Below are 144,179 nucleotides of genomic sequence, written 5' to 3'. Positions count from 1 at the left end.
TGAGTGAAAAAAACTGCAGAAATGTCATAATTTAATGTCAATATGTACAGTAATAATAATTTCCCATTAAGTGATAATATGGCAATAATCTGATTAAGAAAATATGATAATTATTATAATCATGATAGAATAATCCTCGAAATATATGATACGTGCAAAAAGTACTGATAAGATAATACGATTTGTGTGTATTCATGTCCTTGATGTACAGAATTTGCTGTTTGTATCAGGTTCGTGAGATTGAGTTGCCTTCATTGCTCGTCGACTAAGTCAACTACTTGAATTCGTTCATCGAGTGTATTGAGTTCTAAATCTTCTTCGTCGACGTAGTTTGCAGGTTGCACCAAGTCCGAAATCGGGCTTACCACTTTTGTGGACCAGTAACTGACTCCGATTTGACTGAACGATGATGTTATGGAAATATACATGTTGACAACCCTCGTATATAATTATCGACTGAATTCGCGTTAGAGAATAAGGGAATAATATAAGCCAAATACGAAAATGAATTTCCAATACTCATATTTCATACACTCATTGATCCCGACAGAAAATCAAAGAAACGAAATTGATGAGTAGACCGCAGAAAGCAAGCGTCCCAACTCCATTTGACAAAGTGTGGCTCAATATTTATAGCCAAACAAAAATAAGCTATAGACATGTGATGAATACCGTAAGCAATGAACACACATAAGCTCATATAAAAACAGTCAAGTTTTTAAGCGAATAATGTCACGCTCAAAATGTCACTCAAAATGAATAAATCAATCAGTTTATCCAGTAGCTAGATTAACCCATGTGCACTTGACATAGAACTAGACACCACAATTTATCTTGAAAAGTTTCATTTCGGATAAATAAAGTTTAGTTAGTCGTATGCATACCCTCAGAAAATAAACGGATGAATAATGACCTTTTAAACAGTATAATATGAATCTATTTTATTTCCGTACATTATGATTATAATATATATAACCTATAAGATTTAATGTCCTTTTATGGGAAAAGATCCAATTACCAACTAATGTAAATACATACCAAACAAGTGAAACAATATCACTTGTTGAAATCATGAGTCAATTGAAGCTAGACCACCATGGGAAACCTGGAAGCACTGGATGGCCGTTCCGTCCTAGCATACGACTCAGCAGTGAGCACCCACGACCCCACACCCCGCGGGATTCGAACCCAGGACCTATCAGTCTCGCGCGTGAGCACTTAGCCACTAGACCACTGAGCCGGCATCCAACGGTGTTAATGTCTAACTTCAACCAATCCACGAAGTTGCGCCACCGTTCACCATTGTCTTCAGTGAGCTGATATCTCACAACAGACCTGGTTGAACTCCACTGGTAACGGCTTCTCACTAGAACTCCAGGAGTATAATTTATGGAAATCGAAATAAATGTAAGAAGATTGATTAAGAGAGGATAATCATGCATTATGTTCAACGTTCTTAATCGTTAACACTTTATTCAACTATTGATTATATTCAAATAAGTCGATATTTTCTGTGAGCCTATCATTCATGTTTACAGTGTAATGTTAATTCTTCAGTTTGAGATATTGACAACAGGCTTTAAAAAACTGACATTGAATGAAAACAAACTCTGTTATTTAAAACAAACTCCTTATTAAACGGAATACACCCATTATGACATTAAATAAGAAAGAAAGATTAGTTCAGCGAAGAGTTCTCTTTTCGGCGAATTCATTTTCAAAGCTGTACAATCGCAAATATATATACTTATTTTTACAGGGTGATAATAATACTGATAATAAACTTATGATATACATGGTGACAGTGAGGTTAAATAAACAAAGGTATTAGAAAAATTTTTTAAAAAACAAGGAAAGTTTGATAGTTAATGGCTTAGATATTCATCGGGTAAGAGTAGCTCAGCATGATAAAATAACATAAAATATTGAAACAGAGATGAAATGTAATCGGAATGATCGTTGAAATAAAAACAAACCGGTTGGGGGTACAAGATTTGAAGGGAAGATGGAAGGTGAAGCAGGTGGTTGTAAAAGAACAAGAGTGATGAGAAAGAGAAAAAATTTTAATACATTAAGACCATGGTAAAAGAAGAGGTTGTACCAGTCTCTTTTGTACATATAATTCTGGTTTTTCAAAATGTATGGCTATTGCCTCGGCAATGCAAAGAAGATGTAGTCTAATTGTCTTAGGAAGGCTTCTACTTACCTTGTAGATGACTTTGAACGCAGAGTCTGTCTTGATTGAGTGACCTGTGTTCACAAGGTGTTCGATTATAGAACTTCTTATTGAGCCGCTGCCTTATTGTCATTTAATAATAAATAATGTTATCATACAAACAAAAGGAATGGAAATGAAATTAAAACCTCAAAAAGTGATCGTCTTTTTACGGTAATCCATCTGACAATTTCATTCCTATGCATCATTTATTTTCAACTGTCATATTTATGATATGTAACTAAGCTAATATATGTGTTTATTTAGGCTGAGCAAGTTTAAGAGAGCTTTAAATTATAATTAAAATAATCACACCCCCTCCTAACTATTTAGTTTCAAATATATATTTTTTAATTTGCTATCAATCTCTGCTAAGTAATCATCTCAGTGATAGGTATATTGCCTTTATAAAAGTTGTTTATCAAAAAGAAAAATAATCACATTTAAGCCTCCAGGTAATTGTGAGAAATGTTTATTTAACTACTAATAAATTTAACCAGTCAACCAATCACTTACAAGAATATTTACAATAAATTTCTTTCCCATATTACTGAGAATAAGAGGGAGATTCGATTGTTAAAATATGAGTTACAGTATACGAATGAAAATCCTTACACCTTCAACGGATGCAGTAACTTATCAGAAGACATCACAACAAAGTCCTCAAGTAATCAAAATATTAATAACCCTGACAAATGTAAATTAGTGCATCAGTGCAACTCAGTAATAGTGTATAAATAATAAAGTTGTAGATCACACGAAATTGCAGTGGTTGTAAATAATGGTGTAATCAAGCCAGCAGAATTAGAGTTCTTATTTATAGTTTCTCTGTTTGTGTCTCACACTTTCCAAATCTATGTAGCTTTATTATAAGACATCTAGTCGATAGTGGTCATTTTTTAGGTCAAAACCAAACATCTAGAGTGGTCTATCGTTCCCCAATTGAGTTAAATTTCGTTTCTTACATGTAGCAGAAGCTATGGAGATACGAAACTATAACTTTATTTTGTGTTCTGAAGAAACTCACAACAGCCATAACTCTCCCTTTGCTTAATATGCCTTAACAAAAGATTTTACTGATTTCTCATGTCTTGTATTTGCTTGCCTCTCTTTTATGTTCTTCATCATCTAATTATTTACACACTTCCTACTGTGTAATTACAAAGTATTATAATCAGAAATACTGGAGGATTTAAATGGAAACACTACAGTTGTTTGAATATTCTCCGCCCTGCCTGTCTTTTGAAGAAATACGAGATAAATACATTGTGATTCATGACTTTTAAATATAGTGGATGGCAAATGAGCTGGAAGGGGACTTGAGCAATTTAAGATGGGTAGCAGATACTAACTACTGGGAAGCATTTATATTTATATATTTATATTTAAGTAACTACAAACTGAGTATATTTTAAACAGGAATTTAGTAGAACATTGAACAATCATTGCTGAAAACTTTTAACTGAAACAAATTTTATGATGTTGAATCGATGTAGAGAGAAAAATTAATGACTAACTATGAAAACTACATTTTGTAATATGAGCGAGTTCATTTCTTAATCTGTGATCACTGACATGTAGTTCGTTTAATCTGTTGTTATATCACTTTTTTATATCGAAGTTGTTGTAACTTAAAAATACATTTTGTGTTCTAACTACACCAAATGCCCTATCTTGAAATTTTTTTAGTTCCTTATTTGGTGTGTGTTGTGGCCTGATTAGTCATATATTTACTATCTATCTCTTAAGTGAACATTGAACATCGTTTTCCAGATCATATATACAGTTTTTCAACTAGTCATCTACTCTTCTCCTCGTAACCAATCAGCGTCCGTGTAGTATATTGTTAGTCGGGGAATACGATAGTTTCTGATCCTATGACTAAATTAATCGCAATTGAACTCACATTAAGTAGCCTCGCTATCAGAGGTGTTAACTTGCTCAGAGACAGCTTCCGTACATATTTTGTGGCTATAATACGACTCTAATTTGAGTAAATGTATGAATGTGCTATGAACAGAAACGTTCCATTTAACTTCATATATTACACCTGAGCATTGCGTGAATCTGTACTTTGTTACTGAATTATGATAAATTGAGTAATATAAAGCCGTTTTGTATCATATGAATTAGTATATCATATTTGGCTAAGTGTTAGACTTGGATTAGTCTTAATAACTAAGACATAGAAATTTTAATCATCTGCCGTCCAAACAACCAACTCATAGGGGAGGTTGAACCTGAATATTATTGGTTAAAAGTAAACAACTTCAGTGTTCTGACAAGATTTTCTATTGAAAATGAACATCAATTTTTCATAGACTATGCAAAAGTTATTTTTTGAATCCTAAAAGAGAAATCATTTGTTCCTCAGAGGGATTTCAGCGATTTCTTCCAACCATTTTGTGTTAAAAGACTTCACTATCGTCAGGAAAACTATATATATAATGAGAAAAGTGACCTAATTAAATAAAATCAACTCGGAAAGGATGTCACTTGAATAAATAATGAAAGCAAAAATTAATCTGATAAATGAGATTCTGGTCAGATTCGTTAAAAAGGTCATGAAAATTTAAGATGAATATTATAAAAGTGGAAAATATTTGTAATAACATTGGACCGGTATGTAAATTATTACTAAATGATAACCTTCATGATTACCATAGTAATGCAATAAAACAAAATACAATCTATTTCGGGCACAGGTTTCTCATTACAGCTCTTTTAAAGCTTACTTTAATGAATCTACGAATATACTTTAGTAAACTGAACAGATTAATTGTTTGAATGTTAAAAATAACAATACATTAGCGGAATTAACTATTTTCACTGGAAGTGCTCTCATCCAACTTAATTATCTGATCTTTTGACTATTATATATACGCTTTAATATATACCTAAATATACTTTATAATTGTTGTAATTAGGATTACAATTTTCGTTGAGCATAAAGCAATACTGATCTAAACTTCTGTTCTATTTGACAAAATCTCCATTCAGCCAATTACATTACAGAATAATTTTTATATATGAGTTTGAATTATCTCATTGTTGAGATTCTCAACTGAATTTTGATCAGTTTTAGTTGGTATATGTGTCTTTTGAGTGCATTGCCTCTACATAGTCATTTGTTACAAGCATTATAGAAGAGATGGATTGTGATTAGTAGTGTAATGAAGGCCTCACGTTTCGTCCAGTTTGATGCTCGTCAGCTGAATGTACTTTGGTTCGTGTTTCAGTGTGAGGATCAACACAGGGCTGCAAATACATCCAGCTAAAGAGCGCTAAATACAACTAAACAGGTCACATATTTAGTTTCATTTTCCAATAATAATCTTATTTTTCTTTCACAAAATCTACATATCTGATATTCATCTGTTTGGTATTCATTTAGATTATAATCTAAATTATAACATAATCATGTATATTTTTCTTTACATTTATAAATGTTCAATATCTAAATTATTTATCCACTTTATTTGCCAAAATAAATCAGACGTTTTCCCCCCCCCCATCATCAATCGTTAACCATTTCAATGTCATCATTATCAAAACATCAGTACAACTCAGTTATCAACTTAATGCTTGCATCACTTTTATTCGAAATAAAATGAAATTGTTTCCCCGTTTATATTCTGTTGAATTGTCAAGGTTATTTAAGTTATTGATATGAATTCTATCTAAATATTTTTTTTCATCTATTTATGTTACGTCCTTTGATTTTTCACAACTGAAATGTGAAATCATTTGTTTATATTTTCAAGTTAGAAACTATTAATAAAATCCTTATCTAATACATGACGTCATCTGATAAACTAACTGAATCTAACGGATATTATCCTACCATGTAAGCATACATAAGAAATATTTTTATTCAGTCAAAAGTAAGAAAAACGGCATATATATATATATATATATATATATATATATATATATATTGAAATAATTTGTTTAAAACTTGTTAAGACTGAAAACTATCTAAATTAAGTCATCAAATATCTCTCAGGATGTGATGTGAACAAATTCAACAGATAAGATTTGCTAAATGTCTACATTTTAATGAAGGAATATCACGTAAACACAAGCCAGATTACTTTATTTGTTCAGTTGTTATAAATACAATTTTACACATTAAGAAAATTACATTATCGAAAAGAAAATTTTTTTCATTGCATTGTATTTGATAAATGATAAAGTTATGAAACATGTTCCGTTAAACGAGCGTGACTATTATCTTTGATAAACCGGTAGTTCATACTAATAAGAACTAAAAAATAACTCATTATCTTCCTGTTATTAAAAACACAATATCAAACCTAAAAAAAGGTTTAGGTTTGAGAGGAAATCTCTGGAGTTCTAGTGAGAACCAGTGACCAGTGGAGTACAATCTGTGTCGAGTGTGAGGTAGTTACCTAACGAAGACGATGCTAGATGATTACACAATGTTGTGGAATGAGTGAGTACAGACATTAACACCGGTGAGTTCCGGCTCAGTAGTCCAGGGTTTAAGAGTCCGAATACAAGACCAAAGTTGTTTTGCTTGATTTTCAGTTGAGGGACCGTGGATATGCACTTATAAAAGTCCCGTGCTAGAACGGAACGACTGTGTGTTGCTCCCAGATTTTTAATAGTTGTCTCGCTTAGATCGGTTCATGATTTAAATAACATTCAGCAACTTCCACAACCCCATTCCAAAAGATTGATTATTACTGATTTGTAATACCTTATTTCCCTTTGTCTAAAATTTATTTATTCTAAAGTATAGAAATTACATGAGAATGTAGTTATATTACTATATTAAGTAAAGTCATTTCCTTCTATTGACCTCACCAAGTGATTATTGCGGAATTCTTATCGCTATACAAACCAATATGGAATCTGTCTGATATACAACACAATAATCTATTAACAAGAATCTGTGATTTCCTCCTGAACTTTTACGATGTTTATCTGACATAAAATGTATATGAATAATAAAGATTGACAAGAGGTTGCAAAACTAATTGAATACTACCGAAATAGTTATTTACTGGAATAAATAGTAGGTTTCAGTTTGCAAAACGACTAGCTCATCAGTACCTCTTAATAAATTGTTGAAATACTAAACTAATAAACAAAATTCAAGTATAATAATTCAAGTATAATCTTCCATGTCAAAGACAGGAAAATTCAAATCGTTATATAATTCAACAGACAACAACATGAATTCTAAAAAGACTATCTCCTGGACAGTATTCGGTAATACGTTAGAAACTGCAAGTAATGAGTACATAAGATAACTGGTGGTCTCAAAATCATAGCATTATCATACTCTGAGTTTACCATATACTTTACTATGTTAAGAAGCCTTTGCTAAAATGCACTACCTACTTATAAGTAGTAAAACATAATTCGTAAAATAATACAACAGTTAGGCTTTGAATTTGCTGAAATGACATCAGTCATAGATGTTTACCACTGAGAAGCGTCATACTAAAAATGAAGCAGCCGTCCAATCCCTCATAAACATTAGTGGTCATATATCTGGGGTGATTTCCAAATACAGTGCACTAATTACACCATTTTGTGTCTATGTAGGCTACAGTATTGTAGTTTAGTTATCTGATTACAATGGAATTATGAGATCATTAAGTGGTTGAATCAGTGAAGGAATTTGACTATTGTAATCTTAAAATAAAATGAAAGTCTACTAAGGCTTAATGTTAATATTTTGCCAAATAATATTTAGTTTTGTAATTCTTCAAATGTCTTCACTTAAACTAATAACATGCATCTGAGATTAGGGTCTAACAGCCTTACTTTTGGCATGACGGACTTGGCAATTCTATCAGTTTAATGTCCAGAACTGTCTTGAGAAAACATGACTGCGTCAAAAAATCGATTAAAAAGCACAGTATTAAAAAATTAGTGACTGTTCAAATAGAAGATAAAAATTTCTTTAAATTTCACTGAGACGAGTATAAACGTTAGTCACAAATGCTATGGTACGGCCGAAAGTGGGGAGAGTCAGCTCTTGCACTCGAAATGCTCTCACATGGCCAGCCACTGCCAGGGGAAGTCCTACTCACTGGCTTCTCGCGAGAGGTGTTGTTTACGAAATTGAGAGGGCCAACAGCGAATGTTCGGAGATTTAAACGGGTTGGTGGATATGGAGGATCCTCCTAAGTGAGTTGGAAAACCCTGATCCCAAACCCATGGTGCACATGCGCTCCAGGATCCTGAGGAACAGATGGTGTATGAATCAATTATCGATCACCGGCTACCATGGGACTACATCTCTTTACGTTGCTATACTGCCTTGTGGATTATACCTGTAGGTCGAAGGCTCCGTGTGTGTCTCTCTTAGAAAACCACCTGCCTCAGTCTGGGAACCCCGAGCAGTACCACAGCTCAGACACAAACCAAGTGACGTGTGTGGTGCATAGGTATTCGGTACCCTTTTGTACCAATATTTGTGTTTTTAAGTAAATAAATAAATATGTATTCCATCACCTTAAAAATCATATTTAGATAAATGGTGATTAGGTAAATTTATTTTTGTAACTTCGATATCAACCAAATTGATAAGCAAATTTCTTCTAATTATTTCCCTATTAAAATGAATGAGAACGTTTCAATGAAACAAACCTACTTTAATAGTTGAGATCATGAGACAATTAAAGCTAAACCTCCGTGGAAAACCTGGAAGCACCGGACGGCCGTTTCGTCCTGTGGTGGTCTAGTGGTTAAACACTAGCACGCGAGACTGATAGGCCCAGGGTTCGAATCTCGTGGGGCGGGGTCTTGGACGCGCATTACTGAGGAGTCCCATAATAGGACGGAAAGACCGTTCAGTGCTTCCAGGTTTTCCATGGTGGTTTAGCTTCAATTGATTCATGATCCCCATTATTGAGATTACTACAATCTCCACAAAACCCCTTCTGATATCTAAACCTATTTTATTCAATATTTGAATACTTTGATTTAGTTAAAATAACACACTTCTAATTATAAATTATTATTTGCAATGCTTGAAATATTTGATAATCTTGACTAGATTATGCAACATCATTACATCTAATTGATTAATGTAGTGTATAATCTCATTCATTCATAATCATACAATGGTAAAAATTAATCTACGCTTTACTAGGTTGTGATTACAGTTCAGTCTTTTGTGAATATCAATCGATTAGTGATTAATGTTCATCTATGAAAATATAGAGATATGCAACCAAGATGTAAAGTAAATAATAATCTGAGTAATGTTTGAGAATATTGTAAATTTTTATCTTCATTTGAACTGTCCAATGTTTTTTCACATTGTTATGATTACTTATTGGATAGGAATTGTGAATAGTGAGGTTTACGTCAACTATATTGTCAAGGTTGCTTTTATGTAACTTGATCATGCAACCATTTATCTGAATATTGATCAGTGAACGATCTACAGTGAGGTTTAATGAAATATTATTTCATTGATCATAAATAAACTTGCTTGATTCGAATATTAATCCCTAGCTTATTTTGTAAATAACTAAACGGAGAGATACTAATTTTCGCGCAGGTAGATTAATGACGTGACAGGTAAAGATATTACAATCTTTAACTTAGTCAATTACTAATCTAAGCAATAGTAATATTCCTTTTTTATTTAGTGCTGTAAACTGATTTCTATGAAGAAATGAAAATAACAAAAGTCGTTGCCTTTAAAGCTGTCTAAATTGTCTACAAAGTACTTATCTTAATCATGAGGGTTAGATTTAGATTTACGTGGTTATCTACTCATTGAGATAACAGAACATATATTTGCCATTAACTTCCTACTCAATGCTCAATTAATTTGAAACTATCAAGTCCAACCTTGACATTGATACCTATAAACTAATCAATATGTTTTAAGAATACTTATATATCTGTCAAGACGATATGTTCGATAAAACAGTAAAATATCACCATATTATCGCTAATAGTACTTACCAAGCTTAATGTGTTCAACAAGGTATGTACACTAGAAAAAGAGCAACATAGGTACATATTTACATTCTTCAGCCTGTTAAAAAGAAATCCAGAGTTTATGGTTCAAATGTTCTTAACGGGGAAATTATGTAACATCTTATTATTTGTAGTCATATTCCTGACACTTGAAATAAATATTTAGTTAGTTAATGAATCAATTAATTAATTCATCAACTGAGTACTGTAGTTCCTACATCCTTAGAGAGTCAAAGTTGATGTTAAGCTAAACAAGTGGATATAGCACACCAGTTTCATTCTCATGGACCAAAGTAGAAAAGCATATTAACTTCTCAGCACTTCAAGTCGTTAAAAGAAATGCAAAATAATGCTGACATTATTATGTTTAGACCTGATAAATGATCAGGTGTCGTTGTTATGAATATATCCGATTACAAAAATAAAATGGAATCCATTTTCAGTGCTGAAAATAAATTTATGGCTGACGTTGACTCTGATGGATTACGTAAAGTAGGAAGTGAATTCGAATCTAATGAAATTGTGTAATCAATCTTGCCATTTCTCAGGTTACATATAAATGGACCTAGTCTTTCTGTTTTTGAGAACAATCATTATTGATATTGCATGGCAACATCTTCGGTGTTAACATTTGTCATTTCAGGTAAACACGATCACTAATATTATAACCATTTGATTACTGAATATTAACTAATTAGTAAATATCTCAATCCCAAGTAAGGTTAGTTAAAACCTTAACAACTTAGTAGTATTTTCATTAATTAACAATGGATGACGCGGATTCGAACGTCACAGTGCGACTGTCATCTAATAAGTTTAGGATTACAGCTTAAGAATGATCTTTTTCAACCAACTGTGCAATAATACGTGGTATTTTTTGGATCCAATAGAAGTTTGTAAGCAAATGATGACAAATTTCAAAGTATAATAATTAATGTTATCTTGCTCTACTCAAATTGGAAAAAAACAATGATTGCTTTATTCTACATAATTAACATTTTAAAAAAAAGTACAAAGTGGTAATAAGTGGTACAAAAAAACAAGAAATCAACATAATTATTGACAAGTCGGAAACATAATTAAAATAAAAACTGGAATATTCCAGTTAGCATTACGTTTTTAGTTGTATAAAATAGGAAAGGTATAAGAGAACAAAAATTATATTTCATCAAGATACAACTGGAACAATCTCTGTCAGTTTACAAATCAACGCTTGTGTTTAAAATACATCTGTAATATCGGATACAAAAATAAAAGATGGAAGATTTATGAAAAAAATAGAGTATAAAGAAAAAACTGGACAAAAGTATACAGTATAGATGAATGATTATTCTCTGTGGGAATAAGAATAAAAATAATACTTGGAGTAAGCAGTGGTTTTATTTAAGATTTTATCTAAAATACAAAATGAAAAAATAAAATCTGAATTCGCGGTTACAACAATTTGATATTTTAAATAATGCTCATGAGTAGTTGAAAGTGCTGTTCACTTATAGTTTATGTAGAAGCGTGTATTTGATCCAAGTTATTACGAATTAGTTTTATTCGCGTCTATTGACTAGTTTAAGCTGATAAAAAGTATCCGAAAAAAAGAGAATATAAATCACTTTAACGATTTCATCACTTCTAACTCTTTTTTAAGAGAATGATATTCATTTTGCTTTATCAAAAGTAATTTTATATTCACAATTAAAAGAAAAGGGCACTACATACTAATCTATAAATCATAATTGTTATCAATAAAATCAGTTTGATGACTATCCATAATGTAGTGGCTTAACCTCGAGATAATTTGTTTAGCTTCGTTTATCAATCACCCTGATAACCGTTACTAAATTAATACCAACGGGGCATGGATTCAGAAGACAATACGAAGCGGCGATTGCAGTTTATTATTGGATCAGATCAACTCCGTCTACTCATTGTTCTATCGGAATTTATAAAAGGGACTAATTGCTTTAAATTATATTATTGGATAGCACAGATCACAATTACAAGCACATCGAGTGGCTTTGGAGCAGACAGACTAATGTGTGCAATCAAGCAAACACAGAGACAGATTTATAGTCAAGTCGAATTAAGGTGCGGCGAAACAAAGCAAATGCCATTAATAAGATTCGAGAACATATTCATACGAGAAAGCGAATGATTCATTGAGCGATATTTAAGCAAACAACCTTTAAGGTAGAGAGAGGGATATGTGGGTAGGCTGTCTCATGTGATCAAGCATACATGTTTGTACAGACATGATAGTGATAATAATAGTAATAATAATAATACAAAGAAGTAAATAGATTGTTACTGTTCGAATAACACTGTCTGTTAAATAAGTTAATTAAAGGGTTCGACGAAATTAAGCGTAAACAAACTTAATTTTAGGGAGGGTTGCTATAATAGTTTCTTATTACATGATCATGTGCATTTTGAATTTCCGTGTTCTCGTTCTCAATCATCCTTTTTGTTATCGTTTTTATTTTTCACCACGTTATAATAACAAGGGACAATAACATATAATACAAATCAATATACAAGTCTTTGATTCATTCTTCTTCTTATTATTATTTTCTTCTTACAACGTCGAAACATACAGATATAATGTTACGAGTTTTTCATGTGTCATGCATGGTAATTTTGCTTGGCGTAAAAATTATTTCATCAGAAGTTGCATTATTAAATGTTTAAAGCAGTAGTATCACAGATAACATGAAAGTACTATCAGTGGGAAGAAACTTTTAATAAGATAAAAAAGTTTAAAGTAAATAGAACCAGTTCACATAGATGCATCAAAATGACCCTAACTGAATGAATAAAAGAGTTTACATACGCTACTGTTATTGATGATATCTGACTATATTATCAATACAAACTTCAATATAAAGTGATTTATTAGAATTTCACCACAACTGACTAGCAGCGTGTTCTGTACAGGACTTAGTGGCCGTTCGTTCTGCTTAAATATAAGTTAATGCTAATAAGCTGTTAAATGCATCAACATAACTTCGTCAATATCAGTTCATGTGAACAACTATGACATCAATTTGACTTGGGAAATGTAAGAATATAAGGCAGAGGAAACACACAAAAAAGCAAGAGGATTTTTAGAAGCTTGGGACTTTGATTACGCGCTTACCATTAGACATATTAAAAAAGACTCGATCCAACAATTAACAAGATGAAGGGAAAACAACTACAACGTTATAGGTAGAAACAACGGAAACATACATCTAAACAACAGTCACACAGTTATGAATAACAAGAAACCAAATCCTAGGTTAACAGACACAACATCCAATCGATTGCGGAGAGGTTTTATTCAGCCACTTATAACTAAATTATGTACTGATGATGTTGTCAAGACAGTTTCAAGATTAAACCATTTGGCGTAGAGAACACAGCATCAGTATATATGTGCTAAATAATGTTGGCGTTTGAGGCAGAACAGTAATTTTTGTAATTTATATCCTTTCTTATCTGGTAGGTTGTCCAAAACTCAATGTTACAAAGCATATTTTGATATCCGAATTTTATGCTTTAACAGTCATTTCATATGTTATAAATATTCATATAAAGATGGTGACCAAAATTTAATCGAGTTAAAACGTCGACATGTGTACACTAAATAACAATTCAGGTATTTTAAAGGACTTAATTGGCGTATTGTTGCTTAAATTTTGTTCCACACACTTTACTTAAAATAATCGTAATTCTGTGGTGAATTAAAATAAATATTTCTTTCTCTATAATAAATTTCATTAAAATTCCACAACAATAAATGATGAAATTAAAACATTTAAAAAAAGTTTTAGTTGCCAAGAGAATAATTCATTGACAAAAAGAAATGATAACGATTCACTTACAGCACAGATACCTGTTTGCAAGCATTTTACATGCACAAACATCCACTAAAAGATTGGCTATATAAATAAAATAAGAATAACCATTAATAAAAAATATTATCATCGAAAATTTATCATCTGAATAAATTAATTATCTGGTTTTTGGTGCATCTAGTCGATACCGATCACCACATAGATAAAACTTCAGCGTTTCAAATTATTTATAAAATCTCGCCGAAATAGCCTTATGGTTCTAGGATTCAACTTTTACTTATAGCAGAAGCCATAAGAATACACATCTAGAAACCCAACCTTTATATGCAGAAAAAGTTTATACAACCATTGAATCTACCCTAGTTTTCTACCTAAATACCATTGCATGTTTCAAAACCTTTCTTTCTATTCTCGTAAAATTTCCTCAACATCGATTTCGTTAACACTTAAATTCCTAGTTCTAATCTTATGTAATCTGATGATTAATCATATTAACTGTACCCGTTCAACTAATTACTTATCATTAATTCCACAGATAACAAAACATTCATATTTACATACAATTTTAATTATGTAACTGTTAGTGATAATTAATTGACCATGAGAATTCACTTTAGTCCTAACCTTAATTTCGATCTTCCAGGCGTTATGTAACTAAGTGATTACTATTTCTTTAAACTGACCATCCAATTGGTATCGTCTCTACTCAGTTATAAAACATTTATGTTAGTATGGAACCTTGATGAAGAACTAAATGAAACGAATTATTTCACTGTTCAACTTGTCACTCTAACAACAAATAAGTTTGCAAAATAAGATGAATTCATCCTATTTCACGACGTCCCACCAGCTGCAAACAGCCTAAAATTACACATATTAATGTGATTATAAACAAATTTTCAATGTACTTAAGTTAATGAAGTTCAGACGAGTATAAGAAAGGAATCATGACAAACGTAATAACACGAGGAATAGTAAACAAAATGTACAAATATAAAATAGTTGAGACTGTTTGGTATTTATATTGTTGTAAAGTAATAATTCAGAGTAGATGACGTCATAGCTACAGGTAATCATAATGAAGATAAGAGGGTTACGTGAGCTTAAATAAATTAAAAGACATGAAGTTCAGCAAAGGGATTTCTTTTCAACGAATTTATCAGAGGTGTACAATCGCATATATATATATATATATATATATATATATATATATATATATATATATATATATATATTTTAAATGGCAATCAAATTAGTAAGCGATTACACAATCATTCAATGTGATTATAAACTAGATAGAATAAATAAGTGAACACTAACAAGATTATGCAAAACATAAGAATCCGATGAAAAGGGGATTGAAAAATTGACAAAGGTTATTTGGTTAACACGCTGTCGCTATCACGGAAAGGCTTGTCACAGTTTCGTTGTGTATACATAGGTCAGGTCAGAAGTGCTTGATAGTTATTACCTCTAGGAAACGGAGTAAAATTGTTCTTTGTCTTTTGATTATTTTTAATGGATTGGTTATATTCACTTCATCTTTACTATTCAAAAGGTGCTTGACGATTGCAGTCGTGAAGACCTTACTCTTTTTACGCGTAGAATCTTAGGAATACGTTTAGAAAATCTATTAGAAGCCTTTCTCTCTATCTTTCCTATATACTTGCCACCACAGGTACATGTAAGTTCTTAGAATTGTTTAGAGTTGAATTTTCATGTACCTGTGGTAGCAAAAAATATATACTAATTTTACTCCTTTTTGCAGAGACTATCAAGCATTTCCGACCTGCTTATATCTGATACTGTTGCTCTCAATTGAATCCAATTATGATTAAAATATGTTGTTTAAACTGTTCTTTATGTAGTACGATAGTGAATGATATCATGTATATTGTAAGTAAAAGATAGTAAAATAATTTTTATTAGCTAAAATCTGAATAAAATTAAAGTGTGTTTAAATAGATTCCAGCAGCTATTATGAGACGGATAAATTTAAGAAAGGTGTAAGTATATCATATAATTAACTAAGCCATCAATCCAGTCAATTTATCACCATCGTAGTAAGTCAAGTTTTTGATCGTAAGGTCTTTCCATCCATTTTGGTTTTTTTGCCTCATCAAACTCCAAAGTACTCTTGAGTTTATTGAATGGCTTCCACCAACCTAAGTTATCACAATTGTTACATAACAAATTTTACTAATTTTCTGATTCTAATTCACTTCTGTTTCTGCACACTTATATTTTTTTCGCTCATTCGTTTAATAGTCTTATCTATATTAAAGCTCACTGATAACTTGTCATTTCAAGTGCTTTAATTGTGCAATATCATGATATCTTTCAATTCGGTCAATACATTTGATTAGTTCGATTACGAGTGTAAATAGCTACAAACAGCTGCAGAATATAATGAATTCTAAATAGTGTATTTCATTTATTCTTTCATGATGTCCAATTTTTTCTAGTCTAGTGATAACCAGTACATGATTTTGTATTCACAAAATACTGAGCTATATATTATTACGACCAACATTTGCTTTAAGTGTAAGGAAGAAAATCATGTAAACTTACGCTAATTGAGATGGAAATGAACTACGATGAGTATCACCCAAATGGTAACAACGATCACTGCTGTACAAATGATTTCCTGTATTGAACGGAATGGAATTTGATGTGGGCTTATCAGCAATGCTTGTTATGGATAACAAACGAACAGAATCGTTTGAATGATAAAGTACCTAGAAGTCATTTTAAGAACAGGATATTCTGAAATGTTTTTTACAACTAAATGAAAACAGATTAATATTACAATGGAGTTACGGAGAAGCCTCAAACATAGAATTGGCTAATATGTCACAAGGAGCTGTTATTTACCCTCTTTTCTATGATTTTTTTCGTGATCTATTATCTTCAATAGAAAAGACTTTTGTTAAAGATGCGGACGATCTCACTGCATGTACAATGATTCTTACCTATTTACATACCTTTAAAATGAATGAGTTCTTGTCTCTTATTGAATTGTGGTCTGTTGTTAATGGTCTCACACCTAGTCCATCTATGTGTCAAACTGTTAACTTTAGCCTGACATATGAACAGCACCTAAACACCCTGTTGGAACCCCATAAAGATGGTACTATTGGAGATTCTTCAATAAAAACGTTCTCAAAGGTCATTTATCTTAGTGTAATTTTTTCCTCTGATCTCTCTTGATCTTCCATGTTTGGTTAATATTGAAGAAATTTTTCTGTCTGACTTACTGTATAAAGAGACCTCATGCTTTTTACCCTACAGAATACTAACTTTTACGACTTGTTAAGTCTTGCGTATTACCTATAATTCTTTACTGTCCTCCATTAATTTTCCCCACGATTGTGAAAAAAGACTTTGCTGTATTGAGGAGTGCTGAAGGCAGTTAGCAGGATGTGCGGTGAATCTTTTAAGGCCATTATTAATATGGTTGTGGATAAACATCTAAAATCTTGTAAACCTATGGAAGGTGTAGTCTTATCAGGTACTAACCATCCACGTCATTTATATCTTTCTCCTTGTATATCTTCTGGTAGAACGAAATTCCAATACATCAGAATACCTTATCTAGAAAATATACCATGTGGCAAACAGGTTGTTAGAGCTGACCTAGTCAACAGCTTGTATTCTTAAACACGTTTCTAATCAAAAGGTTGTACAGATTCAAATCTTAAAAAACGTTTCATTTAATTCCAGGTAGTTTATCTACTTAGTTTATGTACATATGTATGGAATTAGCAGTTTCCTTCGCCTTTTTTCTTTTTTGTAAAAGGAACTTGTTGAAATACCTTGTGCTGTGAATGCTATATTATACCTAAAATATATTATTGAATAAAGCCACTAATAATAATGATAATAATTCGAAAGATATTCCATTTTTAACCAAGTGGATGTAGAATCTAACAAAAACCAATGTAAGGGGAATATGAAATTTCCTCCATCAAAATACTAGACCTTTAATGTACATGAACTATAATGATGCTATGTATAAGTTACGATGTATGGGTTATAAAGCACTTAAAAGCCAGAATTTCAACTAACTGATATGACTGAGAAGTTTCTTGCGCCTACCTAGTTAAGGGCTACCTTAGCATGACGGATGAGTGGCTTAGATTGAAGTCAAATAATGATTAACTAGTGTCAGTGATTAATATTGTTGCATCGTATAAAAAAATGAGGGTTTCGAAGTACAGATCATCTAGATTTCCTTAATCAGTGCTTGAGAACATTTAAGATGATATAACTATAAATCAGTTAAAATGGCTTACAAATAGCCCGAGGGAAACATAGTCTCACTAAAAATTCAGTAATCATCTCGGATACAAAATTCAATCTTATAATCAAGGACCTCTCACTTAGCTTAATTAATAAATTCAAATCTATTCATCTTTTATGAATGATACACTTTCAAGAAATATTGAATTGACAATACATTTAGCCTAAAATATTATTACATGCTTAGTATTTTGCGAGATAGTGACCTGTTCCATTTCATTTGCATAAAGATGGCTCTTTTCTGACTTAATCTTAGAACTTAGAACTATTAGTATATTGTTTACATGAACCTAGGGCTTTCCGTTAATATTTTTTCCTAATTATAATTATCATTACAAAATGGTGGTACATAATTTTAGACCAAAGTTTGCTCTCAATAATTCCAACTTAAGACACACATGGTGAACAATCTAAAACACTAAAGAATCATTTTATTCTTCTGAAAAATTATTTTCATGTTTAATTAAACCAAGCTGAATCATTGTTGATAGTAGTTGTTTTTTGTCAAGAAAAAGAGATTTCTAATTTCAATAAAACATTTACCTTAATGAAGTTTGCTTCACTGCAAGGTTTAAACCTGGGGTATCGGGATCAATAATATTAAAATGTCACTCGATGAGAATTATGAATATTATCGAAAATTTGTTTTGAATTGTAGAAGAACCTAGTAAAATACCCAGCCTTCCCTTCTTAAAATCACTAGCACTTACATCCAGATTTTTTTGGGCAATTAAAATAACAGGTATATGGGTATGTGATAAAGAAACATTTGAATGGTTATTTCTTCAGCATCGAAATATGTGTCATAGGTAATAAGGTTTCAAAAATAGTTTTCAACATGGGAAAACAACTTATTAATGGTGTTTCTCAATTTTTGTAACGATGAAAACTAAACAAGATATATGTTCATCCTTAATATTTAAATGAACTAAAAGTTACGGTTACTTGTTAAAAAAACCCAACCATTTGAGAGAAGGATAAATGGTTCAAAATTTAGATAAAAGGATTGAAAATGTAACTTGACAGCTGGCTGACCTAACAAAACAGTAATATATTTCAGTTGACTTGAATGATTCGACTTGCAGTGATCTGTAAAACCTACTGATATGCAATACGGTAAAAGTTATAAAACTTTAAACTCAACAATAAAGATAAATCAGTACCGATTTTATTTCAGTTAATTTATCTCACGCACTCTCAACAAGGTATTTTTAATCAAACGTACAAAGTATATTTATATAACATGATAAGTACTAGTTCTCATAGTAAAATTTAAAAACAACCGTTTTTAGATTTAAAATCAACTTACTGAGGCATTAACTAAGTTATTTTCTTTAAATTTAGACATAGACGAATGACAAAACAGTCCACATTGTTTATCACGCTTTGATTTTTTGGGATTAAGTTCAAGACTACCAGACTCACAAAACATATAAGAAAGCCGATTGTTTTTTTCGGTATCACAGCCGATGGATTTACGTCTACGGTATTCTTCAAGTTTTTGTTCCATTCTAGATGACTCAAGAAAATTTACTGGTGAAAGGGGATTATCAATGGTCAACTCTTCCATTCCCATCCTTTGAAAGATTCGAGAAGATTTCATTGACTAGCGGTAATGGATCAAAATAATGATATTTACTGATAAAAGGTTAAAAACAATGTTTAATGAAAGCTACTTTTAAACTGCACAAAAATGCTCTATGTTGTGTCCTCAGTTAAATATGAAATCACATTGAACTAGCAACAACAACAGTCAAATAGCCTATGGACAGTGATGATTTGAATAGATTATCTGTTGTTGAAATTTTTCCATATAGCCATGCCTATAGTTATTTAGCCAAAGCCAAACAAAGACTGATAAAGCTCAATAAATCGCTCCAGAATTAAAACAAGAAGAAAACCATTTAGTGTAAAACTGGTTTTATTCTTTTATTAAATTTTACTAAGCTTTATTTCTATCAGAACCATAAAGCATAACATTTGAATAAGTAAAACAACAATGAAATTGTTATTTGTTAATTTTAATCAGAACACATTTTTAAAGAATGATTTTTCACACAAGCTTTCAATCCATCTATTCCATGAGTTTAGCCAATAGCATGGTTTAAATTAATATAAAAATTATATAACTTTTCTTAAATTATTGCTTTATTTATAACAAGGAGTCTTAAATTTGTATATATTGATAGTGATATAATTTAATAACCGAATACATGTTTATACATCATGCTTTAAGATATATTAATTAGGAAAGGAATCGAGTAATTGATTTTTCGGTTGAAGTTTAAGCAGATGGGGTTAAATTCTAGCTTATAACCCTTGGCTTTAATATCAAGTCATTATATGGCCGAAACTGAAGGTGTTTTATCGTGAAAGTAATTTAATCTCATACATATATAACACATATTACCTGGCCTTCACCTAATTCAATTCGTTAATAATCTAACAATGAAAGTATAGTAAACTTTCGTAAAGATGCAAAGCGCTTTTATTGACTCATTATCCGGTGAAAATATCACTTTTTTGATGGTCTTCAACTACCAATATAAAACTGGGCTTTAGTACTCTTTTCGCATATTTCACACTATAATGAACGTTCAAGGTACAAATATTTCCGTTCTTCATATTGAAAAATAAACACATGTTGCAAGAACTCAAGCTAATTAACTATGATTACTTTATTGACCCTTCATATTATGAATTGGCAGACATAGACGATAAACTCAGCCGAAAATTATTCTTAGTTAAATTCGAAAACACGTAAAGTTTGTATCAAGAATAACGCACAACGTAATCCTCTATGGTCTGACGTCACATACTCAATAACCAAATCGACGTTAACAGCTTTAATTATTACTTAAGCGCTTATGAAAACAGCAGCTGACAGAAACTGATTAAAATTAAGCCTGTGTTATGATATCGACACATACAAACCACAGTATCACACAGCTTTTATAATGGAAAAAATTATTATTTATGTTTGCAGAGTATTCGTATTATTTATTAGAATACCTAACAGACACTTTAATAGTAGTAAGAGGAATAGTGACTTGGTAAAACTACTACCACATATAATTATCTACGTGCATTGGTACGAGCGATACATCGAGGTTTGACAGCTAGTTGATGTTAACGCAGATGAAGATGAAGGGGTTGTCCATTTAGTTCGATATACTGTTTCTCACAATCAGAGCACTTTGTTTTGTAGATAACATTCGGCTTTTTTTTCTTATGTCATTGCATACGATTGATTGGAGTCATTTTGCCGGTTTATGTTGTTTGTGTATGCTTTCGATTGGCTTTTTGTCTAACTCAATATGTTTATTACGTCACCCCACAAAATGTATGACGATTTGTTAGGTAATAATCCGGTTCCTAAAAACTAAGTTATGACAGTTTCTATGGTATGTTGTATACTGTAACTGACTTAAACGTGTGAGGTAATATGCGAAGGGTAATAAAACGCAATACGTTCACCATATTCTGTTCAGCATGTTGTTCTCTTTTTATGAGAATTTATATGAAGCTCTATCAACTGAAGAATTCTCACCTCTTCGACTATACGTTTCTGTTCTAGCCATTGTTCAAATTGAATAAAATCTGAAGCACGCATTGGCCACTTCGCACTGCTTTCCTTACGAAGGCTTTTTCGTGCTGTTTTAACAGCTCTAAAAAATAAATAGGTTTTGAAAATGTCTAAGTATAAAGCAATACATAAATCTGTTAGTTCAATGACCTAAATAGCCACAAAGAAATGGAACATCCTAAAAAGAATTATACTAAAATGAAGTAAGTAATAACATATATATTCAACTAGATGAATAAATTTAAAGTGTGGAAGTACTTTGGGTTATGTTAAATTTTAACAAATCGGATACTTCATTTGAGTCATCATAAGTAGGCTAATATGTTTCTTTTGTTTAAAGAAATTCACTGTTGAAAGTTTGGAAAGATTTGTTTTGCATTGATGTAAATTTTATGTGCATTTATATCAAAACTGTATAACTAAAAAACCACACCAAATAAATATATTGAATCCGAGAATACTCTGGTTACATAATTGTGACTACTAAGAATATGACAAAGTAAAAATAGCTCTTCAAAGAATGTATGGAACACTTACTGAATGGCTGTCTCCAAACTAGATATCCAATCTTCAGCTTCACTTAAATTACCATTCACGATAGTAAAGTTAGCGTCACGACAGTGCACCTAGAAGACAAAAATATTCGTATATTAATAATAACTGATCTCAATGTAAAAATATAACAGCTGTGATAGAATATTTAATTTCTATATAATATGCTTGAAATTTTTGCAAAACAGAAAAAACATAGTAGGATGAAGTCATTTCATTTCATTTGGTGAGCTCTAAATTCCCCACTGACTTTTATAAATACTTAAGATGTTTCACAAATGTAATTTCCTATACAATATGCATAAAGTCATTCAGTTCACTAATAAAAATAATCATTACTTTCTATGTTGATATCATCTCCGAAAATTATTATTATTTTCACCATTAATATGATTACTTTACTAGAGTTTATTGGTAAATAATATGAATTTTGTGATCTTGTCAACTGTGATCGTAGCACCTTGAACATGTTTCTTGTACTTGACGTCATGTTTTTTTTCGCTCCTATTTCATTCTTCTATAAAGTGAACTTGGAAATATAGCTTATGATAATAATTTTTCGCTCGTGAACTTGATAATCTTACTCATATTACACACGAAGCTATATTTGCAAAACATTTAATGTATAAGTACAATTTGGTGTATGTGTGGAAGGTTTAGAGTACAAGATATGAAATGAATTCATTTCAACCTAAAACCCTAGTGCTTTCTGTGTCTTTTCACAAATATTTATAATAAGTATGAACCAAATCTAACTAAATAGCCGATTCATTTCCTTACAAGTGTATAGGAGGTTTCCTTTGATACTGGATATTCTTGGTAACAAAAACGTATAATCATTAAACCACTGGGAACTTACGAATCGATTTATTTTATCGACATTACTTATTTAAAGATGATGCTCCTCGGGTATTGAAAGCAACAAGGCTAGACACAATAAATAAGTAATTACATATGACATTAAATTATGGGTGCTATATCTCTTCTGTAGAAATAATGAAAAATGAATAGTACTTTGATTTACAAACGAAACAACTGAAAATCTGGATTACTTTAGAACAGTAATAAATTTTCTATTCGACAAAATCATTTACTTAGGCTGTACATTCGTATTGAAAAGCATGCAGTAAACTGTTTTAAAAATGTAGGATATGAGGTTTGCACCTATGCAGCAATATAGAAACGGCTAACTAATTAAAATAGATGCATAAGACAATTAGAATCGTCGGAGACAGTGTGTTTGCTGAATACTTATTTTATATGAACTGGAACCACGACCATTTGAAGAATAAGTTCAATCGAAAGAATTAACCGTGAATGTGTTGTAGAAGGATATTAACACAATATAAGGCTAAGTATAAAAATCATTTATTTATGATATCCCTAAACATTTTAATTACTATTACCAATAGTTTGGTGATAAAAACAGTTCGATTATTGGCAGTTTATAAAAATTAGTACAAACTGGAAGATGGATTCTAGTATACCCTATTGAAGTACAATTTCTGGATGAAGATCAGTGATCTTCCTTGACAATAAAAAAAGCAGATATATATCGATAAGATTTTTAGCCATTGATCGAACACACTGATAATGCCATCTTATTACCTAATTATATGCTAAATGTATATTACATGATTACCATGCACAAAAATAACAAAGTTATTTAAATGAAAATTAAGACATACAGTGAAACTGTATTCATTCAAAGGTTCAGGGTGTCTCATTGTGTAGTCATCTTCATTGAAGGTAATAAATGAATCCGATTTCAGTCTTACGACAGATGTTGATCCACATGCATATTCATCGAACGCCAATGGCGTTGATGCAGTGTGACCTGAAAAGAAACCCAAATACAATATCACCATCTTTGACTCATAGGTTAGTTCAATCTTAAATAACACGTTTTAATAAGCTGGTCATTGCATAGTTTAGTTTTTAAAGATAGGGACAACTATCGACTCATTCCATGATGTTGGTACACTCTCTAGTTCCCTAACCTTTGTAAACAACGTCGTCAATTCCTTAGTCAGAAAGTCACCACCATCTTTAAAAAGAGCCGGAGGTAAGTCATCTGGGCCAGGTGATTTGTAACGCTTCAAGAGTTGGAGTTCCTTGCGGACTTCCTCCTCGTTTGGTGGATCAGTCGTCACCGGCCATGGAGGGCAGGACAGTCTGACCGACGGGCTTCAATGAGTTGTAAGGAACCAGAAGAAACCCACTGCTTAAAAGCGGGACGTTTCGCAAACCCACAACTGACTATTCCCGCCATTTTCATGGCGTCATGCAATTGCAACCAATGCTCATCTATACTTTTCGGTGGAGTGGTAGCTAGCCTAGAGGCTAGCTCGGTTCGATACTTACTTGCAACAGAAGTTGCAACCAGCTTGCTAATATCAATCCGTTGATGGTGGTCACTTCGTTGTCCACCAAAAAGTAAGGTAAGATTGGTGCAGACCAAAGCATGGTCAGAGTTCAGATAGGTACTCCAAAAGGAGCGGCAGTCTTGTACACAACCACGCCAGCGGTAGCTGATCGCGATGTGATCAATCTGAGTCCAGGCTTGAGATGCAGAGGGAGGACGTCAGGTGGCACATCGGCGGTGACTGTGCCGAAAGTTAGTGTTAGCCAGTAACAGGTTGTGGTCTGTGCAAAGTTGCAGTAGACGGTCCCCGTTATCTGACCTACGACCAACGAGTCCCCATCGGCCACCTAAACGACTCTCTTCTGTGCCTAGACGCCCGACCTGGGCATTCAAGTCTCCGGCTAGTACTACAATATCTGTCGAACGCACTTTCTGGAGAAGAACAGATAACTAGTGGTAAAACTCATCCTTGATTGCATCCGGGCTGCAATCTATCAGGGCATAGGCGGAGATGACGAAAAGACATTGTTTCTCACGCCGATTTCTCCTCACTTTGATGGAACTCTCTAATCTAACAGTACATAACCGACTGTTAATGGGGATCCAGTCGATTAGTGCTGCCTCAGCTCTAGCGCTCAGTGCGACACCAACGCCAGAAAGACCAGACGAAGATGCCACAGGGTTCCCGGATAAGCGCACGTAAAACAAGCTTTTCGAAGCGACAGATGGAGATCGAATTTGTAGTACTTCACCAGAGTCTTGAATACGGGTCTCGGATAGACAGCAGACATCGATATGAAGACTTTCCAAAGACATAGCCAGCCCTATCTGTTGTCCAACCTGCATAAGTGTGCGAACGTTGAAGGCAGCCAGTTTGAATGGTGCATGTGGTTTCAGAAAAACTGCTTCAGTACTCATATTCAGTGGTAACATACAATTTTCAACCGGACAGTGACTCGAGAACGTATAGATAGAGTCGAATTTCCACCAAAGACGAGCCGCTGTATAAGTATAAAAGAGGGGGAATAATGTGGTAAATAGTAATAATAATAATAATAATCATTTGAATCATTTGATTGTTATTCGAAGCGAGAAAAGTAGTTTCCATAGATATAGAGAGTTCATCATTTGCGTGTGGGCTGCGATACTGCCCGAGTGCCCAGACCGAAGCAGGTGGTTATCTTAGGGGGCCACACCCCGAGCCTTTGACCTAAAGGTATAACCCACAAGGCAGTGGAGCATCGTAAGGAGATGCAGTCCCATGGTAACCGGTGACCAGCGATTGGTGCATACGCCATTTGTTCCCGCAGGATACTGGAGCCCATGTGCACCATTGGTTTGGAATCCGGTTAAAGCGCCGGACATTCGCTTTTCGTCTTCACATTTTCGTAAACAAGACCCCCGCCACGAGAAGGCAATGAGTAGGACTTCCCTGGCAGAGGCTGTGTACGCGTGGCCGTGTGAGAGTATTTCAAGAGGGAAAGCGGACTCTCCCCACTCTCGGCCGCACCAGGGCATTTGGGGGTTTTGTAAAAGCAAATAAACTGATGACATAAATTCATATGCATAAGAAAACTGATAAAAAAACTGAATAATTCAGATTTTTTTAATGTTAAGGTTTGATGACAATATACAACACTTAGCAAATAAACAAATCAGGCAACAAGTATTGTAATTAACAGAGAATAATACTCACGACTAAATCCTCCGATAGAAATTGGTGAAATAAACACTGAGTTGTTCTGATTTGGTTGACATTCAGGGGACTCAGGGATCGGTTGCAGAAACGTATTATGTGGTTTAAAATGAATTTGAACATGACAGTGATGAAGAGGATAGACAGCAACACATGAAAAACAAACTTTACTATCTGTTAAAAAATCAGTTGAATCGTTAAAAGTTTGAGAGTTAGAACTTTGTGAGACTGATTTAGAAAATTTAGGAACGTGAATCAATGAGTTTGTGTCATTCGACTTTCGAATATGTTTTGTAAACCCTAAAGACATTTTTCTTCCGTACAACTGTGTAAAAGGATCAGGATATTTTCGGCTATAAACACACTTTTTCTTGCTGAAAATAAATTCCAACTCCGTCTGGGTTCGCGGTTTAGCACATATCAGTATATCAGACATAATCACTAGTAAACGAGTTTCCGCAACTCCATCAAGAGAATTCACCTGCAATGAAAAAAGCTATGATTATATATTTAACAAAGTAAATAAGTTGGGTTATCGACATAGAAAAGGATTGAATTGAGAGATGAATTACATCAAAAATGATACATATGAAGTTGTACTCAGCTTAAACGCTCAATACTTATAGGTAAAGCCTAAACCCACTTTCGTTTTAAGATGTTAATGAAGAGTGATAACAATCCAGAAACTAAGATTTCGAAATATGTAGAAAGTCAAAGATTCCTGCTTAGATGGTATAAAATTAACAAAACGACTACGTGATTTCAAGAACCTAACACCATAGAAGTTTAAAATGTTTACCTTTTTCACCAATCCATACTTCAATAGTTTACGCCCAGGTACTAGAATGAGGTTTTGCGACCATCTGCCAAAAAGTCTTGATTGTAATAAAGCGGCCTTAGTAGCTTGTTCACTGATTCTAATCTGTTCATTTAAAAATGTTGCTATCGCTACCACACTAGCAAAACCTGCAATAAGAATAATTGTGGAAGCACACATTCTATGAATATAACGTTTCAGATCTGAAAAACTTGAATCATGAGATTCTGGAGAGTAATGCACTTGATGATGATTATCCCATAGTTTTAAAATAAGAGTGGCTGCATATTCTGGTATCATAAAATGTTGACGAGCAGCTTCGTTAATACTAATGGCACATTTATTTGCTTCTGGATTACTTAAACCGTCCAGTTGAAGGCAAATGATAACAAGTTCTTGGAGTATTAAAGAATACCTACAAAAAATAGAAGTTCGTTAAATTTTCGCGTACATCCATCAACATTGCGGAAACATAAAATTAATTTTACTGAAGACATACTCCTTCTATTCAACGGCACGTAGAAAATAATTAATAACCTATCTGTGAGACCACACACATGTTTGTGTACTAATGACTAAACCACACAAATCGTGGTACAGGCAAAAATATTAAACGCATGCATAAGCGTGAAGTTTGAACCACAGACCACAGGAAACATAATTTGCGAGAGGAGCAATAATACGATAATATTATAATTTCGACAATTTGATTCTGACACAGTGTAGCGGTAGTTTGCTGACACGTTTGGTCAGGCATGTAGGTTTTAGCCTTCAAGGGTATCTAGAACTATTTCTAATAGTTCTTTCAAATGACATCAATGTCCATAAAATCCTTCTTTTAAGAAAATTAATGCGATCAGGCAAGGCATTAATATATATGAAAAGTTATACTTAACAGGCATGGTTCTACAGATATCAATTATCATACATAATAAAACCAAAGACTTATCAATACAGAAACATACCGAGGAATGCGCTGTATGGGCATTATGAGGAGTGCTGAAAGCTGTAAATTAACATCTGGTAAGCTTTCTTGTTTATTTATAAACTCCATTAGTCCTGGTATGAATGCATTACAAGTCTAAAAGACCAAAAATAACACTTAATTTAACATGTACGGATACCACGAATCAAGCGAAATTCTAAACCACATAAAAGTAACTTTTTCCTGCTAACCAAAAAGCACTCAATTGTATTCCGTGAAATGATTGTTTGTAAATGTTACAAAATAATTTAAATTGCAAATGAGTTCTTTTAAGAACTATGATTAGTTTCAAAATGTCAAACAACTTTTACACTAATAAAATCTTAATAAAGGATTAGTTCATCTTACCTAATGACTTTTCACGGTTGATTTATAATTACGCTTGTTAATGTGTGATTTTATGGATCCTCATATTCAGATCAGTACGTTTTAAAAGAGACGTACACTTTAGATATCTTCATTCTTTGAGGAAAACTTTCAGACTAAGGGTATTTTTTCTTGTTTATTTTTATAATGTGAAGTTTTCTCTATTATATTATAGCTAAAAATCAGGATTTACTACAATATGTGGAATATGGAAAGAAACTTTTATGAACCTATGTTGTTCGTATTACAAAAACAATGCATTACGGAGTTGACAAAAGATGTTCCTGAGAGATCATATGGAGTTGGGAATCTACCTGACCACTTCAAGTAACAATTTCGATAATGCGTGACTTAAATAATGAACGTAAGAAGAGAAAGAAAGCGTACTTAGTTCGTTCAAAGCCTAGAAAATTGGATTCCTAATAAATCTATGTCGGAATGTTCGTAGTTTTTCGAGTGTTTATCCTTATCTAACTATTTAGAAGTCTCATCTCCCGGTTTCGAATTTTGTGATGGTAGTACTGTTTACAAGTTCAGGTTTAAAACATCTACCCATAAATAAGAGGCCTAATACCTTTTATCTACGGGGATTTAGAAGGACTTAACTCCAGTCTAGTAGATTGTTGCTATTATTATCTAAACTACAGGCACAGAATAGAAAGGATGTTGACCAAAAGAAACAAAAAATCCCTACTTAAACTGAAGAAAAGATAAGCACAATATCCTCCAATAATGACCCAGCAGAAGAGACCATGACAATTGACTTAATCACTAAATAGCCCGAGACAAACAGATGCAACCTCTCAGGATTTTTATGTAACACTCAAACCCAGCGGTACCATGTCACTAAGGCATTATATCTATCCAAAAGTATATAAATCTGGATTACCGCTGTGGCAGAAAGATGTATAGCAGAACCTCTAAGGGTACTGCATAGAGACGTTTCACAGCATGTCGTAAAAGATAGTCTCAAATCTATTGATAAAACCAGAAAATCGGAGATGAATAATAGATTTATGATATCTAGTTCAGAGAAATATAACCAGTTCTTTCAGTTAAATAAGTCCCTCTCAAGTTTAAGAACTAAAAGAAAACCATGAAAGGACCGCCACTGGCTTTAATTAGGAGCCGTGTCTAGTGACGTTTTAATTCACCGTGTAGTACTATCTCTAGGACCTAACCAGATAGTCGTGGAGGACTGACATAAATTTCGAACTTACTCAACTCTTATTCCTACATAACGAATTTTTGTAATTAACTGATTACACAACCTTGTCTGTAGATTTGATGTCACATTCGTTGAGACTGTGACTACCGTTTTAGAGGAGACATTGTTAAACTGATCAACCACCAATTGTTTGCAACTGATTTCATTCTTAACTGCAAAACCTATGTATTAGTATAGAGCCTTGATGAAGAACTAGTGGAAAGAAGGCATTTCTTTGCCCAACTTGTTTTTCAATATCCCGATGGAAATATCTCACATACAATGATTATTGTCAGGTTGCATTTTAGCTCGAAACTTTCAGTCTATAAAATACCTCAGCGGAGGCCATAAGGACTCTGTTTTACAAATTTTAGAGTATATCAATCTTAATCTTTTAAAGTACTCTCCATTTCTGTCATTGCACTAGTCTCAGCATTGATTCCTTTGTTCACAACATTCATGGAATGTTGTGCAAGTCAGGCCTTTTTACTGCCTGGTTGTTTCATTTCTTTGCACGATCTCGCACAGACGAGTTTTCTAAATTCAGGTCACTAGAAACTATGCCAACAGGGAGTCAACGATTACAAAGTAAAAGAGATCGGTGAACGTTCAGTGTTTTCATCAATACAGGTACAGGGTCATCCCAACCTTGTATCAACCATGTAGTCTTCACAGCTTACGCTGAAAAACTCTCATGCCTTTTTCGGAAAGCTAGATCTTTATAATCTCCCCAAACTTTCCACAAAATTAATTAGTTTTTCTAATGCTCCAAAGAAAATCTAAGTGCCTCAGTTTGCTTATATATTAAACAAACCATGTATTTCAGACGTAAGATTTAAGCTGTGTAGCTCTTTATGCCAATAGTGAAACGGTGCAATTAGAGGAGTTACTTTTAGTATACTATATTTCGGTTAACTATGTACTGCAGTAGCAAAAGAGATAGGCCAGGGACAAACGAAAAACTTAAGAAGTTAAGGGGAAATATAATAATTTGCAAACTTTTAAGCTGAAGCAAATATTAACATCTAACCAGTTTGGAGCTTAGATGAATTTGTATTTCGATTCGGACTACCTGATCTTGTCATTAACAGTAACAGTACAGATAGAAACATAATAAAAACAAAACCACGCAAACTGAACAACTCGCCTCCATAAACACAACGTTTGTTTGGTAGCGGTTGGCATAATCTGCATATAATTTCAAACATGGAGAAATTTTCAGAAATGCTTTCTCTACTCCAACAGTTAAGACAGACTCAAGAAGAGTTTCATTGACACTTAAGATGGGCACGAGACGTCCAAAAATTTCAGAGTGTATATCTTCTGGCAAGTATCTGCGGTCAATTAAGGGCCTTGCAAAGTACTAAAAGATTAGACAAACAATATGAAGTTACCTTCAAAACCTTCCTGAGGCAACTTATGTATTTAATTTCAGAAGTCACGAGTTCGTGTATTAGGTCATCTTTTGATCGTAGAAGTTTGACTTCGGCATTTGAATTATTTGTGCGTAAAGAGAATGAATTTTTCATCGGCAGGACTTATAACAAAGGTAACAAACGTCTTTTAGAATGTTGTCAAGGTTAACTTGAACTTTCTCATAATTCAGCTGGAATAGAAGTCAAATTTATGCGAAAGTGTAAAATGGAGGAACAGAAATAAAGCTATCATGTATGCAAAAAGCATCAGTAAAAGACTTCAGATATATCCACGACACCGTTTGTAGGTTAATCACTACTAATGTATAACCAAAACAATTAAGCGTACGCAAGAAGCAGGATGAATGTATGTCAATTTCCTCAATATATTAAGAATATTGTCAAACGTTGCCTAAAGTTGATTGCTTATTTAAGCCTCATGCCTTTTTGGGACATCGGTGGCTGACCAAAGATCTTCGAAAATCTCTGCGTTAGGCTCTCCTTTCCAGCTACTGAAAGTAACATCTACGGTGTTGATGTCTCGACGGGATATCTACTTAGTTGGATACACTGGTGGTGTTCTCATGACTTTCTTGATCCATCGAAGGCGGTGAGGTAGGTAGGTTGTACCCTAGGTACAGCGACAATGGTGTGCTATATACGCTTCTCATTGTTATTGTTCCTAATGATAGTTTAGTATTAAGTAACTATAGCTCTCAGGTAAGGTAAATGTACCGTCATGGGAACTCGAAAAATTATAGACCATATGGAAATGTAACATACTACATGAAACATAATTTTTTCATAGGAGGACTAAAATGACAGATTGAATTAATATTGATGCTTAAAGTGGTAACTTCAATTATGGGGCCAAAGTATGACACCATGCGTAGTAGTCAGAATAAGACAGACTCTTAGTCACATCATTGATGGATTCTCTTGAACAGATTCCTTGCGACTTGATCTTCATGATTTTAAAAAGCGGTATTTATAGTTATTCGGCAAATTAAGCCACAAATAATCTTTTTATACCATATTAAGGTTTGCTGGTGTAGTAATGTACAAACATACGCAAATGCGTTACTATTTAAACACTCGAAATGGAAAAATGTAACAAAATTATCAATTGTGCTCATACTTCCATCCAATGTGTTCTTCGATGCATCATAGTACATGAAATCCAATGTGTCTGATAATAACGCTAGTTTATGAACTGACGGGTCTTTCCCATAACACTTGCATGGAATTTGTTCAATTAAGCTTTTACTATGCGTTTCTGCAGAGCCAGTTGTGTTGAAGTTGTATTCTTTAAATCTTTGTTCCCATGGTACGTTTAAGTTTAGTATACCGTTTATGATTTTCAAAATAATACCATATGCTAAGACTCATCAATAAAATCAAAAATCCCTTAAACGTCAGTAAAAAAGTTTCAAGAATACGTAAGAAGCCTAAATAATATTCATTTTTAAACCTAAAGTACGGTCAAAAATATTTCAAAGTTTACTACTTTCGTCTACTATTAAGATGTTTTTATCAATCCATAATTTTTCAACGACAAAATCCTAACTAATTAATCTAGGGAACGCACTCCATATCAGTCAACACAAATGTAATATTTTGTTATGTTTATTTAGCTTTGTGCTTTGAAATAAGTAATTTCTAAAGTGTTTAGTCGAAACTTTGTCGCTGTTATATCTATCAATTTGCGAGTTATAACTGTAAAATTTAAAGTCTTGTTACTTAAAGTTCTACTTAAATACTATTCCGCACCCTTTTGTCCGCTTTGAGTTTCGCGATCCTAGTTTTTTTTTATTTGGTTTCCCACACCTTATAATAAAGCTCAGTAAAACTGCTATACATTCGTAATGATTTTATCCTATTTACGTCCACAGCCTTTTAAAATAATCGGTGTAAAGCACTTTTATGGTGGGAATTTCAGTTTCACCTGCTGATAACGACAAGGCGTTTAGTACAGGCCGCAATCTATGTACGGCATTCGATCCTGATGTGTATGATTAATGCTACAAGTCGTCTACATTACCGTTTTTTCTAGTACATGTTAACATCCTATGAACGGGTTACTGAACAAGTGGATAGTGAAGCTTATTGTTGTATTTTTATGGGCATTGATCCAGTATGCAATCAGGATTGGAAGATAGTTGTTGGTATGCATGGCTAAATATTTAGCCAGTTTGTAGTATTTCGAAGAATCCCATTTTCATGTAAGCTAATCGCCATTTTTAAAAAAAAACAAGAAGGTAAGTCTTGGCCAATGTTGTTTTGGAATTCAAAGTATATTAATGAATTTCAGACCTCAATAAAAATTCGTTTATATTATAGATGCACATTCTTACATTTCAAATAACGCGACTAACAGCATTCACAGGTTTCCGGTCGTAATCACAGTTCAAATAAAAGGATTGCTCAAGTATAACCTGACAACAGCGGTAACCAATACACGCACGAATACGGATTCAGAAATCAATGTGAGCGCTTCTAATCTTTTAAAAAATTTGAGCGTAGAGGGTCCAATACTTTTGAACTTAAAACTGTCAGGTGTATTTGGAAAATTGTTTATTCGTCCTTATATACACCATTGCAACAGAGGATAATTTTCGATAACAAGTAAATCAAGTTTTCCCCATATTTTTAGAAAACTCAAAGCCAAAATAAATTTAGCTTCAGTCACAACTTGGGGAGTTTCTGTTCCAGTTCGGAAGAATCACTTAGCTTGTGTAAGTCCTGGCAATGATAGCTTCTCAGTGGACCTAACTTTTACTTGAAAGATTCGACAGATTATGTTTCAATAACGTGTTCAGTTAATGAATTCCGCTCGTTTATGACTCTATGTGAATGTCGATAGTCAGCTGGCAAGTAATCTGTTCTGGGCTTGCAAACGTTTTTTATGGTGTCCTCATAAATCTACTGTTCTGGTAGATAAAAAAGTGAAGGCATGTTAGGTACAAATTTATTATTTAGGTTTTATTTAGAACAGACCTCTTTGAAGTCAATCTTTCTTCCTTTGATCGATGTGAGTCAGCTGTTACCGAGCACATTTGAGGTGGCTGTACATCAATTTCTGTGTCGAATGTAAGCTGACCTGGTTTACCGGTACACTTTTTAGCTGCATCTGAGAGGCACTTCTTACAAAACCACAAGATACTATTTTTACTAAACCGTTTGAAAACCGCAGACGTTAGATTCGTACAAATTTCGTGGTACCAGCACATGCATTTGTCCACTGCATCTCGGGGTATCCACAACCCGGGCATTAGTAATTGCTATAATTGCACTGTCCAGCCATCAGGTAGAAGTTCTCAAAAGGAAACTTGATACGATAACACCCAGGACAAAAAGTAATTTATGATCATGCAACGAGCGCTAGTTAAAAAGGACAGTGGTATTTTTCCTCGCTGAGTAAATTTGTTTGTTTTGATCGTTTATTACGTATCAAGACTACTGTTTTTCACTTTAATTGAATTTATTTCAGTTAAAGTATTCGACTAAAGTATCGTTTTTACTGTTTTGTCGTTGGTACTCTTGAGTACCACTTTTTCAACTGTATCTGTTAGTACTTTTGGTCCTAGCAATCTACAGCTCTTCACTTTTGGTCATTGATAAATTCTTTTGTTCTGAGTATCATCACAGTTTAAAAAAGAACCTCTCCTAAATGACCGGACAGTGTAAAAAAAGCAGTTGTCAACGTCCGGGTTGTCGTTATCCTGTTGAAAGCGGCATGCAGTGCGACGAGTGCAAAGGCTGGTACCACGAAGTTTGCACGAACTTAACGCCTGCTGCTTTCAAACGGTTCAGTAAGAAGGGTTGTGTGTGGCTTTGTCAACAGTGCTGCTCGGATGCAAACAGCTTGCTAACCGAGGCCATCTCACTGGTTGATGCTGCAAAGAAGTGTTTTAGCAAGCATAGTCGGAACGCGTCAAACAGCACTCGATCTGTCGACACGCAAATCAACGTGAAGGAAACTAAGGTTAGTCCGGTGATAGATGACTCACGCCCGTCAAAGAAGGAAAAGCAGTCTCCAAAGAGGCCTGCCTTAAACAAAAGCTCAAGAAAAGTAGGGTCTTCTGTTCCCCGTCTTCCAGATGGGATCCAACAGGAAACACCTATGAGCCGCAATCGCAAGGCTCGATCGGTTTCGAACGGTAAACATAACACGACCCCTCAGGTCGTCGACAACCCCCCAAAACCCAACACTTGGTTTGACGCAACTGTTATTGCTTCTACCAGCACCGTTGACGAATGGGTAAAGGTTGTAAGAAAGAAAAGTAGGGACATAAAAGAGAAACCTGCCCCCTTGAAAGTGGTTGAAAAATCGAAAGCTGATCGTAGCGACAGATAAGCTATTTTTCATGGAATCAAGGAGAGCGACAGCTCCGAACCTAAAGCTCGTTTTGAGCATGACATTGTACTGATTAGGCAGCTGCTTAATCAACTCATGCCTCAAAATATGACCGGGGTCACCTTGCTAAAGGTGTACAGACTAGGGAGTCTAACGGACTCGAAACCAAATCATTCCAGACCGCTTAAAGTAGTATTCGGCTCTTCGAACGAACGTGACCTAATTTTACAAAATGGGCACAAATTAAAGGGTTCAGGAGTCTTTATCCGAAAGGACCTACCGTTGGCAGACCGTGTTAAAAGACGGGAAGCCGAGAAAGAACTACAACATAGGTTAGACGCTGGCGAAAAGGACCTGAAAATTGTAAATTTTCGGGTTGTAAGACTTCGACAGAGAATGATGCCGAAGCCACTCTGGGTGAAGCACGAAGGCACTTAAAGAGGCTTCGGATCTGTTACACCAATGCACGAAGCTTACTTAATAAGCGATCGGAACTAAGTGTACAGATTGAATCTACAAAGCCAGATATAATTGCAGTAACAGAAACCTTGCTGACACAGGCTATAGATAGTATAGAACTTGATTTCGAGGGCTTTACGTTAGTAAGGGCCGACAGAACACAAAAACGCAAAGGAGGGGGAGTAGCTCTATTCATTAGGAATGCTATCCCATTTGCCATTATCGATAGTGTATCCCATGAGAGTGGGACGTGTGAATTAGTTAGTCTTCGCTTAAAATGCAAGGGACAAGAGCTGCTGATTGGTTTGGTCTACCGCAGTCCAAGCTGTGAGGCAAATGAGATCCTGTTAAGCAGTCTCAATACTTGGTCCCAAAGTGGTCGATGTCTAATCCTAGGGGACTTTAATGCACCTATGGTAGACTGGGAAAATCTGCGAACTAAATCGTCGGAGAATTCTTTCGAGCAGGAACTAGTTGATGCGTTTATCACATGTGCTCTAGTGCAACATGTGAAAGAAGCGACAAGGTACGATCCGGACACTGAATCATACTTATTAGATCTTATACTGACTCACTATGAGGATGATGTTGCGAACCTCCATCATATGCCACCCTTAGGTAAAAGTGACCACGCAGTTTTAACTTTCGACTTCCATATAACTGCCAGTCATGAGGACGCGTCAGTCCAGTCCAGACCCAACGTTTGGAAAGCAAACATACCAGACATCATGCACTCAGCATCGGTAATAGATTGGACAATAGACCCAGAGTCCTCCATTGAAACGGCCTGAGACGCATTTCGAAATTCATACTTAAAAGTTACCAAACCTCACATCCCTTGGACTATACCAAAGGGGCCGAAAAACTCACCACCATGGTTCAGTAGGGAGGTCCGTATCCTTCTCCGTAAGAAAAGGAAAACGTGGGATAGATTTAGGTTACTGGGGACTGATGAGTCAAAATCTCAGTATCGAAAGGCTCGGAATACTTGTGCCTCGACCGTCCGTAAGTCTAGAAAATTGTACGAAGAAAAACTTGTTAAGGAATCCGTAGAATGTCCTAAACGCTTGTATTCCTATATAAACCAAAGGACAAGGAGAAAAGGAAATATTCCTGCTCTATGGGGAGACAGTACTGCTTCATCATCAGTGGAGGACGACTTTGGTAAGGCTCAAGCGTTCTCAAACTACTTTAGCGACGTGTATACCATAGAAGCGCCCTTCTCGTCAGCGTATACAGATCCCCCCATACATACACTGGATAGCGTGACCATTAAAGAACTCGATGTCTTTGGTCTGCTAAATAAGCTTGACATAGGTAAATCCACGGGGCCCGATGAATTACATCCTAGGCTACTGAAAGAATTATCTAACTTCGTTGCAAGCCCTTTAAGTACATGCTTTAACCTATCCGTTACGCAGGGTCGCTTACCGAAAGATTGGAAAAACGCCATAGTAAGTCCTGTCTTCAAAACAGGCACGAAACACAAACCTGAGAACTACCGCCCCGTTAGCCTAACTAGTGTGGTTGTTAAAATCTTAGAAAAGATTATTCGGAAGGAGCTGTTTAAGTATCTCGATAAAAACCGGATCCTCTCGGAGAAGCAGCACGGCTTCGGAATAGGTTATTCTTGTCTCACTAACTTATTAGTGGCTCGTGAAAGCTGGTGCGCTCTTAAGGACCAAAAGCTACGTGTAGACGTCGCCTTCATTGATTTCAGTAAAGCTTTTGATAAAGTTCCGCACAACCGGCTGTTATATAAGTTAAGAAAAGTCGGGATTGGAGGCAATTTATTGATGTGGATAAAAGACTTCTTAGTTGGGCGGCAACAAAGAGTAAGGGTGAACTCAAAGTTATCTAGCTGGGAAACTGTGCTTAGTGGAGTGCCCCAGGGTACAGTTTTGGGGCCAGTGCTATTCCTCTTGTATGTAAATGACCTTCCTTGTCTCCTATCGTCATCGGTCTTGCTATATGCTGACGATGTCAAGATATGGAAAACGATACGATGTAAGAGTGATAGCTTAGAACTTCAAAATGACCTGAAGAAGTTATCTGAATGGTCTGAAGCCTGGCAGTTGCCGACAAATACTTCCAAGTGTGTTGTGATGCATATCGGTCATCAAGGTACAGATGCATACACGATGAATAACACTGAGCTACCTGTCGTCCAGACATATAATGACTTAGGAGTTATCGTTAGTCAAGACTTAAAGACTACTGCACACTGCCGTGCAATAGCCGCCAAAAGTTTTAGAACGTTATGGTCAATACGTAGGGCTTTTAGTCATGTCGACGCTAAGACGTTTTTGACTTTGTATACAGTGTTCGTACGTCCTAAACTTGAGTACTGCATACAAGCGGCTAGCCCCTGCTTAAAAAAAGACAGTGAGCTTCTGGAAAAGGTTCGGAGAACGGCCACTAAGCTGGTTCCCGGAATAGCGAAGCTTCCGTATGAATCTCGACTGGCCAAGCTGAACCTTTTCCCGTTGTCATATCGCAGAACTAGAGGCGACTTGATTACAGTCTACAAATTGCTTAGTGATAAATTTGCACCTAACATGCCCTCTTTTTCTTGTCTTCCAAAACAGAGAATTTACGTGGACACTCCAAAAAAGTTCACAAGCCGAGAACAAATTACTTGTCAGCTGACTATCGACTTTCCCATCGAATCATCAACGAGTGGAATTCAATACCTCAGCACGTGGTTGAGGCTCCATCCGTCGACTCTTTCAAAAGAAAGTTGGATCAACTGCGAGACCACCATTGTAAGGACTAACATAGGCCATCGAGCCTCCTGTCCTTCCCAAACTGAAACTGAAAACTGAAACATAAAGGAGGAAAACTGAAATTGCGAACAAATACACCGGAAATAAAGTGCCCAATAGTACTGTCGATAAACTACTTCGGAGACAAAAACGATATTTTTATAGAATACTTTAACTTAAGTAAATTCAATTAAAGGGTGAACGGTGGTCTTGATATGTAATAAACCACCAAATCAATAGCGCGTGGCTTAGGCCAGTCAATTGTATTGCTTGTCCTTGTTCTGGCGATTTGAGTTTCTCAGTCTGTCTGACTTCTTTTCGGACGTGTTGACAGGTCGAGATCAAGCCACGTGTTCAGTTAGTGAATGCCACATCTTAGTGATCGGCCCTTTAAGGAATATGAACATTCTCAAGATTGTAACGTTTGAATAGTGTTACGGGAGAACTGAAGACATTTGGAGGATTAAAACCTTTTATTGTACATTAATAATTTACTGTTTTTTTGGATGTAATTGTTTTACTTAACTTTTGAAATTGTTTGTCTATATCATTATTTCGGACATTTTGATTTGTCTTTGGTTTGGTATTTTGGTGCTCTCTTTGTCTTTGGTTTGATATTTGGGAGTTTTGCTCCGGGAACCTACAAAATTGAAGGTTTGTTTTGTAATTGTTATAATTATTGTTGTTAGAACGACATTTGGTCGATTATTTGTGAATTACGAACAAATTTGGTATCTAAATTGGAACTTGGTTCTGTTGTTAATTTGGGTTCGTAATTTGCAAGTAGATCGATAGTCCGTACTTCAGTAACTGGAACGAGCAAAACTTGGACGTAACAAATAGTCTGTTCTAAAATCATACTTAATTTGGGAGGGAATTAACTTTTCATTTGGAAACCTGCACATATTATTTTTATTATTTTTCTCTTAAATTTTATCAACCTTACGTGTTAGGCATACAAACCAATAGTGCGCCTTCTTTTTTTGAAGACAGAACTTATTACGGTGTTCTTTCAGTTGTCGATACCACGAGACCGCCAACAAATACATCTCGACTACAGCTATCAACAGCCTTCTGGTATCTGGCACGCAACCTTCTTGTAGTGGTGATCATAGTCAACCGTGACTCGACGCCACACTACAATGTCTCTATGTGAACGTCTGTATACCACTCGTAATTCATTTGTCCTTGGCTTTTCCAACCCCGTGTTATGTATTCTGAGTTTACCCAATCTGATAGGAAGAAAAAGAGAGGATATATCAGGTCCAAAATCATTTCCTAAAGTTGAATACATCGAAATCAAATTGCATATTAATCTGCGGTACGACGGAGTAAAGACGTCTAGCTTTTCAAGCTTCTCTTTTTATGGCAAACCTCGAAGTTCTGGAACTGCTCTGGTAGCTACCCTCTGTACTTTATCCAGAATATCCGAGTCACCTGAAGTGCACATGTAACTACATCCTCTGTTATTTCTCACCAGATTTTTACATCATCAGATTAGAGTAGCAACGCGGACTACACTACACTTGGGACTTCATTTACGTTCAGTATACAAAGTAGAGACTCTAGGACTGAGCCTTGTGGAGCTCCACAAAGTACTGATTTCCAGGTAAAGCACTAGGAATTTGTCCCTACTACCCATCTATCTCATACCAGGAAATTCTCAGTCCGTTTTCTGAGATATCCTGCAATCACTATGTTTTGCAGCTTCAAGAGTAGTCCATTTGTTGGCACCTTAAAAAATGCCTTGCTGAAGTCTATGTAGACAATATTCGCTAATTTTCTAATATCTTAAACCTCTAACCCGTGCTTTCTTGCTATAAGGAAATTTGTTTTTCAAGATAAACCACTTCAGAAACCATATTGTTCGCTTTTTGAAAAGTTTTTGGTTTCTGCAAATGCCATTGTAGTCATCTTGATTATTATTTCGATTATTTTAACTACGACGCTGGCTAGGCTCACAGGTCTGTAGCTTGATGGAGGCTGTCTTGAACCTGTTTTTTGTACTGGAGTGACAATTGCATCCTTCTGGTCTATAGGTAACTCATCTTGGTCATATGACAGCAGTATATTGTGCAATTAGTCTCAAGATTTTAACACGTAGTTCATACGGCCATGTTAATTTTTCGGTGTCAAACGTGCTCAGTCGTTAGATTGAGAATCCAATGCGGTGTCCTTGTTCCGTAATTTGTGTACGAGAACAGTCTTTTAAGCTGCTTGATTATTGAATAGGTCAAATGCTTTTTACTCTTTTCGCTGAGCTTCCCGGATTGAAACTACACACTTATTTCGTACCGATCTGTAACGTTCCATCGTACTTGCTGTTTCAACTCTGATAGAGATGTTCCAACGTTTCTTCTTACGTCATGGTTTCCTGGTCTATCCAGGGATGGCCGCACTTCTTCTTTGGGACTGTCCATGTATAAAATGTTGAGTAATGTTATGGTTTGTTTGCCGGAAAATAAGTTGTGCCTCTTCTTCTGACGTCCATGAGTTTATTATCCAGATTTCAGGTGAGTCTTATCGCCTTCATGCCTGCTTTTCATGTATTAGGGCAGGGTGTCACAGCTGCTTGAAAAGCCATCTCAGCCAAGAACGTGGACAAGATAGCAGCACGACCAATTCTCCCTAAAGATGAGAGGAAACGTGTTTGACTGGCATCATCACCGTGAGTAAAGAGTATGTCCAATGAGACGAGAAGTTTTTTAGGTCATATTTCGTGGGATCTCTAATGCGCTGGATTAAATATTGGCGATTGTGGTTTCTAACGATTCGCAATGTTTTTGATGACTCTACATCTATGTTTCACCGATTTGTAGATGGTGCATTAAAGTCGCCTACACCTGTTTGACCAGGAATTAAATTTACTGTGAAGGAAGCCACGCACTGCATATTCTGGAGAGTGACATACTACACCTAATCTAATGTCGGCAGCGCATCAGTTCACATGTCTCTGAGCCATGTACAACCGTCCTAACAGCTCGTATGGTTAAGGTGCTTTTCGTATACAGAATAAACTTACCACCCCTAAGGTTCGGTCGTTCAGCCCGATTAAGTAATAAACCAAGCAATTGAATTTCACTATCATAGACATATGACGTTGACTCTGTTTCTCAGATGCCAGTGACATCCGAGTTTTCTGTGTCCGCCACTGTTTTGAGCTCCGCCATCTTATTTTTCAGGCTGAGAGCATTTGTGTACCATAAGCTTAATCCCATGAAGAACTTTCCCTTACCACCCAGACGTCACCACAACTTTCGGTCTGTTTAAGTTCTGAAAGATGCCACTCAGACTAAAAAATGCAGCTCAAACATTCTAACAATTAATAGGTGAGGTCTGTAGAAGACTGGACTTGTATTTGTGTATATTGATGATGTTCTGGCTGCCAGCTCTGGTCAGATAAAACTGACGCCATTTATTCAAGGGATTCTATGGGCTGGCTTGTATGATAGTGGTCCAACCGTGTTTTTTTAGTCTAATGTTGCTGACATGTGCTGTCGTTCTAATAGAACTATTTGCTTTACTCGGCCACATTTCAGGCATAAAAGTCATTCGCGACATATTGGACATGCTCATAAACGACGGTATTATGCCATTGAACCGCCACAAACTATAGTCACTATAGTTCGTCTGAAGATTTTCTTTGAACAGTTGAAGCAGAAATTTTCATATTCGCATAAAAGTCTAGCTATCGGTACGTCTACTCAAAGATTCTTGAAATGTTCATTTTATAAGCCTCTTTGTTGTTTATCCCATTTTCATTCAGTAAATTATTCCATGTAATGGTCTGTCTGGTTCAATGTTAAAAATGCCCATTTTTCGTTTAATCTACTACACTTATCCTTCATATACATAACACTGGTAACTAAAAATCATCACTCGATCAAATTAACTAGATGATTAATGTATTGAAACAACTGTAAAGCAAAAATGAAAGAAGTAAAACACGCATAACACCCAACAGTTCCATAAAATAATGTGTACAAGTAATACGTAGGGACAGAACATTCATAAAAATAATAAGAAACAAACATTGAAAGTTTAAGAAAACGCACTGTCACATCAAACACACATATAGGAAGTAATATGAATAAATATTTTGTTTTTAAGTGAAAAAAATCATTTCGAGTGCAATGAACCAACCCAGATTGAAAATACTTTAATCGGTGAAGTTCAATTTACCTGGGATCATCACCGTTCAAGATCAACGCTTAATTTATGGAGAATAACACAACGAAATTAGTTAGTCTCCAGCAGAAAAATATTCATTTCACTTTTGCCCAATGATTGATATTGTTTATTAGCTACTGAAATTAACCCATGATATACACCGTCCAGGCTTTTCTTCAGGAAACTAGAAACAATTCGTCTCGTGTCGTTTGTAAGTCTATGCTCCTGAAAAATGTATATTCTAAGGACCATTTTGTATCGCTAATAAACCAAACACAAACTTGGACATTTGAATGGAATGTCCTCTCCTTTGAGTAAATGCTTGATACAAGAATCGGTGACGAAAGGTTTCAATGCTAAATCGAAGTTTCTTTTCTCAAGCACACTTATTAAGAATAGAATAAAGTGAAGAGATATTCAACAACAAGAAAGATAGATACAAAAGACTATGGAAATCTGGTCCATTAATAATAAGTATAATCAATGGAAGAATGGCGATTTTTGAGCGACGAAGTAAGCAGATTGATTATAAGATATAAGGCTTTTAGATTATTCGAGCACCAGCAGTTAGCAGATCTGAAAATAACTAGTATCTGTCGCCGTTCACCCATAATTGGATTCTTTAAGACGCTTCATCTCATAAGTTAAATTATTAAGGTCACAACAACTAAAGCCGAGCACGGAATGAATGGTTGACAAAAGCTGGAAAGGTTTCAATGAATGGAAATAAAACTAAATAGACCTTCCAACAGAAAATAACGAATGAAATAACTCTCATAAACAATATTCTAGTCATGCAGAATAATAATAAGAATATTAACCATCAAAGATAAAAGAAATCGAATACATACATCAATATTTTTAAAACTAAAACAAAGAGGGAAAGCATGTATTTGGTTTAGCGTGAAAACAGGGAATTTTATTCATTAAAGCATAATAAAAGGAAAAGGGGCTGAATATGCAAGGGAATGAATTTAGTTTATTTTTCACCCTTTCTATAGAAATGTTGGTCCTAAATGTCTTGATTGCCTCTCTTTATGAGATTTACAAATGCATCGTAATCCAATTTGCCTTCTTTAATTGGAGCTTCTTTCCACGTTTGTCTTATCTACATAGAGGTAAAATTAAAGGTTTGCATGACATACATTTAAATTACAATTAAGATTTATTGAAATAGGTGAAACATTTTTTTGAAATTTGTGTTAGATAATTGTCCAATGTTTTCGAATCTTAGTCTAAATCCTTAGGGTTTTATGAAATAAACTGCACTCAACTTAGAATTCTCTGATATTAAACGCTGATGTAAATAAGGGATGGTAAAAACATTAATGTGAACAAACCTGTGAATCAAAGAAATGAGTATCCTGTAACTGCATTATTGATAAGTACGTAAATGGGAAACTTCGCCTGTAGTTATTCTAGAGTTACTGCCGGTCCCAAGCCCGGGTAAAGGAGGAGGGTTAGTGACCCCATCGCGTAGAAAACTAACTCGCTAAAAAAACGCTAACCAGTAAAAATAATTCAAACCATTTCAACTCTGCCATGGGAGTTAGAAGGTCTTCATTTAGAAGAACTATGACGCCTCATGGTGAAAGCCGAGTTCCTTCGGAAGCCACGAGGCCGATGCCCCTTCTAACAAACAGATCAACAATTTTTATAGGTACATGGAACGTCCGGACAATGTGGCAGACCTGAAAGATCAGTCAAATAGCAACGGAAATGAGGAGATACAACTTGGCAGTACTGGGAATCAGCGAAACCCATTGGACCCAAGCTGGACAACAAAGGTCAAATACGGGAGAGATGCTACTATACTCCAGCCACGAAGAGGAAAATGCTTCACACACTCAGGGAGTTGCTCTAATGCTGTCCAAAGTAGCACGAAATACACCTGTAGGATGGGAATCTCACGGATCCAGAATCATCAAAGCATCATTCAAAACAAAGAAGGAGGGGATCACAATGAATATTATCCAATGTTATGCACCCACCAATGATAGCAACGACGACATTAAAGATCAATTCTATGAGAGGCTGCAATCAAACATAGAGAAGTGCCCAAGAAAGGACTTCACCATTCTGATGGGAGATCTAAACGCCAAAGTCGGAATAGACAACATCGGATATGAAGATATCATGGGACGACATGGATTGACTGGGAGAGAGAAACGAAAATGGGGAAAGATTTGCAAATCTGTGTGCATTCAGCAAATTGGTCATAGGCGGCACAATATTTCCACACAAGCGTATACACAAGGCTACATGGATCTCACCGGACCACACCACAGAGAACCAGATAGATCATATTTGCATCAATAAAAAGTTCCGAAGGACAATAAGAGATGTGAGAAGCAGGAGAGGAGCTGATATAGCTTCAAATCACCACCTAGTTGTGGCCAATTTAAAACTGAAGCTAAAGAAGAACTGGACAACTGGACAAACAGCATAACATTAGTTCAGTACAGCCTTCCTTCGAGATACTGACAAACTTAATGAATTCAAGATAGCTCTCAACAACAGGTTCCAAGCCTTACAGGATCTACTGAAAGAAGAAGAAACTAGTATGGAGGACAACTGGAAAGATGTTAAAGAAGCATTAACTTCAACGTGTCAAAAGGTTTTGGGCCTCAAGAAGCATCATCATAAGGAATGGATCTCTATAGAAACACTGGACAGGATCAAAGAAAGGAAGAACAAGAAGGTAGCAATTAACAACAGCCGAACCAGAGCAGAGAAAGTCCAAGCACAAGCTGAATACATAGAAGCAAACAAGCAAGTGAAGAGGAGCATTAGAGCCGACAGGAAGAAATACGTGGAAGAATTAGCAACGACGGCAGAAAAAGCTGCAAGAGAAGGAAATATGAAGCAGCTTTACGTTACAACGAAGAAACTAGGAGAGAAATATATTAGACTAGAGAGACCGGTCAAAGACAAAGAAGGCAGGCCAATCACTGAATTTCAACAACAGCCGAACAGATGGGTAGAGTAATTCGAGGAACTCCTGAATAGGCCGGCTCCAATGAATCCACCGGACATAGAAGCAGCACACACAGATCTTCCTATAGTGGACAATTCACAAACGGCGGAAGAAATCAGAATGGCCATCAGACAAATCAAGAGCGGGAAGGCAGCAGGACTAGACAGCATACCGGCCGAAGCACTGAAGTCAGACATCGAAGTAACTACGAACATGCTTTACCTTCAATTCAGAAAGATTTGGGAGGAACAAGTGCCGGTGGACTGGAAAGAAGGACACCTCATCAATATACCAAAGAAAGGAGATCTGAGCAAATGTGAGAACTACAGAGGCATTACACTACTGTCAACACCGGGGGAAGTCTTTAACAGAGTGTTGCTGAACCGGATGAAAGACGTAGTAGAAGCCCAACTTCGAGATCAACAAGCTGGATTCCGTAGGGATCGGCCGTGCACAGACCAAATTGCGACAATACGGATCATCGTCGAACAATCAGTTGAGTAGAACTCGTCACTGTACGTCAACTCCATTGATTATGAAAAGGCATTTGACAGTGTAGATAGGAGGACGTTATGGAAACTTCTTCGACACTACGGAGTTCCTGAGAAGATTGTCAACGTTATCCGGAACTCATACGACGGACTACAATGCAAAGTAGTGCATGGAGGACAGGTGACAGATGCATTCCAAGTAAGGACCGGAGTCAGACAAGACTGTCAACTCTCTCCCTTGCTCTTTCTTCTGTTGGTCGACTGGGTTATGAAGTAAGTAACGTAAAAGGGAAGTTTACGAATAAAATAGTACAAAATTCATTTTGTAGTCACAAAATGTTTCTTCCGTACCCTCAAATTTGCAGTCAATTTGAATTTCGGACATAATTACCAAGGAATAGATAATTCAAGCTCAATATGCAAACATTATAATTAGAATATAATTATTAGCATAAATTCATGTTATATTACATTTAAGAAAATGGAGTCTAGTTCCAAGATGAATTGACAAAAATAGTTAAAATGTACACTGGCTTATTCATATATTTATTTCACACATTAGCTGATCTTTATGAATATTCTCCTTAACTTACATCTATTTTATTTAACCTAAACAATTTCGAATTCTAAAACTTAAATAACAAATTACTATAAAATTACGTATTCAAAGAAAAGACTATTATTCAGTTTCATTCACTCACCTCTTCAGCAGAGAAATTATCGCCCATATTTTCTAAAAGATCTTTGATGCTAAAATATGATTATGATTAATTGTAAGGTATAAAACACTTACTATTCTTCTTCCAAATATCGTTTGTTCCCTGGATCAAACATTGCAAATGCATTACGTAGTGCGTCTTCAGGATCAGTACCTGAAACACAAGACAAAATTGTGAAAAGATAGTTTATTCATTATAGTTTTAATGGTTACTTTGAAAATGAATTGAAATTTATGCGTGAATCATTTAAATCAAGGAGCAATAAACAGGTATACAATATTAGACTGGAAATCTATATTACTAGATAGTCATAACCGCACACATTACTAAACTCGAAACATTAAGGTTGTATTATAGACATATGTTTTGTTAAAGTGTCTGAAATTCTCCACAAGTAAACTAAAATTAACTATTGTAGTTTATCATCGTGAGGATTTGTGGAGATTGTAGTATTTTAACAGTTGAATTCACGAGTATCAATTTAAGCTAGACCATCATTGAAAACCTGAAATCACTGAACGTCCGTTTTGTACTAGTATGGGATCGCGGATGCGCACCGCTGAGGAGTCCCAAGCTGGTAAGAAACGACCTTCCAGTGCTTCCAGGTTTTCAGTGGTCGTCTAGTTTAGATTGATACTCATGAGTTCAACTGTTAAAATATGGTGGTTTAGTTAAAAATAAACATGAATTATTTAACTTGAGTCAACAACAAAAAAGTTTACCATTTAGTTTTTCACCGAATAAGTTGATAAACATTGTGAAATTCAATGGACCAGGTGATTCATCTAACATTTCTTTCAATTCTTTATCAGTTGGTGTCCGACCTATGTAAATTAGATATACATTCATTTTAAATTGAACATTTCAAAGTTAATTCTTACCCAACGATGCGTACATATCTTTTAAATCTTCAATATCAATAAATCCGTCACGATTTTGATCGATCAACGTAAAGGCCTAACCATTCATATGGATATTTATTTTATTATAAAATTATATAGATTAGAGGTATACCTCTTTAAATTCTTGGATTTGATTTTGAGGGAACATTCCAAAAACATTTGAAGTAGCTCTTTGAGCTCGTTTACCACCACCACCGCCTCCACTACTTGCTGTCTCTTTTTTATCTTCTGCTGGAGCTCCTGCATCTTCTTCTTTGTTTTCTTTTTTCTCCTTCTTCTCTTTCTTTTCTTTCTTTTCCTTTTTCTAAAATGATTTTCAATGAGTTATAGAAGAAAAAAGATGGGTTTATATGTTGCATAGAGGTAGTTAATATGTTAAAATTAATAACTTTGATATGATTAATGATGATATAGCTCACTTATAATTAACATGTGATTTTAACACTTAACTGATTCGGTTAGAAAAAGGATGGAGATATCTTTCATAGGAATCTGTATTTTCCAAGTAACAATATAGATTATATTAGACTTGTATCAGTCTACGTCAAATGACTCTTTTCTCGCATAATTTATCTGAAATATATTTGAATAAGAGACTGATTTCTTGGTATGGGTGGGAATGACAGGAGGTAACTTGAATATTGATTGATGTAATTAAACTTATTTCATAGATTGTTACTTACGAGGAATTCACCTTCGTTGTAATGCATCAACTTTCTAGGATCCAAAGTAAGTTATTTCATTGAAACTCATCCACTTATAATTTGTTATCTAAATTAAAGAGCTATAAATTTCTTCAGAATAATTATTCAGATACGTAAGTGTTACCGTTGAGTTAAACTCCTACAGATATTTATCTGATGTCAAAAAAGTATTTTGATTGAGTAGTCAATGGCTCCAAAAAATGAATAAATAGATTGTAATTCTATTTGATGACCCATTGATATAATGATTAGTTTTAGGTAGTTATATGTACGTGAATTATTGTTTGAAGGAACACCATATATGTTTCGATAGGCGGTAATCATGAAAACTAGAACAGCACACAACGAGATCGTTATCAGGCTTTACTGTAATATTCAAGAATATTTATATGGATATATGAAACTATTTAACCAATAAGGGCAATTTGAATCAATTCTCAATATGAAGTAGATTGCATAGCTACATATAATAGGCAGAAAAAATACCAGCTATTAGTAGAAAAGTAGATGTGCTAGTTGCGATAAGAGAAGTAAAAGGATTAAATTTCCATTCAGTAGTTCAACACAGATGATAATCAATAAAATTTACTAAAATTGTGTAGTAAGAAGTGTATAACTACTCAGATAGGGAAGAATAAAAACGGAAGAAGGTGAATATCGACAACTAAATGATTTTGATGGAGGTTTGTTCTCTGAGCTGGTTGGTTTGGTCGTGGAGCTTTCATCGTTCTTCTAAACGACATCATCAGCACAAACTTTAGGTAGAAATAAATGAACAGAATTAAAGTTGGAAGCAATTTAAGATTGACTGACAATATTCGTAGTGATTTTTAGACACAATAGTATAATCCAAATGTTCTATGCAGTATATTTTTGATGTATTAATCTATTGGTTAGACATATTTTTAGTGAAATAAGCAGGACTACTAATAGGTAATGTTTAAAAACTCCTATCTACTTAATGGATCATTTCAACTATGATCAATTAATTAACATACTGCAAAGCGACAGTATATATTCTAAACAAAAATTTCATGAAAGTCCGTAAATACGGATACTTCAGCGCTTAATAAGTCAATAATCTCTCTGTCCATTTAAACATTTGTTATGTATTCACATATGATATGTAATAACAGTAATTGTAACGATAAAAATACGAATAATCCTCTGATAAAGTAATAATTTCGTTTAAGGTAATAACAGAAGTTCATTTATTGGGGTTTTAAATAAGGGATTTTAGAATTTCTATTCTCTTGTATTGGTGAATATTATATAGGAAATCTCAAGTGAATAATTAAGAAAACAATTCAGTAGTTAAAATTGTTTTTTACTTTTGTTGAGTTTCCTAATTATCAAAAAATTGAAAACAATAACTTAATGTAAAAGCTATATTCTAAACTCTGGTGAGACCAATTATGTTACTAATGTCGAGAAATTAGCCTACTTCACCACCTCATGTTGTTTTGAAAGGATATTGAATTTGGTTTCGAATACTAGTTATCACGTTCGTGTTCACTTTCAAACGTATTTCCAGGGGTTACCATTTGTTTTAATGTTCCCGCCTCTAATCTAATCAGTTAAGTTTGCTCAATATTGTGGGATCTTTTCATCTCGTTGACACATATAAATCAAGCTTAATGATTTTCCCAGTCATCTCATGAATAATTTATAGCAGATGAATGTTAAATCAAATTTTATTTTATTTTCTCAGTTATATAGGGTGTTATGTTCGACTCACTGTATTGCAATTTCCTATCTACTCTGTAAACAAAGATTTTAATAACAATTAGTACTGGATAAATGGCAGCACCTAGTCGACTGATATCAGTTCACTTTCTTAAAAGCTGTTAAAAGTATAAGTCTTTAAAGACTAAATCTCTATAATGTCTTTAATAATATTTGAATGCTTGTATTCTGAGTTGTCTAAGACATAATACAAGCAATTCTGTCGGAATAGTACGGTTTAAGTGGCTTATGACATTTAACAGGAATAATGACTAATCGCCATTTTTGTGAAAGGAAAGAAACCACTAGAAGGAAAATAAATCTCAGAAAAACCACGAGTACCTGAAAAGATTTATTCAACTCATTAAAATTGCCTCTTTATCTATTATTCAATACATTCTTAACAAATAACTCAAGTAAAATCAAAGTATTCTTACAAAAAGTAAATTTAACTACAAAGTAGCTACCTAGAGGGATATGGCTGTAGATTATCAAAAGATATGAAGAAACTATATATAATGATGTAAGATATATCATCTCTTAATTATTTGGTTTTATAACTGTACAACTGGAACAGCAGGATTGCTTTCACAGTACTACAGTAGGTAACGCTGTTTAGTTTTCGTAGGCGAAATCTTTCTCAATAAACATATTTGTTGTTAGACAGAACTCTCTATATTTCTTCCATACAGTTATGACAGAGTTTGATATTTAATAAAAGTATTAGGTTCAATATAGTTACTCAAACACAATAACCCATCGTTGTTATGTTATTAGATTTGATATGTAAAAAAACTTCCACTCCTTATCACAACTAGCAATAATTCAGTTAGATGTACTTACCTTTTCCTTACACTATTCTGACCATTAACCATATTTAATATTTAACACTCAACTTTACTCGCTTGGTAATCAATATAATTTTTTGCAATAGAATAAATGTCAGAAGGGGTTTTGTGGAGATTTTAGAAATTTCACTGGTTGAAACCATGAGTCAGTTGAACCTAGACCACCATGGAAAACCTGTAAGCACTGGACGGCCGTTTCGTCCTAGTATGGGACTCCTCAGCAGTGCGCATCCACGATCCCGCACCCCACAAGATTCGAACCGAGGACCCCAGTGCTTTCAGGTCTTCCACAGTGGTCTAGCTTCAACTGACTCATGATTTCAACCAGTGAAATAGAATAAATGGTAAAAAAAATAATATTCATGATATATTAATCATTATCAAAATCTAACTTACTTCTTCTCCCATGTTAACTGAACACAGAATCACTAGTGTAAAACAAAATGAAGCTTCTAAAATTGATGGAATTTTCATTCGATAAATATATATATACATGGAATTACTGGAACGTGGGCGTTCCATTGAAATATATCAATGAAAGATTTGTATTATATTATTGAAAAAAAGTCAGTAATATTCCATTTCTTAACTGTGTAAATTTCCTATTCATTTTCATATATAGTCCAATCAAATTTTCTTGTGATATTTGTGCACAGGCATAACAATAATAAACATTCATAACTGTGTAAACTAGTAATGTAAAACTTTACTGAATAATAGTAGTTTTCTACATTGTATATACATGATATTGAATAGAAAATATTGTAACCTTTCTTTCACCTAATCTTACAAAAATCAATAATGTGTAGAGAAAACATCAAATAATGAAACTACCTTTCTTAATATTCGATTACTATATTGGTTTTTTTGGCTGTAGAATCCAAATGATTGGTTTAAATCCAAAGGGAAAATTACATTACTCCATGACAAATATTTACTGTTAGAAAAGAACTATGTACAAAAAAAAATTATGATGATTAGGAGTATTTGAACTACAGTATGAACTAAGAATCCCAGAAATAACGTAATCGGATCAAGAAGTACTAGATAAACAAAAACGAATGTACTGTATTTGGAATTCGAAATCAAGCATTCAACAAGTACAAACGAATCATTAGTTCATTCAAACACCACAAAGATTCAAATGGAAATCATGATCATTACAAGATATAAGTTGATTCGTTTTAGTTGTGATGGCTTATTGAAAGATGAGTGATTTTAAAAATTGCATGTTCCTGAGAGATTAAGTAGGAATCACCCTTAATTATAAAAAAAGTATTTTATCTGGTTAATAGACGAGTGAACGTGTTGCTCCGGATGTTAGAATAATATCAGTATAACAGAAAATCACTTAAGCTGTTCAAAATGACCTGGGATTATTGAAAAAAGCAATCAAGTAGAACCTTATCTACTACATTCAGTAATTACTTTATCTTGCTTTTGCTGAAATGGTCTGTGTGAAAATTAATATTATTATTATCACTATTAATATCAAATAGTATATTAATGAAGTGAAATATTTTACTGCTAATCTTTTGGGTATAGTTAATCTAGTTTCCATTGAACTAAATGCAAAAATTGCAGTAGAATAATATGAATCTATTAATCTCAGCAGGAGAATATATATGTAGATTTGTAAGGAGTAATAAATGTAGAACAGTGATGGGCATTGTTCATACGATTGACTATTCCTAAGTAAACGCTATGAATATTCTAGAAAACAAAACTAATAAAAGCATCAAGACAGAAGTCTAAAAAATGAACTTTATAATTAAATTCACTGGAGTATTAACTGGAGATAATCTACAAAAAAGCATGAACCTAACTTTCGCTTTAGCAAACAACTTTCAGCAAAACTCACCAAGAATCCTGAGCAAATTGACTGACATAGTGGGATCCGAAACTCCATCACTCATTTTCACGGTTTTTAACCATGGTAATGAGCAGTTTGTTCTGTGACTGACTTCGTGTATGATTTAAATATTGACAAGCTGAATAAAGCCAAGATAAATGTCTAAGAAAACTGGAAAAATATTAATAACTTAGCACGTAATATACGGTGTTAAGTAACTAAGTAGTGAAAATCGAGTTCATTAGTGGGAGTAAGGTAATAGTAATGATGAAATATTATAAAAATAACAAACATAACTGGGTGAATATTAGCATCAGACTGCATTACACCCTAGTAATGATATTTTTACAAATATAGATTTTAACCTGATTGAATTGGATAACGTGTATATCATAGACTAAATAAATACTAATTCTATTCATTGAATTTTTTTAAAAACTCTTGTGTGATATGCTGTTTGAGCATTTAAATTCTCAAGGCTGTACTCTGTACAGGCGACTCTCAGATTGTTCTATTATTTCAAAGGTGAAACTCAAGCTATGTGTGCACTTTTAAAATACTTATACTAGTTAGTAAATACAAGTCTTTTTATTCAATATTGTATCTCTTTATAAATCAAGGTTTCTCTATACATTAAACTTTCCTGTTAAATGCTTACAGATTTTCAACATACAATAGTCTATTGTGAAGTTGAGAGCCTTACACTAATCATTAAGTTGAAATATGAATAATCAAACATAGCATTAGGGATCAAATTCTCTTGGTTACTGTTTCATGAGTGATTAGCTCAATTTATTTACTCCCACAGACTGTTGGTTTTAGTTTAAAAACTTTGTTGTAATTAGCCCTGACAACAAATTGGAGTAGAATGGGGTCAATATTCTAATAGTTGTATAATTTGTTCGATGCTCAAATAAGGTTTGTTGATAAACGTCAATAAAAGTGAAAGGTATGGTAAACATGCTTGAACAACGGTTTAGTTCAAAGTTGTTTAGAATATATTTACTTTTAATAATTTTAATGATGACTATTTTCCTGAAAAGACTCAAACTGAATCATCACCTAAAACGTTAAAACAATCGAATTTTAATCGATATAATTCTTACTTAGGTTAATGTTAAAGAAACTAAAGTAGAAAATCTATTTTTAAAGCAATTAGTCCCTTTGATAAATTTCGATAGTGTAATAAGAAGACCAAGATTATCGGAACTATGTGATATATTAGAGTAATACATTTCTAACATCCCACTGTGTTTTCCAATTTAAATGTGTTTGTGGTCACACCTACATAGGGAGGAGTAATCGTGATCTCCAAATTAGGGTGTATGAACATGTACCTAAATGGCTGCGGAAACAAATAGAATCAAATGACCCAATAAGAGTAGAGGATAAACATCCATCATCCTCTATTACCAAACATATAATCGAAACAGGCCATTAGATTGATCTTAACACTGCTTTTGTGGTTGTGTAAAAAAGTGGAAAAGGATGTGTACTAAGGTTTATTGAAGCCTTAGCCATACGAAAATTCAAACCCCCTTTGTGCATTCAAAAACAGTTTGTTCTCACCTTAAACCTACCCTGGTAATATTGACTTATTATCCAGAGTGATTAGGTTTCAAATTGTCTTCACATTATTTCTTTATTATCCTTGTTTTCTCTTACACTCCATTTCTAGTCTAGTTGACAATTCATTTTTATATATAAATGTTCTTAACAAGTATATGTGTGATCAGATTGTTCGAAATGTATTGCACCAATATATCACATAGTTCTGATAATCTTCATCTTCTTACTACACTATCGAAATCTATTTTTATCCATTATAATTTCAAAGGTAACAATGCTTTAGCAACAGCCAACATAAATCCGAACTCCATTAACTAAAACATATTCTGACGCAAACCTGTTTTATACAAACCAATATGTTCTCTGAAGAGAATAAGTTTCGATAGGTAACCTTTTCTTGTTAACTCCCACTAAGTGTTTAAATATATTTATATCTGCCAAAACAGTTATATTAGTAGAAAATAAGGAATAATAGATACTAAATTCCATGAACAGTTCTTTAAAAGATCTTAGCTCAAGCCGAATAAAATCTTTTAAACGTTTTATTTCAAGACATCTATGCGACAGAAGACATCAGGCAAGTACTCTGACCAATTTCATATTGACTAATAAATAATCAAACTCTAGCTTAAGAGGAAGCAGTTGTAATTCTTCCCTTACCCCGATTGCCTTAGCTCTGTGATCTTAAGCTAGTAACCATTTTAGTGCCCTAGATTCTTCTTGTGCATATGATATCGTGTTGTATCATATTGCTGGATCTTTGGATAATTGTTTTATCATGATGATATATAATTACATTAATTACAAACTAACTTCATTAGTATACGTCAATCCTGACTTTAAAATATTACAGATTATAAGGAGCTGATTAAAATCAAGCAAAATAACATTAGTTCATAATAAATATATTTTTTGTAATATTCTGATGAGTAGAGAAATTGTATTTCTGAAGTTTCGTGACTTAATATAAACCACTTCTTCAGAGTAAATTATAATAACCAGAGTAAAATTAACACACGTTTAAATAATAAAAAGGAAACAATTCAGGGACGAAGTGAAGGAAGCGAAGCGAACAGAGTGAAGCGAAACGACGCGCAGTGGAGAAGGCATGTGAGCCAATTCCATTTAATCAAGCGTTAATCAATATTTATAGCCAGATAAAAATATGTCACAGACATGTGATGAATAGGATAAGAAGCGTACACATACACTCATATAAAAACAGTCAAGGTTGATAAGTGAATAATTAACAAGGTTAAAACGTGACTCAAGAAGAATGTCCAGACGCTAGAACAAGTTATATGGGTTTAGCCTAGTAACCGACACTACACCAGGTAGCAGCGGGTATAATCTTGCAACTCTTTATATTCAATTACAGAGATTCTTATAAACATATTAGATATAACAGTTAGCAAGTTGACAAAACGTAGTATTCAACCAATTCACTATAAATTAATATTCGTATCAAATGATGAGGTATTACATTGATAAAAATCTATGGTATTTGATAAGTAAAACATTAATGGATTAAATTCAGCTAAAAAGTAGTTTCGAACGACACTAATTAGGTTAGATTAAGTTGATAGATAGAAAATATTTTGAAGATTTAGGAGGTAATTTTCCTACAAAAACTTTACATATATCCCTTTGAAGTCACAATTTACATGAGGTGAATGATTGGTAACATTCACACTAACACATACTTCACGACCTTGACAGCTGAAGTATAGGCCAATAACGAAAGGCTAAAAAATCAGGTATCGATCGGTTAAATGTAGTTGATAGTGGTATTTAGTCAATTAGCGTGTTTCGCTACATTCATAAGTTATTTTTACTATGGAAACTGTCAGTTGTTTAGAAAAATACTGAATAACTGGTTATTTGATGATTAGGTTTAGGTACAATTGAATGACCTGTTAGTATCAAATTTACAAAATACCCTTGAAAATACATGCTAGAGATGTTTATTATGTTATTTCACAAGATTCTTGGTTTTACAATAACTAGTCCTAGTCAGTTCAGAAATGTAAAAGTTTCTTTATATCGTTCTTTAGATACAGAATATCTTATGAAAAACGTTTTGATTGAAAAAAACAATCAGAATTTTGTCAAAGCTTAATAAAAATGGGGGCACAATAGAACCTTTATTTCAGTTGATAAAAAAAGTAGTTCCCAACTAAATAAAATTCTAACTTGCATCAACCATAACCAATAAAAGTTATCGCTCTTGAGTTACTTAGTTCTCTTATGAAACTCTATAATTTCGGATAAAGAATCATGATAGCTGAAGACAACCAATTTACAAAAGAATATTAGTGAAAGATAGTCATTGAAAATGAAGGACATTAGAATTACCTCACAGTTTGGATCTGACAACTGTGAACTATTATAATAAGACTAATTTTTTCTATTAGTAACCCGATATGGAAGTTTCGCTTTTAATCCACGAAGCGACTTATATTATAAACTGTTGAGAAATAAAATAAGATGACTAGTTAGTATGATTGATTTAGGTTTCAAGTATCGCCTGAAGAGATATATTTTGGAATGATGATGACATAACGTTGTTGGTAATATTAAAAACTTATAAAAGTCGTATTTTCAGCCAATTGTCAGTTTTCATGAATGTGATGTATAATTCATGAAATAATGTCCCAAATGATTACGGTACTAACAGAATAGTATCTTGATATGGACATAAAACGTTTCAAGTTATATAGTGAAAGGATCATTTAACATTTGTGCAATTTGTGGTTTTATACCACATTTAATTTACTAAGAAAATACAAAATATTTTATAGGATAGCTCTTTTGATAAACTTCTATTGGGTAAGAATAACAAAAATTATAGGAGGAATAAAATTCATCAAATTTTGTATGCACTAAATCATTTGTGTACCTAATTTACATTATATACTACCTAAGAGAATCCTTGACACATATGAAACATTTCGAGAGTGAATATCTGTAAACTGTTCAGTACTATATATAAACAAGTCCCATTACTACAAATTATGAGTTTGGTTCAATTACAGTATTTCATGTGACCATCTGAGAGTATGACAAAAAACTGAGATCTTAGGAAAAACTCCTCCAGATACTTCGATGATAGCCTTATTATTTGTACTGATATGAATATTACTCCCAGAATGCTTTTGTATTTAATGCATGACAAGTCAAATGTCAAGTTTAAAATAGTTACCTGCTGAACCATTTAAAATTAGACACACAGTGAAGAAATAGTGGAATTATTGCAGATTACTTTCTTGGCTGTGAATACGATTAGCCTTATCAAAAGTCCGAATCCATCCATGCTTCTGTTAATCAGGGAAACAAATTCACGTATATTTTGCAAATTTTTATATGTAACAAATATATTTTATTACATTTCTCCTTGTATCAAGTAAATAAAAGTTATCCACTTATATCCAGTAAAAACGCCCATGGTAGGTTGAAAGGTAAAATATAACAAAAATGTTTGGCATTCAGTATCTCCCAAAAAATCTATTAACATCTGTCTTAGTTGTTTGATAGTATAATTTTGAATCTGCAGGATACATCATTTCTTGGATAAAGAATACCTGTAAAGATGTAACTACTTTAATTCACTTGGTATTGTTTTACTTGAATCTTCCCATTGATGTGTTACGACTGAAATTGATCAGCCATTATCCATCTTTGCTTATAATGCTTGTAACTTAAGACAATATCGAGGCATACGCACAGTATGCACATATGCCAATAAGAGACTGATCAATTTCAGTCGTAACACATCAATGGGAAGATTCAAGAAAAACAATACCAAGTGAATTAAACTTCACCCCATTGCACAAGCAAGTGGCTATCAGGACTCAGTAGCTAAGTGAATAACGCGATGGCATTTGAAGCGAACGGTACTGAGTTCGAGTCCCAGAGTGAACATCAACTCTCAGATGCAGGTACATCCAGCTGACGAGTCCCAAATAGGACGAAACGCGCGTCCTGGATTCCACTGCTTGCCACTATTCATCTTTGCTTATAATGTAACTACTTTGATAGTATTAAGTAGTAAAATAAGTATTGTAGAAAATCAAGAGGCCAAATCAATTTTTTATTCAATTCAGTAAGTATCAAAATGTCTATTTAAAAATACATTTTTACCTAATAGCAGATAATTAAACATTGTGAAATAATTTTATCTATGAAAGTGTGGAAATAAAAAGGTGGAATACATTTAAAATGTGAACAACAAGAATATACTCTCATCTGATTTTTTATTCGTAGGCAAACTGGAGCTTATGTGGCTGCATGGGAAAATAATCAAAGAATAGAGGAATAAACCTACTCAAAAAGAGTGTAAAACCTTAAATTTGCGGCAAATAGAAACGACAAGAATATCCCCAAAAATATTTTTCTGAAGGTCACTTATACATAAAAATACAAAGTTTCATTTAAACAGTAACTTCATAGAGGCGCTAATATTAGTCGTTAGAATTTTATTAATTTTAATAGCAATTGTATAGAGCGCTTCCTAGATGCCTTTTAGAAGTCACCAAAACCATATAGTCGATATGGACGCGACTCATCTTTAAATATTTTCGAGTCCGAGTATCAATACGACCTAAAGTAATACAAACTGTAAATATTACAACACTTTTCACAATAATCGTGAGGTTCGATGTGAACTTAAAGCTTAACTGTGAAACACCATAATGATGTTTATACTAACTGTAGTTGAAAATCTAAAAAGTAGCTCATAGTTTAGTATCTATTTATTAAATTTATTTTCCATTTTGTTCAAATAAAATAGATAATAAGAGAAATGATACTAAAAATTACTAAACTAAACAAATTTGTTGAGGTGACTTTAAAATCTATAGTGAGTATGATCATTTGTTGTACACAAAGAGCAGAACGCCATGCTTTCATTATTATTAATAATCCACTTTATTTATCTGGTTTGATTTCAAAACACTAAAAAGGCCAAAGGTGAAATAGAATGAAAATTTCCCTTCTTACTGATAAGTACTATCAAGAAAGATAGTTGAATAGTTCAAATATGAGTAAAGCTATCATTTCCAGCATACTTATGAAGTGAAAGAAACGGAGAAATCGCGTTAAGAAAGCGGAGAAACACGCCTATTTAGACATAATGGAACGAAGACTATACTAGAGAGAATAGACAGAAGGGATCTAATGTATCCAAATTGGTCAACGGACAGTCGAATTATCGAATCACATCAATCAAGAATATGGTATGGCTACTGATACAACTGGCCAACTATTCATGTAAATTGTATTTAATTTCGGATAGTAGTCGGGAAACTTTTACTAACTTTGATCTTGTGCTAGTCGTGATTGACTATCAAGGCCTTTATTCAGACTCATCCTACCAGACACTGTAACAAACCCAATACAGCTTATCGTTTTACACCAAGGATCCCCGAAATTGTCCAGCATTAAAAAAAACTCACTCCCATATCAAATACATTAAACTATTAATCACACAAAAAATCTTAGGAAATTACTGAATATAATTAGGTCAGGCAAAGTCGGACATACCACATGCTGGATGAGAAGCTACAGTCGCCAGTATATTATGAGCAAGGGATAAATATTCAACTAGTTGTTGGGGTGATCCGGCAAGTTTCTCGCAAGAGACAAGCAAGCATCAGGAAACATTAAGATGCCTTTCCTCCACTCAACGTTCAGTTGGAGTTTTTGCCAAAAATATGAAGGAAGCGAAACGTCACATGTAGAGGTTCTGATTGGCTGGTTGCTGTACTGCTACTATATTTAGCAGCATCTCAGAATCTTCGAGCAACCCAAGGACATCCAAAAATATTATAAAAACCCTATATTTTCTGTATTAAAATGAACCTTGGAGTAAACTACCTCTCGCATATTTTGAGTCTTCTCTCTCGTGTTCAAGTTGCTGTCTAGTTTTAGCTAGGGGGTTACAGAATAGCTTGGGAGACGAATGTAGCGTTCAATCTGCAAGACTTATCACTAGTCAAGGTTATCCGCCAGTTAACCCCATCAGTTTAACAAAATCTAGATATATGAATCAGTTACGATAATCATTAGGGTTATGATAATAAAACTTGATTTGGGTTTTATTACTTGCATAGCTGATTATCTAGAAGTTTAGAATTATGATTGAGACAGAACTGGATCATAAGGCATAACTATCCGTTAGTTTTGATTTTTTTTATAAATTATGAATTTTCAGTTGTACACTTTAGAGAAAGCTGTGTGATCGAAAGCAATTCGGATTCAATCATAGAGTATGACAACTGTATGTAGTGACATTTTATTGACATAGTAAAACTTTCCAAGGTAATTTACACATATATCAATGGATTATGGTATTTTAACATGACCAAGTGGTGACTTATGAGAAGCGAAGTAAACAACAGTCTGATGTAAAATATATAATTTACTGGAAAAGTAAACAGATCAGTGATGTGATGGAAGGAAAAGTCAATTTTCGATTGATTTACTCATTATGCGTTTTGTTCAAGATCACTTCCATTTTGATTCAATATAATGATTACTCAATGTCGTATTTGTTTTCTTTTCTCGTATAATATTTTATTCTGTATATATATGTGATTTCATCCTAATTATTAATCAAAATGGGTGTACAATCAGTATATAAATGAGTGTATTTTCTACTAGAGTCGTCATAGTGTTTTGGGGTTAATAAATCTTCACTTATACCAGTCTTTGTGTTCTTACTTTCGCGTCGTAGGAATTGCAGAGGTCCCTCGTTCCGAGTATAAGTGATAAGTGTTTTCGACATAACAATCAGCGACGACCAGATACAAAAAGTAGCATTAAAAGAGCCAAGACAATAATCATTCAAACGACAAGTTCTAACAATCAGACCACTACGTAACATAGACTTTAAAAATCCGAATGTATGTATACTTAATAGGTCACTTCATATTCTCAGCAATCCCAGCATTTTTGAAATGTCCGTGAAGATACTGACTTCTGGACTGAAAAATATAAGTAGGTGAAGAGTACTTGGTTGGATTCTGCGTGGTTATCCTAGTGGTTAGATATTTTGGCTAATATAGCTCAGAATCGTTTGCGATGGCGCAGATGCATTCACTTTTAGTCTTGCCTTAAGCTGTATGTTTACAAATCACCCTATAAACTTATTCATTCCACTAACTGATATTTTCTTGGATCATATCTTCGATGCCCAATCTTTTCTATTACCACTAACACTATTGCTACAAGTACTACTCTGGGATTTGTTTTGACAATCCCACCTTACTGTGTTAATTGGGTTTGGGAAATTCAACCAATGTGCTTACATATGTTAGGTTCTATTATAAGAACGTTAGATATTACACCTAGTCACGTTGGTGTTACCTAAAAGATTAATATTTTGCAAGCTATACATACATGGTATGGCATAAAATTTTAAGAATTCAGTATTTCGATGACAGAAAGCTGCCTATTATACAACACGCCATTATTTTAGGTACTTTATTTCTAACCAAGAAAGATGATAATATGTTACGCACAACTGAATAAAATACTTTATTAATTTTCAGATCAGTATTAATAAAAGTCTTGTAGATATATATAAATTAAAAGTATGTAAATGATGACAATTTCACAATGAGTTACGAGAAAGAAAAGCAGTAAAAATACAAACGAAGTTGAAAATATGTGGCCAAACAGATGAAATAACGTGAAAAAGTAAAGACAAATGCAATTGGATATCTGTATATCATCATCTGCCCATATACTCAGGTATATGAAAAAACACAGCTGATGCATATACACAGAAGTGGAAAACTATGAATAGTTAAGATAATGAATACTAAAGAAAAGGTAATAAACAAAGAACCATGTTAACCAGATCTATTATTACTTACGTACTGATATAGAAATATCAAAATTTACCAACAACAATCGTCAACTTATATAATAAAACAAACGCTGACAAATAATGTATAAAAAAACAACAATGATCAAAAAATTTGTAAATAGCTAAACGTGACTGTTTGGTAAACAAGCTTTAAATAGAGTTACTTGAAAAAACACACATTAAGAACCTAATTTTTGTAGAGTATTCTCGTTAATATCGTTAAATACACATAGTGATGATAAAATATGTTCGATCAATTGAATACACGGCAACAAATTCACTTTGAATGTAAGGAAAACACACAATATTTTGCAGAGTTCATAGGTTAAGTCAGAATGATTGGTAAGAACTGATGGATCTTGTGAACTGCACATCTTATTGATGAAATCCATCAAACAGCTTGGTAGTTGTTGAATTAACGATTGATTCACGCTTGAAATGATTTCATTTAATCGGTTCCCATGTGATTGAAGAATTTGTTCCAATTGAGCCTATGGATAAGGATAAACACATCGGGTGCTATAAAATATTGGATATACTAAACTCAACAGACACACGAAAACCATACAAAGTAACAAAACATTTCGTAAAATGAGAAAAATTTAAACTGATTTGTTTTTACAAAGATCATTTAAAAAATGTTCAAGTTACCAATGTTTTTATTAGTTTATGGGTGACTACATTATGTTTATACACCCAATGTGCACGGAATGTAAACAGTAGACGTCACAGTGTTATGCAGACAATAAGGTTTGAAATTTATCTTAGCAGTGACTTTGGGTTCTATTCTCAATAAATAAATAAAAATGAAGATCTTGGTGGGACGAATTTCGGGATTTTTTTGTAGTCGATAGTGAGCACTGCAAACTAGGCAGTAAGTTCTTAACAAGAAATTTAACTAATAAGATGATGCGTTAGGGTGACTGATTCTACAACTATTGCCATCTTACAAATACAAAATGATATGATGCTATGAACATACCCTAATGATATTAGAATTACATTTAATAATGTCTCTATGGTTCAAAAATCGTATAACAAGCAGATTTTAAGTATCACAGGAGGATAGATTAAGGAATTAGATTCAGGATATGAGAGATTCTAGAATAGTGTAACAAGTGTATTCTGATGAGAATATGCTCCAAGAACATGTTTTAACTGCTTGAAGTAGGATGTAAGGTGATGGAGAACTGGAGGCTAACAGAATTAACTTTTTAACATATACAGAATTATTGTTGGCAAATCAATGGCAATAGTATAGCAAAGAGCAAAAACTTTCCCAAGATTGTACAGTAACTTACCAAATACTCTTGAATTTGATTTATACAAAGTCGAAGAGCAGTGGAAACAGGGCTACACAGAAGAATCAAGATGCCATAATTTCCACAATCCGTTTCATCAGTTAGATCAACAATTTCCTCATTGTTCACACTAGATGAGGTAGAACTGGACCAGTGATGTTCAAAACGCATGAGCCAATCAAATGTGGGATATACTGATAGATCTTCTGAGCATAATGAACATAAATCACAAGGACTGCATTCGGAGATCTGGATTGTAATGGAATAAAATGCAAGATATAATTAAAAAATGAAATGAAATGTTGAGAAGTTTGATAGACCATAGTGTTGAGATTTGAAAGCAAACAAAAGTGAGTGTATTATGTTTAGGACACAAAAAATCTATTAATCAGTTATACTATTTAGCTCAGTCGACTGCATAGAATAATTCAATTCATCTTTTTCACAAACTCATCACTTAACGTTAATATAATTCACTGAAAGCAAATCAACGCTCACAAAATAACTGGAGCGAAAACCCATTTCTCTCACAATACCTTTCTTCTATATGAAACGAAGTCAGTTTCCAATTCATTTAAACTCACAAAACAGGTAACCATATTTAAATAACTGGAATTTTTGATAGAGTCAGTGTAAGAAATTACAAGGAAGAAACAATTGACAAGAGAAACAATCACAAAGCCCAATACAACTTACAATTTGGTCTGTAATGACTCTTGTTATTTTGAAGCGCTTGGAACATAAATCACATGAAGTACCTTTTGTGAACATATTTTTAAGTGCTGACGATATGTAATCAAAATGATCCTTCATTTGTTGTTTATATACAGACTACATAACGAAAAAGAAAACAATGGTAAGAAGAGACTTCAATGTACGAAAAAACTGAAATCAGTAATAAAAACAGGTAAAACTACTAATGTGTTAGATAATTTGACTAAGGTGACTGCGATCACAAAACGAGCCGAAAAAATCAAAAAGTATCAGTACTAGTGACATTAACTAATTTAGTCTACTAAGCAACGACAATAAACTCAAAAGAGGTTGAATGCACACTGTCTATCTAGTGGAGTGTAAAGTTTTTATAAACTTATCCTTCTAATTAATATCTTCAAATCTGTTTGCTTCAACAAATTCTGAAGGCATCGAGGTAGTTGAAAATGAAAAATAATGAATCAAAAATAGTTTACTTCAACAGAGAACGAGGGCCATTACAGAACTAAGAGCAACGGATAAAACGAGATGTGATAAGAAAATACTTTGAAGTACTTTCTTTCGGAAATAACAATTCAAGAACTGATAGTTGAAGGTTACACGTAATTGTGAATTTATTATTCAAATTTACTTAGAGGGCACAACATTTGAAACACTTATTCAATAACTGAAAGTTGAGTATTTAAATCAAGGAACCACAACTAAACAAAGTGGAAATCGATTTATGTAAACTGAAGTGTAAAGTAACAAAGGGAAACTAAAATGAACTAAGACTGTGCAGTGACATATCAAACAATGATGATGGATATTCAAAACACCACACACACAATAGATGTTTGTGATTTAGAAAAATGTTAAAGATTGATAGAGTGTAAGTTTATATGTAAGACTATCGACTTTATCGATTGGGAAAGAGTAAAATAAATTATCTGATTTCCTAGATCACACAGCGGACTCTAATACTCAGTTATACATTAAAAAAAACACTACAAAAAGTACTTCCAACAAATATAAATTGTAAACTAAAATATGAAAAACCAACTGTTGGAAAGCTTAACTTTAGTCCTAGTTTTTAAAATATTTAGTGAAGCTTAAAGATAAACTTACAAGTGAAAGATCATAACTCGATGACGAAGCATCTTTGAATGACTGCAAAGCAAAGCATTTCTGATGTTTCATTGAAAACCCAGGCAACAAAATCTACAATTGGTTAATAAATTATTTAGTCACGTTCTACATTGTAGACAATAAAAAATGTTTCAGAAGTTTTGGGAACATATAGGCACATTTGTAACTTATCTAGTAAATACGTGAACTGATGTTAAAAAAAGTAAAGGTTAATCTGTCTAATCTCCTTCAACATACCAACAACTATCAGCAATATACTTGTATCTTCCTAGTTGTTATATCCTTTGACCTTTTTGCTACAAATATGTACACAGACGATCTTTTAAATTTAATTCATTATCAATCCTTCGGAAAAAGAATCGCTAATTGGAAAGTATATAGACAGTAGATGTGGGATGCTTACATCAACAATGAAGACTGACCACATTTCTGACTCTTCATCAACTTTGTGTTCTTTACGAATAACCTTAAAATAAATATGATTTAGATTTATAATTCATAACGGTCCACGAATTAATAAATAGAATTTTACTTCTTCCTTCTTTTCACTTCTCAAATCCGCCTTACAATAATGTTAATAATTTGTAGTCATCACCTTATTAGCGGCCATAAAATCTAAAAATCAGGCTAACAGTAGTTTATATTCAGACTGGAATGTGATCACCGCCAGAAATAATTTGTTTTCCAGCGTCATGCATCTTTAAGTGAAAGTGTGCATTTGGACATATTGGTACATATTTCAATAACATTTAAAGGAATGACTTTTTTTGTATATTTATGTTCATACACTCACAATTTATAATTATACGTGAAGAAAAAAATATCGTCCTTTTGATGTCAGCTGTTCTTTACGGGCTTGAACTAAAACGCTCGATCCACTTAACGACTTTACATCAATTTTCTATAGAATGTACCCAAATTTTGTTGCAAAGCTTAATGATACAGTCCAGATATTTACTGGATGGACCATTTTTACATGTATATTACCTGTTATAGATTAAACTCAATTTAAATGCGAAACCGGTCATAATTTATATTGCTTCAAACTAATCTTAGCGTATCAGTGAAGAGGAAGTATGAAATTTAGTTTAGAGGAGAATTGGCGTTTAACTATCTTAAATTAAATGATATCTTCTTTATGATAGACAAACGTTTAAAAATAGGGATTTGGCAGGATAATAAATATCATACCTAGATGACCAGGTGATGAACAAAGACTGGATTTATTATAAATAGAAGCAGCCTAACTCCTTACTACAATATGAATGATCGACTTGGCAGGTATGAAGTGAAATGAAATTTCCATGCCTGAAAATGCCAGTTCTTATACAATAAAAGTAGATTTACTTTTTTATTTTTGTTCTTTGAATTGTTGAGAATAATTATTTGAATATACGAGAAATCTTCTTTAAAGAAATCAAATTTCCTGACCGATCCAAAGGTAAGCTAAAACACGATCTTTTACAATACTATTGGTTTACAATCGATATTTTCACAAGTGTATAAATCTACTGAGAATAATCAGCGTCAGATGATACATGTTGTGATGAATTATAGTATGATGAAACATATTAGGCCAACGTAAAAACCGTAATAATAACTAAGTTTTGTGTTTCAGAACCTTTGAATCCATGTTATTAAAAAGTGACAAGTTAAACTGCGTTTAAAGGAATATTTAGAATCACACATAACACACCTCTAATAATGAATCTGTCTGTATATTATATCCAGGCAAACCATGATGAGGAAGGAATTTGTTATACAGATCCGATATAGCACGTTTGGTGTTGTTAACATGATCATTTAATTTTTTCAACTGGCGATCTAATTTGTCCGATATAACAATAATTTTATGATTAGTTGTAACGAAACTTAATAAACGATCTGAATCCGAAGTTGGTGAGAACAAATGACCGAGTCCACACAAGATTTCTGCCTATAATAAAAAAGAAATCAGTTAACAATTGCAACTGTGAAATAATATTTGTGGTAATTATTCTTCTGATAATAACTGGGGAAGTTATATTTTGTTTTTGCACAGACAATCCTACTGCTGGGACAATGGATATTAAATTCAAAATAGTATGACGTACAGAACCCAACGGACTTGACCACTAGTTAGTAATAGATCACATGGACTCAGGTACTCGAAATTCGACTAACGAATATGAGGTGGAACAACAGTTTGTTGCCACGAATTAAAAGCCGTTAACACGGCAAAGTCCGAGTAGAAATCAACGGTTAATAAAATCTACAGTATAATAGTCTTGTATATTCACTAAAGCTGAATGTGTTTATCTTCGTTTGTTAGCAAATCTCATATTACTTTAACTGTGGTACGACCGAAAATGAGAAGCGTTCGCTCTCCCTCTCGAAATACGCCCATATACCCACGCATATACAGCCATTGTCAGGGAAGTCCTACTCACTGTCTTCTCGCGGCAGGGGTATTGTCTACGAAGTCGCGAGGACGAGAAGTGAATGTTTGACTCTCCAAGCGGGTTGGTGGGTACGAGGGACCTACCTAGGGGGAGGGGGTTTGAAAACCATTATTCCAGACCCATGGAACACATGGGCTTCAGGATCGTGAGGGGAAAAATGGAGTATGAACTTATTGTTTGTCACCGGCTATCATGAGACTGCATCTACTAACGTTGTTCCACTGTCTTGTGGATTAGACTTCTGGACCAAAGGTTCGGAGAGTGGCCACCTAAGAAAACTACCCGTCTCGCTTTTGGCACCCGGACAGTATCTTATCCCAAACACAAATTGAGTGATAGCTACTTTGTATGGGGCATACATATTTTTATACCTCTTTGTATCAATGTTTGCATTGAAATAAATAAATAAATAATTCAAACGGAAAAGCTACAGTTCAATAAATTAATGGACATTAAACACTATCGAGGCTGAATCATTGTGTAGTGATGGCTAAAGTAAGTACAACTAAGTCTGTGAAATGATCTAGAGGCCAGGGAAGAGATAATCGTCCACTTAGTCAGTTATTGTTACCCTCTAACAATCTTTCATCATTATTATTCAATTGTTATTATGGCCTTTATGTCTTCTCCTTTCCAATTATCAGTTAAGTGAACAATTATCCCTTATATTTCTGACCCGTAAGTTACTTTCATACTCCTATTCTTCTCTAACATAAAGATAATTAAGGAACCTTCCTTTGGACGATTGGAATCTCAGATGACTATATGATATAATCTCTCCCTTTTTCTACAAACACATAAAACCCACTGTAAATACAAATGTACAACTAAGTATGTTTCAGAAAGTAAAGACAAGTGACAAATGAATTAGGTATGGGTAACGTTACGCTTAGAAAAGCAATAATATTGATCGCTAAGTAGTCAAATAAAGAGGTCAAACTGAATCAGAGTGATGAATATAACGAAAATCTGTTAAGGTTGATTGAAATCTTATTTACTTATATAATTAACAGTTCGGCGTCACTTGATCAATCCCTGAATAAAATGAAATAAAAATTAACAGCGACAGTAAAATCTTAATTACTTTATTTCTTACTAAGCTTCATCCAATTTTTTAGCTAGCCATTATGACAAAATCTAAAGTGTTTATTGTGTACGCTTAATAAAATTAGTAGGTTAGCAAAATGAAACATAAGGAGATTTATTACGCAAAATAAAAACTAATGAACTTACTTTATTTAAATAAGGTTTAGTTTTTGAACTATATTCATCCCGGGAACACAAATTTATCATGTCATCAACATGCTGTTTTAAAAGTGCTTTTAATTGAGCGATATCTTCAGGTGTAGTAACTGACTGAGTATCTACAATGCTATTGAAATGGCGTTCATCTAATGCTGCATTAAGTTGAGGTTCATCTGTTAGTGGTATTTGTCCATTAACAGCCGTAACGTGATCAATTCCCAGACTCTTTATTCGGTACAATGCATCCTCAATTTCTTGATAGATTGATGACCTGTTTTAGTGTAAACACACAAAAACAAATAAAAATGTTAAGAATTCCAAGACCCAGTATAGGATATCCAGGTCACCTGTCTCCTGTAAACCACATACAAAAAAATTAGTAACATTCTGGTTAGCGTTTTTAACCAGGCGTAAGTAAGTAGGTAACATTCTTCGATTCAAAATAAATACATGATATTAACAGTACTAGTTTGAATAATATAGATCGATTCTATTGATATTTCACTGAATCTGTTCATGAGACCAATGATAAAGTTTAAGTTGTCAATATATCATTGTGGATATATATAATACCTAGTGCAAAACATGTTAGAAAATCTAAGACAATAAGTCCCTCTGATAAATTTCGATAATGCATTGAGAAGACGAACGTTATCAGGATTATGTGACATATTTGCGTAAAATATTTCGAACAATCTGATCACATATATATTTATTAAGACGTTTTATATGAAAAATAAAAGGTCAACTAGACAAATTAAAAGGCAAACGAAGACAAAATGAATAAGAAAGTACACAAAAGCGATGTGAAAACCGCTCTGGATAATAAATTAGTATTACCTGGGTAGGTTAAGGGTAAGGACTAATTTTTTTTGAACACATAAAAAGGGTTTTAGTTTCAGTATAGCCAAGGCTTCAATAAAATGTCTTAACTAGTATATATGTGATCAGATTGTTCGAAATGTATAACGTAATCCCGATAACCTTCGTCTTCTCACTGTGTTAACAAATCACCAATTCACAAAATATTTGGTGGTTCATAGAGCAAACAATTAATGAAGTGTGATCTTATTGGTACAAAAATGAATTATATATTATTATTATAAGTAATTCACCTTGAACTGCTGAGAATCTCAGTTAAAAGACCAACTAGAGTTTCAACTTGTACACCCAACTGGGTCAGATTTCCTAAAGATGTATGCATTCGAGCTAGTACAAACCTCATGATCTGAGTTAAAGCAGTGTCGATATTGCTAACATTAAACGAAGATCCTGGAGACTGAGAAATTGTCTGGTTGTTTCGGATAGATAATGAAACAGGTGATGAAGATGAATGAACTATTTTTGAGTGAGATTTTTGACTCGAGGTAATTGCTGTCAGCTGTGAAATAATTTCCTCACCAAAAACCAAATACTTTCGAAGATGAGGCAATGACCAACACGTACTTTTATTGTTATCATGTCGACCATAAATACAGAGCCATCTCAATGCATGACGTAGCTAAAATCAAAGAAGATAAATGGTGAAAAATGTAAGGTCAGATAAAAACTCAATAGACAAAAGTGTGACAACAATAATGTAGCAAGCAATAAAGTTCGTTGAAGGTGTTTTGATGTCAATAAAATTTAGTGCTACAAATTCTTAGAAAGTAAACAAATTAAAGATCGAACGACTTTAGAGGGAAACTGATAGATATTCTCAGGATTACTGTTTAAGTTGGATGTTCATTTTGAATAGTATCCAGAATCACTTCAAACTGAAAACAGACCATACATTGTAGTTCTTGAGGCTTACGACGCATTCGTTTTAAGTTCACATTTAGATATGGCAATTAACAAGGTACGTTTAGAAAAGTATTTCAAATACTAACCTAGATTAAGAAGGGGCAGGACAAAGAAAGTGGCAATAAATAACAACTTTAGTTGATTATTCGATGAAGTGCTGAGAATTGTGATTGTCTCGCAAAATACATGTCATCTACTAAATAACACTACTGGACAACTGTTGATGACTATGAATCAAAACAACACAAAGGTTTCCTATTATTAGTGTAGAAGATAATCTTTTAGAAGCCATGTGGTAATCGCATTATCTAAATACTAGAACTTACTCATGAAACATAAAGTCTACTGATTAACATATGAAGTACATGTTGAAAAAAAATGGTACACTAGTATTACTAATTTACCATACACAACACTCAACTACTCATGCCAGAACTCACGAGATTAAGAGAATTCCATTCCGATATACGATACACATACGATGGGAATTCATTTCGTAATTTCTCCAAAAAATGGTCAAGGATTATTAAGGCTTGATCATCTGTTGAGAAAGCGTAGAAATCATTAGGGAGACAATCCGCACTAACACCAATATTGGACAAACTATCTGATATGGAAAAACTGGTAGAAATACTTCGAGTGGCATTTGTTAGGATTAAATTGCATAGTAGGTTAATAATATCACGGGCTGATTGGTGCCACGTTGTTAACTGACTTAACAGCCGTTTGACTAATTGTACTGATGGATCCTCAAAAAGATTGAGAGGATGCTGTTGTTCACAAGATTCCATCAGTCGTAAAAGATCGTATTCCCGGGGACTAGGAATTCAGAGCAAAAAAACAAAGACTAGCAGAATAGTAAAGATTCCAATTGTCAAAAATAGAACAACACATTGAGGAGAACAACGTTATTTTATATAAGATCACAATCAGACTTAATGACTTTAATTACTATGGAGTTTAACAGTAAATTTCGTGAATCCATGTGTATAACATTAAAACGAATTTGGTTCATAATTATAAACCAACCCCTTTCGTTCATCATTTTCCCTCTTTCAACTCCTCAAACCTCTCGTCCAATAATATTAATAATTTTAACAATGATAAGATCGGCTGATAGTTAAACGCTCAAAATGTTTCATTGAAGTAAAGAAAAAAACGTTTTAATTTCAGTCCCAGTTTTTAATTTTTGCATTATATGCCTTTAAGATAGGAAACATAACCAGTTAACATGACACTAAATCAACAAATAAATATCTAGTGCCGATAGCACTGATATGTCAAAAATCTGCCAGTGCAACTGTATTAAATTTTCCGCCTTTGCATAAACAACTATACGTTCTTCAAGAGTTATGTATTCACGGCGTAACTTGAGTGAGAAAAGGTAATTTAATTTGATTCGATCCAACAGCCAAGAATATATTCATGTACAAGCATATGGATCAATTATTTTGATGTAAAGACTACCGAGATTATTCGATTGACAAAAACAAAGTAGAACAGTATTCGGACCTGAAGGTCGAGGGTTGGAAACTGTGAGTTTGATTGCTAAGCAAATATTCTAACTTCCAGTTTGGGGTTGTGTGGATTTGATTGAAACCATGAACCGATCAATTTTAGATCACTATTGAAACCTGAAAGCATTGGACGGCTGTCTCGTCCTAGTATGGGACTCCTCAGCACTTCGTATCCACAATCCAGTACACAGGACACGAACCAATGACCTTCGGTCACGCGTGCGGACGCCCAACCTTTAAACCTCTGTGTCGACATCCAACGGTGTTAATGTCTAACTTCAACCAGTGCATGATATTGTGCAACCATCTTCAGTGAGTAACCGCCTCACCCTATACGGTTAGACTCGGCTGGTCACGGTTTCTCACTAGAACTCCGAGAATTCCTTCTTAAAGCTAGTCACTAGTGAGCACATGGTTGTTTTCATTTTGGGGTTGTCGAGATTTTACCTTCATCAAGACGTATTCAGCCATTCGATTAATGGAAGAAGCATAAAAGGAGTGAAATCTATTACTACATTACGTAATAATCTATGTGTAATTTATTACCTATTTGATGACTGACTATAAGGAATTTTCAGTACCAGTAATCACAACATGCAATAAATTCATCACTCATATCACACGTGAATCTATTCAAAATGTCATTAGTTTCCATGTTGTCTGGAATGGAGTTATTATGTGAAATGGACTCTGATAAATTAAACTCAGGCATTTCTGCTCTCAGATTTTCAAACTGAGATAGGAACTAAACTGATTTCACTTTAACCTATTATGTACTCATGAAGATGAGTGTTATTTTAAGCTAATTAAACGTTTGGTTTCAATTAAGATAAGTTAACAAAAGATTATTTCTTTCACGTGAAACACGAATATTAGAATATTGTACATTAAAATGAGATGTTTCGAAGAAATCTACACTTACTTGTTGACGTCAAGTTCATGGTTGAGAACTACATATCCATTATTCGAAGGCAATTTGATAATTTTATGTGGTGTTGCACAACCGTTAGTCGAAGAAGTCGCCACGGTAAAAGTAGCAGGACGTCGGGTTTGAAATTTTACAGGGTTGACGGTCGATGATATGCTTGTTAATGAGCTTTTGAACTTATCAGTGTTCCCGGAACCAATAATGGAGGGTTTTAATTTGACACATATTTGTTGAAGATGTTTACCACGATCTAACATAGCTTTAGCATCGTTGTAGATGTCATCAGTATGATAGCCAGCAGCCTTGCCTTCGGTCAATTTTATCTGATATCAAGAATAATGCAAATCTATATTTTTAGGGCATTAAGTATAACAATCTTGTTAAAAAAAGCTGTTATGAAGAAAATGTGCGACGATAATTTTGTAAGAATTCTTCGAATAATTGGATTAAAGTCGAAGAATACTTAGCTTGTAATCAAATGATTCAAAGTACGAATAGATTTCAGGGTGATTAGAATAGTAGACAAGGTAAACTTGTAAAAATATTCGTACATTAAAATCACTTCACCCACTAGTTCTAACATGGCAAATTACTTATCTACGGATAACATTCATTTGACAACTCAAATGATAGAGTAAACCTCATATACTTCAACCCAACTATTGGGCACAGATCCGTGTACTGAACTTGTAGCCTCACTTGAAATGTGAGGGTTAGTGAAACTACCCTGTTGCTTGAACCAAAAATGGAGTGGGGTTTGAACCAGTGATTTGCTGGCTTAACGACTGGTGCCTCACCCCGATATATAATCACGCCAACGGTCAACATTTATGGGAATTCATTGAACATTCCCATTTGTTTAAAGGTACTTTAGTTCGTAGAACACTAAAAATGAAGAACGGTTTTAGAGGTACTGACACGCAAGAATGGAAACCACTTTGATGAATGTAGAGGTGGTAGCAGTGTACACCGTCAATGACTCACCAATAAAAATATAAAAATAATCATTTTCATAAACTGATTAGGTACATGCTACGTTTTTCTACAAAACAATATCTCATGCGACGACATTGCGAAACAATGAATTATTTAAAGAAAGTGAATGCGTCGCTTTACAGTATGACTGTTTACGTCATATTTTCAGAAAACTATGAGAATATAGTTTATACTTTATCCCTGAGAGCCATAACTAGTGGTCAAATGAATTCAATATAAAGGGTTTTATTTCTCATCAAATGCGTTAAAGTAGAAACCTAGTCGTCAAAAATCTGGTGCCTATATAGTATTATACGTTTACACATAATTGGCATGGTTTAAAAAATTGAACATAGGCCTGTGAATAATCGCTAATATTTAATTCACTTCTTGACGGCTCCTTGTGTAGCTCTATTTATGAAAACAATGATTACAAGAATATGAATGCTTCCATCTAAATATGCAGTTGAGTTCAATGAAATATTTCTTTAAACTCTTGTCTTTGCTGTCTAGTCTGACGACAATAGGTAGAAAATTTCATCGACAAATGGAAGACTCTACCAGATAAAGTAAACAGTAATGTTCGGTTATCTATTTTAAATTTAAGCCGCTGTATAAACTCAGGTGAGCATTTCAATGGTTTTCAGTAGCATAAGTGAAGTTGGTGCAAAATGGACATTCTAATCGCAATTAAATGCAAGTTAATAAACACTGACACGCTTACGTAATGTGCTAGGAGCTACATTTACCCTATGAAAACGAATCCACAAAATAAAGTATGTACAAAAATTTACAATTTATAATTCATTGTATCAGTGTCTGAACTACTAACACGAAGTTCCCACATATGAAGCATAAATAGAAATTGAAACTTTTGTCACAAATAAAGTTTGGCTAATCATTTTTCTATGTTATATTCTAGATTATCTGTATAAATTTCGTACAAAAAACATAAGAACAAAAGACAAGTCTTATAACATTATTAATTACCTCCAATTCCTCAAGTGTCATAGTACCTGAAGTTGAGTTGTTAGATACAACAACATGATTATCATTAGCTTCTTGTTTCATGAAGTGATTACTTGAGAAAGTGTTGGAATCACTCGGTTTAATTATAACAGATAACTGATTTCTCCATGCATAAAAATGGGCTAGGCGATCAGCCAAACATTGTTCTAAACTGCATAGTTCCTCTATTGAGTAATGATAGTTGAGTACAAAAACTGAGGGTGGACATTTCTTGCACAATTCGGACACATGTTTTAGACAAACCATATGGCTAGGAGGTCGCTTTTCCTCTGTAAGGGGTAAAAAAGAAATACTTTTCTGAACACTGCACTAAATTATTCGCTGGAAGCATTTGAAAAATCCTATTCAAATTTCCATTAGAAATATAATTTAACCTGATTTACATCATATCTGATTGTCGTCTGCTCATTCAATAGCCAAACTTTCGGATGAATAGTATTTTTTTAGTAAAACTACATTTGGAAATTAGATAAGCGATAGTATTACAACTAATTTTCATGAACGACACCATATCACCAATAATTCACAAATGAAAAATAGTGAAATATTCTGAATAGCTGATTGCTTTTACAAATAAACTGTTTACTAGCTAGATTTTTGAGTATAAAATGTAATGAAAAACTATGAATTGGATGAAAATTAGGGGGTTTGGAATTTATGTATTGGTTAGTAGCTATGTGAAAAACATCCTGAAATGATGCACCACTGCAGACTGACTGGTTACGTTTGAGATGTTTGGGAAACAAACGAAGGTAACAGGAATTTCAATGAAATGAACGGTTATTTTGTTTCTTAATTTAAAAGAACATGGTATCACAAAGATATACTAGGATTGAAGTCAGTCTGCCATAAGGAATTCATGAACCTGACACGAAACGTGCATTGCCCTCAGGTTGCCACATCTTATCAGTACAAAAGAAAGAAATTACCAAGATGAATACCTGCGTAATACAGGTACTACTAGTGATAGTAAGGTCAGGCTTAGATAGTATGACTCGATAAAAATGAAATTGTGGGACATAAGTTGTAAAACGATTGTTTAATTCAAGAAGTTAATGACAAACACTGAATGTATGTTGTATTACGATCTGAACAGTTAAAGAACCATGGTAAATTATGAAGCGATAGATAGGGTTTTCAACGGTTTAAAACTCCTAGAAAACCTATACACTTCAACACTTAAGAGACGAATTGATTGGTGAGACTGAGCCTTCATTTAATGAGGTAGCTGAGGTATGTAGTAACCAAACCCATGGCCAAACGTTGACTACCTCGACACCCAATATATTGACTGAATTAGGGATTGTTTAAATGAAGACTGATGGAGGCCAAACCAAGATGGAGTATCAGTCAATGAAGTCACTGAAACGTGTTGGTAGATCCACCCTACTTGATTGAGGTCTATAAGATCATCAGTGAGAGAGACTGAGTGATATGGCTAAAGATCGGTTACTGTGGCGTCATTCAGTCAAATGCGACGTAGAACATGGTGCGTGTGTAAATAGGTTCAAGTTTCCGTACCCCATTAGTACAATGAGATGAAATTGTGGTAACGACAGATAAGGCAATTTTCGGGATCCATTTATGGACCAATATTATGAGTATATTTTTATCGTATAATTTTTATGTAACTAAACTGTTCATATTCATGTCCCTCTTATTATGAGCTTGATTTTGACCTATGAACTATTATTATACGACTTATCATTCATGAATTATTACCTGTCTGTTAATCGCTACCTCCCACATTCACAGCCACATCTGGTTAATTCTTGTACAAATGTTGTTTCATATTTTGTTGGTACGTTGTGGTCGGTTTGTTTGGTATATAAACTCAGTATTCTTGAAGTATAACGACTCATATCTCAGAGGCTGAGACTTGCGTTCTGGACTCAACTGGCTGGGCTAGACAGGGAAGCGAGACCAACTCTAGGCCGTTCTTACGTGTTTACGCGTCTTTGGTCCGATCGATAATACGCTGCGCCCTAATCTGCAGTACAGTTATAACAGTTGGTGCGGATGGAATCACAATACATCTTACCCTAAGTTTTGAGCTTCAGTATTACCACTAAAATTCATCACTCCGAACCATATTTCTCATTACTAGTGATACTACTATAATTTCAATTCTTATGCCATTCGTATTGTAAATTTCATCTCGTTGCGATGTAGAATGGTAACTGAAGCTGATTTTTTCAAGTACTGACTGACTAACTTAGCAGGTTGCATTATGGAAGCCTAAAGGTAGGCAAAAAGTTTCTTGTTTTTCAAAAGTTATCTGATTTAACTTTAGGACAAGACGAAAATTCATAAAACTAACCACACTACTTAAAAGTAGTAGGATGGTATTAACTTCTTAGTAATAACTTAGCTAAAACTACTGATTATCAACAAAAATGCTTAAAAAATAATTTGAAACAAATAAGATGACGAATTAGGAAGTCAAAACGAAAAAAAAACACACCTTCATTAGATTCATCTATAATGCCATATGGTTCATCCGACATCTTGTGTTTTCGTGCAGTTGTACTAAGGTCATCCAAAGAACGGTCATTTGGGTTCTCTAATCTTTGAATACTGGTGTTCGATTCATAAATACATGAACAACTAACTCCAGATAAAAAAAGAGTAGTCAAACAGAAATCACAGACACGTGCATCATCTGACATTTCGTCGAATCTAACTTTTCTCGAATTAGACACACCACTTTGGATTATTAATTCTCGTAACCGTCGTTCTTCTTTGAGCACACAAGTAAACTCTTGATGCACAATAGCTACAGCACCTATGTCGAGACCTGAAGTTGAACAACCAGGAGGTAGTTTTTCACTGATATGAGGTTCAGGATTGTCTGAGCATTCACCATTTGAATTACAGCTAGTAACAGGATTTGTTAAAGTGAGTATTTCTTCTGGAAGAACATTGCCCACAGCTACTTCAGCCAATGTACATAATAGTTCATCGTTTGAAAATACACAATGTCTTTTAATTTCAGCATAATGTTCAATACAAGCACGGCCAATAGGAAGCTTAGGAATGCAACATTTTAAAACATACGATTGAAGAATTATCAATTAAAATATATTAATAGTAACAGAAAGTTGTTCACGTATGAAGCCACTGCCCCAAAACGAAATTGATATTATCAATGATAAAAACACAAAAATAATAACTGATATCAGTCATTGATTCAATCTATTGATACCAGAGCAGTATAAAATGGCACATAATAAAACACACACAAACTATAACAAGTGTCTCCCATTTCAAGATGACATTGTACAAAGGGAACAGTGATCAAACTCAGGGAGCAACTCAGCATTTTCCGATTTTAGAAAATAGATACGACAAGAGTAAACCAAAGACACTTAGTGAAGTTTATGTTACGCCCAACCTCTTAAAATTAGAATATCGTCTCCATGAAGCTAAACAATAACAATCCACCAGGAGTTAGGATATTGGTTTGGACAGAACGGTAAAACATAATCTAAACGAAGTTCAAATAACTAACAAAACTAGTGGCTAGTAACTTGAGGTTGTACAGTTCAAAACCAACTTTAATAGTGTGAATGCGTTTGTATTAGATACTGTAGTGGGCATTATGCTGCATACTGACAGTTGTTTTATATAATTTTATTATTACACGCTGGTATTTTGACAATAATTGCAAAAGAAACTAGAGGAATTTTTTAAACTGAATTTTTTAGTAATTCAACAAATAATTTTTTTCGAATGTGACTTAAAAGCTCAAACGGATGTTAAAAAATGAGCTTACCCAATCAGGTAGACATATATTAACAGCCTCAGCAAAATTGAAGCCTTGATTGAATCCAGAATGATAAGCGCGCGGAAATGTCACGACAAACTCTCCACAGTGTTGATCAGTCCGATATATTGGTACACCTTCTGCTTGTAAAATATTCGGATTTACATTAGTTGTAATGTGATGCAGTAAATCTGGGGCTTGATCGAAAAGTTCTGTAGCGTGTTTTTTCATAGCGCGTTCAAAATCATCTGCGTGCAAACGGGATACACCATACCAAGTTTTCGGCTCACCCCTATTTTACAGTCCACGAAAAACATTTCAATTTAAAAGATGATCACAGTGGATAGTGTTAATAAAAGTGCTAGATCCCCCAACCAAAAATAACTTTTTAACAATGAACAAAAACAGACAGATAGCAGTAAAATGAATTAGTGCCTGGCTGTTAAAGAATACAAGAAGTATGTATGACTAACAGTAACTGGAAATGTAAACTGAGTTTATGAGCATTAAGTGGTAAGAAAATTCATAAAAATATATAAATATTTCTAGTTTAGCAAATTTAGTGAATAATCGCTTCATACGGATCTTATTATTACTAGTTTGACAGTTCGTTACATGGCTTAACAACAAGTATACTTTAAAATGAGTTTTACTGCCTCTTCTAGTGGAAATAACTAGTTTGGTGTGCAGTCTGGCAGTAGTTTATCCACTAAATTAGTTGAAAGATAGTGCTTTAGAACTACATTAGGAACTGCATAGTGGTTTCCAAAATGCTCAAACACACGGTACAAGATCATAAAGAAATCACTGAAAATCTAAATGATAGATGCAGAATAGTACAGAGGTTGCTAATACGTATTGACATTTATATACGAAATTAGGAGAATAAAATAGGAAGTTTCAGTGTTCACAAGTTAAAACCAGACCTGTGAATCTAGTTAGTGACATGGGAGATAAACTGGAATTCACAAGCGGCCACAGTTTTAAAAGTCAAATTAACATGAATTATTAAAAGCCAATTTTCAACTAACCAATGATTAAAATTGATGGAGTAGCTCCAATGATCCTCAATATGCCAACAAAAGCTAGAAAAAACCATACCAACATAGCACCAAGGGATTTTCATACCGTCTATGTTTCCTTTAATGAACCTCAAGACTGATCTGTTAGTCATCAAAAAATTATAAGGACAGTATTAATCACTTATTTAACATTTATTAAATAATATGTGCATATGATAAACGAGTTAAAAAATATCATATTTCATACAACCACCAACCTTTCATAGATCATGTTAATCTCGGAGTGAGTCTCCTTAGACGCTTAATAAATTTCTTGACTAATGATGAAATTGATAACATACTGTGGAAGCAATTAATATTCATTAAATTACGAGTACGTTTTAACAGTTTTAAATGTGTCCATTTTGTTAGTTTTCTTTTGCCTAACATCCAAGGCCCCATAATATGGTCAATGTATAAACTTATATAAGAATTTAGGAAGATGATTTTATATTTCTAGATGGTTCATAAAACCAAGAGTAGGTATTCTTTAGAGCAGATAAACTGAAGAACCAGATGGATATCAAATAACAAACTTCGAAGTGAAAAAAAATAGAAAAATCTGAAAAGTAGAAATGGGTTACAATTTGGCGTGATATACACATAGAAGAGTTTTGAATTATTCATTGAGATAATGATGTACTATTGTTAGGGGTTATGTTGTACACAATTATCTCAGTTTCAGTTTGTTACCTACAAAGCTACTGTCTAAGTATCGAGTATGAATAGAAAATCAACATATTAAACCACAAAATTTCAGTTGAAATTAATGGTACCCATTGGGCAGGAACAAAAAAATACTATTTGATTGATTAAACAGTAGTATGCAAAATTAGTTTGGAATCTGATACATAATAAATAAAGTTAAGCGGCTAAATCATAGGGTCATCTTATTACAGAACTGAAATAGCTGTAATTACATCCGCGTTGCAATTCATATTTCTAAAACAAACTACGTTAAATCACACTACCATTTTTAGGAAATAAACAATCAACGTTATTCAACTTACCGATCTAACAACGGTAATATATTTAAGTTCCAAGGGCTATCAGCGTACTTCTTTGCTTCTGCTAGTTGGGAAGCAGTGCCAACTAAGTTCTTTAGCATTGATTTTGTTGGAAACCCCGACCCCTGAGAACTTGAGTGAATATCAGCGCCGTATTCAACGACGACATCATCATTATACTCCTGTAAGATACGCCAGAATTCACGTTCTACTTCACTGCATGGCACATCCTGTTCATAAAAAAGACATGTTACGTATCCGTTTATATTAAGACTACTACTTATGGTATATAATACTTAACTCTCAAAAAATATGTACAGGCAATATTCTCATTTGCACTTAATGAAGGTATACGTAAGATCAAATATTTAATAAACGTTTTAGCAATAGCTTATAAACTGGTCTTAAATCGGATAGTAAGATGGGACAAAACAGTGAGTAGCAGATTGGATGAACACTTTTTCGATGAGACCATGGCACAATTATAGCACGTAACTAATTTTATACCATTTCCCTAAACTAGGTAGAAAATGGAAACGAATTCTCAGCGATCACTGTCTAATGGCTAATTGTGAAAAGTTATAAGATCCAGAGAGTCATAAAACGGTGATTAAATAATTATATTAAAGATATTTCTCATGCTTAGTCAGAAATTGACAGTTCTACAATACTAGTAATGAATATAGACTACATACGTTCAAACTACAGCAGAAATTCCCTTCTGTAAGCAAAATAGAAACGAATCTAAAACTATTTAGGGGAATCCTAAAACTTGAATAGCATTCAGGAGCGAAATACTAAACGGAAAAACAACAAACTTCATTTCTCCATAAAACAAATTATGTCGTATTTATGATACTAAAAATGGGCCAAAGCGATGTGATTCAAATAATAACACTACTGATTAAATCTTCATCGCCTATAACATTATGACTAGGAAACTATTTAACAGCAACTTTTTTTAATCACGTTGAGATTGTAATATGATATTTGATTTGTTTTCTGAACTGTTTTACAAATGGAAAGATGAATAGAGATAAACAGACATGATATCTTTGCCAATGGCATAGGCATATTTACTCAATTTCTTTAACAGGGCTATTTGAGAACACGGCCTAACATTTTACCGAGTAAGCTTACCAGCTGATAGCCAACGCAGACCTGATGCGATTGCAAAATCAAGTCTCTTCAAAACGATATATAACATTATTGTGCTGTTTGGTTTTGTCAAATATCCACTGAAGGGAGAAAACATACATACAAAACAATATGGAATACTATAACGAATCAGACTAAACAAACTTGTTTGTTGAAGAGCAAGAAGAATAATCCCAAAATTGTTATTAGAAAGAACATGAGTAGCCTCGGAAAAAAGGCATGATATCATGAGATTCCTATGAGGATGAAAAAGGCAAGGTGGATTTACTAGCGTTTGCAGTGGATTTTGAAACGTTCCCTTCACGGTAATCTACCATTTCCCTCTAACAAGTAAGGGACTTCATTCAACCAACTGGTGCTTTCCCAGATAAATAAGGCTAACAGAATGACTGAGTACACTAGTTATGGTTTAGTCCATAATTATAATAAAACCTAGAACTTGACGTGCAATCAAAGGCACACTAAAACCCATAAATGACTACCTTCAACCTTCCAATCCCTTTTTATCAGTATCTATGACTACACACCTCAAGTGAAATGATCAAAAAACAGTTTGAGTAGATGTATTCTTCACTTTTCAGCTTTGAGCTTAACTTGGTAGTGTTAACACCTTGATTTTATCTGTTCCCTACGAACAATAGTTCGTATTCATCGTTTACCATTTTCATTAGCGTTTTCGCTCCTTCAGTTTTACATTTTGTTAATCCTTTTCTGTGAGAATATGAAGTTAAACAATTTTGACAGATGCAGATTCCTGCAAAGTCCTCCGCTACTTATGAGTAACTGAACAAACAAAAGCAGAATGTATATCTAGGAAACAATATACATCTAACACGATCATACAATGAGATACACAGTGTATAGTTTGCAATGTTTTGAAAGGTTCGTTGACTATTTCCTAAACTTCAGCTGACAAGTTAGAAAAAGTAAGAGGAAGAGATTTACATTAAAGCGGTGATTCTTGTGCTACTGAAAATATGAGGGGAGAATACATTTTGTCGACCAATAATTAGGTTACCGATATTTGATACCGGTCGGTTCAGTAGGTGATAACATAAAAGGTGTCAGTAGCAGAATCTAGAGGTGGTGTGATTAAAAGTAGGTAGTTCAATATTACGAGCAGTGATAAATTTAATATATTGACCAGTTTCTTTGATTTGGAAGGTAGTTTTTCCAGGAAAAAAGTTCGTTTATGCTTTCCGGTGGGACGTAGGTGGAAAAGGAACAAGTAAATTGGGAATAAATGCGCCTACTTTCATAATACTTTAAGCGATCAATATTTTACTTCGAATCTTCTCGGTTAGTATCTGTTTCGTCTAGTTACCGAAATGCTTTGGTATCTGATATTTATTCGTCCTTTGATGTTCCAAAGCACAATAACAATATGAAGTATACCAACAGATCACATGCTTTTTTCTGGAAAAAGGCTTTTAGACATACTAATTTACTAGAAGTAAAAACGAATATCCATAAGTATAAAATAATGATTATGGGCGACTAAAGATCTAGCAGCTACACCAGTTGTGAAGTCATTCATTCTAGAACGGTGGTTTTAGTCAGTATATAAGAATGAAGGAGCCAGTACAAAAAGTGAACCAATATATTCCGTTTTGGCCAATCGTAGATGAACATTACTTAAAAGCCACGAACATCGAGCAGATTTATGAACACACTCATATACTACACCAGGATTTCGGTCACATGAATCCAATGTCATTGTTGATTCCTTCTTCCTGTACTATGTCCATATATGCAATATTTCCTTAATATATTACCACCACTGAATTATCTACTTCTATGAATCCGGTGCTAATTAGGTATGGCAACTTGGACGGATGCACATATGTGCCTGGTCCTACGTTGTAGCTGACTGACTGACTGAATGTCATTATAAAGGCATGAGCACTGGTCTATTGCTCAACATAAATTATGATTAAACAATCTTATCTTGATATGAATTTAAGCAACTATGACTGAACTTAGTGAATAAAAGTAACACGAGTACCGGAGAGGAAATTGGCATGACTAGTAAGGGAATGAAAATACATTATATGCTAAGATAAACGTGAAAATTTAAGCTCTTTAACAAAAGCCATTGAATGATCGGAAGCGATGGAAATGAAACTGTATTACAAGCCAGAAAATGAAGCAGAAAATGGCAAACAACTACTGCAAATCATACTTACAGTGCATGGACGTTTGAAATAAGTAGATTTGAATTGATCTGCCATTACACCAAACTCTTGAAGAGAATAAGTCTTGCTCGATTGAGGGAATCCATATACATCCACCGGATTACAACAGATAGCTCTGACACATTCAGGGCATTTCCACTGGCACTTTGGGATGGAACGAAGAGGTGGATCAAGACAATACAAGTGATAGCAAGCTTGACAGCTATCTGTATCACAGACAAGTAGATTGGTTTCATCATCTCCATGACCACAAACTCGACAATTATATTCATCAATCTGTAAACATTAGTGAAACTAGACAAAATTCCGGGAACTTACGTTGACTTCTGGTTTGAAATCTGTTGAATAAAAAGCGATAAACCCAATATTTTTTAAAACCTACTGCTTGGTCGTCCATCTTCAGGAACAACAGCTTTTCGTCCAGGACCAAAAAACTGCAGGTTTTTTAACTCGTTACTAGCCGAGTAATCTATCTTCTCTTCCTATTAATTGATAAGTTAGTCTCTAAGAATACACTAACCCCAATTGATTTTCTGCCACGTTTATAACCACTCCAACGACTTCTAGGGTGATAAATGGTCTAATATTGTTAGAAAAATTAACACAGAACTACCTTGGTGGGCCGAGACGGATATGATACAACTTGGTCGAATGATAGTAGCAGTTTTTCATAGTTGGTTTTAATTGTATGTGCATGACGGCTTTGATAACCTAACTTTTCAGCAATATCAGACCACAATTGGTTATCGCAAGCTTGACGATATCCACCAGCTTCTGCGACACGTTTGTGAAGAGCATATAGATCTAAGTAGCGTCCACTAATACTAGGTACTCGGATTTTGTCGCCTCCCTGTAGGGCAAAATTAATTACAAGATGGAAATACCTGTAGCTGGACAAACTTGTAGAGACGGCTGATAAAATTCAACTTGATACGAGAATGAGCCTGGAGTTTGATGTAAAAAGAAATGGAAGTTACTTCTAGCTCGTACAACCGCTGGATTCGTGGTGTGAATGAAAACTCCTTCATATTGACAGCGAACGGAGGATTCCAACACTGCAAATAAAAGTTAACAGTAATCCATAAAATGGTAACATTGTTGGGGAGAAAATATATACACTTCTTGTGGAATTAATAGAATACTTATAATTAGTACGATATACATAGTGGTGTAATCTATGCTATTTTTTATTTACGAGGTTTTGTCAGAACTAACTTACAAACAAAATAATTACGATCATGAAATATGATCAAAATGTCACATAAAGTATCCAAGCCTACCTTGGGAGGGACGATTTTGCATATCCCAGTTTTTATACATATTGGTCGGATTTTCATCAAGTAGCCAAGTGGGTCTTCAAATTCTTCAGGCGTTGGATAAAACACAGGAGCCTCAGGAGGTGGTACAAAGGAGAAATCGCTAGGCATATTTCACTCCTAAAGGCAGGGAAACGCTTAATGAGTTAAGGAAATTAAGTTACGACATTCATACATAAAATCAAATAATATTCAGGTCCAAGAAATTAACGGTATGCAGTACCAATAAATGACGGAATTATGAGGACGTCTGTAGAGGCAGTAGCCATTAGTGCAATGGCGGTACATGGGATTGTCTGGCGGCATTATGAAGTTGAATAGTGCAGAACGTAGGAGCTACTTCTCTCATATATGCACTGGATATGCGACAGCAATAAGTAAGATTTTCAAAGACCTACTGATTAATGTAGCCCGGAAAATTCACTAGGAAGTCATAAGCTACTAATTACAAACAACAAAATTATTGAGTTGGGAAAGTAATTAATTTAGGGTGTTTATAAATTCCTCTGAGACTCTAAATATATTTAGGACCCAAATGTTTTTATATGGGCTGCCACTGTGTAAAGCAACATTTATCCATGAAAATTACTACACGTAATCCAACGTTTGGGGGATGAGGGAGCTCATCCCGATTTCGGAAAATGATAGCTTGGTACAAAATACACTAACCTTTACTTGAGATACTGATATCCTGTACTTGGCTTTTTGCGTGCGTAGAAGTGTTGGGCAATGGCACCACTTGGGTCTTCCTGATTGGCCAGATATAAAAAGTGGGGAGGAGCTCAGTAAAGCTTTTCTCGCGTACTCCCTCGATTATTGTGGTTATTCGAGTTCATTCCCTGTAAATACTTTTATTTGAACACGACACGCTAATAGCAAGAATACTGGAATGTCAGCGAAAGTTAGTCAGGTAAATATTCGAATTATTAAATAGCACAACGTATGAACACTGTAACGCATATCTTATGTGCTTGAATTCACGAAATTTACGTATTGGGTATTTTTATGTTATTTATTAATTATATTAGTAATTTTAATACTACTACTTATGAGCAATAAAATTAGGCGAGGAATTATTTATATCAATCGCTTTTCAAGGGGAGCGACGTACAAATGGTCAACGTAAGTTCAGCGTCTGGTTGCTAGGTTGTGTTTTCTTTTCTTTTAGTGTTTTACTGACACATGTAAATACTTTTTGATAACTTCTTAGTTAACTGCAACAGTTCAAGAGGCGGCGGCTCGCGAAATTACGCGTATTGAGCGCATAGGAGCTCACTCACATATTCGTGGTCTGGGATTAAATGACGATCTTGAAGCCCGACAGATCTCTCAGGGCATGGTTGGCCAATGTAAGGCAAGAAGAGCAGCTGGCCTTATCTTGGGTATGATTCGTGAGGGCAAAATCGCTGGGCGTGCCATACTTCTTGCTGGTCCACCTGGTACAGGCAAGACTGCAATTGCTATGGGTATGGCTCAGGCACTTGGTCATGACACACCATTCACTGCAATGGCTGGTAGTGAAATATTCTCATTAGAAATGAGTAAGACAGAAGCTCTTACTCAAGCATTCAGAAAATCAATTGGCGTGCGGATCAAGTAAGTTATACTTTTCTTATAATATCCTCAGAGAGGAAGCCGAAATAATTGAAGGAGAAGTTGTCGAAGTCTTAATAGACCGCCCAGCAACCGGAACAGGCGCAAAAATAGGCAAATTAACGCTTAAGACAACTGAGATGGAGACAGTTTACGATCTAGGTCAAAAAATGATCGAGTCCCTAACAAAGGAAAAAGTTCAAGCTGGGTAATTTCTTACTAACTATATTCAATTTTTAGTGATGTTATTACTATTGATAAACCCTCTGGAAAAATAACAAGACTAGGTCGGTCGTTTACCAGGGCTCGAGACTACGATGCTACCGGTGGTCAAACAAAGTTTATTCAGTGTCCGGAAGGTGAATTGCAAAAACGAAAAGAAGTTGTTCATACTGTTACTTTACACGAAATCGACGTAATTAACAGCAGGACTCAGGGTTTTCTTGCCCTCTTCAGTGGAGATACCGGTGAAATAAAGTCGGAGGTTAGGGATCAAATTAATCACAAAGTAGCTGAATGGAGGGAGGAAGGAAAGGCAGAAATAGTTCCTGGTGTAAGTCACGTTTTTCACTTATAGTACTTAACAGTTATTCGTTCTTATTTCGCCAATTCGTGTTTTAACCGTTCCTAAATGCTTTCTAAATGGATAATGTACAATTCGCACATAATGTTTGAAGCATGGTGGAGGTGAGACTAATTTATGGACGAACCAATCTGGTATAAGATAACAGGTCTCGGATTAGGCGCGGAATTCGTTCATCCATTTAGTTAAATAGAGTTTTGGCATTACAGCTGATATCAGTTCGTAATAACAAACGTAAGTTGCATTCTTAACCTTAACCATCAACTGTAAACCACAATTCCAATTCCCCACACTGGTTTACAACCCTCATTTGATCCTCGTTATTAGGTGGACACTCAAAGGTCGTCCATAAATTATAGTCTTACCCCAACCGGTCAGTGATTAAGTTCTTTACCTGGTATTAACTCTCGCGACTAAAATCATTCACGGCTGTTTCCTACAGTCCGAAAAACGACCTTCCTAATTCGGCATGTTTATCAGATTTTAGTCGCGTTAATTGCTCTTTGTTTTTCTATTCAGTAGCGTATCTATTCACATATTCTTTCCCCCTTGAAGGTCCTGTTTATTGACGAAGTGCACATGTTGGATATTGAATGCTTCTCATTTCTTAATCGAGCCCTTGAATCTGACATGGCCCCTGTGTTAATTGTGGCAACAAACCGAGGTATCACAAGGTAAATTACGTTATCTTCATATCCTTCATTATTACTGACCTTATATGGCATTTGTCATTGTCACAACTCGAACCGATGTATACATGTGCTAGGTTTTACGTTGTTTATAACTAACTGACTTTCCCCATTGAATTTAAATAAGTATGTCATATACTAGTTATTACATCTGTGTAGCTCTCAGAAACAGCATGACTTTGGAAACCTGTCAGAATAAAACTGTAAACGAATTGCAATTACCATCTCTTCACTTTATCTTCAAAATGAAATAGGCTTTGTGAATGTTTTTGGTTTCACTCCATGTTTATTATTTGGACTAGTAATATTATACGACTGCCCACCTAAAGCAGTCATTAATTGTTGGGCCTATTTACTCAAAAGTGGCGGACCCTGTGGGTCAGAAAGTCTTTCTAAGTGCACTTATGATTTTGTCAAGTTTACCCCTACATAATTCATGCATCTGTCTAAAGACAATGTATAGTTGAACAATACTACAATTTCTTGAAGAGTACATTTCGATCTAGAATAGATTTTATGTTGACTTCATTTAGTTACGATGTATTTTTTTAAAGAATGTAAACAAAAGTTTGAACAATTTTGCCTCTCGCTTCTTTTCTAAGTTTTGCCTGATAGCGTCTGATGCTAATGAGTTAAATAGAATTTAGGATTTCCTCCAAGAAACCTTGATTAATCGATAACCACAGTTGTAAATTTGTTGTTTCCATAGTTTGATCTGATATAGGTATCCATACCAAGGTTGGGCTTGGTAGTTTCAAATAAATTGAGAAGAGACTTAATAATAAATATATTTTTGTTATATCCCAATGAGTAGGAAAACTGTATTTCTGACGTTTCGTGACTTCATGTATGCCACTTCTTTAGAGCAAATAAATGAGCGACATTAAATTTATTAATTGATCTGATATGATGCACTTTAGCTAACTGATTTTAAAGTTGTCGGGATTCCTCAACTGGTTGATTACTAAGAACTGAAGTTACTTATATATTCAAACACATAAATATTGGTGCAAGAAGGAACCGAATACATATACGCCACAATTCATCATTCGATTTATGAGGGATTGGATACTGGTCGGGCGCCCAAACCGAAGCAGATGGTTTTCCTAGGGATCACTTCCCGAGCCCTTGACATAAAGGTCTAATCCACAAAGCAGTGGAGCAACGTAAGGAGATGCAGTCACATGGTAGCCGGTGACCAACAATTGGTTCATACGCTATTTGTTCCTTCAGGATACTGAAGCCCATGTGCACCATTCGTTTGGAATCAGGGTTTTACAACTCCCCTAGATGGGTCCTATATATCCACCAACCTGGTTAAAGCTCCGAACAGTCGCTTTTGGTCCTCCCAATTTCGTAAAGAAAACCCCTGTCATGAAAAGGCAGAGAGTAGAACTTCCTTGATAATGTCTGTATACGCGTGATCATGTGAGCATTTTAAGATGAAGAGTGCACTCTCCCCACCCTCGATCGTACCGGGGCAAGGACTGAAGTAACGTCTATTGAATCACAACTGTTTCCCTTATAAAACCGAACACAAAGTATACAGCATTAAAATTTTAATATTACATGACCTTTGCAAACCCAATGGACCATCCCATAAATTCAGGATTTTGAATCTCATTTCTTTGTATTTGATCTCTATGTTTTATTTATATCCCTCATTGTATCGTTAGATTGGTTAGATTTCCATAACTTACTTTTCACCTTGTGTTCTTGTAAAGCTTAATAATTTAACATTACGCTATCCTGTCCTGTTTTATTCGTTCGTAATGTATCTGACTTCGTCAAATGGCACGGCAGTCTTTGATTGTCACTCTAAGTGTCTAGGTGTCTTCGTCATAGTCTTATTTACTTCCCTTGACATTGCCTTCGTTTTCTAGTGTTTTATGTAATACAGCTTGATCACTTATTTATAACTGACTATAACTCGTTGATAAGAAACTGAATCAACTTGTTCATTGCCATTTCTTTTAAAATTTTGAAGAATTCGTGGTACTAATTATCAGAGCCCACACGGAATACCTATTGATCTTCTTGATCGTCTCCTCATCATTTCAACTGACTCATATACTGACAAAGAAATCCAAGCAATTTTGAAGATTCGTTGTGAAGAAGAGGATGTTGATATTTCGGAAGACGCACTGGTCGTTCTTACTCGGATCGGTATGCAGACATCCTTACGTTATGCAATCCAACTGATAACCACTGCAAATTTGGTGTGTCGAAAACGCAAGGTAAGCTTCCTTCCTTTCCCAATAGTCGTCACTTACTGCTACTACGCGTTTTATGAATTTTTGTAATGTATGTAAATCAATTGCTTTGAGCATGTAATTATATAGCTTAAAGTGATGTATAATTTAGGGACTAAAGCCGCTCGTATAGAATATTTTCATATTTTCTGGTAACTATACACATGAATAGCGGCATTTTATCTACTAGTCTACTTAATGAATCCAAGCCACAGTTCAGAAAATTACAGTAAATTAATCTACAGTCCCACTACGTTCATCAGAACATTTAAGTTCGGAGTTTTGAGATCAGGTGTGCAGTTTAAGCCAACTTTTTTATTTTTAAACTAGGTTTTCAATACAATCAGTTTTATCTTGATTATGTTTTTCTTATTTTATCTCAGGGCTTAGAAGTCAGTAAAGAAGATATACGAAAAGTGTATTCTTTGTTTATGGATGAGGCTCGGTCGACTCTTTTTCTCAAGGAATATCAGCAAGAATTTATGTTTAATGAAATATCTGAAATACAACCTTCCAACTCAGGTTTGTTCTTTTTGTGATCTATCTTAAGCATTATAGTTATGAGATGATTCTATTTTATCTTATTGATCTTTCCTTGTTTGAATCATCACAGTCGTGCGCAAGTCACATTCTTAGTTTGTCCAAATTAATCAATAATAGCAGTTCATGTAGTCAAATTTTGATCTAGTGATTGAGTTTAAGCCTTTGCAGGAATTTTGTTTTTCCCTTCTGTAGGAACTGTAAAATATGGTCTAGCATAAGTAGAGCAAGCTCTTCTCGACTGAATTTTGATTGACAGTCGTTTATGTGCTGTCTGACTAGATTGGACAGTAAAAACTCTGAAAGATAGAGACACACGCCTTTCCCCTTCGTTGTCTCTGTCTACGCTCTCACTGATTGCAGTCAGGATGACTTGCTCGCTCCTGTTACCCTCATGAAGGTGCATAGGCTGCCCACCAGCATTCTCCATCAAACTCTGACCTGGACAATCCTTTCCACTTCCCAGTTGCTATTTATCCTTTTCATGTCTCTCCAATTCAGGATTCCATGTAAGCGCTTGCTTCGTAATGCAGTTTGGTGATTTTCGTAATGTATGTCCTATCCACTTCTAACATCTTTTCCTCATTTCCTCTTCAGATGGAAGCTGGCTTGTTCTCCACAGTAGGCTGTTGTTGATGGTGTCTGGTCAACGGACATTGAGTATCTTGTGTAGACGATTGCTCATAAACACTTGTACATTTTTGATGATGGTTGTGGTGGTTCTCCAAGTTGAAGCTCTGTACAGTAGGACTGTCTTGACGTTCGTATTGAAGATTCTGACTTTGATGTTGCTTGCGGCCAGTTGTTTCGGGTTCTATATGTTCTTCAACTGTAAGAATGTTGCCCTTGCTCTGCCAATCCTTGCCTTTACATCTGCGTCAGATCTTCCACATTTGTCGACGATACTACCCAGATACGTGAAAGTTCCTACCAGAGTTTCTCCATCAAGTGTGATTAAGTTTGTGTTCTCCGAGTTGTGACCGGTCACTCCATCTATTTTTGAATAACCGTTTATTTTTAGCAACCTTTAAAGGAAACAGATATGAAGATTCCGACTCTTTGTAAGACTATCTCAGAAAAAGATGGGACTAGTATTCGCTTTCAATTCACGGAATTAGACCGATGGGTACTCGTTTTAGATGACTGTCCTTCAGCTACCTGATATCTCCTCCACCTCTCAGGTTTAAAATACTCATTAATATAAGGCAGCGATGAGCAGCAGATCCAGATGGATCAGATCCGGAAATTCTTTAAGATCGTAGACCTATTTTAGCAGTTATATTGAAAGACATATTGACTGAAGTCAGACGACTGGGCTATTCTCAATCACTGATTGTCTAGGTATGTAAGCAAGGATAAAACCCCTCTTGTGACAAAGGAATCAATTCGACCAATGTCGTGTTTAAAATTTTAGCGTAAATAATCCAACGTTTAACTAGTCCTCATGAGGAGCAGACCGAATAAGAACGTTTCACACCTGAACGTGGATATGTAGACCAGGTTTTTTTCCTTCGTCAGGTTCTGCAACACGGGCGTATTCCCTGACATCCAATCATAGTTGTATTCCCTGACCTTAAGATAGTGTTCAAGCCCGTCGATCGTAAGGTTCTGTATCAGTATCTGTCATTAAGGCAATGTCATCAGGTGTATGAGTGGGTTCAGGCAAAGCTAGGCACATCCGAGTCTAAACATGACACCAATTCATGAAGTCATTGATAGTTGAACTAAGCCATGTAAATAAGTGTAGACTACCTGGTCGGGGTTCCACGTAATTGTCGTAACGAATAATTAGGGTTTGTTTATAATGACGCAGATGAATCCAATCTCTGACCTTCCCGTAAAATCTGAGTCTCGAAATCTTTTAACTTCTTTCCACTACTATAGGATTTGTCATGAGAATCTTATCTCGCTGTGCTTATGTAGCATAGTAACTTAAACCCAATGCACATGTATCAGGTTTTACGTTGCACATAACCAAGCAGTGACATTTTCCTCGAATAAAGTTACACTTCGGTCTTTCGTTTTGTCGTACCCAGTCATTTTGGAACTTAAATAAGCATTTTTATCAGTTCAGCTCTATTGGATCGTCGAGTTAGGAGTCTTGTCAATAACTTGAAGCATCAACCATTATTTTGAAGGATGTGATAATAACATCAGATTGGCTTATGCGATGAATCAGGTAACTATCAGGTTACTGACTGAAATGAATGTATCTTATTTCTTGAAACTACAACTATGTAGTATGTGCTAGTGCCCTAAAGCAGCAGAACCATAAATTTAGAAATATTTCGAAGCTATATTACAAACCTTCATTCCACTTAAGTATGTTTATAATCTTAATGCTTTCAATGCGTAATGACAGGTTTATCATGTTCCTTTTATGTAATTGTAGTAATGTTGTTTTTGTTCTTTCACCAGGTGACAAACTTAATGCGTGAATAATATTGACTCCGTTTTCTTTTTGAAGATAATTATGTGAACAGATATAACCCGATCCATTATTTTCAATTTTACGCAATTGTTTGTACTCTTAAAGTACGTCTTTGTTCGAAGCAAAATATATGAATTATGCATATGATTTTTTATAATTGGTGTTTGCATGAAATGGAAAAGTCTGTCCGTTAACAAAATTACTACGTGTAATGTGTCGATTTACGTTGTCTGGAGCCTTCTCTGCACGGATTCAAATAGCTCTTTTGGCGAAGGCCAAATATCAATTAAAGGATGAGTATACTGCGCGGCAGTTCGTTCTGTTCTACTTTGCGTCTGCGAAACGTGGCCATTAAGAGTTGAAGATACTCGTAAGCTACTAGTATTCGATCACAGGTGCCTTAGAAATATTGCTCGCATCTGCTGGGATCACCGGGTAAATAATAGTGATGTTAGACGTGGGGTATTAGGGGATGATGGTAAATCAATTGATGAGGTGTCGCGCATGCCTGAACACCGATTACTACGACATGCAATGCTAACCGGTTCTGGGGATGGTTGGAAGAAACTTAAGTGTGGCCAAACCAAAACGTAGCATCAATCCTTGAAGTCACTAACTTTTGGTCTTAGATGCAGACTACTTGGTTGGGGTCCGCGTGACTGTCGTAAACAATGGATGGAGACTCTAGGTGACATGGCTCAGAATCGATCACAATGGCGTCGATGTACACTCTTTGTCTTCTTTTAAACTATGAGATTAAAATTACTTTATATCTCGCTTTCTACAAACTAATTCTTTCTTTTTGTATTATATCCTTACACATAATCTTTCTTTTATATATTACTACCATTGAAGTAACTAATATGAATTTGGTGTTCATCTTGCGCTAATGAGGTATGGCAACTTAGACCGATGCATATATGTGCCTGGTCCCACGTTATAGCTGACTGTTTGTAGCCCAAAGTAGAACAAGGCGGACAGACTGATTACTGAAAGAAGTTTACGACTAGTGACCGAACGTTTGTTAATATGTCGAATACTATTGAAGAACATGGTTCATGGAGGATACACGCAACAATGTTTCGAAAAGAGATTGGCCTTCGTACGAGTTTTGAGTAGATATTATATCTGTATACATAGTCAAAAAAGACTAGAATAACTTCGGTAAAGTAAACGATGGTATTGTCCATACTAATGACTGAATCCGATCAGTCTCCGTTATCTTGTGGGGTTACTTGAATCGGAGAATATATCAAGGTTATATGGATGCTTAGTCGGAAAACCTTTTAGTCAAGGTTCTCTTATTGAAAAGGCATTCTACAAACTACGAAAACGGTATCTTGGAAAGCATAGCTAATAATCCTAAAGCAAAATGGTAGAAAATCCTATACAAGTAAAGAGTACATTACTCACAATTCCTTAACTGACACCATAGCAACTAATTTAAGCACTTCAATTTTCTAACATGTTACTTGTTCTTTACAGCTATTAATGGAGATTATCCCTGGAGGTATTTCTGTTAATTCTGAGTTACAATTCTGTATTGAACTAGAATAAAATAAATTTATACTGCTAATTAAAGTGATGGATATTAATCTGTACAACACACACTCAAATATTGGTCATACAAAATGCGACATTGGATCATCGCGATTTACTTTAGTACGATAATAAGCTTCCATCTCTTCTGCAGTAGGGGCTTTAACGTCAGCAAGTGAATTATATGGTCGTTTACGCTCGTCCATTGCAAGATATTCATCTACGGCTTTCAAACGTTCTCTTTCTTTTCTTATTGCTTCTTGAATTAGCCGTTCTTGTACTTCCTCTATACCTTCCACTGATTCTGCGGAAGAACTTGAGCTACTTTCGTTTCGCCTACGTTTGTGCTTGTTTTTAGAGGACTTTTTGAGATGATCTTTTCGTTTCTTTTTTTTATCAGCACGTTGAACACGAATACGCTCACGACGCGCTTCAGATCTCGCTAGTTCTTTATTTCTATTTTCTATGGTTTTCGTATCTGTAGGATGCTCCTCTATTTCTTCATCCGATCCAAACCTAGAACGTGATTGTTCCATGACTGTTTCCCGAAGGTGATCATTCTCGTTTATACAATCCACCATTCCTTCTTCCGAAGAATCACTACTGGAACCTGAGGATGAGCTTGAACTAGAACTTGAACCAGACTTGCTTCTGACATGCTTTCGTTTTTTGTGTTTCAAAACATTTCTATTTGTATTATTCTCCAGGTTAGCTTTATTGTCAAAGTTAGTGTCGGCATCTGTAGGCATAGGTGGTGGCTTTAGCAACGCCACAGCTGTTGGTCCATCTGGGACTTCCGGGAAACTTGTTTCTTTGCTTTTTTCTCCTAAACAGTAAGATTCCTTTATGAGCGAGTGGCAACATCGATAGCCCCATTGACCATTAAACCAATATGAGCCCCATACGCTCTGAAAAGTGACGAAAAATCAAAAAGTTTAGTTTCCAAATTGCTTTTGTTATTAACAGCATATTTGTCGGTTTACATTATAGTCAACTCCTGGAGTGGAATAAAACATATCCATATCAACACTACGCAAATAAACTGTCAAACAACTTTATTTAACATATCTCAACTAAAAATGCCCGTCAAACTTCGGCGTACACACATACGGAAAATTTACTCTTACAAGCAAGAGAAAAATGACCTGAACGACGTAAAAAAATAAAACCAAGTTGGTGTCATGTCTAATTGTATTAAATACTCCTTCATAATGAAAAATAGACTTTTCTACATAGAATACGAATCAACTAATTTTCAAAAAGAGGATTGGATTATTCTCACAACTACCGTCTATGATTACTTCGTTATAAAGACGGGGTAGATACCCAGAAAACTGGATTGCAGAAACTTTAGTGTAAACACGAAAGAATACACCACCTAGTGTCAGAGAAGGATCAGAAATCTTAGTCGAAGTTCTCAAAATGAAAAGATAAACACTTACTGTATGATTGTTGTTGAAGACATCTTCTTCATAACGAGATTTGACTGTTGGTTTTTCAGCTCCCCTGATCATACGACCAGTAGGAGAATATTCGGCATATGATTCCCACTGACCAAGTATTAATTCCTTCGGAATCGATTCCAAATGCTCGTGACCACCATAACGTTCAAGAATTTCTGCACGTACTTTGTTTTGGACATCACATTTAGCTTTGGATACTTTTTTAGCTAACAATTCCAGACGAGTTGGATCTGCCTAGTATTTTAAAAAAAACGAACCACTGAATTAGTCATTGTTGAGTATTAAGATTTAGTAATTCTAATAAGTTTCGGTCGCTAAATGAAGGATACTATACTGACAGATAGATGATATGCAGTACTCACGAGGTTGGATTTTCGATGTATGCCCTCAATGAATTGACATAAGGAAGACATGACAGCTGCCCAGTATAATACGGATTTGTACCTGATGAAATAACGTGGTTATATAGAAAATAATAAACAAGTGGTTGGAAGGTACGGATTTCGCAGGTCAGTCAGTAACAACGTAGAACTTCGTACGTGCGTACATCCGTTCGAGTTGCCACACCACATTAGCACAGAGATGCAGTGGTCGATTCAAATCCCGTAGTGGTAGAGGTAATAAGAGTATAAGCAGTAATCGGGAAGATTAGTGTTTGGAGATGTTATTTAAAGAGTATAATACAGTGAAATAAATTTGGGAAGAGAAAAAAAAGAGACAAGGAGGAATAAGATCAAAATTTGGGAGAACACAAAGAGTGTATGCACCTGCGCCATTGCAAACGATTTTGAGCCATGTCATTCAGGGTCTCTAACCATCGGTTGCTATCATCTCGTGGTCCCCAACCAGGTAGTCTACACCTACCAACATGACTCAGACCACTTGTCAGTGACTCATGAACTTGTGCCATGTTTTGGTCTGGCCGCCCCTAGCTTTCTTCCAACCTACTCCTATACCACTGAACATCGCACGTCGAGGCAGTCGGTCGTTGGGCATACGTAACACGTGTCCCAGCCATCTCAACTGATGAAGTTTCACTACTTCATCAATTGATTTGCCATCCTTACCTAGTACCCGTTTCCTAACAACTGTGTTACTTATTCGATGGTCCCAAGATATACGAGCAATATTCCGAAGACACCTATGATCAAATACTAGTAACCTACGGATATCCTCTACTCTTACCGGCCATGTTTCACTGCCATAAAGTAGGACGGAACGAACTGCTGCGCAGTAAACACGTCCTTTGGTTGATAGACGGATATCTCGCTTACGCCATAAATGACGCAAGTTGGTAAAAGCTAGTCGAGCCTTCTGTATCCGTGCTGAGATTTCGTCACACACCAGACCGCAAGGGCTGATGAGACTTCCACGATAAGTGAAGCGATCGACACGCTCAACTACTTCACTCCCTATCGTTAGTTCGGGTGTCAATGCAACCCAATCCTGAAGCAACATTTTGCATTTCGAGGGGGAGAATCGCAGGTCACTTGATTGCTCACAAAATTAAGACCCGACTTTTGGTTTAAAGTGTTAGATATTAGTCAGTTGTAACTGAAATACCCTAAGTTGCTACACCAAATCAACACAACATTCCTAACCAGCCTTGGAATTCTTATTAATGAAGTAGTGGGAGGGTCATGAAAAGCACAAATGGATATTAGCTTTGGAAATACACTTACTTGTAAATGGACATCTAAACCAAGCTTATCGTGCATCTCCCAAGCAAATACTTGTCGATCAATCATGTCCTGAACATCTCCATCATAACGAACAAAGTTATCTCCAGCAAAAGGAACTTCGGATTCAGGTTTTCCACTATTTTCGAAAGGATTACCACGCATAGCACGAGTTTTGGAGTCATAGTAGGCACTGTTAGGATCCAAGTTGAACAGATATTTAGCAGTATCTTCACGAATACGCAAATTACGGATAGACTGACGTTGTTTACTATCAAACTTTTGCCCAGGCATATCTAACTCGTCACCATATTTGTCACCATCTTCGGCATCGAAATCGCCATCGTCATCCAAACTAGGTTTTGCGGCAGAGGCTGCAGGTTCTTCCTGATAAGAAATAAAATATCGTATAGGGGCCTTTGAAATCGAAACGACAGATAATTGAAATACCAGTCATATAAATTCCACAAAAGTTTAGTTATGTTATTCTGCCAATTCCACAGCTTTTTGACGTGAGTTTTTAGACATTTCTAGTCAAACTGAAATATGATTCACAAAATGTGTCTCAACCCAAAGTAGTTAGGGCTAGGTTTTCAATTAAATATGTGCAGTTTAACTGAAAAGCAACTATTCTAATAGCAGTGATGGCCACTTTACTCAACATAGTATGAAGTCTGCATCAAAAAAATATCTACAGAAACCTCTTCTATTCTTCATATAAACCACAAATGTATGTCGGAAGATGAAAAAGTAAAATCATACAAACTCGAATGAGTTTCACAGAACAATAAACAACCCCTACAACGGCGAATAAAATGCATTAATGTTTATTTAGTTATGTCAGCCTTTCCAACCGTTCTGTGCATAGAATAAGTGCCAGATAAGGTAGAGCTCTCGTGTTTTTCTTTGGGTGAACGAGTTCTAACATATAGGGCACCTGTCAGTTGTCCGGCAAATTTCAAATATTTATTTATTTATTTACTTATTTGAACACATAAACATTGGTACAAGAGAGCGCCAATATATGTGCGCCACACAAAACAATGAGAATTCGAAGAGAAATAGAAAACAAAACTAAGGAGCGCAAAAGATAAAGAGAACAATAACGAAGAGATTGGTGTAAGGTAGTGTGGTAGTAACGAGGTACAATCAGAAGAAATCTTTCAGGTAAGGGAGACACAACCACTTTTTATGAAGAAAGTAAAAGAAGATTACAGCAGGATCGCCACTGGCTTCTATTCTGAGCCATATCTGATAACGTCTCTAGCCACTGTGTAGCACCATCTCTCAGACCCCAACCAGGGAGTCGTGAAGGTCCGACAGAAGCCAGTCCTTTTCAGCTTTCTTTCATACCACGACACCATGTCATGCACTGACCACCTCTCCGCTTCTTCCAACCAGTCCCAGAGTCGGTAAATACTGCACGACGTGGAATTCTCTGGGACGACGTTCGTAGAACATGTCCAAGCCACTGAAGTCGGTGTTTCAAGATGGTGACACCAATTGCATTATCATCTCTGTGCCCGAACACACGATGCCGAACCTCTGCATTACTGACATAGTGTTGCCACTGAATGTCAGCAATCCTTCGGAGACAGCGATGATCGAACACAGAGAGTCGTCTAACGTCCTCAACTCGGAGAGACCAGGTTTCACAAGAATAGAGCAAAACTGCTCTCACCGACGCGTTGTAGATCCGACCTTTTACAGCCAGACTAACATCACGAAGGCGCCAAAGGTGGCCCAGATTGGCATAAGCCGCTCTGGCTTTCACTATTCGTGCATTGATCTCATCACTCACACCCCCACCAGCACTCATGCAGCTACCTAGATACACGAACTTCTCGACTACTTCTATCTGCTCACCATCCAGGGTGAGTACAGCATTAGAATCCTGCGTCTTGCACTTCGAAGGTGCAGAGCACATACCATACCTACGGACACTGATTGTCAACTGATTAAGTGCGGATTGCATGCCTTGGACATTATCGTACAGTAAGACAATATCGTCCGCATACTCAAGGTCGAGAAGTCTTTCTCCAGGCAACAGATCCACACCACCATTACTTACATTCATCAGAGCTGTTTCTAGAATGTCATCGATGGCAAAGTTGAAGAGGAATGGTGAGATTGGGCAACCCTGCCTAACCCCACTGCTCGAATGGAACGATGGAGAAAGGTGGTTGTATGCCCTCACTCTGCCTGAGGTGTTTGTATATAGGGCTTTTAGGATGTTAATAAACTTCTCAGGCACACCCTTCTTCAATAGACAATCCCAGACAACAGCCCTGTCCAACGAATCGAAGGCAGCCCTGATGTCAAGAAACACTACGATTGTTGGCCTTTGATAAGTATGGCGGTGTTCTAACATTTGGCGGAGGGTGAAGATATGATCAATACATCCTCGACCAGAACGAAACCCAGCCTGCTCCTCGCGAGTCAATCTTTCTCGGGTTTTGAACAACCTACGAAGTATGACGGAAGCCAATAGCTTGGACGCAATCGGAAGTAGACTTATCCCCGATAGTTGTTGCAGGAACGACGTGAACCCTTTTTAAAGATAGGGACAACTATCGACTCATTCCATGATGTTGGTACACTCTCTAGTTCCCAAACCTTTGTAAACAACGTCGTCAATTCCTTAGTCAGAAAGTCACCACCATCTTTAAAAAGAGCCGGAGATAAGTCATCTGGGCCAGGTGATTTGTAACGCTTCAAGAGTTGGAGTTCCTTGCGGACTTCCGCCTCATTCGGTGGATCAGTCGTCACCGGCCATGGAGGGCAGGACAGTCTGACTGATGCTGCCGGAGCAGCAGGCCAGTTGAACTGCCCTTCAAAAAATTCTGCCCATCGTCCAAGACGTCGATGGATGTTAGTGATTGGCATCCCATCATCCTCGCAGATTGTTTCACTCACACCAGACTTCTTGCTGCCAGTGGCTCGGATGAGCTGGAAGAGCTTCCGTTAGTTACCAGATGCAGCTGCTGCTTCCAACTCATTAGCACGCTTCGACCACCAGGCTTCTCGGTCCTTACGCAAGCTTTGCCCAATTTCATTACGTAACATCCTTCGTTTATGGTCAAACTCACGGTCACCCGGAGTAGACCGACGGGCTTCAATGAGTTGTAAGGAACCAGAAGAAACCCACTGCTTAAAAGCGAGACGTTTCGCAAACCCACAACTGACTGTTCCCGCCATTTTCATGGCGTCATGCAATTGCAACCAATGCTCATCTATACTTTTCGGTGGAATGGTAGCTAGCCTAGAAACTAGCTCGGTTCGATACTTACTTGCAACAGAAGTTGCAACCAGCTTGCTAACATCAATCTTTTGGTGGTGGCACTTCGTTGTCCACTGAAAAGTAAGGCAAGATTGGCGCAGACCAATGCATGGTCAGAGTCCAGATAGGTACTCCAAAAGGAGCGGCAGTCTTGTACACAACCACGCCAGCGGTAGCTGATCGCGATGTGATCAATCTGAGTCCAGGCTTGAGATGCAGAGGGAGGACGTCAGGTGGCACATCGGCGATGACTGTGCCGAAAGTTAGTGTTAGCCAGAAACAGGTTGTGGTCTGTGCAAAGTTGCAGTAGACGGTCCCCGTTATCTGACCTACGACCAACGAGTCCCCATCGGCCACCTAAACGACTCTCTTCTGTGCCTAGACGCCCGACCTGAGCATTCAAGTCTCCAGCTAGTACTACAATATCTGTCGAACGCACTTTCTGGAGAAGAACAGATAACTGGTGGTAAAACTCATCCTTGATTGCATCCGGGCTGCAATCTGTCGGGGCATAGGCGGAGATGACGAAAAGACATCGTTTCTCACGCCGATTTATTCTCACTTTGATGGAACTCTCTAATCTAACAGCACATAGCCGACTGTTAATGGGGATCCAATCGACTAGTGCTGCCTCAGCTCTAGCGCTTAGTGCGACACCAACGCCAGCAAGACCAGATGAAGATGCCACAGGGTCCCCGGATAAGCGCACGTAAAACAAGCTTTTCGAAGCGACAGATGGAGATCAAATTTGTAGTACTTCGCCTACCTACAACCATATCCATCGTGACATTCACCACTTACCCTACTAACAGCTTTCATGCCAAAACAATCTGCAACAGAAGAAACTGGAATCTACACAGTTAAACCTCTACATACTTAAATGTGTTTTTGATAAACGATAGCAGACCACGTAAAAAAGGGACGAGGAGCAACTTCTTTAGGTGCACCAACTTAACGACGAAGTTTAACACTGCTCCATAAACGGTAAATGATTCAGTTACAGAATATAATAGCATGGCTAGTTAGTTATCAGCCCTGTGTATTCATATTGACAAAGTTATTGATCATATGTTGTCACTACATCTTTTTCACTACTTCCTCACCTTCGTACATGCCAAGCAGATAAACGCCTCCCATACCTTTGTATTCGCCTTATTACTTTCCTCTAACCTTTAGATGGCTACCCAGAGTTCCTGGGACATTAAATTTTCGAATGCTTTATGCTGTTTTTGTTGAGATCATGAATCGACCTATGTTAGACGGCCATTGACAACCTGGAAGCACTGGACGGCCGTTTAGTCCCAGTATGGGACTTCTCATCAGTGCGCATTCACCGATACCACACACAAGACTCGAACTCAGGACCTTCGGTTTCGCGCGGATGCTTAACCTCTAAACCAGTGGGCCGACATTCAACGGTGGTGATGTCTAAATTCAAATAATTCCGCGTGTGAAATCGGGGATGTACATTGCTGAGTAGTCCCATACTAGGAAGAAACGGTCGACCAGTGCTTTCAGGTTTCCAGTGGTCGTCTAACATTGTTCAGTCCATGATATCAATGAAAACCCAGCAATCTCCACAACCCCATACTTTATGGTGTAATCACCTATTTTTTAAATAGACTACTATATCTGCTAATACATTATAAATAAGATTGTACAGCTTCAACAAATGACACTATTAAATTTTTATTACTTCTTTGATTACAAAATGAATTTTTAAGTAGAAACAAACTGTAGCATGAACGAGAAAAACACGCTCAAGTCGTTAGAAACGAAAATTAGCCGCAGACTTAAACATCTATTTTTATTTGCGAGCAAACGTTATAGACACGTTTCCATCACATAATACACATGATTTAGAAAGTACAACTAGGATTTTGTATTTATCTCTGTCTGCAAACTCTTAAGCATATGCGGTTTGTTCTGTCAAAATATAGCAAAAAAAATTAGAAATTGAATGAAACAACATATAAGGACATTTCAGAATCTAGCATCCAACGCAAGACAAAAAGTACGCCAATCGGTACCATAGTTAACGATTCTGAGCGAAGTCATTCAATGCATTCAATCACTGGTTATGATAATCGCATGGACCCCGACCACGTAGCCTGCATCTACTTACATGGCTTATTCCAATTGTCAATGATTTCATGGACTGGTGCTACGTCGTGGGTTACTCACGTATTCTAAGTTAGCAAGTGAATCTCCTGGTATGAGGTCAACTGAAAAGCTAAATAACCAGAGAGTTATCTCTGAATGTTTATGAAAAAGCTAAATGAAGGAAGTAGACAGTCTTGACGAACAACACGAGGTTGATAATTCTAATGGTAGTTCGCCACACGTCCTAATTCGGCCAGTAGTGTTCGAGTAGAGAGTCTGCATGAAGGTCGATGCACTTCTTTGGTACACCTTTTAATGACAGACACTGACAGAACTTTTCGATCAACGGGGTTGAACGCCATTTTAAGGTCAGGGGAAACAACTACGGTCGGACGTTGGAAAACATGTCTATGTTCCAAAAACTTGAAGATGAATTATTTTATCCATAAGCCTGGAAAAATATAGATATTTAGTTTACCCATTTAATAATTAGGATATATACAGAAAAAACAATACTCACTTGCCCACCACTTCCTTCTGTTGCCTTAGCTAATTTTTCTTCCAATTTTTTTGCTTTGGCTATTTTTCTTGCTTCCTCCAGTCTCTGGTACTCTTCAAATATTCTTTTATGTTCCGATGGATCATATCCATTCCATCGATCACGTTTACCTTCATAGTCCAAATCTAAGGTTACTTGCTGGCACTCATCTCCAGCAATATCAAGACCAGTATATTTCGCACCAACCTAAAAACCAAGAGGTGCATTTAATGCGATATATGTATTTAGTTGCAGTATCGTATTTCATAACAGCCGGCTTTGTAGTAGCAAACTTGTATGTAGCTATAAGTGTTAGGTTCTGTAATTAGTGATGCTAAGTGTAGTCACTTAAGGTAACCAATCACAAAAATGTAGATATCATTACCAAGATTTGAGTTGATAATTTCACATAAATTGAGCAATCACAGAAATGTTTAAAATACATCAATAATCGAATCCTAACAAACCTAGGATTTACTTAATCTTCTACGGTCATCTTTCAAGTCAAATTGGGGCCCCCAAACGCCCTGGTACGGCCGAGAGTGGGGAGAGTCCGCTCTCCCTCTCGAAATGCTCTCACACGGCCACGCGTATATAGCCTCTGCCAGGGAAGTCCTACTCACTGCCTTCTCGTGGCGGGGGTGTTGTTTACGAAAATGAGAGGACGAAAAGCGAATGTCCGGCGCTTTAACCGGATTCAAAACCAATGGTGCACATGGGCTCCAGTATCCTGCGGGAACAAATGGCGTATGAACCAATCGTTGGTCACCGGCTACCATGAGACTGCATCTCCTTACGATGCTCCACTGCCTTGTGGATCAGACCATTAGGTCAAAGGCTCGGGGAGTGGCCCCTTAAGAAAACCACCTGCTTCGGTCTGGGCACCCGGGCAGTATCATAGCCCTTACACATATCGAATGAGATTTGTGTGGCACACATGTATTTGGTGCCTCTTTGTACCATTATCTATGTGTTGAAATAAAAGAAATAAAAGAAAAAAATTGGGGCAAAAAATGAATAAAAATGGACTAAATCATTTACCGGGTACTAATGTATGAACCACAGTCTGAGTTTGAGGGTTGATGATACTACCCGGTGGCTTAAGTCAAAGTATGTGAAGCGGGGTTCGAACCTGGAAATAAGTGGCTGAAAGTCTAATACCTTAACCACACAAGATGCAGCAAACTGTTACACAAAAGAACAAATTACCTACCTTATGGGTGGTTTAGGTTGACTAACGACAGTTGAACTTCTAGTATTTGTGTTGGCATTTAGTTTATCGCCAAGACACTGGGGCTGATTAGAACCGAAGGAAAGTGTAGTAAACGTTCACAGTTATTTCATCTCCTGAGCTTAGAAAGGTCCTGGTTTCTTGTAAATGTAGCGATGAAGTAAGCTAAACAAAATGCTATCTACATCTATTGAAGTTTGCCATTTTGATCAAAAGCATTAAGTGAAAGTGGCACAATATGCGACTCCACCGATAATATTATCAGTGCCAAAATAACCACTAAATGATAAATGCTTTCTCTGAATAATACCAAACTTATTTACTTATGCATGTACCACCTCGTGGAGGAGCATAGGCCAACGACCATGGTTCTCCAGCCAACTCTGTCTCGGGAAGTCCTTTCTGGTTGTCTGCTTTCAGCTGTTTATCCTTTTGATATCGGTTCCCAATCCCCGACACAATGTATTCTTCGGTTTTCGTCTTTTCCTTTTCCATTCAGGATTCCAAGTTAGAGCTTACCTCGTGATGCAGTCTGATGATTTCCGCAATGTATTTCTCTTTCTGACTCCCAATTCAGCCGGAAGATCGTTTGTTCTCTGTAATAATAGGTTGATGCCATTGGTATTCGGCCAACGAACATTGATAATCTTGCGTAGATAAGTGTTATAACAGAACAAACCAGATTCCAGTTGAATAGGGAGTCAGAAAGAGAAATACATTGCGGAAATCATCAGACTGCATCACGAGGTAAGCTCTAACTTGGAATCCTGAATGGAAAAGGAAAAGACGAAAACCAAAGGATACATTGTGTCGGGGATTGGGAACCGATATCAAAAGGATAAACAGCTGAAATCAAACAACCAGAAAGGATTTCCCGAGACAGAGTTGGCTGGAGAACCATGGTCGTTGGCCTATGCTCCTCAACGAGGTGTTACATGAGTAGGTTAGTAAGCAAATGAATCTGACTAATTGTTTGGGGGAGTGATTTTCATTGAGAGGCTTATATAATGTAGTGAAATCACAAAATTTGATGACAGCAGAAAGGTTGAAAATATTTTGAGATGACTAGGCCAAGCTAACGTGAATTCTTAAAGACATTTACAAGCAGCGGGAAATAATAAACCAATGTCCACATAATCTCAACCGACAAAATAACTAGAGAGCGGAATAAACTAAGTATTATCTTTAAAAAGAAATCACAATGATGAATTAATACCCACGTATGGATTCCATAATAATAACACCTTTGGATAGTCATCTAACTTATTATCATCTTGGTCTGATAGTTCCGAACCTTTGAGCCGACTCCTGCGTAACCCAGCAAAGCAAACGTACGTAGTCTATACTTGGGAATCCTAAACGCGTCTTACGCGCCTGAAATGGTATACATATGTAGCATCAACCGCGTTGCCATACTAATTTAGTACTGTACGACTAATGAAAATGTCACTTTAGAAGTTCCAATTTGAGAGAAATATTTCAAAAATATTTGTGGTAAATACTATTGTATGTCTTCCATTTTTAGGTGTCGTACATCTTTCGGCTTAGTGCAACGGGACAAGGGACGAAACCTTACTGGTTCTGTTGCACGAACGATGAATTGTTTTCTTCCCTGGATGGATTGTAACAAATTCATAAGACAATACAAAAAGCGATTGCACATCAAATCTCTCTTACGGCAGGTGTCAGTATAGAGGATCAGTAGTTCAGTGATCAAAAAGTTTGACTTCCAGCCAAAGGTTTGCAAATCCAAACTTGGAGTCTTCTGAATCCATAATAAAAAGATAAAAGAAGTGATATGACCTATATGACAATGGTGTAGCCTTAGATACTGTTATGGGACAATTTAAATTCGAGGGTTAGATAGACTGCGTGAAAACTGAAGCGAAGAGTAGTTCAGTAAAGGCTTACCTGAACCTTAGTACGTGATAATAGTGACAAAAATGACCATCATATTAATTACATAACGTGACGCTCCCATGCATCAGTTCTAGATAATTAGGATTCGATTGCTATAGACAGAGAATTGCGTTGGTTTCACTCTACCTTACCGCCCGAATTCACTACAGAAACTCAGTATATACTGATTAACTATCGAAAGTTTTCATATGGAAGTAAGACTAGGATAAGAACTAGAAACCAAAACGATATCAACAAACTACTTATGATACCAAATACCTACTTTTCGAGGACGCTCAAGACAATCTTTACGCTTGTGTGACATGGATCCACAATTTCCACAAGCTCCATCTCGGTAGAATGTAACCTTTTGTTTGATTTGGGGCAGTCCCCTTTTGTACCAAACATTGAGAGCATTAGAACCCTTCATTTTGCCAGAGGTGTCCTCACGTTTTTTTTCATCTTGTATCCGTTGATGCCGCAAAGTCGGATGCAGGGCACCATAATACCATGGAGCTTGCATAATGTACTGTGGAATATGAGGATTAATGTCCCGTCCTTCCTCATCCTTCATTGCAGGCATCACGGCCAGTTTTCTGGCCTCTTCAAGTTCCTTCATCTTCCTATAGTCATCTTTGCTTCTCTTTTTTTCATCACCTGCGTCATCACTTTTGATGCGTTGAAGAAGAGAAGGCGGAAAGTTGGGTACGAACGACATTGCCCACTATTGTAACGGGCACTCTAAAGTACCCGCGTACGAGTTATACATTTCAATCTTCAATTCACGATCTTTGCCAAAGTAAATTAACAAATTGTTTATATCACAGTATTTAGCTCTGAAATTGTCCTCGTTCAAATGGATAAACGATTTTTAATACGCTTTTTAAAATCTGGAGAACCCCTTAAACAATATCAGACAGTCAGATTCAGATTTGTGTAGTAAGGACAGAGAGCCTTCGGCCTATGTTATTCCTCTTCTATTATGCTCGTGCGCGTGTTCAGTCTTCTCTTGAAAGAGTCTATTAAAGATGCGGACACCACTGCTTCGGGCAGCAGGTTCCGAGTATTGATGACTCGGTGTGAAAACCTGTATGCCAAGGGTATTTTATTCGTCCTTGGCTTTTCCACTCGCCTGCGATGTCCTATGAGATGTCCCGATCTAGCAGAAAGAAAAGAAGATAATAAGTTAGGTCCAACATCATTTCTCGGTATTCAGGGCATCAAAATTAGATCTCCCCTTAATCTGCGATAGGACGGAGTAAAGAGGTTGTAGCGGTATATAAATCCCCAAAATAAATAGCTCTGTAAGTTTTTGACATTGGATGTTAACCACATGTTTTAATGGGCTCACCTAGCTGAAGGCGCTCGGTCATGCATCCGCACCAGATCACGAGTGGGAACGCCGTCCTCAACATCTACTGCAATCGTTAGCCAGATTAGATCAGACGATTCTCGATATATTGATAGTCATCAAATATATCTTCCACTCTCCTCGATTCTGTCTTTTGATTTCACTTGTTGGATACGAGTTATATTAAGTGTTACTGGTAGAAGCGTTGTCAAGCACTGAATACTTGTGGCATCTTCATTACTTAGAAGCAAGAGTAACCCAGGGTAGTTTCATAATTTCATTAGATTATTTCGTACTATAATTATGATGCGTGATAACATTTCGTAGTTGCTTTCACGTAAAGTAGGCATATATCCTGTCACTGCCGTCAAGTTTTAGTTGAAATCATGTACATTTATGACTCGTTAGTCGACATTCTGTGGTAAAACATATTGCATGTACACGAGCACGCTTAGTCCATGTCCTAAGTACACACGTTGTTGTACTTAATATGTCACTTAACGCTAGGTAATAAGCTCTTTGTATTAGCCTTTTACGAAATGGCCACGTTATTTGAACCCTCTAAACTTTAGTCACATTGGTGGTTACCATTTTAAATAATGTTTACTATACTCCTTGTATTTGTTATTATTTCACACGGTAAATCATAGCTCGATTTCCTTATTATACGACAGTCATTTAATTCCATTTTCGGTTTATTTATATGCAGTGCGGGTTTGGAAAGTATCTGAACGTCCTCAAAAATTCTTCACGAACCCAACCATAGTTTTCGTATATGTTTTTATTCACACATCCAACTGCTACGCTAATAATACCTAAACGAACGTTCGGTGCAACTGTCAGTATACGTAAGAACGATGTTATTTAGTTTTGACTTTGTAACACATCCTAACTGTTGTAGTTATTCTACTTCGACGTCGTACTTTATTTCATGAAGCATTGTTTCCTCGTGGCTATTATCTAACAGATGATTTCGGTACATAAATCGGCTGTTCAACTACTTGACGACCAAAAACCTGTCCAGTTCAATTGGTGGTCTGAAGACAATATCATTCGTGCGAATCGTCAGTTTATGCAGTCGAGCGAATCCCCTGCAAACTGAAAACGACATTGTCGCCTCTATCCCAACATTGACAGCGTTTTTCACGGGTATCATTGACATGAGTCCAGAGTGACACTCTTGGTTTCTTATTTTCTTTTCGATATTTTTCTGTTCACTACTCGAACAAACACGCAGCACTCACCGTTTAATCATCTTATAGAGACTTCATCGTGCCACCTTTGCTGTCGATTTGTAGCCTTTGACCTTTACTGACTGTAACAGCAGTCATCGACTTTTCAAACTCAGACTGCAGGTTGAATAATAGCTTAGCACAACGAAATCACGACCACTCTTCACGGTTATACTTCTGTACTTACGGTTAGTCTGTTAAATATAGATATAACTGCAAGCTTTCGACGACACTGTCTGACATTCAACTTTAAATCAATGGCAGTATAGACATCGGCATGGATTGATAATACACTTATCCTACTATCGCTATAGCATCATTACTCTTGCGGCAAACTTGGCGTTTCTCGTCGGAGGTACTCAATTACTTGTCGAAGCTATATATTTCAGCGCGACTTGATAGAACAGCAAAACGTTTTGTTCTTTTCATTATTTCTATGGTTAATTGCTTTACGTTTAACCAACGTCGTACTAACATATTATTACTCGCTGTTCTCCCGATCAGTTTCTGCCGCCTACTTTCCATTTTGCTTTACAGTTCGGCAATACCCAGAGGATTCATATTAATCGTTTGGTAATCTCCGGTGCGCAACTACTCCCAACGTGTTTGGTGCCGATTCAAACGGCCGTTGCATCTGGTGGGTGAGTATTGTAGGTCCAGCGAAAAGTCGCTAAGCCCCAGCCAAATCATCCGGCAGTTGGGTCATTGAATATCGAGAAAATCATCGATCCTCGTCAGGGTCAGGGACAACCAACGCGCATCAGTTAGTCGTATGCCATGGACTGGCCCATCCGGCAATGGTCTTACTTTCGCTTGTATCTACTTTAACTAATATATTTCTGTGATAACGTCCTCTGTGTTGTACAGTCTTCAAAACATCTATGGTACCTTGATACGTCAATTGGGTTGTCCACGTAAGGTGCTGATCACGAGGTGTGACTTCGACATTAGCTAGTCTGTCACATCATTCACGTCTAACTCGAGAAGGCTTCCAATCATTTCAACATGGATCATCTACGTTGGTGATCTACACGAGTTATATTAGGTGCTACTGCTTAAAGCGGTGTCAAACACTGAATACTTGTGGCATCTTCACTGGTGAGCCCGACATGATCTGGTACAGCAAATCGTAAACTGTGAGTCTGTTCCTTTTTGGGATTTTATATATCATTGCCTTATCTTAATTTTTCATACATTGTGGTATTTTTTCGTGCTTTTTGGATACATATATTTTTTCCCTCGTTCATTATCGTACTTCATATTACATCATGGCTGAACAGACACCCAAAGTACTAAGGCTTAAGACTTTGTCCTCACCTTCGTTTCACCTGATGCCCTTCTGGCCAGAAAACATCGAGGCCTGGTTTTGCTACTCAGAAACCGACTTCTCCGAGCACGGCGTGTTCGACACACGTGCACAATTCCTCGCAGTAGTCGAGGCACTACCGCGCGAATTCAACAGGTAAGTAACCTCAAACGACTCAAAATGACATAACCGAGTTATGTCATACACTCACGCGTTATCTTAATTTTCGTAACGACCGTAAGCGATCACACACCCCACGTAGAAGCATTTCACGTAAGCGATCTGTCTCTAGACCACGAGAGACAGATAACCCCGACTGGTGCTGGTATCATAACCAGTATTGAAAGTTTTCCAGAAATTGCAGAAAACCCTGCAATTTTCCCAACTCAAAACCGACCGACTCGAAAAACAACTCGGGAAACTTCCAAGCCGGCACGCGTTAACGGCAACCGTAACCGGCGAACATAGCCGTCTGTTATTCGTCACAGATGTGACAACGAGAGTTCGCTACCTCGTCGACACTGGCGCAGAAGTTAGTGTTCTCCCAGCAAATCCTGGCGACCGGCTTCACGAATCGGCTCTTAACCTACAGGCGGCAAACGGAAAACCGATCGCTACGTATGGAAAAAGGTACGTTTGCCTTAACGTGGGTTTACGCAAACCCATTCACTGGATTTTCGTCGTTGCAGACGTTTCTATGCCAATTATTGGTATGGACCTTCTACAACACCATAATCTGATCATCGACACGCGCAAACGGAGGCTAGTAAACGGAAACACTAATTTGTCCGTTTGCGTAACTTCCTTCTCTGGTCGCAGATTATCCCCAGTCACAATTAAGCATATGATAGCCCCACTTTATCAGCCACATCTCGATAAGTGTCCTGAGATACAACAAACGCAACCGAGATTACCGTGCGTAACCAGCAACGTTACACATCACATCACGCCTACAGGACCACCTGTATTTTCTAAAGCACGACGACTAGCTCCTGAAAAGCTAAGGTTGGCGAAAAACGAGTTTGGCCATATGATAGACTTAGGAATCATACGACCGTCAAGTAGCCCATATGCATCTCCGTTGTACATGGTTCCTACAAAGGACAGCAACGATTGGCGTCCAACTGGCGACTATCGGCGATTGAACGCAAAACCCATTCCCGATCGTTACCCATTGCCTCACATTCACGATTTGACAGCTACCTTGAAAGGTACAACTGTCTTTTCAAAATCGACTTGGTTAAAGCGTATAACCAAATCCCTATGGCTACTGACGACATTCCGAAAGCCGCCATCATTACTCCCTTCGGACTCTGTGAATTTTTGCGAATGCCTTTCGGTCTAAGGAAAGCTGCTCAAACATTCCAAAGATTCATAGACGACGTTTTTCGAGGTTTCAACTTCGTACATGCGTATGTTGACGACTGTCTAATCGCAAGTCCGGACAGAGAAACACATCTCAAGCATCTGGATCTTGTTTTCGGACGACTACAAAAAAATGGCATTACTGTAAACGTTCAGAAATGCCAAATTGGAACCGACTCATTAGACTTTCTGGGACACACTATCGATGCTCAAGGTATCCGACCCCTTAGAACCAAAGTGGCGGCCATTTTGGATTACCCAGAACCGACCACCGTCAAGCAATTACGCACGTTTAACGGCCTGGTAAGTTTCTATAGACGTTTCATACCGAAATGCGCATTACTCATGTAACCGCAAACCGACCAACTTCGTGGAAATGCGAAATCCATTGATTTGGACGACAACGCACGAAGAGCATTCTCCACAGTTAAGGAACTGATCGCTAAAGCAACAGTGCTCGCACATCAGGACACCGAAGCACCCATTAGTATCGCAGTAGACGCATCCGACTCGGCAATCGGAGGAGTCTTACAACAATGGGTTAACAACTCCTGGCAGCCCTTGGCATTTTTCCCTAGAAGGTTGCTAGACACCAAATCAAGGTACAGCATATTCGGTAGGGAACTCCTAGCTATGTATTGTGCTGTACGGCATTTCCAACACTATATCGAAGGCCGTGAATTCACTCTTTTCACGGACCATAAACCGCTCACTTTCTCGTTAAGCTCTCCTTCTGACAAGTACTCTCCCCGTGAGTCTCGACAACTAGACTGCATTTCGCAGTTTACTTCAGATATTCAACATATTTCTGGAGCAAACAATGTAGTTGCAGACGCCTTATCTCGCATAACTTCCTTGAACAGTTTCCAAGGAATCGACCTTCTTAAACTCGTCGAGCTTCAAAAAGAAGACACTAATCTTCAGCACGAGTTATCGTCCACAACCCTTGAACTACGCGACAAACAGATGGAAACAGGTAAGGAAACCATACTTTGTGACGCATCTACAGGTAGGGATCGCCCAATCGTGCCGAAATATTATCGACGCAATGTCTTCAATACATTGCACAAACTTTCTCATCCAGGTGTCCGTGCAACCATCAAGCTTATAGCAGAACGGTTTTGCTGGCCTGGCATGAATAAAGACGTGAGGGAGTGGGCACGCTCCTGTGTAAGCTGCCAAAAATCTAAGGTTATCAGGCACAATAAATGTCCCTTAGGCTCATTTAAAACTCCTGATGCTCGTTTCGACCATGTTCATCTGGATTTGGTAGGACCTTTACCAGATTCAAATGGATACGCTTACCTCTTAACCTGCGTAGACCGTTTCACTCGATGGCCAGAAGCAGTACCTATCAAAGACATCACTGCTGAAACAGTGGCTCGCGCCTTCGTCGAACGATGGGTAGCAAACTTCGGCTGCCCATCAACCATCACTACAGATCGCGGACGTCAGTTTGAATCTGATCTTTTCCGTCGCCTGACCACACTTTTAGGAATCATTCGCTTCCGAACGACCGCCTACCATCCACAAGCAAACGGGTTGGTAGAACGCTTTCACCGACAACTAAAAGCTTCACTATCAGCTGCAAACGTTTCACAGTGGACCGATGCTCTTCCACTCGTCTTACTAGGTGACCGCAATGCAGTGAAAGCTGACATTGGATACACTGCGGCTCAACTCGTTTATGGAACGACACTTCGACTTCCAGGAGAATTCGTGGATCCTTCGTCCTCTTCAATGAACATGGATCTAACCTCCTACACGAACAGGCTTACAAACGCAATGCGTTCAGTTAAACCTGCTTCCACCCGACCACAATCCACCGATGTTTTCGTTCAACCTGACTTACGATATAGTACACACGTCTTCGTACGTCAAGACTCGCATCGACGACCGTTCAAATCAGCATACGAAGGATCTTTCAAAGTTCTTCAACACGAATTTAAGTACTATATGGTCGATAAGAACGGAACAAACGATAGCATCAGCATCGATCGCTTAAAAGCAGCGTATTTAGAAGGAAATCTTATTCACGTCGATTTTCCTTCGGTACAATCGTACAACACGACTCCTACACTCATAATTCCTCAACCGACAACCAACACTAGCGATGATACTCCGAATGTATCTGAAAATAAACCTAAAACGACGCGTTCTGGAAGAAGAGTAAGATTTCCAGAACATTTAAACGACTACTGCACGTAAGGCACTACTCGACATTTTATATTATCTCGATCTTTCTTTTCACGATATATAATATTTAAAAAAAATTATTTTTTTAACGCTATTACGTGTGCTTGAGTATATTTTCCATTTTTTTCGCCGACATTGTGTTGTTACGCACATACGAGTGTATTTCGACATGCACTTACATGTTCTTTTTTCTTTTCCAGGACGGCTGGAAAAGAACGATGACGTTTATGAGGAACTGAAATTTTCATTGTGCATTTTCTTTATTTACTATGTTGTACCTCGGTCCCATATAGTAAGGAAAGACGAACAGACGCTACTACACTTAGTAAGCTATCAGAAGAGTGTTTACCAACGACAAACTCGTTGGGTTTAAACTTCTGGCTGGCCACGACTTAGGGTCGTCACTGCCTCACTAGGGGGTGGAGTGATCTGTAGCGGTAAATAAATCCCCAAAATAAATAGCACTGTAAGTTTTCGACATTGGATGCTGACCATATGTTTTAGTGGACTCATCTAGCTGAAGGCGCTCGGTCATGCATCCGCACCAGATCACGTGTGGTAACGCCGTGCTCAACATCAACCGCAATCGCTAGCCAGATTAGATTAGAGAATTCCGATACATTGGTAATCGCCAAATACACTGTTCCGATCTCCTCAACTCTGTCTTTTGATATCTATGGGCGGGTACAAATCATATTAGGTGATACTGATAGAAGTGTTGTCAAACACTGAATACCTGTGACATTTATTTATTTATTTGAACATATGAATATTGGTACAAGAGAGCGCCAATATATATGCGCAACACATAACAATCAAAATTCGAAGAGAAATAGAAAACAAAACTAAGGAGCGCAAAAGATAAAGAGAACAATAACGAAGAGATTGGTGTAAGGTAGTGTGGTAGTAACGAGGTACAATCAGAAGAAATCTTTCAGGTAAGGGAGACACAACCACTTTTTATGAAGAAAGTAAAAGAAGATTACAGCAGGATCGCCACTGGCTTCTATTCTGAGCCATATCTGATAACGTCTCTAGCCACTGTGTAGCACCATCTCTCAGACCCCAACCAGGGAGTCGTGAAGGACCGACAGAAGCCAGTCCTTTTCAGCTTTCTTTCATACCACGACACCATGTCATGCACTGACCACCTCTCCGCTTCTTCCAACCAGTCCCAGAGTCGGTAAATACTGCACGACGTGGAATTCTCTGGGACGACGTTCGTAGAACATGTCCAAGCCACTGAAGTCGGTGTTTCAAGATGGTGACACCAATTGCATTATCATCTCTGTGCCCGAACACACGATGCCGAACCTCTGCATTACTGACATAGTGTTGCCACTGAATGTCAGCAATCCTTCGGAGACAGCGATGATCGAACACAGAGAGTCGTCTAACGTCCTCAACTCGGAGAGACCAGGTTTCACAAGAATAGAGCAAAACTGCTCTCACCGACGCGTTGTAGATCCGACCTTTTACAGCCAGACTAACATCACGAAGGCGCCAAAGGTGGCCCAGATTGGCATAAGCCGCTCTGGCTTTCACTATTCGTGCATTGATCTCATCACTCACACCCCCACCAGCACTCATGCAGCTACCTAGATACACGAACTTCTCGACTACGTCTATCTGCTCACCATGCAGGGCGAGTACAGGATTGGAATCCTGCCAGTCTTTTCGAAGTGACAGATGGTGATCGAATTTGTAGTACTTCGCCAGAGTCTTGAATACGGGTCTCGGATAGACAACACACGTCAATATTAAGACTTTCCAAAGACATAACCAGCCCTATCTGTTGTCCGACCTGCATAAATGTGCGAACGTTGAAGGCAGCCAGTTTGAATGGTGCACGTGGTTTCAGAAAAACTGCTTCATTTCTCGTATTCGGTAGTAACATACAATTTTCAACCGGACAGTGACTCGAGAACGTTTAGATACAGTCGAATTTCCACCAAAGATGAGCCGCTGTATAAGTATAAAAGAGGGTGAATAATGTGGGAAATAATAATAATAATAATGACAATAATAGTAACAATAATAATAGTATTAATAATGACAATAATTGTAATCATAATAATTTGAATCAATTGATTGTACTTCGAAGTGAGAAAAATAATTTCCATAGACATAAAGAGTTCATCATTTGTGTGTGGGCTGTGATACTGCCCGGGTGCCCAGACCGAAGCAGGTGGTTATCTTAGGGGGCCACACCCCGAGCCTTTGACCTAAAGGTCTAACCCACAAGGCAGTGGAGCATCGTAAGGAGATGCAGTCTCATGGTAGCCGGTGACCAACGATTGGTTCATACGCCATTTGTTCCCGCAGGATACTGGAGCCCATGTGCACCATTGGTTTGGAATCCGGTTAAAGCGCCGAATATTCGCTTTTCGTCCTCTCATTTTCGTAAACAACAACCCCGCCACCAAAAAGGCAATGAATAGGGATTCCCTGGCAGAGGCTGTATACGCGTGGCCGTGTGAGAGTATTTCGACAGAGAGAGCGGACTCTCCCCATTCTCGGCCGTACCAGGGCATTCAGGTGGCACTTGTGAAAACATCACGCGCGATTTTCAACGAGTGAGGGCTATCGACCATCTACGGGAATTATAATTCAGAGTATGTGTAATCGGATGATAGTGGTTGTTGATTGAACTGCTCATTCAGTTGATAGCGGACACGTGTAACGAGTGGAAGCTAATGAAGTAAGTGATTTTAATTTTAGTTCTGTTTTGTGTTTAACTAAATTTTATGGTGTAGATAATTGTGAACTTGAGACAGGTAGTCGCAATTTGGACACCAATGATTCCCTGAATAATGATGACTCTGTAGATAAATGCTGATTTCAGATAAGAGGAGAAAGCGAGAATGAGAATTTTGAACAATTGAGAGGATCTGACAATTACAATGAACTAAGAGCACATTATAGACACGTGGACAGATAAACAGTCTGTGTCAGTTGTTGCAATGGAACAATATAAATACTGTACAGTTAAATGTTTTGTGTTGTCTTTTAATCTGTCATAATTATCCAATACAGTTTTGTTGTGACTAATTAGAATTGTACTTCTTGATTGGGTGTTAACACCATCCACTAGCAACATCAATCAAAGGCTTCCAGCTAATAGTGGTATGAACATTAAATTCGTACGTGAATATATATCTTATAGGATGTACTGAAGTGAACTTGTGCTCTACAAAGTTCGTGAATCGCAAAGAACAGATGAACGACTTTATGATGTATCTAATGTCAAATACATCTCTGAGCATAAAAGATGCTGATCGGGTTCTGTATGGTCTAAGATTTCTTATCCCGGACATACCGAAAAGCATCAGAGGCGTTCTGAAGACATGTCCCAGTGTTCAACCCAAGTTCATCGGCAGTGGGGTTTACTACCATCTAGGATTGAAAACCAATCTGCTAAGATACGTTGAGCTTTGGTTGTGTACTATTGATTTTGACTCTTTAAAGTTATATGTCAATATAGATGGACTTTCTATGTCTAGAAGCTCCAATCAACAGTTATGGCCTATACTTGGACGGATCATTGCCCCTCGGCTTAGTGACGTGTTCATGATAGGGATCTACGGAGGGAATAGTAAGCCGGCAGAATTCAACGAATTTTCTGCGGACACAATTTCTGAAATAAAAGAAATGACTGACGTGAGTCTTTTTAGTGTTAAGTTTAATAAATGTATAGCTATTAGGTTGGCGGCTGTTATATGTGACGCACCTGCTCGTTCTTCTGTTAGGTACACGGTGAATCATAACGGTAAGGCAGGTTGCGATAGGTGTACTGTTCTTGGGAGACGACTGGAGGGTAAGACGACCTTTCCAAATAGGGTATATACTGTAAGAACAGACGATACCTTCCGTCGTCAGACTCAACCAACTCACCATCAAGGACATTCTATAATGGAAACGCTTTCTATTAATATGATTGTAACTTTTCCTCTAGATCCTATGCACATGGTGTACCTTGGTGTTACCAAAAAACTAGCTAATTTATGGATAGATTTAGCACGCCGAAGACTGCGGAACTTTAACTCATGTGCAATTCGGGACATAAATAATTTAATATCTCGTTGTGTGGCAAGTACTCCTTCTGACTTTCCCCGTAAATGCCGCACACTAGACTTTGTATCGGCATGGAAAGCTTCTGAATGTAGATTGTTCCTTCTGTATTTAGGCCCGGTGATTCTTGAAAAAACATTGCCACAACCTTTTTATCTTAATTTTCGGCGTTTAGCGTTATCCATGTATCTGCTTGCACATCCACAATTACATAAAAGTGTTGTAGAAACCGCCAAAATAGATTTAGTAAACTTCCTGAATGAATACGAATGGTGTTATGGGTGTGAAAACTTAGTCTACAATGTGCATTCGTTACAGCACCTCCCTGACGACGTTCGTGCACATGGACCTTTAGATAGTTTTTCAGCCTTTCCATTCGAGTCTTATATGAGAACAATTAAGGATTCCGTGCGTAGTGGGTTTGCAGTAGCTAAGCAAGCAGCACAGCGTTATGCTGAGAGAATGTCCTTCAGCGATAGGCTTCAAATTAGTGGTTTAACAAATACTACCGCAATAGGCCATAATGATGTCTCCACTGAACAAGTAATTATGTTTAACAACAGTAAAATAACTTCATGCCAGCCTGATAATGTAGTAGTAGTGAACGGCCAGCCAGGTTTAGTCACTGATATAAAGGAGGATGGACTACTAAAATTTAGGACTTTCACTGACCCACGCAATTACTTTGAAGATCCTTTCCCATCTAGTGATATTGGAATCTTTATGTGCTCCGTAGTTAGCCACGAATACTCCTGGGTATCGGTTCAGGACATTGATTGTAAATGTATAGCCATAAATTGTATCAATTATATAGTTGTAATCCCATTGTTGCATACTTTATTGTAAATGCATTTTGTTTCATTAGTGTTTAAGTAATGATGATAAATCATTTACTTACGTCTTATGTTCTTTTCAGCCCACTAACAAGAAATACGTTATTGTTGACGTCCTACAGAAAAAACAACTTATGATAGCATCAAAGGACTGGATAGTTGGCAATGACCTTTGCCTTCTTCCGAACGAGCTGGTCGAAATACACCTGCAGAAGTGCGACCAACCGAATGAAAATTGGACGCTTATGAAATGTAAAGTGATTCACGAATTAGGTAGGCTACATACACAGAAAGTATAATTCACCATAGATTCTCTGCAGTCGGCAAAAGACCTGTTAGTTGCCCTACAGGTACTGGAATGTCAACGGAAAAACACCTCTACGGATGAAAACACTTTGCCACTGAACACTGAGAAGCCGAAGAGGTCTGTACAATATCACCATCCACATCGCAATGTAACCCTGTTGGTGGCGCTGTATTGGACCAGTAAGTAACCTACATCATCTAGTTACCTTTTTCACCTGTGATAGATTGTATACTGTGGTGCTGAAGATGTCGTCAGCTATCAATGACTTGACTAAAACGATTAACAACATGTCGTCCGCCATTATGGACTTGAATGTTAATGTTAACCAATTGCTTTCAAAGTCTAATGAGCGCGAAAGACTGCATCAATTCGATTGCGGACTGTCAAGTCAGCAGTTCCCTTTGTCATCTGAAGAGGAACTACAGATGCTAGATACTGGTTTGTCGCAGAAAGAAACCAGGGACAGATTTGTAAGTCATTTACATGAATTTGATAATTTGTTACTATTACAGATGGCAATGGTCACTAGGTTATCAGGTGACGATCCAAAAACGTCCATGCGTTTTGTTCTGTCGCATCTGCTGACACCGGAGGTTGCCAGTAAATTCACGTTACTTGGCACCTCTTCAAAACGAGCACTACAGAAATGCACGTTTTACAGCTGCATACGAAGTAACCTATATCTATTACTTAAACTTCAGGTGCCTTAACTCATCGCTTTTTGTCATCCTCTGTCAACGAGAAAGACCTTGGTAAGCTGTACGACATAGCGACACAAGGTTACTTTCACGACATCCGAGACAAGATGATTAAACGAAATAGAAGAAAAGAAAATCCGGTATGTACTAATTTAAAGTGATAACTTCTCTACGGCTCTATAGTTACAGTCAACAATACTAACGAACATAACCGTAAGTTCAGCTTCAAGTATTTAGCTGTGCAAAAGCATGTCATTGAGATATGGTTGTGACTTTTTTTGTTCGTTTTTTTTATTTCAGAATTCACAGGAGGACTACCTCAATTCTGAATAGTCCATGCAATTTTTTTGTTGTTCTACCTCGATTTCAATAAACATTATTCTTTCAAACAGCTTACTCTTTTACTTACATGGGAAACTGTTGAAGTGTTGAGAATGTGTGTCTGAGTTTCAGTGAACTTTTGATTAAATGCACATTCCCTATGAATAAAATATAACCTGTTCCTTGTTTTTCAGATAATTACAAATAACAATGAATTAGCAATTGCATTGGATATGCATAACAATCGATGCTTAAGCATCGATTGTGCTCTACTGTTGTACAATAATACGCTTTTCTTTTTAAATAAAATTTTTAAAATATTTACTGCTTTTCCACCGCATTGCAGATATATTTCGGTCTGTTGTTGCAAATAAAGGTGAACATAGGAGACCTTTGGGGTTCTGTCGATGGATAGACAATAGGAGGTAATGTGTGTATTTAGGCGAAAAGTAGACAATTAAGCGCATAAGTAGGCAATTCGGCGGACATTTAGGCGAAAATGCGACAATTCGGCGGATATTTAGGCGAAAAAGGCGAAATTCTGATGCGTTTTCCCCTTTCGGTACCGAAGCATTTAACCCTTTATTTCCCCTTTCTTCGCCTTTATTTCCCCTATTTGGGTTGTTTGGGTTGTGGAAGTTCTAGGCTATTTGAGATTGTTGGTAATTCGTTAGACCGTTTCGAATCCACAGACAATCATGTTAGTAATGGAAGTGAATAAAAGCGAAATACTTATTGAATTCCAGTAGAAATAACTAAAGTTTGATGAATATTTATCCGTGTCACGTTCGAATTTGTTGGTTTAGCAGAGGGCATGAATTAGTTTTTATGTGGATGTGGGATTTCACTTGTTCTTACTTGACTAATTGACATCCAGTGTCGGATACTGGATCAACTGAGTACGCTAACCCCTACGTCTTTAAATAATCAAAGCTGAGACCAATGTAAACTGTTGGATATAGCCCACCAATTGCTTAATCGTGGACCAAAGCAGAGAAGCATATTAACTATTCAGTATTTTAAGTCACTAAAATAAGTACGAACGAACCCTGATATTGTCTTGTTAAAGCCTGATAAAAGATCCGGCGTGGTTGTCAAGAACAAATGTGAATGTAAAGGTAAGGCATTATCGATTCTCAGTGATGAAAGTAAATTTATGCCTGATGGTGAATTTGCAGGTGTTAGCAAAGTAGAGGGAAGAATAAATCCAAACATAGTGAAGCTGCTACACATGAATATTATTGGTAGGGAGGAATTTAATTTCCTGGAACCTATTGGTTCTGAGTATGGTCATTTACATGGATTACGTAAAATGCACAAACCAAACATTTGTTTACGCCCAATTTTATCAGTGTGTCGATCACCTACACATAACCGAGCTAAATTACTGGATCCTGTTGGAACACGTTTATATAAGTATTCTGTGAATGATTCTTTTGACTTGGTCGATCATTTATGTGATATTAATATCAAGAGAAAGACAATGTGTTCATTTGACGTGAATTTCCTGTTCACAAATATACCTCTGAAAACGACTATTGATATATTATGTGACCACACTTCTTTGAACAGCCTTGAAAAAATTACCTGTTCCTTTAAAAATTCTTAATGATTTAGCACTATTATGTACTGACAACGTCCAGTTCATATTTGAAGGTGAATAGTTTTGCCAGATCGACTGGTTGCTATGGTTGATCCATTAGACCATGAATAGCAGACGTGTTCATAACACATGTTGCAAATCCAGCTGAAGACCTAGTCGTAAACATGTCTGTTTATAAGATATATGAAGATGACACCTTAGTTATCTGTGAAAGAAAGGACGAAATGAATTGTTTATTGAGTAGACTTATTACTCTGCGAAATCACATCAGCCTGTGATGTGAAGAGGAGAAGAATGTCCGGCTTCTCTTCTTAGATATGCTAACAAGTGGACGAGAAGATGTATAGTATTCAAATTGTCGTATGAATTAGGAATTCTAGGATTAACGCAATTGAATTAAGAAGACACAGGCACAACGAATGTACTGTATTTTTAATTCGAAATCAAACATTCAACCAGTACAAATGTATCATTGGTTCATTCATACACCACATCCGCCACAGCTTATATTGGAGTCTAGGTGTTTGTAATCAATCGTACGTCTTCTTCTCAAATTCATCCTGAGTTTGTCTGACATTGTATTGGATAAGGATTCTGTATTATCTAGAATATGCTCATTAGCATTAGAGTTAACAATCGAAATTGGAACTGACTCACCTGGTACCTGAAATTGTATTTGATCTACATGTCGACTGTGTGTACTTAAGTCATCGATGTCTAGAATTCGCACCATCGATTTTCCGACATTCTTCAGAACAATACCCGTAGATGGTCGGAGATCATTTCCTCGATGGTATGTAACTTCTGCAGACTCCAGACATTTCATATTCGACCGAAGAATTCTTCCTTTCAATAGCTTCGCTGGAGTCTCCTTCGTCACCGAATGTCTGGCATTTCTATATTGCAATAGAAAGGTATCTACTCCCCTCTCCAGCTCATTAAATGTTGAGGGGGCTATAGAATCAATAGCAGTCTTTAATGTCCTAACAAAATTCTCTGTCTGACCATTAGAACACGGATGTCTGGGAGCAGTAAACAGATGTTTGCACCCTATACCATTCAACCAGGTAGTGACTGCATCTGCAGCAAAATGTGAGCCGTTATCCGTCACCAACACCAAGGGAACCCCTTCTCGACTAAACACCTTTCTTAATGCTTGTATTGTGAAATCAGAATTTGATGAAGTCGTGAAAAAAAACTTCAGGCCACTTTGAAAAAGAATCAATGACTACTAGTGCGTAGTATTTACCAAGAAATGGTCCACAGTAGTCAGCATGAATCCTCTGCCAGGCCTCAGATGATACTGGCCATGGCACCCACTTCGAAGGATGATTTTTCAACTGATGACATTTCTCACAATTGTTTGCCGTACGACATATATCTGCATTTATCTCTGGCCACCAGCATATGAGCCTTGCCAAGGACTTCATTTTCTCAACACCTAAATGACCACTATGAAGATCTTCATGAACAGATTTACGCAATGAAGGAGGAATGACAACACGATCATTTAAACACAGAATACCATCAGGAGTAGTAGATAGCTCATCCCGCTTTGAAAAATAGATAGGAAATCTCCGTTCCAAATTAGCATTCCAACCTTTCCTTATAGCACTGAGTATACATCCAAAATATCTACGAGTTTCTCTAATGAGATCTGAACGTCTCACTGGTAAAGGTTGCACTAACAAACAATCCGAAGTATTAATAGGTTTATCTTGTAATGACTGTCGAGGAATGTATTCAACATGTTGAATCTGTTTGGCACTTCTGTGCTGAACCGTATAGTCATATGCACTCAAAGCAATACTCCATCGCTGAACCATAGCTGCTGAGGAACGTGCTAAGGATTTTTCGGGATGATAAATAAACTTTAAAGCTTCATGATCAGTAAGAATAGTGAATTTCTTTCCGAATAAATATTTATTAAGTCTTTCAACAGCCCAAAACACAGCTAATGCTTCTCGCTGAGTCTGTGAATAACCGTGTTCAGTAACAGTAAGTTTGCGTGAAATGCAAATAACTGGTCTACCTTCCTGTTCCAAAACTGCACCAATTCCCACAGGTGATGCATCAGTAATAAGCACAGAATGTACATTAGGGGAGTACGTTCGAAGAACAGCATCACTTTGAAGAAACTTCAGCAGACTTCGTAAGCATGACTCTTGTTCCTCACTCCATTTGAATGAATTGGATGTTAAAATAATAAATAAACAATTTGCACGACAAGAAAAATTAGGATTCACTGTTATATTCTTCTCAATTAAACGACGCAATAAAGCAATAAGTTTCTGGTCATGAACTACCTTATTAGAGCCATGAACAATGAGATCATCTTGATAAACTTCAACACCTTCAAGATCACTAACTACTTTATTCATAACTTCCTGAAATATGGCTGGAGAACAACTTAGACCAAATGGAAGGAAATTGTATTTGAACAGACCAAAAGGAGTGTTAATTGTCGTCAAAATAGATGAAGATTGATCTAAAGGGATTTGAAGATAAGCATCTTTTAGGTCAACTTTCGAGAACACTTTAGAACCATGAAGTCGATTTAGAATATCTTCAGCCTCTACCGTCGTGCACGTTCGCTTCAACAAACGGGAGTTCAGAGTTAATCTATAGTCACCGCAAATTCCAGGGGTCTTGCCGTCCGACTTCAATGACGTAACAATAGGAGTACCCCATGCTGAAGACTGAATCGGTTCAATTATGTCTTTCGAACACAAATCGTTTAAAGTCTTATGAACTGCTTCTCGTAAACCACAAGGAATTATTCGTCTTTTAAGAAAGACTGGATCACTTTGTACTTGAAGTTTTATAGGCTGAATTTTCATACCTCCACTGCACTTAGCACACGTAGCTATCAAATCTTTAAGTAAAGTATCAGAATTTTCTTCACGAACCAGGAAAGACAACTCCACATTAAGCCTTTCCAAATTCTTTAAACTCAGTATTGACAGTCCTGTTTCACTAACTAAAAATTCACAAGGTATGTATGGAAAATTATCATCTCTGATTAGCAATTCACAACATCCTCGTATGGGCAGTCTGTGTCCAGTAATCCCCAGTATTGATACTTCAGTGGGTCGTACAACAACGTTAGGATCTAAAGCTTTCAAGTTCTTGAATGAAATAATAGACTCTATACCGCCTGTGTCCAGAATAAAGTCATGAAATGAACCAAGTGATGTATATAATCGCTTCTGAATATGAGCATTACCTTTCGAAATAGTAGACAAAGATAAATGATCACTAGAAACATCCGAATTATTGAAATTTAAATTACAAGATTTAGTACAGCTCGAAGCAAAATGGACAGTAGCTTTGCATACTGACTGAATGTGTCCTACCTTACCACATATAAAACATTTAGCATTACGAAATACACATGAATTGCGAGCATGAAACTTTCCACATGATAAACATTTACCAAACTTCATCTCACCTTTGTGATTTGCTTTGTAATTCCTCGTTGAAACACCTTTCATATTTACACGAGAATAGGAATCACTGTTAAATGAACGCAAGTTTGATTGACCCTGAGACTGTAGTTCATCACGACGACTAAGCAAAGTATTAGAAATCTTCATCGACTGGATATCAAGTTCATTGACCGCTTCGTAGTTAATACATGCAGTTCTAGCATCTTGAAAGGAACAGTTTGGCATTTTTAACAGCTCTCTTCCCAAACTCGGTATGTTAATTCCTGCAATTAATCGATCTCTCAGTTGCACATGAAGTTGATCACCGAAATTACACTTGGCAGCTTGTTTCTGTAATTCAAGGATGAATTTCCCGGACCTTTTGGTCATTTTGACGAACCATCTTATGAAACTTCGCCCTTTCACGGCATTCAAAACTGGTGCATATTACATGACTTAACAATAGCTCGTTAAGAGTTGCATAAGGGAGTGAGATAGGTTTTTCTGGATATGCCAAATTTTTTAACAAGCTGTACGCTTCTCTCCCAATGAATGTCAGAAAATGTGCCACAATTTTCTCACCTTTAACAATTTTCTTGGTCATGCTCCAGATTTCGAACCTTTCCAAGTAATCCTCAAAAGCTTCAGGAGTTGAATGAATATCTAACTTTTCCATTGCAGGCTCCATCGCGACGCCAATATGGTATTCTAATTGTCGTATGCACTAGGAATTCCAGGATTAACGCAATTGAATTAAGAAGACACAGGCACAAACGAATGTATTGTATTTAGAATTCGAAATCAAACATTCAACCAGTACAAAGGTATCATTAGTTCATTCAAACACCACATGAACCCAATATTCTTTGCAATTACACGGAACCTGCGTTTTTTATTATGGTATATATTGTGCTAACAGATTTGAAACTTGTGCATTATTGCATTTCTGGAGAAACCCGAAGTGGTTTCTTCGGAACACTTATGTACCCATAAGCCGTTTGTAAATAATAGTCAGTATAGCAGAATGGACCATATCCAGACCTGTGAAGTGTCTTTTTCAGGTGCTACTGTTTTCGGCATATCGAGTCGGTGCCTAGATTGCAGGTGAAGCATTTACCAATATAGCTAGTGTGAGTCGGTTGAAATGTCCGAAAGTACTATTCAGAGGCGTCACCGTTGTTGTTGGTTGGGCGATCAGAACCTTCTGAATTCATCTCAGAAGATTACCTGGTGTGGCCTTTAAAAGAAGAATGTAGAACGGTTACCAGTTAAAGACAAGTGCCTTCTGGACACACTGCTCCGAAGAATCTTTTTTTAAACTGGTCGACGCAATCAAAGGAATTGGGTCAAAAGGAGGTCGAGTCAAACTTTTATGCGCCGCCAAGGTGTTGGTGATCCACTAAGCAAAGCCCAAATCTTGCGCGCAAAAACGATAATTACAACCTCTCGTCCTTTCTCGGCCCTTATTCCCTTCTGTAGTATGCTTTTTTAATTAGTGTTTAGTAATTTTAAGTCGTAATAAGTTATCATTATCCATTAACAATTTTTTATTGCGGCTATTCAGTTGTTATTATGTTCTTTATGTTTTACATGATTCTTCACACCTGTCAAGCTGACAATTATCTTTCATAATTCTGACCTGTAAATTATTTTCATCCCTATATTCTTCTCTGTCCGCTTAATTATTAAGCAACCTCATTTGATAATTGGAGTCTCGAACCACTTTATGATGCAAAATTTTCTATCGTTCTATAGACATTTATATTTACCACACAACTATAAATACGAATGCACAGTTAAAGTAAATAATTTCATCGAAAAAGAAATTTTATTCGCTGAATTATCTTTATTCTTATCCAACGAGAAAATGGGTTATTTTGTCCACATTGTAGTCTTTTATGCATTTTGAAAATCTCTTATTGCTTGTGAACGGATCAAATTTTATCCATTTCTTGAAATCTCCCTGAGTTCCTTAGTGTCCTCTTATTGTTGCATGTTTCTTTACAGTATGCATGGTGTTACTTCTAGTTGATATGATGAGAAACACGACAAGTAAGTGATTAGCATATCTATGTACCACTGGTTGTAGTTCATTGACAACTTTTTCCCTCGCTCCTGTGATTTTATCTCGGATCCGCACAGAGTCTCTTTTAAGCCACGCCAGGTAGCAGATGTGATGAATCACTAGGTCTTAGGGCATGAATACCATATTGTCAAGTGAGTCAGACTGATATACACTGATCCCATCCATCTGTAGACCAACTCGCGTAGGAGATTGATTTCATGTTCAATTAACATGAGCCCTCTACAAATGGTTTTATCTTAAACCACTTTGACCACACTGCATCCAACATTACTTTTCATCAAACGACGATTTCCCAGTAAAACATGTTTGTTCGGTATGACGCACCTCTAAATGAAGATGATTGTCAAAGCCATTGGAATTTGTTTGGTTGAATCAAATCGAGATCGACTGGCGTGTAGACGTATGACTTGGTTTACTTGTGGACATGCGTTCGTTGTTGACGCTTGCATCACCACCATAAAAGAATAAGGTAGCTGAGTGGGGGTTAATCAATATGGGGTTTCTCAGTATAACTATTTTCAGGCGGAAACTTTTGAATGTGAATGTCAATTATAACTTGGTCCAGGGACTTTGACGTTGTACTGTCAGATTGCTATGACGGAAGAGCATTATTATTGAGCTTATCTGCTTTACATTGTTGAAAACTATATTTTTATCGTCATACAGCCTGACTGTTTCTGTTTCGGAATTAAGATTCCAATATAGACATGTCTTTTTGCATAGCTGTTTACACAGGTTGCTTAGTTGCTTCTTGGCTGCGTTCTTCAGCTATCGTTACAATCTATAGAGCCTTTTACTCAACCTCAACCGAATATGCACTGAGACGGAAAAACATTTTGCCACAAGCTAATACTTTATTGCTTCTATCTTCCAGCCTCTTTCTCTCAGTTGACCAACTAGTTATGATACTCAAGTAAATCCACGGCTGTGACGAGCACTATAGCATTACTATACACAAAAACCCAGTTCAAATGCTTGTTTAAATCAAAGTCGAGATAATCGTGTCCTTTTAGCATGCGATGATGCTCTGAACAATGCCTTATTCTGATGATACATCAGGGTTATGAAAACAACGCTTACCTAGGTAGCAGTATAGATGGAGTAGAAAGTCTTTGCTATTACACGCGCAACTTCTAATGGGAATATTTCCACAGTCTATGAGTTCCAATGACATGCACTGGCAAGTTAACTATGGTAACTGAACAACCATGGAGTTTCCTGTATTTAGAAAGCGCCTAGGCGTTTTGCGTTATTTATACTGATTAAATGATGATTCTTTTGTAATTGACTATGCGCTGATTACGAACACGAAATCTGATGTGACCATTTGTTCACATCTCGTTCTACTTTTCTTATCGATTATATATAGTCTATGTCCAATACACAACCGGACAGACACATGACGGACGTAAGGAGTAGACGCACGATGGACTAGAGAAGTTTGGATTGCCATTTAAGCTGTAGTGGTTGTAGTATTTATATTAACTAATAATTATTTCGTAATCGGCTGCGTGCGTTCATTTATCCTCATCTCGTTCTACGTTCCTCAAATAACAGTTTTTTGGAAATTATTAGCACAATAATTCGAACAGCCCTAATTATTATTCTTTTGCACTATGCTATTAAGTGTCGCCTGCGCTTTTGATCAGTATCTGTCAAAGAGATTGTTTGTATGAAGAATTTTTTTTCTAACATCCAGGATGTATTTCACTCGCTACCATAGATCGAGATGTGGGATAGGTAGTTAAAAAACCAATACTATTGTCGAAAATACGATTGACAATTACATCAAATAAGGCTGATACAACATACTTCATCGATTACTATGGTAAAGACCGTACCTGAGAATAACAGTAGAGGTTAAGAGTCATCTGACGACCTGATATTAGAATTAAAAAATCAGTATGTGGTTTCAGGATTAACTACTTTATTTTATCCTGTTTTCGTCAACTGAATTATAGGTTTGACTGGGTTTGACGCGCTTCCCTTGTCTCTTCATGTCTTTGCTAAGTTGAGTGGGATGAATATATGATATACTCTTGCTTCATAGTAGACATCAGGGCCAGACGACTGAAACTTCTTTTCTTCATGGCACAATAAGGGAATAAAGGTATAAGTTTACCAGACTCACCTTTCCACTTTATTCGTTTGTAACAGATTATGAAAAGTTGAAGTGTAAATAAGCATCAGTTCCACAAATTTGTTTTCGCAATTAATCTGGGCAGCTAAGCTGACCTTTCAAAGAAGAAGGGGATGAGCTCTTGAAAAGTGGAGTACGTGGTCACAAATATTGACTGATGACCTCCATTTAATAGTGTTTGTTGGAATACTTTCAAAGGCCATATGCAATACGTACACGACTTCTGGATAAAACGATTCCGATAAGAACTTTTCATCAGAGGTCTTCATTCAAAAGGAAATGATCGTCAACTTACTTTATATGTTTTTATAGGCGTATAACACTGCTAAAATAATTAACAATTATAACACAGTATCTTGAGTTCGAACAGAATTAAGTAGTAAGTGAATATATTTTAAACAGTGATCGGCAAAAGACCAAGTTTGAGGCAAGCATGTTAAGTAAAAAGATCAAAATAAGTGTTGTTGTAAATCCTCAATCAATTCATGAAGATGCAAACCAAAACTCAGGGCTTTAGAAGTATGTTTAATCTACTTCTAAATTAAAGAATCAGGAACACGTAGCAAACATCGCATCAGAGTCAAAAACCGAAACGGATGATTACTGAAACAGGATAGTTATTTATTCGACAAGGCTGATTCCAACAAATACAATATCAATCATCTAAATGATTTACTTTTATACGAAGAGAATAAAATCGTAAAACGTATATGGGGCAACAGACTGACGTGTGTGTGAGTCCTGTAGTATACGCTGGTTAACTGTCATTAACCATACTTCATCTTTATGACGATCAGTAAACAATCCAACGTCCAGTGATCTAGGTCAACAAGATACACTATCAGTCATTTGCAAAAACATCCGAATAACTCATTTCTACCAGAAGCTTATGGTTATGGTGTGGTTTAGGGAAACTATAAAAACTTCGTGATTAAACGAGCTAAGACAACGAACCCCACCAAAAACATCCACTTGAGCTGCAAATTTTCTGCAGTATTTCAAAACCCCACAGTGCTTGATGTAGTAAATTGTACACAGCAGTGTTTTATGATGTAGATAATTCTCATGGTTGGCATTAACGAACAGAGGACGACGTAGGTCGTGGTATATTTAACATGCTGAAATCAACCGGCAGTGTACAGTTACATGACAAGCGATGTGTATTCATAATTTATACATTTGAATAATATATAGTGAATACAAATATAACTTCGTCCACATTGTCACGCAAAACTAAAAAATACATTGTATTCTATCAAGCTTATCAAAATTGCCAAATTCTCTTGCCACTACAAGGGTTAACTAGTTTAAAGAGTCAAATGATGTAATCATCTGATGGAGAAAACTAACTGGCAAATGCGTTCATTTTCGTCCGCATGTTAGCATTTTGTAGTTAAAGTGTTGTCTCCATTTGGTAAATGATTTGATAATTTAATTATTTTATGTCCGTTGTCAGCAAACGTCGGTTGCTCATCAAGATGCCGACAGTATAATTGTAATAAGAAGGAGCTCCTTTTCTTTTTAGTTCGTACATAACCAGAATGTGTTGTCGATCTAGTGGATATATGGTTAGGAAACTCACACCAAAGTCAGAGATCTTTTAACCGAAACCATTAATCGACTTCCCACTTGTTTCCTGAAATTCACCTCAATTGTGGTTGACATGGTCTAAAATGTCTTAAATTAGAAAAAAAATACTGCAAGTTTCTAAAAATCTTCCACCTTGTAATTGTGATTTACGATAACGAGATATAAAACCACTGAAAAAGTTTTACAAAAATATTGGCTTGACTGACAAATACACTACTACCTACGAATGAAGAAAGTATGAGATAATGTGTATGCATACTGATAAGTCTATTGAGTAATATTTTTGCATTCTTATGCAGTTACGGTTATTCAAATATATCTTTTTATCAATCGTGGGTGAAAACATTATCGTTTAGGTTACAAACCAATTTGGATTGCATTAAATATGATACGGAAAAGCCATACTTCTACTCATATTCTGAGATCATTTACTGTGTGTAAACAGACCTACGGGCATGATCAGAGTGATAGATATAAACGAATTATGAAGAGTTTTTTCACGTCAGGACTATATATCTATATCTATATCTATATCTATATCTATCTATCTATCTATCTATCTATCTATATATATATATATATATATATATATATATATATATATATATATATATATATATATATATATATATATATATATATATTAAAGCCTTTGCCATCATAACAGAATGAGTTAGAATAAAACACTTGATACAAAAGTTTGATACAATCAGTAGCCTTACGTAAATTTCTGAATGGTAATATCCATGGATAACAAAAGTAAATGAGCGAAATTCTTTCTTGACATAAGTATGTAGATACATTTACATCTATCGAAACTATAATAAATATATGTTATTGTCTATATTTGTCTTAAATAAAGGTTAATAATGTCCCATTCACTGTTAAAACGTAATATATAAACCTGTTTACACAAATATTTCGTTGTATACATAACTATGTATATTAAATGACAACTAACTTTCTGTTCATACTGTTTATAACATTCAAGTTTTGCAGATTAATTGTAAGTTGCTTTATAAGTGTGTATGAAAAGAATTCAGTTATTTGTGTCGTTCATCACTACTTTTTTTATCCATTTCGTTGTCGTCATCATCACCATCATTATAATATTGTTTGTCTACACTCCACGGCCATTCACCAGTAAGCATATATATTTTCCAATCTGGCATATTTCCCATAGCATCAGTGATTTCTTCAACATCAAACAGATCAAACTGTTTGAAAAAGAAGGCAATCATCTCCCCTGTGAGGCGATGCATTGCGTTAGTTTGGCGGCATGTTATAGTGCGATAATATTCTACTGGGATAATTAAACAAAAATAAGAAAGAAATTCACACGTAGGTCTTGGAGCTGGGAATCCTGGAAGTACTGTCCTCACTATGCATTCAAAAAACCAACTATGAAACGGTTTTACATATTTTATAAGCCATTCATCTACGCAAACAACAAATCTCCAAAAACCAAACAAAAAACAACAACACATTTAGTGAGAGATATAGTTTAAATGATACAGTAGTCAATACTTTATATTGAGCTATTATAAGGTATAATGATTATCGATATATTTAACAAGTAAATCGATAGCATAAAATTATAGAAGATATAGGGTAAGAAATGCTCTAGCTGTTAAGGAATTTATTATTTTATTTCCTAGACATCATCTTATAATGTTTTGAATTATTTGAATTATAGTACAAACTAAGAGTCCCAGAAATAACGCAATTGAATTAAGAAGTAAGACACAAACACAAACGCATGTACTGTATTTGGAATTCGAAATCAAGCATTCAACAAGTACCAAGGTATCATTAGTTCATTCAAACACCACACATCTGTAAAGTTTTGTGATGAATACCGCGTTCTTAGTTTATCAAATATGAAAAAAATACCCTTGTTTATGTGAAGAAATATACTCTTCATTAGGTATATTACATGACTTGTAACTGGAATTCTGTGTGAAATACTATTTTTTAAATCAGATATCATAAGTATTTTATAAGGCCTTCAGAAAACATCTCATTCTGTATAACTATTATTTACTCTAACTTCGGTGTACAAATCAGTTAATTAATGTAAATCTTTTATATTTCAGCTTTAATTACTAACTTCAGTTTATTTACGTCACACGGCTATAAAATTTATTGATTTCAAGTGGTCGTAAAACTTTTATTTTGTAACTTGTAATTGAAAATAGTTGGTTAGATGCTTTGAGAATAACCAATTTTATTCTTAGTTCTAAAGGTTGCATAAATCCTGATGAGAATCATAGAAGCAAATTTCCTTGATTTAACCTTATTAGGATTAGTAATTGTATGAAGAAATCTGTTTAGATGTGAACATATAATCGCATACTGTCTTTTGGTTATTAAAAAAGGAATATTGTTTGATCAACGATGATGTAACAAAGTCAAAAGAGTTTGTAAAATATCAATGATGAGGTTGTCAACAAACTTAATTATTAAAAAGATCTACTTTGAACGAAACATTGGTTTCGTATGTTTTGAGAGAGAAAATGCACAGTCAACTATTTTTACGTCTTGGATTCGACTGTGTTCACTGTTATCCCTAAACTTAGTTAAAACATGTATCAATGTTAAGAGAAATCGGAGACTAGGAACCTAATAAAATAAATGTATGTGTGGTAAAATTGTTGATAAGAGAATTGGACTAGCAAATGGTTGCGTAAGTGTTAAACTTATTTAGAACCTCGTTACTTTATATCACTATGTAGAATTGGATAATTTTACGAAGTCATAACATTTCGTACAATGGGTATGTAAGTAGATGGGAATATCTGTCAGATTATTTTTCTCACAATATAAATAAAATTTTGATTAGGAATGACACTTTCAATTCCACACAGGATACAAATGAAAATACTCGCTGTTTCCACAATTGAAAATATTTCACTGTTGTGATCTTTTTTTCAGATTGTAGATTATTCTGAGCGTCATTTACCAATCTAAATTTATTGAAGATTTCAGACTATGACTGTTTAGGCAAAAAATTGAATTTAACAAATATTAATGTAATAAAAAAACAGAATAAAATGACAGTTTGGCACTGGAAAATACAGTGAATTTGTCATCAAAAAATAAACGGACTGAAAATAGCTTTCCTTGTATGTTAGGAAATTTGAACTGTCTATTTGTGGTTTGGTAGGTCAGTCTAATAATTAATTCTTTAGTTTTGTTTGATGTTTTACGTGTCAAATATATTTCTTTTTAAATCTTACACTCCACATTCAAAAACAGATCCATTAATTTCGATTAAGAAAACAACATATAAAGGGGAATGGTGTTCGAATAGTTTACTCATTATTGTACTAAGTGGTTGGAAATAGTCAGCAGGAGCTATAACATTTAGCTTGGTATGTTAAGTAATACTACAATTTCCATCGTTTGTAAATGAATAACACAGGTTCACGTTTTACGAAAACCATCCATCTCCTTAAGACTGGATATACAGCTTACTCTCAAGAGCTATTTAACCTAAAAATCTAGTCTCAGAATTTTCGTCAATTATCTTCAACCATCTAATTCATCAAAAAGTGCATTACAATGTTGACTCAGTTAGACTGATGGTCGGAACATAATTTCACAGATAGCAGTTAGTCGGAAGTAATGGATTAGAGAAGATGATGTTAGTTACTACTACCTTATCAGGATGCGATATAACTTGATATCGCGTTTTTATTTAGTGTATTTTCATTGAGTATAATATTGTTTGTACTCGTTTACAGTGATATTCTTGCAATATGATATGCCTGTTCGTTTTTTATTAATTGGTGAGAAATGCTTTCTAGTATTTTTATTATTCTTAAGCGTATTTGTTATGACTTTAGGTTGCTGTCGATTTTTACCCTGCGTTATCGATCGATTACAGCGACACGTAAACACGAACGGACGGCCTGGAGTCTCTATTGGTCTCGCTTCCCTGTCTAGCCCAGTTAGTCGAGTCCAGAACACAAGCCACAGCCTCTGAGATATGAATCACTATATTTCAAACATACTTTGTTTATATACCAATCAAGCATACCACATCGTACCACAAAAATAGAAAACAACATTTTGTACAATATTCAACAAGTGAACAGATATCGACCAATAGGAAATGTCCATCTAAAGTCCAAGGACACCATTGGACTTAACATGATAATTATTGGTCTATTCCTCTGCATCCACAACAGTATTGTTTATTGATCAGTAATCAAGTGATCGTAAAATTCAAACATAAAGCCAAGTGCTTTCAGGTTTTTCATAATGGTTTAGCTTAAATTGACTCATGAATTCGACTGTTAAATTACTATAATATCCACAAAACCCCTCACTGATTATAATCATAATATGCTCAGTAATGACGGTCTCCGATAGGTATTTCCAGGAGTTCTAGTGAGAAGCCGTGGCCAGTGGAGTTCGACCTGGTCTGTTCTGAGATAGTACTCACTGAACACAATGGTGGTTGTGTCGCTCACTTTCGTGGATTGGTTGAAGTTAGACATTAACACCGTTGGATGCTGGCTCAATGGTCTAGAGGTTAAGCACTTGCGTGCGAGTCCGATAGGTCCTTGGTTCGAATCTCTCGAGACGGGATCGCAGATGAGAATTACTGAGGAGTCTCACAACGGGACGAAACGGCAATCCAGTGCTTCCAGGTCTTCCATGGTGGTCCAGCTTCAATTTACTCATGAATTCAACTATTAAATAAAGTAATGTATTTGGTTAAAGCTGTAATCACATTTTTGGATGATGAATAAAATATATTCTTACCACCAGTTTTGTTTTCTTTTTTGTGTCGTACAAATCTCTATGTTTTTCTATATATTTTAGTTCTGGTTTTTGCGATGACAAAGTAATTGACTAATTATTAAACCATTTAACATGACACTTGACAAATCTGTAATATTTTCAAAAGTGTAAATTTAGTGAAGTGGTGTGCCTTATTTGAAAAAAAAATATGGAAAAAAGAATCAATAATTTGAAGTAATAAAAGAATGTTGTAATCAATATTTTCTAACCCTTTTTAGTAATTTGCACGTTTAGACGACGGAAACTCAGTTTGTTCATGAACTCCTGTCAGTTGTCCAATAAAAGTTTTGTTATTCATCATTTACCTAACTACTCTTTTTAGTGACTATGTATAGATAATAGAATGTTATAAAATTCATAAAATAAAACTTGGGCTGTTTATGGCATCAATATTTGTCGAAATAGCCAGTAGCACAGTGTTTAGTAAAATTCAGGAGAAGAGAAACTAGAAAAGACAGCAAGCTTAACTTAACTGATCAGAACTTCTTATCACTTATAGTGTACCTTTGTTGTCTTAACAAATATCACTGATGAATTCAATTTAGACAATTCATGTTTCGTTGGAAACTTAGTTTGTTAATAAAAAACACCTTTGAACACTCTGTAAGAGTCATTTAAGGTTTTTTTTATCACAAAGAACTGGGAACAAGCGAAACACATTGGACCCAAGCTGGACAACAAAGGTTAAATACGGGAGAGATGCTACTATACTCCAGCCACGAAGAGGAAAATGCTTCACACACTCAGGGAGTTGCTCTAATGCTGTCCAAAGTAGCACGAAAATGCACTTGTAGGATGGGAATCTCACGGATCCAGAATCATCAAAGCATCATTCAAAACAAAGAAGAAGGGGATCACAATGAATATTATCCAATGTTATGCACCCACTAATGATAGCAACGACGACATTAAAGATCAATTCTATGAGAGGCTGCAATCAATCATAGAGAAGTGCCCAAGAAAGGACTTCACCATTCTGATGGAAGATCTAAACGCCAAAGTCGGAGTAGACAACACCGGATATGAAGATACCATGAGACGACATGGACTGACTGGAAGAGAGAAACGAAAATGGGGAAAGGTTTGCAAATCTGTGTGCATTCAACAAATTGGTCATAGGAGGCACAATATTTCCACACAAACGTATACACAAAGCTACATGGATCTCACCGGACCACACCACAGAGAACCAGATAGATCATATTTAAATCAATAAAAAGTTCCGAAGGACAATGGAAGATGTGAGAACCAGGAGAGGAGCTGACATAGCTTCAGATCACCACCTAGTTGTGGCCAATTTGAAACTGAAGCTAAAGAAGAACTGGACAAGTGGACAAACAGCATTACAATAGTTCAGTACAGCCTTCCTTCGAGATACTGACAAACTCAATGAATTCATGATAGCTCTCAACAACAGGTCCCAAGCCTTACAGTATCTACTGAAAGAAGGAGAAACTACTATGGAGGACAACTGGGAAGGTATCAAAGAAGCATTAACTTTAACGTGTCAAGAGGTTCTGGGCCTAAAGAAACACCATCATAAGGAATGGATCTCTATAGAGACACTGGACAGGATCAAAGAAAGGAAGAACAAGAAGGCAGCAGTTAACAACAGCCGAACACAAGCAGAGAAAGTCCAAGCATAAGCTGAATACATAGAAGCAAACAAGCAAGTGAAGCAGAGCAATAAAGCCGACAAGCAGAAATACGTGGAAGAACTAACAACGACGGCGGAAAAAGCTGCTAGAGAAGGAAATATGAAACAGCTTCACGATACAACGAAGAAACTAGCAGGGAAATTCAGTCAACCAGAGAGACCGGTCAAAGACAAAGAAGGCAAGCCAATCACCGAAATTCAACAACAGTGGGACAGATGGGTAGAATACTTCGAGGAACTCCTGAATAGGCCGACTCCAGTGAATCCACCGGACATTGAAGCAGCACACACAGATCTTCCTATAGTTGACAATCCACCAACGGCGGAAGAAATCAGAATGGCCATCAGACAAATCAAGAGCGGGAAGGCAGCAGGACTAGACAGCATACCGGCCGAAGCACTGAAGTCCGACATCGAAGTAACTACAAAAATGCTTTACCTTCTATTCAAAAAGATTTGGGGGGAGGAACAAGTGCCGATGGACTGGAAAGAAGGGCACCTCGTCAAGATTCCAAAGAAAGGAGATCTGAGCAAATGTGAAAACTACAGAGGCATTACACTACTGTCAATACCAGGGAAAGTCTTTAACAGAGTGTTGCTGAACCGGATGGAAGACGCAGTAGAAGCCAAACTTCGAGATCAACAAGCTGGATTCCGTAAGGATCGGTGGTTCACAGACCAAATTGCGACACTACGGATCATCGTCGAACAATCAGTTGAGTGGAACTCAACACTGTACATCAACTTCGTTGATCATGAAAAGGCGTTTGACCTTGTAGATAGGTGGACATTATGGGAACTTCTTCGACACTACGGAGTTCCTGAGAAGATTGTCAATATAATCCGGAACTCATACGACGGACCACAGTGCAAAGTCGTTCACGGAGGACAGCTGACAGATGCATTCCAAGTAAGGACCGGAGTCAGACAAGGCTGTCAACTCTCTCCCTTCCTCTTTCTTCTGGTGGTCGACTGGATTATGAAGATCTCGACATCTGGGGGAAAACCCAGCATACAATGGACAATTAGACGATTTGGACTTCGCAGATGACCTGCCCCCGTATCCAGTACACACGAACAAATGCAGATAAAGACAGCCAGTGTAGCAGCAGTCTATGCATCAGTAGGCCTCAACATACACAAGGGGTAAACCAAGGTTCTCAAATTCGAAGCGGAGAACAGCAACCCAATCACACTTGATGGCGAAACTCTGGAAGATGTAGAATCCTTCACATACCTCGGAAGCATCATCGATGAACAAGGAGGTTCAGATGCAGACGTAAAGACGAGGATTGGCAAAACAAGGGCCGCATCCCTGCAATTGAAGAACATATGGAACTCAAAACAACTTTCAACCAATATCAAAGTCACAATCCTCAATACGAACGTCAAGACAGTCAGTTCTACTGTACGGAGCTGAAACTTCGAGAACTACAACAACCACCATCAACAAGGTACAAGTATTTATAAATGGTTGTCTACGCAAGATACTCAACTTCCATTGGCCGGATACCATCAGAAACAGCCTTTTGTGGGAGAGAACAAACCAACTTACAGCTGAAGAAGAAATTAGGAAAAGACGATGGAAATGGATAGGACATACATTACGCAAATCGTCAAACTGCATCACGAGGCAAGCCCTAACTTGGAATCCTGAAGGGAAGCGAAAAAGAGGAAGGCCAAAGAACACATTACGTCGGGAAATAGAAGCAGATATGAAAAGGATGAATAGGAACTGGACGGAGCTAGAAAGGATTGCCCAGGACAGGGATGGATGGAGAATGCTGGTGAGTGGCCTATGCTCCTTCACGAGGAGTAACAGGCGTAAGTAAGTAATTAGGTATATCAGGCCCACATGGGTTATCCTAGCTTCTGTACAGACCGACTTATTTATTCACCTTTAGTTACATTTTGATCTTGTCAACTATTCACTTATTAATCTTGACTGTTTTTATATGAGCGTATTTGTGTGCATTGTTATCCTACTCATTAAGGGTCTGTAGCTCATTTTTGTCTGACCATAAATATTAAGTCACGCTTTAACAAAATGAGTTGGTATGATATTCGGAAGTATTTGAACTACAGTATGAACTAGGAATCCCAGCAATAACGTAATCGGATCAAGAAGTACTAGATAACCACGAACGAATGTACTGTATTTAGAATTGGAAATCATGCATTTAACAAGTACCATGGTATCATTAGTTCATTCAAACACCACATCCGCCACAGCTTAATTTAAAGTCTAAGTGTTTGTAATCGATTGTACGTCTTCTTAAGTTCATTCTGTGTCTGTCCGACATTGTATTGGATAAAAACTCTGTAATGTCTAGAATGTGCTCATTAGTATTGGAATTGACAAGTGAAATCGGAACAGACTCACCTGCTTCCTGGGATTGTGTAATCATCATGTCGGTTGTGTACTGAAATCACTAATATCTAGAATTTGAACCATAGACTCAGACTATCCTCCCCCACGAAATAATGTTGGATCTTTATATCCCCAATTTATCAATGATGTGGCTTCATTTAAGACATATTTCTCACATTGGCTAGAGTAAACATTAGAATTGTCTTTGTGAAAAGGATAAACAGCTGTTGATATGAAATCATCCGAATCGTAATCAAAATCGAGGTCATTTAGTACTTGTGCTTCGCACTGAACAAGTTTCCCACAAGAAACAAATGCATTATGAGGACAAATAATATTTGACAGAACATCACGATTTGATTCTTCTAAAATAGTCTCCTCAAATTTATTAAGAATGTCATTGCAGAGTATAGGATCGTTAGAAAAATCAGCATCCATCAAAACTACATCAGGTTTTTGATCATAATTATGTTCACTCAACATATTTTCTTCAGATTTGTAGGAAATTTCATCAGAAATATGAGAATCATTGGGAAAAACCATATCTGGTACAATAACATGAGAAATCTGATAAGTCGATTGATTAGAAACTGTTTTCTCGCAAAGATTACGAGTTTCACTTAACTCTGAACTGCTATATGACTTCACACTGTCTTTTGAAATCGTTGATAAGGATAGATGATCATTAGGAACACTGGACTTAATAAAATCAGAATTACAAGACTTAATATTAGTTGCAGCAAGATGTACAGTAGTATTACAAATTGACTGAATATGTCCAATATCACCACATTTAAAGCACTTAGAATTACGAAATTTACATGAATTAAAAGAGTGAAACTTGCCGCAGGACAAACATTGACCAAACTTGTACCCGTCTTCGTTAACTGCATCCAAACTCAATGAATTATCTGCATAGCCTTGAGTATGCACTGGGTTGAGGTGACGTAATGCAGTGGAATTTTTTATATCTTCATGAATCATTTTACGAAATCTTCCTCCCTTACCGTATTCGGAATTTGTATACTTAACATAGTCTAGCAGTGGATCCTTGAGAATTGTGTAAGAAAGCGAAATGGGCTTTTCCGGTAAAGCCAGAGTTTTTAATAAGCTATATGCTTCTTTTCCGATGAATGTGAGGAAACGTGCTATAATATTAACATCCTCATCATCTTCCTTGGTCATAGCTCAAATTTCGAACCTTTCAAAGTAGTCCTCAAAAGCATCAAAACCTGAATGTATGTCTAACTGTTCCATCACAGGCTCCATCGCGACGCCAGTGTGATATTCGGAAGTATTTGAACTACAGTATGAACTAGGAATCCCAGCAATAACGTAATCCGATCAAGACGTGCTAGATAACCACAAACGAATGTATTGTATTTAGAACTCGAAATCATGCATTCAACAAGTACCATGGTATCATTAGTTCATTCAAACACCACAGTTGGGCTTACTCATCATCCCCCCCTTTTTATTCTGAATGTTTGGATAAACGAGTGCTTAAATCAATCCAACCAACGCAACACGTTTTTGGCTTACCATTACCACTGTCATACAAACGGGTTTAGCCTAGATAATATACGGAGTCAAATAGAAGACTTATGTTTATATCATACTGATACGTCTATACAAATAGAAGTCAGATCAGGAGGCCACCATATATATATATAATCTTACATTTCTTTTGAGTATTTATATAAATCACAAATCAAAATAAAACAAGATTTGACTTGCCTTTTGACATTTTGGTTTTAAAAATAAAGAAATTTTCCGTGTGAAAATATCGTAATGATGTTGAAGGATTTGTTACTAACGGCTTAAGAATCATAACTGTTATAGTCTGACTCGTAACACTGATTTGTATTAGCACCAATGTAAAGTGAGTAAAGATGATATTTTTAGGTATACATAAGAATGGTTAAATTACTTTTAATTGTTACCTTTTTGTTTACGAAAATTGAGAGCGGCACTCAGAAATCACAAACAATGTTTATTTTTAGGTAGAAAAATAAGGTTGAAACTCTTCCTGCTATATAAAGATGAGGAATAGTATAAGGAAATCCGTGTAAAAGTACGAAGAGTTTACAAAACTAATACTTGGAGACAGAAGACAGTCGATGACATTTCACATTAAACACAATTTAAAATGTCATACTAATAAAAAGGGTTCTGTAGCTGATTCTAGTTTTTGTGGCTGACAGAAAAATTCAGGACAGAAGTTTATTTAATTTAAGTTTTCTTAGTCGAGTAGAAAGATGTTTGTGTATACATGTTTTTTGGAAACTCTATACGCAATACTTACGACTGTGAATATCAACGTGTTATAAACCAAATTAGTAAGTGACAATAATTATCTCATGTTTAATAGGATCACTGAAACTAAGTAAGATATCGGAAGATCCAGCCACTTAGCCTTAAATAGAGCGAGGCGAATATTGACCAGTTACTATGAAATATACACTAAAAAGACAAACCCATGCAATATCTTGTCAGTGTTTAGAGGATATATATATTAAAAGAAGTCTTATGTAAAGTAACAATCAAGAAGTTGATATGATGGAAAGAAAAATCAGTTCTCGATTGATTTACTTATTATGAGTTTTGTTCAACATTACTTCCCTTCTAATTCAATGTGATGATCATTCACTGTAGTATTTGTTTTCCTTTGTCGCATGATATTTTATTCTGTATAACATACGATAATC

General features: G+C 35.9%; 8 protein-coding genes across 14 annotated transcripts; 2 read left to right on the top strand and 6 right to left on the bottom strand.

Annotated features, from left to right (window-relative positions):
• Positions 1–11,037: 11,037 nt before the first annotated feature.
• Positions 11,038–33,814, bottom strand: MS3_00010165 (uncharacterized protein). Its single transcript, XM_051218523.1, has 13 exons — positions 33,665–33,814; positions 31,290–31,501; positions 31,043–31,258; positions 28,303–28,418; positions 27,320–27,752; positions 26,521–27,001; positions 24,148–24,296; positions 22,445–22,533; positions 21,872–21,989; positions 19,631–19,927; positions 16,591–16,757; positions 14,047–14,103; positions 11,038–11,757 (listed from the first exon to the last, which is right to left on the bottom strand). Exons 2-12 carry the CDS (start codon positions 31,422–31,424, stop codon positions 14,073–14,075), a joined length of 2,232 nt encoding a protein of 743 aa, XP_051074463.1. The 5' UTR covers positions 31,425–31,501; positions 33,665–33,814; the 3' UTR covers positions 11,038–11,757; positions 14,047–14,072.
• A 5,534-nt stretch (positions 33,815–39,348) lies between these two features.
• MYL9_1 (Myosin regulatory light polypeptide 9) lies at positions 39,349–53,644 on the bottom strand. Of its 2 annotated transcripts, none has more exons than XM_035733989.2 (8): positions 52,262–53,644; positions 51,824–51,855; positions 48,263–48,454; positions 48,130–48,205; positions 47,971–48,072; positions 47,323–47,401; positions 47,231–47,279; positions 39,349–44,169 (listed from the first exon to the last, which is right to left on the bottom strand). In XM_035733989.2, the coding sequence occupies exons 2-8, from the start codon at positions 51,833–51,835 to the stop codon at positions 44,074–44,076; spliced, it is 606 nt and encodes a 201-aa protein (XP_035590197.1). In that variant the 5' UTR covers positions 51,836–51,855; positions 52,262–53,644; the 3' UTR covers positions 39,349–44,073. The 2 variants fall into 2 exon arrangements, with proteins under 2 accessions (XP_035590197.1, XP_051074462.1); XM_051209040.1 differs by having other exon boundaries at positions 48,263–48,934; positions 48,979–52,378; positions 53,289–53,644.
• An 8,311-nt stretch (positions 53,645–61,955) lies between these two features.
• Positions 61,956–87,338, bottom strand: KDM5A_1 (Lysine-specific demethylase 5A). Of its 2 annotated transcripts, XM_012940568.3 has the most exons (23): positions 86,954–87,338; positions 86,249–86,404; positions 85,946–86,023; positions 85,853–85,912; positions 85,582–85,818; positions 85,489–85,548; positions 85,351–85,450; positions 85,287–85,306; positions 84,960–85,244; positions 81,619–81,845; positions 80,579–80,710; positions 79,557–79,839; positions 78,246–78,810; positions 75,743–76,050; positions 73,772–74,100; positions 71,773–72,151; positions 70,663–71,048; positions 69,536–69,818; positions 67,558–67,797; positions 65,841–65,933; positions 64,716–64,850; positions 64,020–64,268; positions 61,956–63,209 (listed from the first exon to the last, which is right to left on the bottom strand). In XM_012940568.3, the coding sequence occupies exons 2-23, from the start codon at positions 86,393–86,395 to the stop codon at positions 62,898–62,900; spliced, it is 4,908 nt and encodes a 1,635-aa protein (XP_012796022.1). In that variant the 5' UTR covers positions 86,396–86,404; positions 86,954–87,338; the 3' UTR covers positions 61,956–62,897. The 2 variants fall into 2 exon arrangements, with proteins under 2 accessions (XP_012796022.1, XP_051074461.1); XM_051209039.1 differs by having other exon boundaries at positions 65,841–67,797; positions 81,619–85,244.
• Positions 87,339–87,375: 37 nt separating this feature from the next.
• RUVBL2_1 (RuvB-like 2) lies at positions 87,376–94,519 on the top strand. 4 transcript variants are annotated; one of them, XM_051209038.1, is made up of 8 exons: positions 87,376–87,468; positions 87,508–87,880; positions 87,912–88,085; positions 88,118–88,430; positions 89,016–89,134; positions 91,137–91,386; positions 91,785–91,923; positions 94,360–94,519. In XM_051209038.1, exons 2-8 carry the CDS (start codon positions 87,621–87,623, stop codon positions 94,377–94,379), a joined length of 1,275 nt encoding a protein of 424 aa, XP_051074460.1. In that variant the 5' UTR covers positions 87,376–87,468; positions 87,508–87,620; the 3' UTR covers positions 94,380–94,519. The 4 variants fall into 4 exon arrangements, with proteins under 4 accessions (XP_051074460.1, XP_051074458.1, XP_051074457.1 ...); XM_051209036.1 differs by having other exon boundaries at positions 87,376–87,406; positions 87,495–88,085; XM_051209035.1 differs by adding an exon at positions 88,465–88,694 and having other exon boundaries at positions 87,376–88,085.
• Positions 94,520–95,915: 1,396 nt separating this feature from the next.
• On the bottom strand, positions 95,916–108,939 carry SLU7 (mRNA splicing protein). 2 transcript variants are annotated; one of them, XM_051209033.1, is made up of 5 exons: positions 108,388–108,939; positions 104,957–105,181; positions 99,057–99,440; positions 97,354–97,608; positions 95,916–96,819 (listed from the first exon to the last, which is right to left on the bottom strand). In XM_051209033.1, the coding sequence occupies exons 1-5, from the start codon at positions 108,820–108,822 to the stop codon at positions 95,995–95,997; spliced, it is 2,124 nt and encodes a 707-aa protein (XP_051074455.1). In that variant the 5' UTR covers positions 108,823–108,939; the 3' UTR covers positions 95,916–95,994. The 2 variants fall into 2 exon arrangements, with proteins under 2 accessions (XP_051074455.1, XP_051074456.1); XM_051209034.1 differs by lacking the exons at positions 95,916–96,819; positions 104,957–105,181; positions 108,388–108,939 and adding an exon at positions 97,176–97,314 and having other exon boundaries at positions 97,354–100,196.
• An 8,459-nt stretch (positions 108,940–117,398) lies between these two features.
• Positions 117,399–122,102, top strand: MS3_00000848 (uncharacterized protein). The gene is made up of 7 exons (XM_051208453.1): positions 117,399–118,680; positions 118,721–119,214; positions 120,542–120,731; positions 120,768–120,944; positions 120,989–121,235; positions 121,278–121,437; positions 121,467–122,102. The coding sequence occupies exons 2-5, from the start codon at positions 118,774–118,776 to the stop codon at positions 121,006–121,008; spliced, it is 828 nt and encodes a 275-aa protein (XP_051074454.1). The 5' UTR covers positions 117,399–118,680; positions 118,721–118,773; the 3' UTR covers positions 121,009–121,235; positions 121,278–121,437; positions 121,467–122,102.
• A 964-nt stretch (positions 122,103–123,066) lies between these two features.
• MS3_00001570 (uncharacterized protein) lies at positions 123,067–127,432 on the bottom strand. The gene has a single exon (XM_051209032.1). It carries the CDS (start codon positions 127,203–127,205, stop codon positions 124,557–124,559), a length of 2,649 nt encoding a protein of 882 aa, XP_051074453.1. The 5' UTR covers positions 127,206–127,432; the 3' UTR covers positions 123,067–124,556.
• A 4,831-nt stretch (positions 127,433–132,263) lies between these two features.
• On the bottom strand, positions 132,264–134,124 carry MS3_00001569 (uncharacterized protein). Its single transcript, XM_012945536.2, has 2 exons — positions 133,593–134,124; positions 132,264–132,718 (listed from the first exon to the last, which is right to left on the bottom strand). The coding sequence occupies exon 1, from the start codon at positions 134,116–134,118 to the stop codon at positions 133,675–133,677; it is 444 nt and encodes a 147-aa protein (XP_012800990.2). The 5' UTR covers positions 134,119–134,124; the 3' UTR covers positions 132,264–132,718; positions 133,593–133,674.
• Positions 134,125–144,179: the final 10,055 nt, after the last annotated feature.

Source organism: Schistosoma haematobium, chromosome 1, assembly GCF_000699445.3.
Source record: "Schistosoma haematobium chromosome 1, whole genome shotgun sequence".
NCBI classification, from domain to species: Eukaryota; Metazoa; Platyhelminthes; class Trematoda; order Strigeidida; family Schistosomatidae; genus Schistosoma; species Schistosoma haematobium.
Note: the sequence above shows the minus strand (reverse complement) of the source record. Positions and strands in the feature narration are given on the sequence as shown.

Excerpts from the sequence above, each read along its gene's own strand:
- MS3_00010165 (XM_051218523.1), bottom strand. The coding sequence starts at position 31,424 with ATGAAAAATTCATTCTCTTTACGCACAAATAATTCAAATGCCGAAGTC. Across the intron at positions 19,928-21,871 it reads AGAAACGTATAGTCGAAGAG|TCAATGAAATCTTCTCGAAT; the intron begins GTGAGAATTCTT and ends CATTACCGCTAG. Across the intron at positions 14,104-16,590 it reads TCATTTCCATCTCAATTAGC|CCAATCTTTTAGTGGATGTT; the intron begins GTAAGTTTACAT and ends TTATTTATATAG.
- MYL9_1 (XM_035733989.2), bottom strand. Across the intron at positions 48,206-48,262 it reads AAATCCAAGAATTTAAAGAG|GCCTTTACGTTGATCGATCA; the intron begins GTATACCTCTAA and ends ATGAATGGTTAG. Across the intron at positions 48,073-48,129 it reads AGATATGTACGCATCGTTGG|GTCGGACACCAACTGATAAA; the intron begins GTAAGAATTAAC and ends TAATTTACATAG.
- KDM5A_1 (XM_012940568.3), bottom strand. The coding sequence starts at position 86,395 with ATGCCTAGCGATTTCTCCTTTGTACCACCTCCTGAGGCTCCTGTGTTT. Across the intron at positions 71,049-71,772 it reads AATGGAATTCTCTTAATCTC|CTACGTCATGCATTGAGATG; the intron begins GTGAGTTCTGGC and ends CTTTGATTTTAG. Across the intron at positions 63,210-64,019 it reads ATCAAATTCAAGAGTATTTG|GCTCAATTGGAACAAATTCT; the intron begins GTAAGTTACTGT and ends CCTTATCCATAG.
- RUVBL2_1 (XM_051209038.1), top strand. The coding sequence starts at position 87,621 with ATGGTTGGCCAATGTAAGGCAAGAAGAGCAGCTGGCCTTATCTTGGGT. Across the intron at positions 88,086-88,117 it reads AAGGAAAAAGTTCAAGCTGG|TGATGTTATTACTATTGATA; the intron begins GTAATTTCTTAC and ends TTCAATTTTTAG. Across the intron at positions 89,135-91,136 it reads ACAAACCGAGGTATCACAAG|AATTCGTGGTACTAATTATC; the intron begins GTAAATTACGTT and ends AAAATTTTGAAG.
- SLU7 (XM_051209033.1), bottom strand. The coding sequence starts at position 108,822 with ATGTCGTTCGTACCCAACTTTCCGCCTTCTCTTCTTCAACGCATCAAA. Across the intron at positions 99,441-104,956 it reads CAGAAGGAAGTGGTGGGCAA|GAAGAACCTGCAGCCTCTGC; the intron begins GTGAGTATTGTT and ends ATTTCTTATCAG. Across the intron at positions 96,820-97,353 it reads TCTTCAACAACAATCATACA|AGCGTATGGGGCTCATATTG; the intron begins GTAAGTGTTTAT and ends GTCACTTTTCAG.
- MS3_00000848 (XM_051208453.1), top strand. The coding sequence starts at position 118,774 with ATGAACGACTTTATGATGTATCTAATGTCAAATACATCTCTGAGCATA. Across the intron at positions 119,215-120,541 it reads AAATAAAAGAAATGACTGAC|CCCACTAACAAGAAATACGT; the intron begins GTGAGTCTTTTT and ends TGTTCTTTTCAG. Across the intron at positions 120,945-120,988 it reads GGTGGCGCTGTATTGGACCA|ATTGTATACTGTGGTGCTGA; the intron begins GTAAGTAACCTA and ends CACCTGTGATAG.
- MS3_00001570 (XM_051209032.1), bottom strand. The coding sequence starts at position 127,205 with ATGACCAAAAGGTCCGGGAAATTCATCCTTGAATTACAGAAACAAGCT.
- MS3_00001569 (XM_012945536.2), bottom strand. The coding sequence starts at position 134,118 with ATGTGTTGTTGTTTTTTGTTTGGTTTTTGGAGATTTGTTGTTTGCGTA.